The sequence below is a fragment of the Haliotis rufescens genome, unplaced genomic scaffold (genome assembly GCF_023055435.1).
Source record: "Haliotis rufescens isolate VD_foot unplaced genomic scaffold, xgHalRufe1.0.p SCAF_2, whole genome shotgun sequence".
Lineage (NCBI taxonomy): Eukaryota > Metazoa > Mollusca > Gastropoda > Lepetellida > Haliotidae > Haliotis > Haliotis rufescens.
Genome location: NW_025963890.1, coordinates 77,866,100 through 77,980,196, shown reverse-complemented (window position 1 = coordinate 77,980,196; position 114,097 = coordinate 77,866,100). Strand labels below are relative to the sequence as shown.

The following is a 114,097-nucleotide window of genomic DNA, read 5'->3' as shown; positions in this document are numbered from 1 at the left end:
CATAAGTCAAGGGCGTTAACCTATTGACGTTACGTAGGTTAGATGTACATAACACTACAAACTGACACCAGCCATAGCGCTTAGCTTAACATAATTCTCCCCTAATGTGAACAAGTCACGCCAATTTCTAAATCAGACAGAATGTTTTACTGTTATTGACATTAGTAGTATGTAGACCATTAACTGTTCATGTACTGATGTCAGAATAATGTTATGCTAATAATTGAAGCATTCAGACTGTTAATTGAAGCATCTTCTACATGACAACATGCTGGTGTACGACCCGCAAAGATTCCTGAAAATGAGAATAGAATAGTCATAATCCAAATAGCGTTCATTTCGTTGATATAATCATGCAAATGTAGCGTTATATTTCTTTGTTATATTACCTAATTTGAAATGTGACCCTCACTCTATGAAGGTTCATACTCCAATGACAAAGGGAAAGGGAATTCTTCATTATACAGAAATAGCCAGTATGATTAACGTCAATCATCGTCAAGATGGGACAACTAGTTTGGTGCTCTAGAACGCTGTGAAGGGTTGCCTTCATCCCCCATGTAGGTCGTATTTTCGAATTCGCCCTGCCAATAATAATATGACTGTCCAACAAGACACGCTTCAGGAATACTAATGCTTTGAATTTTCTTGAGCTCAAGCAAAAAATGTGCTATGTGCTTGACCAATGAGAGTAAAATACTCTCTTCATTGTTACTGCGGGGTAACTGCACTGTGGTTCAGAAGCCAGATATGATTGTTAACATAACAAAACATGAAAGAAATGATATGGAAAGGTGGGGCTGCAATACTTTCAAATCAGTTTTATTTCACAAGCTACAATAAAGGATATAAATACCGACAAAGGTAGTGGACAATCATATTATAATGATCAAGGAGAACGCTTAAGGTGTGTGAATTTGGCTTCATGGCCGACCCTATGATAAACATATTACTGGATAGACTATGCGGAAAACAGAATAATGCCCTTTATGTTGATACGTTTTCACCTTTGACGAAATCATGACAGAACCCTGATCAATACATCCCTGCTTGCTATCAATTTAGTGTTGTAATCTAATCCCCTGGTAATGGGTGATGATTCAAAGCATACCAAATCGAAAAGGAAAATAAAATGTGATAAATTAAAGGGATACAAATACGATATATGATGGCCGTGACTATATAACTTATTAATCATTCCCCTAACTGTGTACACAGCCAAGCAGTTGTCCAGCCAGACCAGGATAACTTCAGTTCCCTTTCCATGTGACAGGTTGAACACGCACAGTCGCATGTCAAATTATCTGTCTCTGTGAAAACTGATGAGCAGACCGAATTCGAAATTTGTTTTTAAACATTTTTACAATATGATCAACATCTTTACGAATTCCCTGATAAACCCCAGTGCACTTTCGATATTTGACAGGAGCAGTTTTGAGTCATGGGCTTCCCACAGATCGATAAGACTATAAAAAATAGATACATAAAACAACTAACTTTTGACTTTCACTTAAGTATGTTTTTTTTATACATGATAAAGATTATCGCAGGAACATAGCCAATATTTACACAACCAGGGTTCAGCAAGCACGAATCATAACACAAACTATATGTTCAACTCGTTATTTGTGACTTTGAGAGTGTGAGTGAGTTGGGTTTAAGGCCCCTTTTAACATTATTCCAGTTATATCACGGCGTGTCAGCTTAATGTGGGAGTAAAGCCCGAAGTGATGCAGGTCTCAGACGTTTACCACTTCGGTGAAACCCACGAGCACGGGAATGGTGCTGAGAAACCTAGAAACATAATTGGGGCGAACTGGGATTCGAACTAACAATCATAGGTTTCTGGCGTGCCAAAGGGACGCAACTCTACACAGCGAATTGCGGCGCCTCAGACGACTGGGCCACCCGTGCCCCCGCGACTTTGAGAATACATGAGAAAATGAAAATGCAAAATACAATAAGATCTATGCTCTCTGTATATAAACTAGTGTCCAAAAGAAACGATACCAACTTATTTTCAAAATTGTTTTTTACTAAGTGAACTGTCAAGTATGAAAACATGCCAATTCGTATTGCACATCCCAAACACAGCATAGTCGATAAAAAATACCGGGAACACGTGATCACTTCCGGGAAAAAACGTAAATTTCGTGAAAGTGACATTTCCCTCTCTAGCATGTTCTGCACGTGCAGAAAAACTGTATAAAACGGCTGATCAGACACGTTGATATCACAGCAACAAAAAGAACACAAGATATGCCACGTTTGACAGCCATCGAGAGAGAGAGAGCCGTTGGAATGGTCCAACAAGGAGCGTCACACGTCGACGTCGCCAGAAGGTTGGGCTGCGCACGCATCACTATCACCAGGTTGATGCAGCGGTTACGTCAGACAGGTCAGACGTCAGACAGGCCCAGGAGTGGAAGACCACGAGTAACCACGCCCCGTGAAGATCGTTACATCCGGGTATTACACCTGAGGAACCGCACCGTAACAGCGACGTCCACGGCGGCTACAGCACTTGGACACAGGATCAGTCGACAGACCGTCTACAGGAGACTACGGTATTAGGTATCCGGCCACGTCATCCCCACCGCGGACCGCTCCTGACGCTTCGACACCGGAACAACAGACTGATCTGGGCCAGGCGAGTTCGACGTTGGCAACGGCGGGACTGGGCACGTGTTATGTTCTCTGATGAGAGCAGATTCCTCATCTTCAGAAACGATGGACGGCAGCTTGTATACCGACGATTTGGTGAACGTTTGGCGCCTAACTGTATTCAACAGGTCTGGCCGTTTGGAGGTGGAGGGTTAATGGTTTGGGGTGGCATATGTGGTGACGTCAAAACGATGCTTGTCGTAATTCGTGGAAACCTGAATGCACAGCGTTATCTTGATGACATCCTACGGCCTGTTGTGGTGCCCTTTATTCAGCAACAGCCTCGTGGACTCCTTTTCCAACATGACAATGCAAGGCCACACACAGCAAGTTTGACACAGAACTTCCTTGCCAACGCCAACGTACAGGTTTTGCCATGGCCCGCATGTTCACCGGACATGAATCCCATCGAGCACTTATGGGACCACCTCGATCGGCAAATCCGACGTCGCCGTGTGCCTCCAGTCAACGTCCAGGACTTGGAACGATGTCTCCTCGAGGAATGGCAACGCATCACTCCCAACGTCATCAGACGTTTGACGTCATCAGTCCGTAGGCGTGTTCTGGCATGTATTGATGCTCACGGTGGACATACCCGCTACTGACTTGACTTTGAGACGTGTGGTGTGACATTTCCCGTTGTTTCTGTGATCAGTGCTCTAACGAAATGTTCATTTTTCGACCCCACCCATCTTTAAAGGCTTGTCATATTGGTTGTACAGATTTTATTGAAATGAAATTTTTGTACAGATGTTGTGAAAGGATTTCTCAAAAGCATAACACCAATCCTAAACTTCTGCATTGTTTAGTTTTTCTTTTATGTCGTTGCAAACAAGGTGGTATCGTTTCTTTTGGACACTAGTTTATGTGAGTTATAGTATCAAAGTACAATCCTGTATTTGTTTACTGTTAAGTAGGGTTCATCAAAGGAAAGAGTAATCCAATCATTAAAATCTCTATCTCTGCTTTAGATTAACTAAGTTTAGCTGTGATAAGAACGTTTGTGCGGCACAAGGACAAAATCGACTTAGTTCCTCATTAAATTCAATACGCTGACACGCCCTCAAGTGCGCATAGCATGACTGACAGTATGGTTGTTGTGGAAATATCAATGTATTCTGAATCGAATTTATTGAATCACCATGATAAAAGGCACAGATACAGCTTTGCACTATGAATCACTGATGCGCATAAAATACACTTGCCGAGTTCCCTGCACCTGTGTTGACATATTTCTTTTCTCAACTTTGACGTGTGTGAGATAAGTTTAAGCCTAAATATCCACGCCTTCGTTGTTGTATTGTACTGTTGGTCTGATGGTCTCATACAGTTCTGTCTGCGTTCTATGCAGTGATGTATAGTTGTTTTCAGAGTCATTCGATGTCACAGACGAGGTCTCGAACCAATTTTACTGAACCAAATTAAAAACTTCACAATCCTAAATTCTAAGATTTTGACCAGTTATCATTGTGGACCCTTATTGTGTATTTAAACAGTAATGGCCACGTATTGTCTTCAGATAACACCCGTTTTGATACAGTTGAATCGATCAAACTCATGTGCACAGCACTATAGTGGCAAAAGTGTTTTTTCACGTGCAACTGGTGACGTTGCCAAAATACCGCACATGTTTTCAGCCATACTTGTTAGCAGTCATTAACAAAAAAAGAAAAACAAGAAAACAAAAGCCTTTACGGCCATTTGTCATGCCTCACCTTTCAAATGTGCAACGTGAACGTGCCATCGGCATGTTGCAGACGGGAACGTCAGTAGCTGAAGTCGCAAGGGTTGTAGTCGACGGACTGTTTATGATTTACAGACGCGTCTACAGCAAACGTCACATGCAGAGGATCGTCAGATTGTCTTACGTCACATCCGTAACCGATTTTTGACGGCTACATCAACCAGAAATGAACTGTTTAGGGGTAGACTGAGTGCCGAAACTGTTCGAAACCGTCTGAGAACTGCTCACCTTCAAGCACGACGGCCATACTGCGGGCCGATTCTGACTCAATTACACAGACGTCAACGTCAATTGTGGGGACAGCGACACCTACGATGGACTCAGAGGAACTGGATTCAAGTCGTCTTCAGTGAAGAATCCCGATTTAATCTTCAGTCAGCTGATGGTAGGGCGAGGATGTGGAGGCGCTGTCATGAACGTTACGCCCAGTGTTGTGTACAGGAAGTTGACAGATTTCGAGGCGGAAGTGTCATCCGTGGCAACCTCAACGCTGCTGCTTACCGCGACCAGGTACTGGCACCAGAACTTCTGCCTTTTATGGCAGCACATGAATCTGGTTTGATCGTCCAACACGACAATGCCACACCCGACAAAGCAATTTTGACAAGGAGTCACCGTCATGGACTGGCCGTCAAGGTCTCCCGACCTCAATCCAATCGAACACTTCTGGGATGCTCTTGGCTGAAGTCTGCGCACTCTCCAGAACAAACCACAGAATTTGCAAGATCTTGGCACCATTTTGCAGCAACAATGGCGTCGTCTTCCCAATCATGGGTTCAGAAGCATCGAAAGGTCCATGCGGAGACGTTGTGTGGCAGTTGTCAACGCAAATGGTGGCCATACACGCTACTTAACGTGTGTGCCATCAGATGCTCGTGCTTGGGACTTATGATTAAAACTGTTGATGTTACCGAATACCGTAGGTGCTTGGAACAGATTATGGTTACCATCGTTAATTAAAATCCTTCTTTGGACATTAATGATTATTGGATTACTTTTAAAAATGTAAAGTTTTTTATTTGACTATAAATATTTGAGTATAAATATGTAGGAGTCTGATATGTAGCTGCTGGATATGCGTATCATACTATCATATTTTAAGCTATCGCTGGGGGAAGTATATGCTGGCCCCAGGACCTCATGTTGGTGATAATCGGGATCAAATGGTCAGCCTCTGAGGCAAGTTGCTCATTCTGTCAGCCACTGGTTAACCTGACCCAGGCCACCGTGTTACAAGTGCAATAGTGCTGACTGCGGCGTTATGCAACACTTACGCAAATATACATTGTGCCCATTGTACCTTATAATACCTCTTCTCCACAAACACCACACGCCACCAATAGCAGCAACAACGACAAGCATCGTCACAGCACCAAGAATGCCGGATACCACTGGGGATAAACCACCACCATCTGATTCTGCATACATAAAACAACCCAAGTAATGTATTTGTTCAAGGTCACTCCTATTCATACAACATACATTTGTGAACTTTAAGCTCATATGCACCACACATGTAACCAACAAAACACTGACTGAATGTAATTACACAATGGACCAAGAATTTGTCAATGTCTTTGTCTCTGATCTTTAATGTTAAATAATGTTTTCATATTGGACATATGTCTAATATGGTCCTGTTTTCAGTATTATGTGTGTTACCAAAAGTCGGTAATGCATTCCCTTTGTTTCTTAGTATAAACGCCGTGATATAACTGGAATAATTTTAAAAGCAGTGTTAAACCGAAAAGAGTTACCCGCCCGTTACCCGCCCCTTATGGAGGCAGACAACAAACGGTCGCCGGAGAAATTTTATGTTAATTTCTGAATTTATCGTCGCTGTTCAACCAAAATTGTTCAACGCCCGATTTACGCTTAACAGTGAGGACCAATTTGATGACTTTCCGGTGGAGAATCGGGTGTTACACTATGCCACGAGGTTGCCCACAGATCGACAAGGTGGCCAAAATGACATGCGAGACAAAATGGACGACAGGCATGTGATTTTGCTCCAGGCTTTACATCGTATCCCTGAGTTTTCTGGTGTTACTCTTAGGAACTCTTCTTCTAATCAAACTCTGGAAGTGTGACAGCACAAGTATTTACATAGATACAATCTTCAAACTACCACCAACAAATAGATTGTTTTGCTCATCTGGAAAAGTTTTCACACGCGCATGCGACGCGGGATGCACGGACATTTCTACACTGTTTACATTTGATCCAACATGGCGGCTTGTAATGTCGGGCGATGTCGAAGTTAACCCTGGACCGGCAACGCGAGCTTATACTGCCCAAGAAGAAAATGTAAACAAAAGAACAAAGTGTAAGTGAATCCATGAAATTACTTTCATGTCAATTAGACATTTTGAATCGAACGATAAACACGGTGAACAAAACTATCAACCCTCAAAACAACAGTTGACCAAAACAACACTAATATTAATTCAAAATTAGAAGCTATCCAAAAAGAAAACAACGAGCTAAAGACGACAATTGCCCAACAATCTGTGACCATTTCATCACTTGAAGATAGACTCGATCGAAGTTAAACTTTCTTTGGGAATAGACATGGAAGACAAAGAAGATAATAGTGACACTCTTCATAAAGAGAAACAGTTTTTCAACGAAGAACTAGATGTGGACTTTACAAACAAGTTTGATACAGTACATAGATTGGGGAAGAAAAAAACCCAATTCGATGTGTCCTCCAATCTTGGTGAGGTTTATCTTTAAAGATGACAGGAATCACGTTCTTAAGACAGCCAGAAAAGAGCTGCTTGGAAATGAGAATCTTCGTGTTGCAAAGGACTTTTCACCTAGAACAAGATCAAGAAGAAAACTACTTATTCCGTTTTTGAAGCGCGCTCGGAAGATGGTTCAAACATCGTTTCTTAAAGAAGATTATCTCTTCATTTGATAATGTAAAGTACTGTATTGAAGAGTCAACAAATACATTAACTCGAGTTACAAGCACAAGTGACTATCAAAACCGTCTGAAGAAAAGGGATGGACAACAATCGCAAACCTCCATTCACAGTAATGATTTGTAGCAACACGGCCGTGACCATTTTTTTTTATTGACATCACCCTTCTCAGCATGTCCATCCCGCCGAAGAGACTTATTTCAAGACTGTTGTGCTGGACCCGTGAACATCCGGGCTAGAATAGGTCTTCAGCAACCCATGCTTGCGTAGAGGTGACTATGCTTGTTGTTACGGGATCGGGTGGTCAGGCTCGCTGACTTGGTTGATTCATGTCATCGATCCCAATTGCGTGGATCGATGCTCATGATATTAATTACTGGATTGTCTGGTGGAGACTCGATTATTTACAGACCGCCGTCATATAGCTGGAATATTGCTGAGTGCGGCGTTAAACAACAAGCAAACAAACCAACCAACCAACCACGTGAAAAGGCTGTTGGTAGATTCAGCGGAGGTGATTCTGTCAAACCAGAAAATAAGTACAAGACTGATGGCATAGAAATTACTGAAAATTATATAGCTATTTTAAAAGATGAATATCCAAACAGTGAATTTACCCTTAGGTCGGTTTTATTTATTTTGACAACTCTGACTATCTCCCACTTGATGATGCGGTTTATGACAGGGTTGATGTACCCCCATTATATCCAGACCGTAAAAACAAAGATTCGGTTATCAACAATTATGGTAAAGAACTTTTGGTTTTTACCTGTTAAACGGAAGGTTTTCTGATAAAGGAGACTTTACATATGTAAGTACCATCCCGTTTTAGTACCCAAGACTATATTGCAGTATCTGCTTCCCTTTTTGGAAACGTGCAAGACTTTGTTGTAATTTCTCGCAAGAGACTGATCACTTGCCGTTATGTGCATCCTTCATTAACATTTTTGAAACCCAACGAAGCTATTCTAAGGAGGCTGACGGAGGTGTTGATAGCAATAGATTCAAATAGAATAGTAGCAAGAGCGACTGTTTTATAAATATTCTAACGTCTTCGGGCATGCAAGAACTTTTCGATCGTTTTTTGAGCGAGTTAGATATTGACATTGATAAATCTTTGGAAACATTACAATTTATATTACAATCGTGTGGTGACTGTATGCGGCAAAGATGTTATAACAAAACTAAATGCAAACAACCTGAGTAGTTCGACAAGGTGAAAACCTTAAGAGAAGAAACTATAATCTACTCAACATATTCCGAAGTTATTCATCCACTAATAATTATGAAAGATATAACGAAGTTAGAAAGCACTTTAGAAGAATCTGTAAATTTAAACAGAAGCAGTATAAACATGGTGTCATCGTGGAGATTCATGAAGCAGCCAGTGATAGTAACTGTACTCGATTCTGGAGATTAGTTAAGTAATATCTGAGGACGCGTTAACAAGAACCGAATATCAATTCATCAACATGGGCTGATTATTTCAAGAAACTTCTTAATCCATCTGTATCTGCATATAAGGACTTCTCCTAATACATTCAAGACTATTTAAGCAATCATGATGATTCTCTTTGTGATAAGTGTCTTTCTCAGGACGACTTACTGTCAGATGATTTCACTGAACAAGATGTAGTGAATGCCATTAGACATTTAAAAAATGATAAATCACCCGACGATGACGGCATACCTTCAGAATTCTTTAAATTTGCAGAAGAACTTATGACGCCTTACGTAGTAAAACTGTTTAAATAAATTCTCCATTCCGGATACTATCCAGAATCATGGAGCAGTGCTATTATATTACCTTTGTATAAGAAAGGACCAAGAAATGATCGGAATAATTATCGGGGGATTTCTCTGTTGAATATTGTTAGTAAAATCTTTGCAAATATCCTAAACAAAAGACTTGAAATCTATCTTGACCTGCATGAACTCATTGTTGAATATCAGGGAGGTTTCAAGATAGACAACTCAACAATCGATAGTATTTTCATTCTCCAATCTATAATTCAAAAATATATTTCTAGAAAAAATGGTAAAGTGTATTGTGCTTTCATTGATTTTTCGAAAAGCGTTCGATATGGTAAATAGACATAAATTGTTGTATACTCTCCTCAAAAATGGTATACATGGCAAACTTTTCAATGTTTTGAAAAAGTATGTACGAAAACGTTAACGCAACTGTAACATTTAATTATTGTACTAAATTAAGTCCATATTTTGAAAGAACATGTGGTGTTAGACAAGGCTGCACACTTAGCCCTGTGTTGTTTTCTATATTTATCAGTGAATTTGTTGTTAGTTTAGAAAATAAGTTTACGGATGGTATTTTTGCGTCAGAATGTATGTGAAACATAATAGCTTTACTGTTTGCAGATTATCTTGTATTAATTGCCGATAGTGTTATAAAATTGCAGAGGCGTCTGGATGCTCTACAATCCTACTCCCAGAAATGGGGTATGGAAATAAATGTTGAAAAAGTAAAAATAATTGTATTTAAGATGGTCGGAAGATTATCTAAATCTGAAAAATGGTATTATAATGGTATGCAAATGGAAACTGTTAATATGTATAGATATTTAGGTCTTATGATAACCCCTAAACTTGTATGGACGAGAGCATGTAAAATTTTGTCTGAACAAGCTAATGAGGCCTTGTGGCCTTTAAAATATTTCATTCGGCGTTTTGAATTGTCCCTGAATGAATCTTTTTATTTGTTTGATAAAAATATTGTACCAGACATTTGGGGATATCGTTGAGTTGAAAGTATAGATATTGTTCATAGAAAATTTTGTAAATTTATGCTACATATTAGTTATAAATCACCTAATGCTGTTGCATATAGAGACTGTGGGTGAGTTCCTCTTTATAATGTTTATAGTGTTAAATGTATCAAATACTGGATAAGATTAGTGCAAATGAATGTAGATAGGTATCCATATCAATGTTGTTTATCACTATTATCAATTATTGATAGAAAACGTCCAAATTTGGCAACACATGTACGCGATCTGTTTTTTAGATATGGCTATGGTATGGTATGGATCTCTCAAAATGTTGGAGATACCGAATTATTTTTAAATAGAGATTGTATACTTGTTCGTCCCAAGAATGGCACTCGTCTTTAGATTCCTCTGCATTGTCATTTTACAAAACGCAAAAATCTTTGTTAGATTGTGAACTATATTTATCTATGCAGCTATCATATTTACAGGGAAGATTGTTAACTAAATTCAGATCTGGATGTAATAATTTGGGTTTACAATATTACCGAAAAAGAAATTTGCGTTCAGGTGATCCTAAGACTCTTTGTAAACATTGTGGATCAGTTGAAGATGAAGCACATGATGTATATGTATGCATGTTTTATGAAGATAAGCGTGAGGAATTACCAGCAAGATTAAGCAATAACCAGTACTACTCACTTAAAAGTTTGGGTACCTCAAAAGATATCAATATTTTAGTTCCATTTACTAAGTGTCTCGAATGTATTTTCTTTTGATAAACCTCATTAATATTTATTTGCATAATATAAGTCGATATGAGAGTAGTGGTAACTCTAAAAGTATTTGTAATACTATTTGTACTTTGGTCATGTGGCCTGAAATGCAATAAATCATGTCTGTCTGTCTGTCTGATATGGATTGGAAATATTCATTTAATCTCTCTGCTTTTTCTAAATCTGAAAATATAGTGAGACAGTCATCTGTATTTTGTTTCCTTAACGGGGGAATGCTTGAAGTCGTTCCAGAGTTTTTGACAGCATATCTTAATAATTTCCAATATGATTGTTTATTTACTATGTATAGTTGCGAAAAAAATTCATCGATGTTAAAATAGAACTTTTCTTTTGCATAACTTTTCATGTTGTTGACTTTATTGCGTTGTTTTTTGTATGCAATAACATCTGTCTCGTTATTACTCCTTTTATATATCTTTATTAACATATTAGGTTTCTTACACTCCTTTCTTAAATGTGAATCAAACCATGGTCTGTCATGAGGTTGAATATTGACAATTTTAGATGGAATACATTGTGTTACAAAATCACTCAATCTTTCATACAACACTTCACGCATATCATCAACATTTGGACATTCATTAAATTATACAGACCAATTTGTAATGTATATGAGATCATTCAATTTAAGAAAGAACAAAGAACTTGCCTAAAACGTATTACTATGCTAAGTATAGGGACATGGAATGTTTGGGGTGTATTTTATTGTCGCCAGTACTTAGATTACCTAGCGAGTGACTGTGATGCCCTTGCAGTGTGTGAATACTGCTTGAACGATAGAACGCAGAGCTGGTTCGATTGTCTAAATGATAAGTTTGACGTCGCGGCTAGGGTTAAGGCTAACCAGCAAGGAAGTAGAGGGGAAGGTGGTGTGGCAATTTTAGTTAAGAAAAATATGTACAGGTGCACTGATATATTTGAATGTGAGTATGACAGTGTTGTAGCTGTGAGACTCTCACGTCCCCAGTGTGCTGATATGTATGTCGTGTGTGCTCTGCTCCCCTCAACTAATGACAACACAGCAGTGTATGAGGAGAGTGTAAGGAAGTGTTCGACGTGGTTGATGAGCTATCAGAAAACAGTTATGTTGTTCTTTTTGGAACCTTTAATGCAGATCTTGTAAATTACCCAGCATACCCTCGCTCCACTGTACTGCAGTCATACTTGGATACAAGAAACATGATACCATCATACAACTGTAGTGTCTTTCAAGGTCATCTCAAGACATGGTGCAACAAGGCTGGAACACAGTCATCTCTGATTGATTATATATTCTTGCCAGATGCTCTTCAATCATCTGTGCCGACGACCTCTGTCAATAACAACATTGATTTCGAGATATCGGATCATTCACCAGTGGTGGTATCATTTCTTAGTGATACGTTCTTAACAGAGCAAAAGCTATGGACTCCCGCAACTTGAATGGCAGAAGGCGAATGGCATTGAACTGAAGATGTGACACCCTTCCAGACACATGCTGACAGCGATATGGTTGAATATTTTTTTGATGCTATAGAGAGCTCTCACCTCTCAACTCACGTCATATATTGGGTCTAGACTACTACCACTACCAGATGCGTCATGCTAGACTACAATGGATAGCTCAAGGTAAACCTAGAGGAGATGCACATGGCTCTTATAAACAGTATAAAGCAGCTAAATGCAACTTCCGTCGACAGAAAAGAAAAGCCGAACGGCAATGGGACAAATACAAGTATGCAGAGCTGAACTGTGAAGTGGACATTGATGAATTTTATAGAAGTTCCAGGAAACAGAGGAAGACTAATGTAACATTTACATATCTACAGTATAAAGACAAGTCGGCCAGCACACCCGGGTACATCTGCAACATGTGGACTGAATACTATGGGTATCTGCTGTCTCCTCTCGGTAGGCCTGAGTTTGAAACGGACATTTATGAGGAAAAAAATCCAAGGTTTGTGATATAGCAAACAGTAACATATCTGAGAACGATCCAATCCTGATGACAAGTATTGCATCTAATGAAGTGAAATCAACCATTAAGAGGTTGAAAAAGAATAAGTCTCCTGGGCCGGACTGTATTACTGTAGAACACCTCACCTCCATAATGCTGACGATCTCCTGTTTAAACATCTGACAAACCTCTAGAATTTGATGATCAGTACTTGTTACACATTTGTCATGATGAGAACTGGAACTCTTATGCCCATCTGCGAAGGGAATGATAAAGATAAATGCAACCCAGCTAATTATCGTGGTATCACTCTAACATCCGTGATTGGGAAGGTATTTGAGAGGCTGTTGCTAGACTGACTGGAGTCCTACATCAAAACTATTAACACAGATTTCCTACATCGTCTCTGGACAGTGCGGCTTCCGGAAAGAGTATGGCGCCAGTGTTGCTACATATGTGTTAAAAGAGACTATTTCCTATTATCAAGATAGACACTCAAATATATATGTTGCCTTTCTGGATAACGAAAAGGCCTTCGACAGGATATGGCATGAGGGGCTGCTACTGAAACTATACAATCTTGGTTGGTTGGTTGGTTTGTTGTTTAACACCGCACTCAGCAATATTCCAGCTACATGACGGCGGTCTGTCGTTAATCGAGTCTGGACCAGACACTCCAGTGATTAATATCATGAGCATCGATCCACGCAATTGGGATCGATGACATGAATCAACCAAGTCAGCGAGCCTGACCACCCGATCCCATTAGTCGCCTTTTACGACAAGCATAGTCACCTTTTACGGCAAGCACGGGTTGCTGAAGACCTATTCTACCCCTACAATTTTGGTGTGAAAGGCCGTGCATGGCACATTATCCGTCATTCTTACCAAGAAGCAAGTGCCTGTGTTAAATATAATGGGAGGACAAGTGATTTGTTCAATGTTCAACAAGGAGTAGGACAAGGTCGCGTGCTCTCAGCATGGATGTTTCTAGTCTATATTAATGACCTAATATCTCAACTTGATAATCTACAATGTGGACTAATTGTTGATAAGGAGCACATCCCGACAGTATTACTGGCTGATGACACTACTGTTGTGACTACTAGTGTACATGGAGTGAATATGTCTCTTGATACTATCCACCAGTATGCTCGGCGCTGGAGACTGACGTATAACGCCAATAAGAGCTGTGTCTTGTCTTTTAGCAATAACAGAAGACATTGTAGTAGACCTGCGTTCAGAATTGAAGATGTGACAATGAAGATCCAAAGTAGTACGATTTATGCCGGCTCTCTGATACATACGGAAAAAGCAGGTGAACGAACTGCAAGAGCTTGTGCTTAGGCGCGACAGACAAACAACTCCGTAAGAGATGTTTGTCTAAAAGCTGGAGGATTGAGCCCAGTATCTTCATCGAATATCTGGAAACGAGTGATCTTCCTCTCTGCCTTCTATGCATATGAGCTCTGGCCTAAATCAACAATCGTGAGATCAGTGAGATGGAAACCCTACAGCGCTACTTTGCACGACGAGTCAAAAACCTTCACAGGAGATCTTCTACATCTGCTACAACTCAGGTTCTAGGTTTATGGTCAATGCTGGGCAAGGTGGAGAAAATGAAGCTTCTCTTTCTGGGACGACTCTGTAGAGCAGCAGGTACAACCATTGTGAAACCGATATTCTATCTCAGATTATTCCAGTATGTCACCTCTCTCTCACACAGTGCCAGATCAATAACACATGATCTACTGAATTAGGCTAAAAAATATGGATTCCCAGGCGTCTGTGATAAACTTATCAACTCTGGGGAATTTCCATCTAAGAGTGCACGAAAAAGCACGGTAGAACGAGCTATTAGTGAGTCTGAAAATATAAATTTGAGAAATACTTTCCAACAACGTCCAGATATACATAGGTTTAGTGCTATCCACAACCCGCCTTGCCCCACATCGCCTCTTGTCTCTGTGTGTATGGTATGATATTGCTTCCCCCCTGTATATGCTCTCGTAAAGCTCGGCATATTACCTGTAACATCATGACTGTGTCTTACCTGTAACTGTGAATGTGATGACATAGTTACGCACCCATTGCTTTACTGTTTTGGCCTAATGAAACAGAGAAATGTGCTTAGTGAGTCTCTTTTTGACAATGTTAGCCTTGACACCTATCTCAGACTTGAGGACACGTCTAGTGATGACGTCAATATTCTGACATACCTCGGTGCCATTACAGACGTGGTCCAGGACATGACACTTGACAGCTGGGCTACATTCATGAGTATCATGGCTAAACATGTCAGCTCATGGAACTTAACATCAATATTGTATTTGTGAAGCTATGCCACACATCATGTAAATACAGTTTTACCCATTACTTCATTACTGCTTATCCAGTTCAATCTGTTGTATTTGTATGTGTTTTGTCATTGCCATTGTCAAATAATGTTATGTAATTGTATGTACAACCCTCCAAATCATTGGGGGAAAGAAAGAGTATTCATTCAGTCAGTCAGCCAGCCAGCCAGCCAAGATGTCACAATATTACACGTTCGAGTATAATGGTAAACTCACAATATACATTGTACAATTTAAACTTTGATTTTATAGGTCACTATATCACACGATCGAGTATAATGGTAAACTCACAATATACATTGTTATACATAAACGTTGATTTTATAACAACCTAATGCTTTTCATGCCTTGGCACTAAAACGAACTATTCTACTTTCTCACATCTGAATTGTTTGAAAAACATTTTTTAGACGCTGACGGATGACAAAGTGGACACCCTGCATAGCTAACAACTTGTTTAATTGTATTTTATTCTAGCGACGTTTCGGTCATGTGCCCCACTGAACTGCACATCACAGGAGGAAAGGTTAGTTCCACCTTGCTTAACATTTCAGATATTCAAATAGCAGTAAATAGCATTGACTAATGTTAAGGATAAAGGCATGCCAGCTTTGTAAATTGTTTTATATACTTCTAGAGTTAAACATAATTTATCTTGTATTACATTTGTAGGCATGTTTAGTCTGTGCTTTGTGTTAAACATAAAACCAGAGCTTTCTGTTGAAATCTCGTGTATTGGTAACACTGTGCACGTTGAAGTTATTGAATGTGAACCTTTTAATCTTATGTGTAGTATGAAATACGTTTTAACTATAATGCATCGAGATACAAATCTTTACCATAATGTTTACAGGGTCAAACGAATGAAAATCAAGCAAACAAATGTGATTTTTGGCCGCATTGCTCTGTCATTTGCGAAACAGTCCGAATAAACGTCTCACACCCAACAGCGAGTCATGTTTTCCTGGCGAGCTTAGCTGTTACACTTTCATTTCACTGTTTGTCCCGATGTCCTACGAGTCTTATGCAATGCATAGAAACAGTATAGTAGTTTATAAGATAGCTACGCGATAAATCGCAAAGAACAATGAAGCATGGATTATTTCACGATAAAACATTGTTCGATCATGACGTCATTACTGGAGATTCGAACATGCGCTCGCAACTTGATGACGTCGTATATTGAACAACGTTATTTTTGAGAGGGAAGTGTCTAGTGAGTTGTTCCACATAAATTTAGCTGAGAAACGCAGGTAAACGCAATGGTTGAATGATCGCTAACAAACGTGGGAGAGATATGACAATCGGTATTGTGAGAAAAGGTACACATAATCGTGATGATTGTGAGAATATGCGGGAAATACCAATACAAAACCCACCTGTTGATAAAAAGGATTTGTCAGACATTGCCTAGGTCGGATTGTATTCATGGAGTCATCATTATTAAAATACGGGTAAATATGTTTAATACTTGTACATTTTACCATCATTCTTAAAGAGGCTGTACATGATGTTGATATCTCATATGCGCCTCTACAGTGTTTTATTGTACGATAAACAACAACCACGAGTCGCTTGTTTCATAAGTAATGTAGTCTTTTGATAGTCAGTATGTCCTGTACTGATTTCTCTGTGCATGTGCTCACAGCACGTTCCGTATACCGCGGCAAGTACATGTGTCTGCAACATTGTACTCAAGTTTCATGTCACGACACGTACATGTCTTCGTTCTGTCTCCCCTTCTTATTTACATAGTATTAATCTTTACACCCGAGTACGCTCATCTACACTGACCTTTGCAATAGAAATACAATACCAACATGTAGGATGGGGATGCCTTTTCTTAGATAGGGCAACTGTAAGAGCGGGCCGGTCTTTAAGCATTGAGCGATACATTCTTAAATACTCTTTATGAAATACAAGTATCTTTGCATGTGAATAAGGTAAAACTCTTGACATGCTTATGATAGAGACGGTTCACGATACATTCGACTCTGCTTTTAGAAGAAATTCCTCAGTATTCCTTTATTTGTAATCTAAGACAACCAAGTACATTTTAAAAAATATTTGAGCAGAGACCATATAATAGAGGGACGGCCCTCCCCAACAGTTTATCATAAACCATCAGCGCTACGGTCTGGCATGTAACTGATACATCCCGACACCCTGCTGTTAACCTCCCTGTACCGCTGCAGATGCGCAATAGATGCGCAGACATTCACGACTGACCATTCTGGTAACCACGTAAACAATATTAGATAATATCCGGGTTAAGAGTTAATTCCCTGAGCCGAGATTTCTCCTACTACGACCAGCGACAATCCAATAAAAGGGCGTCTCTTAGCGGATTACAAAGATTTTTTTTATGATATCTCTCATTAGCACATGTCAGTTGGCCTCAAATTGTTTGCTGAACATGTGTGTCTTCCGGGACACTAATTTCAATTTACAGTCGCCACAGCCATGGACGACTTCATTCACTGAGACGAGGTCTTGGACCTAGATACACCACTTGAAGAATTCCCACTCTTCGACCAGGGGTTGGTTTCGGATGACTCGCGGTCTAAATAGAATGACAGTGATGTTACCACTACCAAGCCGTTGGTAAATACCTCCCAAAAGGAGTCACTCAAAGAAAAAGATATGAAATAAAAATATGACGTCTGTCCACAAGCGTAAGTTTTCGAGGGCGTGTGAAGGAAAAGCCGTTCCGATATCAAAAGTATTTTATAATGTATTCTATTTGTTTTAAAAATCAGTTAATATATCTCATTTTATGCTGCAATTGTTAACTATTATAAATAAACAAATATACCAAATCTACTACGAACGCCACAGAAAACTACGATCCGGTAAATTGCACAGGAACTAAGGAAGTGTAAATAAAACCCATCCAGAAGTAAGGAAGACACATGTAACATATCACCATATTCCTGATGTTCACAAAATATATCTCCAGATTAACTTCATATCTTATAATAAGTCCAGACTAGATTTATTTGCAAAAATGCATGATCACCGACTTGTGTAAATGCTTTACTATTAGCCAGAAACAAATGACGCCATATTAATGTTTCATTTCATGTAAATTCGCTACTATTTTGCAATGCTAACAGTTCGGATGAATTAAAAATACACATTAAACTACGAGCGTTGTTCAATGAATTTTCGATGTGTTCGACAATGTGCTTCGAAGGAATCAACATTATTGGTTAATGCCAGTTTGGGGCTAGCAGTGATAATTGGGTTTGCCGGAACGAGATAAGTTTTTTTCAAAGGGAGGCTACTGTTAAATTCCAAAGCAAAGAGGACGATTGTAATTTTACAATTATTATTTAATATTACCCGATTAGTTTGATATTTCAGCATACAAATGATTAGGTATTTCAGGTAACAATATAGCTTCAACGAGCATGGTACCAGATATATACTAGTATATCGTAAACTGTAGTAACGTTTGTAGTTTTCAAAATTGTTTCATCATAGTTTTCTATTTATATCTGATCAATGAAAAACAAACTTTAAACTCAAACCTTGAACGAGGCATGCAACTATTACTATTAAAACAAAACAAAACAAAACATCACAAACTCTGACATATGTAAATGTATTTTTCATAGAAAAGGACAATAGACCATCTATTTATTTTAAATGGCACCTTCGACCTTGTTGTCCCGAACTTCTCTCCCGACGACTGCCGATATAATCCTTCTTCTTTCTTGGCATTTACAAAGCAAATGATAATTATATACTACAAATATTTCATGTAATGGATTTTTATGTTTGTATGATGTTTTCATTGTTGTGTAAATACGCAAAGTAAGTAGTACCTTCATCATATTTACATTATTATGATTGGGTTTAGGCCCATATCATATAGCTCATAATCAATATTTACACGGCATAAAATAAATAATTGATTAAATGTAGCCATGATTAATACAGACAAAATCTACAGAAGATACCCAATATGTAGTGTGTAGTATGTAGTATATGCGCGATATGTTATAGAAGCTTAACTGAAACAAAGTTAAACTTACGAAGTAATGGCGAAATCAATGGTAAAAATAATACGCGTCTTACAAAAACAATTCTAATATCATACAATATAAGTCACTTTGTAGAATGTTTCAAACGATATATGTGGTTGATAATCACATACAAAATGCATGTTATGTCGTCTGCTATATGGTAATTTAACTTAAAATATGTGACGTAAAATATGGCCTTGCGCCAAAAATCATACCAAAAAACTTACCGATCGTACCTTAATATCTTTGGTACCAAGCCAAAGGGGAAATAGTGATGAATGTAAAACTTTTTAATTCAGGACCGATAATAGGAACACATTCGTCTGAAAGCATGCGAAAATTAAGAGTTGGGGTGTAATTATTTCAGGAAAATTCAGATTTAGTCCCATTTCTGGAGTCAAAATCTGAAATTTTGCATCCGCCCTGAATTTGTTAATGGCACAAGCCAATTTTTAACATATCTCCTTTTTATACACCTCGGTAACCAAGGACTTTCATTGCGAATTAGAGGCCATTATTGAAATCAAAATCTGCACTTTTGCTAATTTTACATGTGCGCCATTTTGTTCTCTCGGACAAAGACAAAGCGTGATCTCAGTCATCAAATACAGTGACAACAACATGCTTTAGGGCACCAGCAAATCTCAGTTGTAATGTTAACAATGTTAAGAAATACATGAGTGTAAATATGTATTGTGAAATATATATTTTGCGTGGGTAAAAAAGGCGACAACGATGACTGCAGTGAACGCGTTTCTGCTCGCTTCCGGACAGGCTGCGCAGTACAAGCCGTAGCACTGATGGTTTCGCGCATAGGCTAGAGGGCCGTCCCTTTATTATATGGTCTCTGATTTGAGTAATAAATAATCTGAAGCTGTGAGTGAACGCAAGGTACTTTGGTATGGGATCCGACGTATAATCCTCCGTAGCATGCCAGTGTGATCTAGTTGCTAGTACTGAGCAGTTGCCAAACCAGAGCATAAACAAAAGGGTGATTTGGGTCTTTGATGTGTTGATGGTACGCCGGGGATATGTAATAGCTTTGGTCACGGTTGATTGACGGTTGGAGTCCTTTGATGTTGATGGCTTCTTGGAGTTTTCTGATTTTAAAGTCCTTATATTTCTGACTTCGGCGATCAATAGCTTTGTGTACATAGCATGCTTCTCCACTCCAGTATAACTACATCTAATATTTACGCTACCGTATAAACATTGCCTCATACCTGTATATACACTTGTCAACCATACTCTGTACATCACTTGCTTGATAACGAAGTTAGAACCTACACCGAAACGTCGCTCCTGATTGTAAGAAAGAAGTTGTTCATCCATAAATCTTATCCTTAATTAGCACTCCAACTTTTAAATGCCTATCAAACAAGCTGGTTAAAGTATGTACATGGAGTCACACCGCTTTCGTTCATAAATCATTGAGGAAATACATATGTCATGAAACCACAGGTACAGATGTTCGACTTTGGTGTTGGGAAATTGTCCTGTCGTCCATATAAAAGCTTATTTTGACAAGATTATATGCATGTTTGTTACAAAAGGGCCGTATTGCAGCAAAGTGACATATATTTATAGTCACAATGTATCTCGTCGCAATGTTACCACAAATGCATACACAGCTTTACAATGTACTTCATACCAATGTGACATGCGAGGGCTGGTAAAAAAAGTTCTAATCTTGACTCAGTTTCAACTATGGGCAATAACTAAATGAACTTGTCAATCTAGCACACTGTTTGAGTAGTTCATTGCAAGTATATTTGGTCTGTTGGGGCCGTTTGTATGTTGGTGACAGCCAGTTGAACGTGATGGTCACAGAAATGTGTGTGTGTGTGTGTGTGTGTGTGTGTGTGTGTGTGTGTGTGTGTGTGTGTGTGTGTGTGTGTGTGTGTGTGTGTGTGTGTGTGTAATATGGTGCCTGGCCTAGAGATATGGAAGAGAAGGTAAGTATTGTAGTCATAGTGCACTGGCTCACAAAATGATATGTAAGTATTCACACAATTTGTATGTTGAGGTAAAGCCGAATCAAAGGAGAGGAAATGACTACCTTGCGTGTTATAATTGAGTAGATCAATAATATTTGCTGACTTTAAGTATTCAGCATTAATATGTGTTAACAAATATTCAAAATTATCTTTTCTAACAATATTATTCTCTGGCGTTTGCGTTTTATATTTGAAAGTGGTCTGATTACTTTCCGTACGAACAATGCACTACTTTTGCTGATGACAAATACTCCGAATGTTTCAATATATGCCTATTTACATGCATGTTGTTTCTGCCATCGAGGATACGTCCAATCATGGGAGGATCTTCAGATGTACCAAATAGCGACTGCAGGTGTTGAAATAAGATGAAAATATTGCCATGATGAAATAACCCTGTGATGATCTCGTGGCAGAACATCTCTTGACAGTGTATTGTTCTCGAACAAATTACCGGTAATATTCGAACTTAAACTCCCTGTACGTTTTGGATGGAAATGAACAATGTGCAGAGGCAATTTGGGAAGGACTGTTTTGGATCCTGAAGGCGCACACTTGTACACCAGACCAGTTGGGAAATCAGATATCAACATCCCGGGACAGATGCATAGAATCACAGAATAAAACGAGGTATATATTATAAACTGTTACATTCGTAAAACATATCGAACACAACGTATCATGGTCATGGCCTTCATGTCGTTACGCGGAAATAGCTTAATTTCCAAACTTGTAACATATATTAGTTTCTGGTAACAGTAAAAGAAAGCATTGTCAACAACAGAGCACAATTCTGACTATACCATGAGCACATGTTTATGAATCACTATCAAATAGTGATTGTACCAGGTGTTCGCGAAAAAGGTGCACGTGTCCTCCCCCATCGCTGCCATCCGTCACAAACACTTACAAAGGCAAGTCAGTTCACCTGGAAGCAAGGGAAACATCATTGTCCACCTGAACACCTACATGAATCAAGCTCCTCACAGCGATATCCCGTTCGTGGGGGCTATCTATACTATCGCTGCCACCACTGAAAGCTCCACAATCTGAAAGGTGGCTACCGTGAGGCGGAATACTCTAATCCTATAGTAAAACTTGTAAGGCGGAAGTTGGCTGCTTTTCCGTTCGTCTGCACTCTCGAACCAATGTAGATAGACAAGAAGGTTAATTCATCTGGGAAATATGGTGAGGCGTAAACGTGTTCAAAACTCACTATGATTGCATTTCCAAAGACATAAACAAAGTATAACATTACTTCATTTGGGGATAGAGGTCAAATTTTAAAATTCTTGTAATGGTCGCGCCTACACTGGCGGCAGTGTAAGGAGCTTTATACATGAATGACAGAACACACCGCCATACTTGCAACATATTACTGGAAACTGTGAGTTAAATGGCTTTATGTAGACAATTTATACTCTCGGAGGAAAGTATATGCACTATGTTTTTCATAGATTTCGAACTCACATTTATTACTCGCCCGTGAAGAGATCACCCGTTTATTTTCTACGGGAACAAGTTTCACTAAAAAAAAGGGAAAACTCTTAACATCACTTGGCTAATGTAACGACATTGCGTGCGGAGATGATGGATCAGTGGGAAGAGCTTTTGCATATTCGATGATCGCTGAGGTTACACAAATTACGTTATAGGGTATTGTGACGTGGTTGTTAACTTCGTGGTGCACGGCCCCATTCCGCAAGGCGATCGTAGCGACGACAGTCTATGTTAAAGTATGGGAGTTACAATAACCTTAGCAATATGATAACTGTAATTCCTGAATGATAAAGGATTACCGTTGAATGGTTTTAATTAATACTTGTCAAGTAATGACGTGTTTGAAGTATTATTGTGTTGAACTCAATTGGATTATGCTGTGGATCGCGTAGATGACTGTCTATTCACACACAACAGTGAAATGTAAGACACGTTCTAGCAACGGTAAGTTATAACAAAAACTAAAGTCGTAATACAAGTTTATATCGTTATATCGTTGCCTAGATGATCCTATTGTAGTCATATGTTGTACAGGATATTCCGGTTCCAAAGTACGACATTATTAGATGCACATTTGAAACGAAGTGACCATAAAATGAAAGTAGTACAATACTCTTGATAGAAAAGCACTTTGTTAAATAAGTATAAACGAATTAGACCCACTAGTGAAATATTTTCTCTTATCGGGAGTGTAGAGCTTGTCCCTCATCAGTGAATATATTTTAGTTTCGAACGATTGCTTTCAGGGCAGAGTGAAAACAGAAAGCTTCACAATAGAGCCTGAAGTTTACTTTTGAGTGTGTTCTTAAGAACTGAATCGGACAAGCGCGCTCGTGAGAACCGATCCACCTTCATGTCCAAGCGTGACTGATGGAATACTTGGGTGCAATTCATTGGTGATTATACATTGGTCATAAAATAACAATAGAGAAGTGTTGGCAGTAAGTGAGTGAGTGAGTTTGGCTTTACGCCGCTTTTAGCAATATTCCAGCAATATCACAGCGGGGGACACCAGCAATGGGCTTCACACATTGTACCCATGTCGAGAATCGAACCTAGGTCTCCGGCGTGACGAGCGAACGCTTTAACCACTAGGCTACCCGCCCGCCCCGTGTTTATGAATCACTATCAAATAGTAATAACACCCGTTTGGCAGTAAAATAAAATACAAATGTCAACAATCCATTGTTTGCATTGATTACTTTAATTATTGCAAAAAGGTAAGAATGTGAAATAGACAAATTGATACTAAATAATATTTGTGATACAGAAAAATATATGAAATGAACTATACTTCACATTTAGAAATAAAAAGCTTTCCTGGTCAAGCAAAAAAACACAAAACAAACAACAGAATTTATTAGATACAACGATTTGATAGTGGCAATATTCAAATTACTATTGGGCGTACATTAATGAATACACACATCGCGCACAAATATGATGTATATACCTTCTAAACATTGTTTATGTATATCTACAAATGCAGAGCATTTGATGTTACCTAAACCTGTGACAATGGTCCATAAGCAAGAAAAACAGTAGATCGATGTCAGCATCAATATGTGCACTTCAGCATAGAACAGTTACTTCATAACATTTGTAGTAGCCATATCACAGGCCTGCGACAAGATATTCAGTTTAAATTTAGATGATGATCTTGTTGGTTCCCCTTAAAAGCATATTGTTTATGACCATATTGACGAAGTTTGCAGCTACAATGAGTGCTAAATCATAGACGCTGACTGAGAAAGTATGTGACGCTTTTACCAATCTATGTGCAATTATGAGGAACTGGGAGCAGTCGATGCGCAATGTAGTGGAACGAGTTCGAATCCATGTGAAATTCTGTGGAAGAAGTACGTATACCCATCTATGTGAAATTATTGATTCCGTGAAAACTATATATGGGTACTTGAAATTCCTTCATTAAATACTGTGGTTTGGAGTCGTATAAAATATAAGACAAGAGTTCGCCTTAAACTAAGATTTAGAAAGCTGCTTCACAAGAATGTGTTCATGAATTGAGTGAGTGAGTATAGTTTTACGCCGCTTTTAGCAATATTCCAGCAATATCACTGCGGGAGACACCTGAAATGGGCTTCACACATTGTACCCATGTCGGGAATCGAACCCGGGTCTTCGGCTTGACGAGCGAACGCTTAAACCACTAGGCTACCCGCCCGCCCCGTGTTTATGAATCACTATCAAATAGTATTAACACCAGGTGCAACAGCTGGTGAGCCTTTCAAACCAGTGGCACCCGTCACAAACACAAGCAAATTGCGTAAATTTTTGGGAATGTCTTCCACATGTGTACCACGATAAAAAAATCCAGTTTTTCCGTGTGACCTGTAGTCACTCAACGCCGAGTCAGAAGAACATGAAGTTCATCCCTGAGATTCCTCGTCTCCCATTCTGTCCGTGAGACTTGATGCGGTCATTATTGGTAATAGCTTCATGTGACAAGAGGTGGTGTAGTTTTCAGTGAAACAACACAAATAAGAAATCTAACATTTGGTGCCTATTAACATTGCAAGAATGCAGCATGATTACGACACAATGATACACAACTGCAAATGACAATGACATTAGTTCTTTAGAAACAATGTAGACAATTAGCTATTATACATATTTGTTACTGGTTCTGCATAGGGAGATGAGTGTTCTGTGTCAATAAGAAGTTCATCATGTGTCAACTCATTACTCATTACAAATTGAATATGCTGCTTGTCTAATTTCAATAACAAGTTTGATCATTGAATCGATTTCGTGTGGAGTCTGTGTATATCCGTGACAACACAGGCAATGCATTCCTTTGATTCTTTTAAGGCACTGTCACTGCATGAATAATGCAAGTGTTAACTTGAAAGAAATGCATTGTATAATAAAAAGATTTATGTTTGACATTAGCCTACTGTATGTGTGTCGGAAGCTGTGAACGCATATGGAGACTTGTTTATGTTCGCAAATTGGCATCAGTGTTAAACTGCATTGTTCAGCCCTAGGTTAGGATTTTAGCACAGGTACTTGTGTAATGTGGTCCATTAGGAATGTTTGGTGTTAAGTTCAGATGTTGGCATAGGTATTTGCTGGGTCTGTCCTCAGAATGCACTGCTGGGCGAAGTCATGAAACATCTGCACATCACTCTGAAAAACCAAAACCAAATTCTAGATATTGAAAGTGGATCGAATTGCTTTATACTGGATTACTTTTGGGCTAGATGGCCATAGATAAAATCCAATTCTACCATGGTTTGAGGAGACACCAAAGGCTCCGACCACCATGTATTACACAACAGATAGTGTCGTACGTACGAAAAGCATGAGTTATCACAAGGATGCATAAATCACTATGTTCAGCACTGAAACATTAGGAATAATATTCGTCAGTGGCAATCAAATTCCTAGAAGTACAGTAACCCTCAAATAACTTGAGTGACATAAAGAGCTCTAGTCAACAGCGATCATCTATCTGCTAGCTTTGAGCCAATCATCTGTGGCACAACTGATTTTAATTCAATGTTCCTGGCACCTTCCAAGGTGTTCAACTCCTAGATTCCTGACCGCCTCTGTGGTCTAATGGTAGAGCGTCCGACCGGAGAGCGGAAGGTCCGGGGTTCGATCCCCAGCCGCGTCATACCAAAATACGTTAAAAGATGGTACTTGTTGTTACCCTGTCTGGCGCTCGGCATTAAGGGGCTAAAACAAGGACTGGTCGGCTCGTAGTCAGTATACTGTGTCTGAGTGGGGTATTCATGTTAAACTGCGGCATGGTATCTCAGTGTGCTAGCACTATAAATTGGCATCAGTCCGGAATAGTACAAGCAGCCATACACACACATACACGTGCATGCACGTCGCTATATAAGTGCAATAATCTTGGACGCGACGTTAAACCCCATTTCACCTCACCTTCACCCCAGTTTCCTACATGATGATCAGAGTCCTGGAATTCCCACTAACTTTCACTTCACCTCAATGTCAACAGAGAGAAAGAGGATTGTTTACAGTGGACGTGACAGTACTTCTAAAGTCGATGTCAAGGGCGAGGACACACAGTGACAAATGTAAACGTTACCCCAATATTGCCTGTGTGCATTTTGGTATGTGTTGAAGGTTTTTTATGTGTTTGTATCATATGGATTTAGTATGTATATTTCATTTTGTAAATATAACACAACGGTAAACTGAGAACTCCAGTGTGATTACCTGGGTGAACTGGAAGTCAGGGCAACATCTGAGGAATGTCCTCACGTGACCGATGACGTCGACACGAGTGTCCTCACGAATACCGGACAGAATATTACCCATAATGCAGAGCGAGACAGCAAGCCTTCGATCAGTGTCGCTGCAGGTGAACATAGACACAGTTTGAGTATGATTTCTTGTCATAGTTATTGCGTTTCAGGATTAAGAAAATGTATGTATAAAGAAAGAAATGATTTGTTTCGCGTCTGCCGGCAGTCTCACCTGTGAACAACAACAACAGGGTGGGGTTGAGTTGATATTTCTTGCAGTTGGGCGTGGTTCAACAAATGTGATGTCATAACTTCCATAGTTAAGCTTGCATTGACGTCGACCATCTTGATTTGCCGTGGGCTGCCTGCCTGTGTAACACATTGACAAATAGTTAGTGACCTTTCATGAGGGTATTTATGGACCCCGAAAATTGCGGTCAAAGTCAAAATCAGTTTCTTGGGTCCATAAAACATGATATTGCCCCAAATTAGGTCAATAAATGTTTTATTACATAATATATTAAACATATATTTCAAATATGCGCATTGGAGATTTTACGCAGCAATTGTAAATATTATGAACTGTAATAACGACCCACATGTCCTTTGACAGAACGGGGTTAACTTCCTTGCATATACATTGCCCTATTGTTTATCTCGCTGTCAGGAGAAAACAATTCATACAAACAGCTGTTGTTACCTGCCTGTGTTATCAAGGTCAATATCAGTTTCTTGGGTCCATAAAACATGATATTGCCCGAAATGTGGTCAATAATTGATTTTACATAATTTATAAAAACTATATTTCAAAGAACAATAGTTGAATGAGTTGTCACGGAGATTATGTGAAGCAATTGTAAATGTTATGAACGGTAATAACAACCCGCATGTCCTTTGACAGAACGGGGTGAACTTCCTTGCATATACATTGTCCTATTGTTTATCCCGCTGTCAGGAGAAAACAATTCATACAAACAGCTGTTGTTACCTGCCTGTGTTATCAAGGTCAATATCAGTTTCTTGGGTCCATAAAACATGATATTGCCCGAAATGTGGTCAATAATTGATTTTACATAATTTATAAAAACTATATTTCAAAGAACAATAGTTGAATGAGTTGTCACGGAGATTATGTGAAGGAATTGTAAATGTTATGAACGGTAATAACAACCCGCATGTCCTTTGACAGAACGGGGTGAACTTCCTTGCATATACATTGTCCTATTGTTTATCCCGCTGTCAGGAGAAAACAATTCATACAAACATATTGGTGGTTAGCTATCGACAGGTAACATTTGTTGAGTTGAAATTCAAAGAGCGTTACTTACTGCATTCAACTTGGATGGTACCTTTCATCTTATCACAAAAATGAACTGTAGGCACACAGACGGTCTAAAGCTGACGTTTTGGACATGCGTTATTGAGGAAGTTCTTGTGTAATAATTTCTGTGTTCCTACCGTCCACGATTATCATTCATGATTGATATTTCCTTAATAGCACAGCGACAAAAATGTCCATGTTAAGTGATTCATTGAGCTCAGTCAATATCTGTAGTGACTGAAATCGTTTGTCACCAGTGGTCTAATGATGATGGATCAAAGTAATACTCGACAGTGACCAAACAAAGTATTCAGTAAACCAAACTCTATTCTTAATATTATATGTCATTTACTTATTTGATGCGTTTGGTTAGTCAAGAAAATCTGTCAGTAGACATGTATTCTGATACTGTAAGCTGGTGGACTATTACTTTTGTAGCTAGCTGCAAGTTGTTCACGGTGACGTCTGTCGACAGGCTGGTTTGACTCGTTGTTGTCAGAGTAATCTCCCCATGCGTCTTTGACCTGCCCTCTGCTTCAACAAGCCCCATCTTAAACAGAACATCTCCCAAATTTCAGTAATCTCCCAACAGCAATAGGAACGCCTACCGGTGCATGTATACTAATGGAATGGATGTTCAAACATATTATGTCTTCATTCCCACATGGTGCAGGGTACATATGTGCACAGTAACTTTAGGCAGTTCTCAACACCTACTTCAAGTGAAATACAATCAGAATGAATTACATGTTCTTGCTGTGGAGGGCTAGAAATTGATGCACAAATATATTCAAATTCTTTTATTTACATACGTCTTGAGTGACGACGATGATGTTGTGGACATCATTCTCTTCTACCAGTTTCCACAACAACTTTACCAATTCCGGCGGTGGAGCAGAGGCTTGCAGGTACCCCCTTAGACATGTCAGTGACTAGAAAGAGGGATATACTGGTGTCATGGATGGAGATACATGCTGCAAATATTAGCGTTCTACCCTAACAACTTTAAATGGGAATTCAGATGCAAATGAGGTGCAGTTGTGTGTGTTATCTCCATGCCTTGGGTCTACAGCACAGATGAGAAGGTTCATGTGTTCAGAATGTCTTTCTTTGAAGTGAATTGTGCTCTCAGTTTTGTCTTCAACTTGACAAACGTCAGATTTTGAATCATGTTAAATAAAACTTTGTTTTGGGGAATAAGAGTTGAAACATTTTCAAATATCCCTTTTGCATCATGTCCACCTACCGGCCCCACACGGACAATGAAGTCAGCATTACCATCCACCCACATTCTGTGTCGGGTCGGAGCATCTGCAAAATATAATAACATGAATACCTGAATTATATAGTGTCTTTATAGAGATCCAAGTTAAGGGGATGGCTCAGACAGTCTTGTTGCTATTAAATACAATGATTCTCTGTACCTGTTTTCCTGCGTATTATTGGACGGTGGGGTAGCCTAGTGGGTAAAGCTTTCGCTCGTCAAGCCGAAGACAAGTGAAGCCCATTTCTGGTGTCACCCCCTTGATATTGCTGCGTAAAACCATTTTGACTCACACACTCATCGCATTTTATATTCGTTAAGGGGCACCCACATGTACTGTCAACTAATTTGTGAATCGGATGGTCAGTTCCATTAAAGTAATTATTTTCTACTTGTGATGAAATTGTACTGCAATACGATGTACCAATTTCCATGAGGTCTAATCCCAGTTGAGCACTGTAGGCAAAGTAGGAAACGTTTAAGAAATGCATCACTTCAGCTCACCCACATTTAGCTCACTCGCCGTGATATATTTCAAATACTGTTCAAATTACGTTATATTTACACTTTCCGTAGGGAGAGGCACCTTAACATAAATAAGCTTTGCATTCTTGAGAAATCTGAGGCTGGATTGAAATGAGGACAAGATAGTCGCTTGTTAGGGTTGTCTTGCGACAATAACACATTAACAACTTTTGAATGTGTTGCTAGATTAGCCTTAGAAACGTTTACGAGACCTCAGAGATGCTTTCATAGCATGCTGTTCGTATGAGATTGAAAGGTGACTGACATCGTGTGTGTACTTACCCTCTCGCGTCTCTAACACTAGCATCTGTGAACATAGATGTGTGTACACTACACGTGCTGTCGGTAAAAATATAGCTTCTATATGAGGGCAATAATGTTTCATTATATGAAGCATATACTGACTACAGGGCTTTGAATCAGACCTTTTTTGTCTTGATTTTGTAAACAGTTCTATTTCTATCTGGGGTCTTTGCGTGAGCTTAAAAGAGTTAAACAATATCCACTTATTTCTGAAGCTTCTCTCCATTTGCATTTTTAAAGAGGGTAATGACGATGAAATAATATTTATTTTGTTACAAACATAACGCTTGATGTTTCAACACTGACTACCTCTGACAACTGTCTGAAAGTCTTGCCGTCCATGGTGGTTTCCATGCCGCTGCAGCTGTAGCTGTTGGTGTAGTTGGAGACGTCCATGCTAGTGCAGCCATATGTCGTCATCTCCACCAGACAGAGGAAGACACACTCGTACTGTGCCTGTGATTGTGAAAGACCACAACTTAAGAACTGTTATTCCCTTGGTAAAATAGCATTGTAATAAGTACGTCAAATCATGACTTCAGAATATTGACGGAAAAAGAGAACGCATATCAACCTTTCACAGAATGTAATTTGTTTAAAGTGTTGTGTTGTTCTCCGATGCCTCACCATCAGTATATGAAGCAAAAGGTAATGGAGAAATAAGGGGGTTTATTGTAACCACGATTTATTTCTCTGTCATGACAATTTTTACTGATAAATACACCTACTGGAGTCTGTATCATGTTCTTCCTCTGTCCCCTCATGGCTGACACGTACCCAAAGACATCCACCACCCCCTCCCCTCGGGCCTGGTCTATCAGGGAGTCCACGGCGATGTATGTGCCTGTACGCCCAATACCCGCACTGAAATAGTCCATGATATACATATATGTCCATGTACGTCCAATACCCGCACTGAAATAGTCCATGATATACATATATGTGCCCGTACGTCCAATATCCGCGCTGAAATAGTCCATGATATACATATATGTGCCAATACGTCCAATATCCGCGCTGAAATAGTCCATGATATACATATATGTCCATGTACGTCCAATACCCGCACTGAAATAGTCCATGATATACATATATGTGCATGTACGTCCAATACCCGCACTGAAAAAGTCTACAGGTATACAAGTGTGTTATTGTACATCCTATACAAGGTTAGTTATTTTATGAACACAAATATATTTATTTGACCAATCTCACCGAGTCCTTGAACATGTTTGCATGTACATGTAGCATCACGTCATTTGCCGGTGGTGAGGTGAGGTGAAATGAGGTTTGACGTCGCGTCCAAGATTATTGCGCTTATATAGCGACGTGCATGTGTTTGTGTGGCTTCTTGTACTAGTCCGGACTGATGCCGATTGATAGTGCTAGCTCACTGAGATACCATGCCGCAGTTTATCCACTCCCAGCCGACCAGTCCTTGTTTTAGCCCCTTAATGCCGAGCGCCAGACAGGGTAACAACAAGTACCATCTTTTAACGTCTTTTGGTATGACGCGATCGGGGATCGAACCCCGGACCTTCCGCTCTCCGGGCGGACGCTCTACCACTAGACCACGGAGGCGGTCGCCATTTGCCGGTGATGTTTTGAGGAATGATTACTGTGAATTTGTTTTAAAACCTTGCAAATATGTTTCTATAGAAATGTCTACTTATGAACATTCTTTACAAACTACCTGCAGTGGACAAGTAGAGGCCCATCTGTCTCTGCAACTGTCTGTCTGACCAGCCAGATGTAGTTGACAAGAGCGAGGGTGTCAGGAACACCGTGGTCAGGCCAGGATGTAAAGTGGAACTGGACAACTGTCCGACTCTCTCCTGTCTGTGAAATAAGATGTTAATAAAACAAACATGAAACAAATGCCAATCCATGTTCTAATTGCCCAGCTAATTTATTATTTCAAACAAATCTAATTAAGAACTACAAAGCCCGTTTAAGAAGCATAAGAAATCCTTGCTGAAGCAGAGTTGATTGTACAATTCCGACAATATGATAAGCAGGTGTCAATGAATAACTATCATTTTTTTGTGACAAAAGGTGTTCTCGAAGGTGTTCTTCATTGGAAGCCAAGTAAAGTGGCCAATTAAAAAAATACTTAAAGGTCCAGTCTAAGTCAAAAGGGAATTGAATGGGACATCATTTTTGTTCCTCCACATGTCTACCATTAAAATAGATTGGTCGTATGCTCTTTGAAATCTTCGTAGAAAGAGCATGCTGTTGTACGCCTGCAGTCACCAAAGGCGCGAGGTTCTGGAATATTGCTTGACATAACCTGGAAAGTTGAAGACATGCAGTGTAATTGGTTTTTTCAGCACTCACAGTGTTGGACGTGACTTTCATGTGTCTCTTTGTGAAGTTCGCGCGGCTTTGTGTTACCTCCACCTCGATCTTGAAGAGACCACTGATCATGGCGCCATCTGTCGGCCAGTACCGTTCACATTTGACCTAAAATTTAGAAAAAAAGAAATAACCATTGGTGTTTACTTACCTAATATGCTCTGCTATTTTGGTTTGGTCAAAAGTAAAATGCAATTTTACGTAACATTTAATTTTACCCTAGACTCCTCCGTGAGACCAGTCAACATGACGACAGCGCTGCAGGAATGTTCCCAGATCATCCTCCAGAAGTCTCCCACTGTCTTCTTGTTGGGAGCTTGACACATAAAATGGTGAGTGTTTATTAAGAGGAACACTTTTAATTGGTTGGTGTACAATAATACATTATTTCAGCCGTTCCTCAATCTCTTGGTATATGATATAAATTCAAACACTTGTCAAATCTCCCCTAAATGCTTATTTTCAGTAATGAACATGAAACTTAAACAGGCCTTTAGATGACAGTTTACTTTATATCTAGTTAGGTATTCTATTCCGTTTATAGCTTATACTATAAAAGAATTAAGAATCTGTCAAATAAATATAATACACCCAAAATATCCATGTAGAAAAAGATCACCTTGAGATGCAATATATGTCTTTCTCTGGTTGTAGCTCTGAAACAAAGGAACAGGGCAGTCAGATTGTTAAACCTTGCAGACATCCCCATTAATCATCTTAACATATATTATATTCCGAAAAATCTCTTCAGAGGGGAAATCTCTTAATTTGCAAAATCCTGCCTTGATTAAGATCTTGCTTTAGGACATCTATATACAACAGTTTTAGTTGATCCAGAAATGTGTTGCTCTGGATTGATTTACTTGTGTCAGGACTAACGAGCTTCCAAACATAACAGTGAAGTTATTAGTATGACCATTAAATGAAATGATAAAAACATATCAGCAAAAGTACAGACGTGCATGAGACTTGCGTTGATGTAGTCAGACCCGGGAATGTCCGGGAGGGGTGTCAGGCGGACTCGGTTGTGGTCGTCTGAAATGTTGAATTAAGCTGCTTGAACTGTTGGTTCTGGTTGTTGAAGTTTAATCTTACTCCGACATCTTGCATGTAAATTCAACAATTTCAGTTTACTCACAGGGGTAGTAGCCTCTGAACTTGTTCTTGCGACTGTTCTCAGGTTTCTGGGAGTCTTGATACGGCGCCGTGAACCCAGCTGGTAGTCGCTGTAGGGACAAAAAGAAAAATCAGATCTGAAAAGTCCGTAAATAATAACCCTGGCACATATTTATTTTCTTTGTAGAGGTACATTGTGGGTAAAACGTTTGTTTTAACAACACTGGCACAAACTAGGAATGCAATGCAATAAACTTTCAGCCAGGATATGCGCCAGGTGACTCACGTGATATTCTTTTTCAAATCCATCTTTTCTCTCCCTAAGTGTTGCCACCGTCGCAGCTAGTTCTGGCACTGCGACGTCTCTTATGGGGGCATCGGCGCCTGTGTTATAGTAACAGTTGTCAGGAGATTGAACATCTTCATTGAAGTCTTCTTCCTCATGATCCTTGTCTCTAGCATCACGCGGCGTACCTGACGGGGCCGGTGTGGCAGGCTTGGGCTTTATTGGTGGTTCCTGATTAACTGTCGTGCTCTCCTCTAGAGCTACGTTCTCATAAATGCTGTTCTCTACAGGGATAGAAAGTATACAGTCATCATCACATGCATGAATGACGTGAAATGGAGTAAGGTAATTGTCCAGTTCATTCAAACCTTTTTGTGATGTTTTGGAAACTTTAACGTGACCCGTTTCATCATTGTCAACACTCAAACTGCAGACATATTCATCTGAATAGCAAATATCTCTTTCACCACTTACAATTAAGAGTGTGTTAGGTTTAACGCTACTTTGAGAAGTATTACAGTTACATTATGGCATGTGAGTATAACATCGGATCACAGCCCGAAGTGTTGCAGGTCTCAGGCGTTTACAACATCGAAAAAAACCCATAAGCACTGGACTGGTGGTGACATATCTGGAAACATAATAGGGGCGAACCAGGATTCGAACCTACAATCTAAGATTTTTTGATTTAAATTCAAACGGAAGCATGAAATATTAATTTAAACACGAAAAACATCTTCATATGAGCTCATGATCATGTACGCCTTATAATACAAACAATTATAGAACTATGCATGGGTAAAGACAAATGAAATGCCATGTACTGTTATGATCAAAGACTATATTTTCACTGTTCGTTTTTTCTTCATTAACATTCATGTGATAGATATACAGCATGTCTCAAATATTTATAAATATATTCAGTGAAAACGACAATCACCTTGTACTTTAGGGTGAAACTCTGCAACTTGTTTATGGATGTCATCATCATGAAACCTCTGTCTCCTCCTGCATCAATAGAATCAGAAAACGTTACACGGTAGTGACATATAAGAAACAACATGAAATTATAAGTGATTATAACTCCAGAGGCTGTGGTGATATGTTTAGCAGTAACGTTTCCACAGTACTCATCATAACTGTTTTGTCCATTATGAACTATGTGTAAAAATACTGACTGTATTGACGAGTGGTCGTACAACACATGCCTGGGCATATAAGGCATAAACAAATAACGAAAGCCTTCCGACATTGGTTGGTACATATAGTAGCTTAAATCATAGACTGTTTGGTCGTAAGGCCTGAAGAACCAAAGAAATAATGAAAGCCATGCAACGTGAATTTGTACATATGTATGTATAGAAAGTTCAAACACATGGACTGATCAGTCGTGAGGCCAAAACATCATGTGAGAAATGTCATTTACGACCAAAAATAAACTTAAATCTAATACCAGTACACACTCGATGTTTTGATATTTGATTATTTTATTAATTAGAAAGGATTTGGCCTTTTTACATACTAGTATTCGAGTGAGTGGCTGCACATGATGTTTTGTGTTACAATCATTACCATTGTGCTTGGAGAATTATTTGTAAAATTCCTTTTTTGGGGGGGTCTAAGTATCTCCTACGTAGGACTTAGTATCTCTGACGTAGGGCTTAGTATCTCCTACGTAGGATACTGTCTCCTACCTAGGACTTAATATCAATGTAGGAGATAGTTATTCTAGTCCATACTAAGTCCTACGTAGGAGATATTAAGTCCTACGTAGGTGATAGTAGGTCCTACGTAGGAGATATTAAATCCTACGTTGAAGATAGTAAGTCCGACGTAGGAGATAATAAGTCCTACGTAGGAGATACTAAGTCCTACGTAGGAGATACTAAGTCCCACGTAGGAGATAGTGAGTCCTGCATAGGAGATACTAAGACAAAAAAAATCAGCATGGCCCTACTAAGCTTTGACAACATGTATGATGTTGTTCGTGATATGCATGTATGAAGGCATTGTATACGTATACGGTAATATTACATGATAGTAAACACAAATCGTGGATGATCCGTGATTACGTAAACACTTACGTGTTCTATTACCTCATAAGACCAAGCCTATAACATGTAACTCGGACATCTATTATGTAAGCACAAGGTCTCTCGTTTTAAAAGACATCAGTTTGTTGCAATCACGTCCATAGTTTTACCTACTAATACATCAAGACAAAACTACAGTGTATTCACGTTTTTGTTTTGTCTCAGGAAATTTGTACATGTTGAAGTTTGATTATTTCGCAATTGCAAGTGGTTGTAATTCACATTTACATATAATTTCTTTGAAATGTTAAACCTCAAGACCTCTTGCTGCCATCATAGAATAGTGGGAACCAGCTAAGAAGAAACGTGTGAACAAATTGGATATGAATACATGTATGAAGCCAAACGTATTTTGTTGTTAATGATTTTATGAGCAATTACCTTCTGACAAGGACAACAACAACGATGACTACGATGGCAACAAGTAAACCTGCGATAGTTCCCACAACAGCTGACACCGGAAACTTGGACGGATTTGGCTTAAGTTGAGCTGAAATATGAGTTATAGTTATAGCGTTAATATATAGTATATATAGTATAATAAAATATAGTTAAGATTCAGTTACAACTTGCGATTATCATTACAAAGCAAGACGAGATTAGAAGTTAAAATTTTCTTATTTTAAACTGACATCAGAAGAAACTTATGCCACACGGTTAATAAATGTTTATTAACATATGTTGCTGATGTCAATTAGACGCGTTGGTACATTCAGTTTGGGATCGCTGCTCAGATGCACCTGCAAAATACCCTGGTCCCAGCTGCAATTGAGTCATCTTGTATTGACTTGAAGTTTACGCCGCAGTGCAACCAGTGCAGCACTTGCATATGGGCATATACTGGAGCCTGTCCATTTTAAGACTTTCATTCGAGGTTCATAAAACTGGCATCAGTAACATGCTATCAAAGAAGCTAATCCTCTGGAGTTTGGGCTGTGTGTGTTCTGGAACATGCTAAATGCATTATCAAACTGCTTGTATATACCTACATAGCAACAGCAGTGATTTCTACTATTTTGTCGCCAGGACACTAGTTGTGAAGAGGCCACTTCAGGAAGTCGACTTCTTAAAAAGTGAAGGGTGTGGTTTGGCGTGGTCCAGTGCCACACGACAATTATGACCTCAAAGTAATTTCGCATTACATAACGTCTGACATATCACACCTACATAACGTGCACAATGGCAATTAGAGCGGATGACCACCACAGACATCAGTTATTATTCAGATTTTGTAGCATTGAAATCATGTCCAAAAACCGCGTAAACCAAATACTCATATGTACAATGGTGTTATTTAGTACACTAGGGGTACTATTGCTTTGTAGGTACTATTAATAAAAGTGCAGGCTGTATTTGATTTTCGGTTGTAATTCGTGTATTTAAACATACGTCCGGCAACATTGTCTCGTAAACATATCATCGCAATATTCTAGAAATATCGATTATTCCTAATGCCTTATAACCAGCAGCTGATCCCTGATGTTCAAACCATTTATTATGAGCTTTATGAGGTAACTTACATAGCTTCGCTGAGCATTGAGAACCATTGTATCCCTCAGTACATCCCCAGGGACATCTTCCATCAACAGCATCGCAGGTTCCGTTACAGTGGCCGCAGTCTCTCTTACAGTTAACACCGAATTTCCCATTGTCACAAGCTAATTAGATAAAGAAAATAAACAGTTGTATATTTGCAGATACACTACATGTATACTTTGTATGTTGATCTCACATTTTAAAGTTTTGTTTGAGGTAATGTGCGGTACAAACAAAAGAACAGTACCGTTTTTTAAGAATAAGACCATCTATTTCTTCTGGATAGTTCCATTCACCTTTCTGGCACAGGTCAAGTTTCCACCCAGCTTGACATCCATCTTGACATATTCCAGTAACATGATGACAAGTGTTGTTGTTAGCACAATGGCCACAGGTTTTGTTACAGTTGATGCCATACGATCCACTGGGGCACTCTACATTGAAAAACACATCACACATCAGTTACATCTCAACACATCAACACCCATAGGATTTCTGTGGCACTTCAGGAGCTATAAGTACCGGTAACATCTAAGATTCATTTCATGATGTCAAACGATATATGCAATACATTCGTAATTTTATTTGTTAACTTAAAGTCATAGAGGTATTCCTCTTTAAAGATGCAATAAATGGAGACGGGTTATTGTTTATGTACTCTTAATTTACTTCACAATCGTTACAACATCCAGCAACAATCAAAGTGCAAGCTTTGGATTCAAAAACATTATTTCCTACCTTGCAAAACATGAAGGCAAAATAACGGAATATTTATCCAAAATTGTACATGCCCTTTGAACATAATAAGAGGATAGCTGCATTAAAAAGCATGATAGCATGTAGCATTATCCCACAGAAGTTTTCAAATAATGAGGTTTCTTCATGGACTCAGCTTTTACTCAATATTTCTTATGATTATGGAAATGGTTTTGTCGCTTTTATGTCCTCTCTGTGTCATAGTTCAACAACCTGTAGGGGAGTAGACCTATTTATATCTTGAATTCTAACGCGGTGCTATCATAATGACACACTACTTCTAACGAGAGTATGCAATGTTAACACTTAGTTGAATCAACGTATCATATTGTGCATTTTAATTTATATGTATTTATTAAAATTAAATTGCTGTTCAATCAGTTCTTATGTTGAACAAATTGTAAATACGAATATGTTATATTATCAACAGAAATAGAAAAACAATGATTATTGTTTATTATATTATTATGGTGCAAGTTGACTTACTTCTAAAGCAGTCTATTTCTGTCCATCCATATTCACACCCACCAGGACACTGTCCTGTCACTCTGTCACATGTAGAGAAGGGTGTCTTGCAGTGTCGGGAACTGCAGTTGCTGGCACAGTTAGGGCCGTACATCATACTTGTACACGCTGAATAAGGCATAAGTGAAACTCGTGTAAGTTTGAAAGTAATTCATTAAGAGCTGCAGATATGATTGCAATTATAGCATCTGTAATGTAAATTACAAACTGCCACTCATTTTGGAACATAAACATTACCAAGCTTTCGATTTGTTGATGTCATAAACTGACGATTAACACAAAGTAAACAGAAACATGTTTTTATACCTAAACACAATTTACGTGAATGGATTGATTTACAGGTTCCAGTATTGTTCGACGTTACGTAGCTAGTTACATCTCGTCGCAAATTGCTGGGTTATGGGTGATGATGCACTGTACCTGATTTCATGGATCAAACTTTCATTGGATAAGAAGCATGATACCTGGTCACATAGGGATACACAAAGGCGACCATGGCACAATAAGGTCATCAGTCAACGTTTGTTGTAAGAGAATATCACACTTGACTCGTTAGCAGATTTTGAATAATTCCGCGATCTGTAGAGGAGTAGACCTACTTTTATCTTGAATTTTAGTCATAATGACACACAACTTTTAACAAGTGTATGCAATGTTAACACTAAGTTGAATCAACTTATCATATTGTTGATTTTGATTTATATGTATAAATTCAAATTCAATTGCTGTTCAATCAGTTCTTATGTTGGACCAATTAAAAATACGAATATGTTATATAATCAACAGGAAAAACAAAACAATCAATATTGTTTATTATATCATTATGGTGCAAGGTGACTTACTTCTAGAGCAGTCTATTTCTGTCCATCCATCTTCACATCCATCAGGACACTGTCCTGTCACTCTGTCACATGTAGAGGAGGGACTCTTACAGTGTCGGGAACTGCAGTTAGTGGTACAGTTAGGTCCGTACATCATACTGGTACACGCTGAATAAGGCATAAGTGAAACTGGTGTAACTAATTCATAAAGTGTTCTCACAGCTGCAGATATGATTGAAATTACATCCTCAAACAAACTGCCAATCATTTGGAACATAAACAGTACCCAGCTTTCGGTTAGTTGATGTCATAAACTGACAATCAATTCAAAATATACCGAAACCTGTTTTAAGACCTAAACACTATTTAAGTCAGGTTCCAATATTGTTCGACGTAACGACACCTGTTACAGCTCGTCGCACACTGTTTGGTTTGGGCGATGCTGCACTGTCAAATGATTACATGGATCAAACATTCACTGCATAAGAAGCATGATACCTGGTCACATTGGGATTTAAAAAGGCGACCATGACACAATAGGGTCATCAATCATCAGTAAAACACCCAAGCAGGCGACAAGGCTAACTGCTCAACTTTTAGGGAGAGCAATCGGTGTAGTAGCACTTGGGGACAAGAATGAACTGTATGATAACCACTAGATTCATGCGGCGTGACAGAATGACTGGAAGGACTGCAGGCAGGTCATGATCTGGAAGACTCCGTCACAACCATGGAAGACTGCTATCTCCTCACCTTGTGCCAAGGTAACAGGTTCCTCTATGTTAAGTCATCTTATGTGACTGCAATACTACAGCGGTTTGTAAATGATCGAGACTGGACCAGACAATCCAGTGATTGACATGATCATGAGCATCGATGAAAGCTCATTGGGACACGATGACAAGGCAACATCGACTTTAGCCTTTGCGTTGGACACGTAGAGTTCAACTTTGGCAACGTGGGAAATAGCAACGGGCGTTCTTTCTGGATCTGCTGACGTGGCTTGATACCCGGCGGCTTGTCAATCTCCCAATAAAAAGAGGTCAGATTGTATAGGGACAGAGAGAGGAATGGGGAGCAATTACTGACTGCGTGAACCTCGATGTTGCCATTTGATTATTGTATATATTAGTGCCTCTATCTCGTCAAATGATTATATTTTTCAAATTCAACGTTGGAATCAATTTGTTTCGTTTTTGATATTTTTACCATTTCCAAAAACTGATAAGAAAAGTTTCTTTTGATCCTCAGTTTTTATCACTGATCTCTGGAGTGAAATGTTTAAATCACTAACATGAACTGTTGCCAATATAAAACATTTGTGAAATGCGTTAAGAAACACATGAATCAATATGCCTACTATGGAAACAGTCATTTCCCATGAAACCACTTTCACAGCCATCAGGACACCTGCCAGTCACGTGATCACATGTGTCAGATGGTGTCTTACAGCGACGCCTCCCGCAGTACTTGCTACATCCTTCTCCATATCTCCCAGGATCACAGGCTGAGAGGGATGATGAGCAATGAGTTTACTTCGCTAAATTCGCTTCATTCTTTATAATCAGAAAGGTAAGTATTTTAGTGTTTTCCGAATTCACTTCATTTATGACAACCAGAGCTATTTTCTTAAGCTTGGATTGATAGAAGAGAGACCCAACATTAATACAAACTGATCTTTTTCCCAAACAAAACCGTTTATAACATCTTTAATTTTCGATATGAGGTGACTGTATTAGGAGACAACATAACGAAATACGTCTTGTAATTTAAGTAAGGACAGCTGGAGACCATCTTGCAATGGCGGTCAGCGCAGAGTTGGCCACAGTCAGCTCCATACTACTCAGGGGCGCATGCTAGTATATAGGAATGTCATATTCAAATGTATGCGGTGTCCTGGCTGGTTAATGCAAAATATGAGACAAGGTATCTATACTAGCCACATAAAGAAACTGTGCACGGAGAAAATATGTTCTGGATTGAAATACAACACAGCAAGAACAAAATGATGCAGACGCTGTAGCAGCTGAATGATCGGACCATAAGAAAATGTCAACAGGACCTGAACAACATCTTTTACGATGACGTCAGAAGATCACAATGGAGAAGGGGGGTCAAACGACAAAGTCACAAAGTCAATAACGGGTATGACCACCCTGTGCGTGCATCAGAGCAGTGCATCGGCGACGCATGGAGTCCATCAAATGGGCATTGAAGGCCTGGGGAATGGCCTGCCATATCCTCCTCAAATCCTGTGCCAAATCACGGACGTTATCTGGAGGATGTGGAAGACGACGCAGACGGCGCCCCATTTCATCCCACACATGCTCTATTGGGGAGAGATCCGGAGATATCGCAGGCCATGGCAGTAACATGACATTGTTATGGTGAAGGAAATCCATTGCGACCCTAGCCGTGTGAGGACGAGCGTTGTCCTGTTGAAATGTCAATCCCGGGCCATGACGTTGCAGGAAAGGAATGACCACAGGCCTCAGAATCTGATCTCTGTAGCCAACACCGGTGAGATTGCCCTGAACAACCACCAAAGGGGTTTGGTGCCGTGCTGTTATCCCACCCCAAATCATCACAGAGCCACCTCCAAAACGATTCCTCTCCACAATACAGTTGCGTGCATAACGCCGGTAGACACCTTAGAGCCCGTCACTGTGGGAAATGTTGAACCTCGATTCACCTGTAAAGACCATATTCTCCACCATATTCGAGGTTGGCGAACATGATTTCGACACCATCTTAGACGGTTGACTCGATGACGGTGTGTCAGGATGGGACGTATGGCAGGGCGTCGTGGTCGAATCCCGTACTGACGTAACCGATTCCTGACAGTGTTGGGATGGATACGGCGCAGTCCAGGAATTGTCTGGGACGTCGTTACTGCCGTTTGGAACCTGTGTCGGAGATGTGTAACTCGAATCCATCTGTCCTGTCTTGGCATCGTAACTCGGGGACGTCCTGAACGTGGGTGGTCGGCAACGTCATTTGTGTTCTGATAACGCCTCAACAATGCCGATATCGTGTTACGATGGCATTGGAAATGTGTTGCCACCTGTTGTTGCCTCCTTCCCGCTCGGATCATTCGGATGGCTTCATGACGCTGTGAAGCTGTCAATCTTGGCATCATTTGCTTGTGATATGCTTGTGTCTGCGCCTGAGAAGTTTTGAATTTTTGAATGACCACAGATCATGCTTTCCAAAGTGACAGCGAATTTTGAGTTGCACATGCTGTGTACAGCTGCACAGGATGCACGTGCAGTAACACATTGCACGTCCATAGGCCCCCATCAATGACGCCATATCGCATGGCATGTGCATGAGCGTTTGAATGTCTCCAATAATTGCTGTGTTCAAACCTATATTTCATATATGGACGGTGTGCCCTTTTATCTATATTTACTCCGTGCACAGTTTCTTTATGTGGCTAGTATACTATCTAGGTGATGAATGGAATGGCGTGACTGTTTTGTAGTTTTCCAAATAAGTAGTCTCGTTTTTTTTATCAGTAATTTGCGCGATGGGTTAGCCTAATGGTTTGCTTGTTACATTCTATCCCTACAATTATGGATTCATAATGCGAAGACCATTTCTTGTGTCCGCCGTCGTAATATTGCTGGGATATTGCTAAAAATGGACTCAAAATGAAGTTCACAATCAGTAATCTTATATTTGATCAGTTTACTTATCACGACAAATTCACTTTGTCTGAGTTTGTATATAAGCCGAAGTAGGCACATCTTAAAATTGAATTTTGTTGACATACGACAGAGATATGAATCAGGTAGGTCGTAGAAACTCCGCGTCCTTTTCCCTCAGTGAAGGTTTCATGAGATGCAGTGATGAAAAATGACAAAGGGGTGACATTCTCCATAAGACCTTATCTTGAGTTCAACTAGAGTTTAAATGCATTTGAGCATTTATTGCATTTATCAAGTGCATAGAACACTCTACGTGCAAATAAAGAAACGATTGGACTCCGAACTGATCCATATTGGGCTACAGGTACCCCGTTTTGCGAACACCTGGCGTCATCGCTGATTTTTAGTGATCCATTCATATATTTTTCACAGTAAGTTTGCGTTTTGCACCTTATGGAATCTTATTCATCGGATAATCGAAACTATTCTCTGGCAAGTGTCACCTACACTTTCATAGAGTTTTATTGTCATTTCGAAACATCCTGGGACTCTATTGCTTTAACAACCCCAAAAATTTCTCTAGTCAGACATTTTATTGTCAGTTGTTCATGCCTACATTTCAGAGCTATGTTACTGTTGATTTTTACACTGAAGTTAATGACTTCAAAATTCGTAGAAAACATTTGTTGCCAGCAGGGCTCAACCAAGGCTGACACGTGACAGAACCGAGTGACATCGGCGTTTAATATTCATTTTCAAAAATAATCCTTAGGAGCTTAGAAAAATATCATGCATGATGTGTTACAACATGTTAAGGCATCTTTTCTTGTCGTAAGAGTTGCCTAACGGGATCGGGTCGCTGATGATGCATCCCAATTGCGTAGTTCAGTGCTCATGATGTCAATCACTGGATTGTCATGCAGTCAGGTTTATTTACTGACCGCCGTCATATACCTGGAATATTGCTGAGGGCGACGTTAAACACGAAAATATATATTCTTTAATCCACATATCTGAGTACGAAAGTGGCATAATGTATACTATATCTTGACAATAATTTTAGTTTGTTTTATATGTATTCAGACATATACACGGTGATGAATTAACTATAAACACAACGTATTTACTAAATCAATTAAATCTAATTTTAATAAACATTACCTTGAGTACAGTCTGTTCCCTGATATCCAGCCGCACATCCACCAACACACAGTCCCATGACGTCACAGCTGGAGTCCGACTTGCAGTGACGTGCAGCACAGGATTGGTTACAGTTTGATCCATAATACCCAGAAGGGCATGGTACTAAATAGGAACGTCGTATTTTAATGTACACAGTCATCTGGATCTCTTCCTGCAGCGACGGTTGCATAATTAGTTATAGTTTTCTTCATAATATTCAGTGTGGCATGCTGGACTATTTATCAGTCATCTCTGAATGTCACTATTAAGTAAAGTGTACGTGAAATAATGATTGTTTTTTAATGTGATACACAAGACCCACTGTAATCATTATGGACATTGTGTCCAATATTTGATTCAAAAGCCTTTTATTTACTAATCCCTTAGGTATGTAACACATTACGAAACATGGCGGTAGGTCAACATGTGAAAAAGATCACATGTGTAAAGTGTGACACATGCTCCAATAACAAACTATTTAGTTACCACAACTAGGTCTGGATCAATATACCACAACACTGGTACACGTCGGTTTTTGATGCCATTATAATATATTAGTATCGAATTAATAAACATAACTTTGCAAACACAATAAATACAAATTTTTCAAATATTATGGGCAGAAAAAACCTACATGTATCCCTTCAGTGAATTCAGGTAAACGAACAGGTGACAATAAACTTGGTCAATGAAAATCTGAAATAGCTATACCTAATGATTTACCATTTGTATTGTCCTTCCTAATCTGCTACATATTGTTTTATATGCAAAGATTAAGGTCACCTTGTCTATTTTCTCGTCAACCAAGCATGAAACAGCAAGCAGCTGTACACATGTTTCCCCCCAATCTAGAAAATACCCAACTATAAAGTTGAAAGAATTCTCTCTGAAACCGGTATTTTATCAAGAATCATATATTCCAGTATCGTGTTATTATAGTTGCAGCTTTTTGTCGCCCATTGGCAGTTGCCGGTAATATTTTATGTATGAAACAATCTGACCAGTCAACGTCGTGGCTTCCGCGCTCTTCATAACGGTGAGTTGGGAATTCGCATGAAGTTTTTAGGAAAATTAATAAAAAAAGATTTCAAACATCAGTCCAAATATACACTGAACACTTAGCTTCATATCATAGTACCCGAAGAAACAAATTAGTGCCACTCGATACAACTATTATGAGTTCTTTGGGATATGAGGTAATTGAACACAGATCTCCAAAGGGAAGTGTGTGGTGTTGGTGTCACCTCCCCGACTAGTTCCCACATGTGGACAACAAAAATAAATACATTGACGTAACTGAACTGAAAAGTAGTCTTCGTGTTATCAGTTTGTAAAATATATAAAGGCATACCTAACTTTAAAATGACACAATATTATTGCTTGGTATTCTTTTAAACAAGCTTCTTGAATGTATATACTATTTCACGCCCAACAGGTTACTTACTCCACACCTGTACTTCAACAAAGTCTAATACAGGACCAAGTCTATCATTAGCAGTCTCTGTGTAGACAGTCAGGTAGCGCCAGGTCCCGGGACAGGTGACATTCAGCACATCAGGGATGTCTGTACCGTTAGGACTTCCTGTTACACTGTGACATAGATTTCCTTCTTTGGGGTCAGCGGAATTTGTCGTAGATGTGTAGAGCTGCACGCCATTACGCCTATACTTGTCTGAAACAAGTATGAATGTATACTTTACTTAATGTAGGACATTAATGAAGCAAAACCGTACACGCTATGCCGTGGGTTCATATTCAGTTTATGTAAGCAGGTCAGAATTATATTTAGAAACCATTGCGTTTAGCTATAGCATTGAAGGTCATGCCACATTTTATATATATAGCCGATATTTAGGTGCCGTCAGTATTTCCAACAATTGTACGTCACACTCTTGCTTGATTAAAACGACGGTACTGTTTTGCAACGAAGAGTTGAGCTGTGTGCAATTGCGGTGTGTGTTTTCTGCTGCAACAACACTTGAATTTGTTTTATTCTTCCCCGCCCTGAAGGCGGGGAGGTATACGGGAAAGGTAATTTTATAGCAAGTATGTCGACATGTTGGTTTATATGAAATTTCAAGCCACACAGTTACCGAAACAAAACATACAAATCATGTGCGTGAAATGTTGATGCTATTCTTTTCCAGCAATAAGAGATACTTCAAAATCGTCTTTGTGTAATTAATTGATGCATCTGGTCATTAGCTGACATTTTTAAAACTTATTATTTATGTAAAAATTATTAGTTATATTCCGTATTTTGAATTAACGCAGACCCCCGTGTTTTTTAATCAGTGCACATAGTCACGTGTGAAACGTTTGGTAGCAAAGTTAAAGCTGAATCGGAGTAGTGTGTCGGCGAATTTGCATCAAGGCTGTTGTAGTATTGTTCAACCGTTTAATGGAAATCAATGTACATCCGTAGCTCGGGTCGTTATCATAAACTTGGTGTCCCAGGGCTCAAATCTATTTGCGTCTGTGCCGTGTTCCATTGACCTCTATAATCTGTTGCATGAAGGCACAGCTCTCTATGGTCACATAGTTAACACGGAAGACTATGAGGGGTATTTAGGTCATAATCAGCCTTAAGCAGCCACTGCCTTAACCGACATTGTCTACACAACAGATTAGTTGTATGGCCCCGTCACAGGTGCTCCAAAAATTGAAGCACGGGAAACAAATTTCCTGGAATCATTTCAAACAAGCAATATTGATATCCCAGTCACTTTTGGAAACTTTTATTGTCGTCTCCATTGCAATATTTACGGATGTTGATTCGTATGCATTATTTGACTCTTATCAGCGGAGTGATTTGGGAGGAAGTGATCCGAATGGACAAGAAGTTTTCCTTCTGTTTGGTAGTATGGATGAATTGTTATGTTACATGTTAACAATCATCATCATATGAACTCAGGCATTGTTACAAGTAAATCACATTCCACAACAGTAACTGACACTGGACAAAAAACAGAACATAAAAAAGATCAAGTAACCTCAACTCATCATGATCATAATTACTATTCTTTGAAGGAAAGAAATACAAAAAAAGAAACTTACCATAAAACGTAAAACAAGAGACGAGGAATCGCCATTCTGGTATTAAAATGTTCTGTGGTTGTAAAAAAAGACCTCATCTAGTATTGGGGCACGGGTGGCCCAGGCGTCTAAGGCGACGCGATTCGCTATGCTGACTATGCGTCCCTTTGGCACGCAAAAAATCTGTGATTGTGGGTTCGCCCCAATTATGTTTCTAGGTTTGACAGCACAATACATGTGCTCGTGGGTTTCACCGAAGTGGTAAACGTCGGAGACTTGCATCACTTCGGGCTTTCCTCCCACATTATAAGTTGACTAGCCCTGATATAATTGGAATGATAAAAGTGGCGTTAAACCCAACTCACTCATCTAGTATGACCTTTTTACCATTTGTATTTTCATTTTCATTATCATAACCAAATGCCTCACTTTGCCAGTTGTAAGAGAAGGTGATCTGTTTTTTGAGTATGTGCATCTGCCAATATTGTTGGCAGTTTTGATACTATTTTCACATGTTTACATTTGTGCCAGAAATTGCTTCCATTTCCTTCGATCTACTTTTTCAGTAAAGACCCAGGTTAGAATGGGTCTTCAGCAACCCTTGCTTGCCGTAAGAGGTGACGAACAGGATTGGATAGTCAGACTCGCTGATTTGGTTGATGCATGTCATAATATTCCAATTGCGTAGTCCGATGCTCTTGATGTCAGTCACTGGATTGTCTGGTTCAGACTCAATTATTTCCAGTCCACCGCCAAATAGCTGGAATAATGCTGAGTGGGCGTTGCACAAGAAAACTCTTTTTAAATAGACCTACCCTATGCAAATGTATCAACTGTAATGCCCGATATTATTATTGTGTTGTCTTATTTGTGGTTAATATGATTATGCTCCTTCATGCCTTTCAGTAACGACCCGTGAAGATCCGGGGTAGAATAGGTCTTCAGCAACCCATGCTTGCCATAAAAGGTATCTATGCTGGTCGTAAAAGGCGACTAACGGGATCGGGTGGTCAGGCTCGCTGACTTGGTAGATGCATGTCATCAATCCTGATTGCGTGGATCGATTCTCATGATGTCAATCACAACAAACCAACCAAACAACCAACCTTTCAGTAACATAATAATTATGCGTCAGTGAGGCATCACATATGGCGGGGAACTTTAATGCTCTGCATCAATGTTTTCTTGTAAATATTTACGGATAATTGTTAAATTTAATCCAGCTAAATATCCAGCATTTGTAAGTAAACGTATTAAAAAGTTATGAAACAAAACTACGATGTTGATACAAGTACAATACGTACTATAGTGTAAACACACAAAGGAGCAACTGACAAAGCATGTATTTTCTTAGAGAATGTTGTAACGAGTAAACAGCCAAATCTGAATTGATTATAATGCCTGTATTAAGTCCTCTTCCAATTAGCAAATAATTAGCGGACATAGCCGAGTGTCTGCTTCATGCACACCTCCATATCATGGCTTTATCAACACATAACATCAACAGATTGGATATGAGTATATAATTTCACAGTGTGGTATGGTTGAAAATGTATTTTGGATTATAATATAGCGTGGCGACGATTTATTAAATGGATATATAAATGTCTTATTCCTTGATGTCACAACTGTAGACCTCTGGCCACAATCTCGAGACCCCAAATTAATTATGTCATTGCCGCGACTTATTCTATTGGGTAAACCATGAATCGTTTAGATAGATTAGGGTTCCTTCGAAAATATTCAAAAAATCAACACCACTATAATCAGTAACGACTATCTGCAGAAACGGATTCCATGGGGCGTAAAACCCAAAATAGTTATGACAATTATATATGAATGTGTTCATGAAAAATGTAAGCATGTCATGCTTTACTGGTAGAAACCGCTACTCACAGAATGATCCTTAAAACAATATGTGACAGTGAGACAGGTGTGGTGAAACTCAATGTGAAGGTTCAATACGGTATAGCATAGCGCATCATGTTGACAAGCGACGTGTCATTTTAGCACATTTGTACTGAATGTTTGCCGTGAAATATCTGGAATGACTTAACAAGGCTTCCGGCGGTCAAACCTTTATTCAAAGGATTAGCAGTAAACATGATGTCTTTTTCCGTGAAATATGAAAGAAATGTACATGCTCTAAAGAATGTATATATTTATATTTATGATGGTATATTACTAGATATTATAATCGCAATAATTCCCCAATTAGCCTTGACACAGTGATTAACATAGTTTTGAATTTCAATACACATATCCAGAAAAAGACTACGATTTCATTGTGGTCAGGTTTCTATTGTGATGATAGTTGCATGACATGGCGTTCCAGGAAATGAATCTATACGTACAGTGTGTACTGAAGTACAGGTTAACCCTTGCTGACTGTACTTGTGTTTGTAGATCCACCTTCCACCAGGCGCTTGGTTGAAGCGTGTTGGTGACGACTGAGTATTTGAATTCGTTTGCAAGTGTTACTCCATCGACAGCTGTACTGATTGGAGGACTCAAGTAAAAGACTGAGCTCATCCATGCGGGTTTGTTCCGAGCAACGTTTGTTCCAGTACCTGATCAATAAGAAAAATGGTAAATCAGCATAGGGAAGATGATAACAGCAGGTGATGCTGGTAATGAAAGCTGGTGTTCGTTTGTATTCGCCCATGTATGTATTTTAAATCTACCTGTTTCCAGTTTCTATTAGAATCATTTACACCTAAGTCCAAATAGAAACAAGTAGTCACCTCTGCAAGCATGGTGTGAAGTATCATGCGATTTTATAAACAATTACTTTTCACACGTCTCAACATGCCAGATGGTATTGCTAAATGTTAAGCTTCATTCTGCATATTTTCCATAAACGATAAATGTTCACCTTGTTCTTTAGACTTACACTGCATATTGCCTTCACACTTTGCTCCTTATACATTCCTCCATCTTCAAATCTTCAGCGTAATGATCTAGAAAAACTAAACGACCAGCTCCCAAAGCCCTGTGTCATCATGGGTGATCTAAATGGGCATAATCCTTCATGGGGAAGTTCAACCATTAATCAGAAGGGAAAAGTGATCGAGGATTTTGTTTCTGATAATGACCTCTGCATCTTTAACGATGACTCGGACACCTACTTACACCCTGCAACTGGTACGTATTCATCATTAGATCTGTCTTTGACGGATTCAGTTTTGTTGAATGAATTCTCATGGTCCGTCCATGATGACCTATGTGGGAGTGACCATTTCCCCAAGGTGCTCAAACCCATTAATCCCGCTGATGATCCACCTTCACCTCGATGGAATTTTGTGAAGGCTGATTGGCCTTTATTTCAATCTTTATGCAAAGATAAATTACAACCTACGTCTTTTCAGAATGTTACTGACCCGATTCAGTTGTTCTCAGATCAACTGAAAATAATTGTTGATGAATCAATTCCTCCGTCAACCCACGTGTTCGTAAACCATGGTTTTATGACACTTGCAAACATGCTAGGAAATGTCGTAAGAAGGCGGAGAAAAACTTCCATAAACAGCCTACTGTCCATAACTTGAATACCGTCAAAATTTCATATGCTAAGGCGAGACGTCTATTCAAACAAACTAAACGTCAATCCTGGCAGAATTCTGTCTCAAAAATTAACTCTCGTACCCTTATGTCCAAGGTATGGAACATGATCAAAAGGATCAAAGGCAAGGGATCACATTCTACAGTTAACCATCTGAAGGATGGCGATACTTTACTAACTGATAAAACTGCTATTGCCAATAGACTTGGGAAAACATTATCTCAACATTCGTCTTCATCAAATTATGTTCCTGAATTTCAAAAACATCAGCTCCAACAGGAAAAGAAAAAGTAAATTTTAGATCTGATAATGGTGAAGATTACAATGAGGTATTTTCACTACATGAGCTATATACTGCCTTAGGGCAAGCTCATGATACAGCAGCAGGCGCTGATAATATTCATTATCAGCTACTGAAACACTTGCCCGAATCATTCCTTAAACCTTTGTTGACTATATTCGATGACATTTGGACATCTGGGACGTTTCCACCTTCATGGCATAATGCCATTGTTATACCAATACCCAAACCTGGGCGGGATCATTCTGATCCATCAAATTACCGACCTATCTCACTAACTAGCTGTGTTTGTAAAACGATGGAACGCATGGTCAATAATCGATTAGTGTGGTACTTCGGAACAAATAATCTTCTTACCAATATACAATGTGGTTTCCGGAAGAACAGAAGTACTATCGATCATTTAGTGCGTTTAGAACGTTCATTAAAAATTCCATTGTAAATAGACAACATGCTGTATCGATCTTTTTCGATTTAGAAAAACCTTACGATACAACATGGAAACATGGTATTTTAAAAGATCTTCATGATTTTGGATTAAGAGGCCAGTAGTATACAGTGCACTTATGCCCGTTTTTTAATTGCAGCCCTCCCATTGGCTGATTTCTGCCCGTCATATATTGCAGCCCTCCCATTGGCTGATTCTACCCGCAGGGTCCCCCTCCCCCACCTCCTAACCCAGAGTAATGACGTCATATATTTCTGTCCTCTCATTGGCTGATTTCTACCCGCAGGGTCCCCTCCCCCACCCAGGGGTCCCACCCCTCCACCCTCCACCCAGGGTCCTACCCCATTATGATTTGAGCGCTGTTATGTAACTTATTCATAATTAAACCTAGTGAATGCTATTCTATACTTAGTGTATACAATAATAATAAAAAAGAAATTCAAAAAATACAAAGTGAAATTCTCCAGCTGAAAAAAGAAATAGAGAAAGGATATATTTATTGAAAGCGTCTCAGCAAAATGTTAAAGGTTTTCTTTTGAGACATTTGGTGGTTCCGTAAGGAACCTGTGCGTACGCTGTACACGTGGATGTTGACGACGTCTTAAATCGTCGTGGCTGGTGAGCCAAATACGGTCTTCAGGTAGACGCAGTTGGGGGAATGTCTTCTATGTTCTTGTAATATTTTGTCTTCATATTTCCATTTGTACAGTTTAATACCGCACATATAGCACTGAACGCAATCGTTCATTCCCGTGTAGAATAACCCGCACCTGGCCAGCTCGAGAGGAGTCTGCTTAATTTGAATAGGAAATTTGTAGTAGGTATCTAAACGATTTTTAAAATACCTGTAGGAAGGGTGATCGGGAATGACCATAATATCCGACTTCACTGTCCACGAACTCCGACAGCTATCCGCATCCAAACATTTACATCCGTAGTCGACACTAGCGTCGCAATCCGCGCTTAAATCTGGAGAATCCATTTTCACGTCCGATATCTCCAACAGCTCGAGCCGCAATGATAAATCCGCGATGACGGTCCGGCGATCAAAATCACGTGACCAGCCGGATAACAAATGAACGTACTACGCCGGACAATCACGTGACAGTTCCGGGTCAATGACCCGCACTCAAACCTACATCATTACCATGGTAGCAATGTCCCCTTTACTTATAGCTTCGGACATCCTGACAACTTTGTTCCCGTGCCGTCTATACGTTTTCAAGAATAAACATACATCGATCATATTGACGGGGCAATAGATATATACATACCTAACTCGTAATGCAAACACGCATTACCTTAAAGCACTACGTTACGGTATATATCTGTCAAAATAACTCGCGAGCGTTTGTCCATAACGTTACATCCGTTGTCTTAAAGGGGACAGTATAACGATGTTAGTATTATAAGAGGTTAACCCTAGAGGTCTACAGGCATTGTCTCGTGGTACCGCTGTTAGGCCTTAAAGGTCGGCTCTACGTATAAAATCAGAACTCGTAGCCCAACTGTACGAGTATAAAGGGTGACACTGCCGACCTTAAGAGGTGTTAATACGCGAAATTACCTCGCATTCATCATTCGATATCGTCATGGCGTGGTGTCAACGAGGTTGTAAATCGTGGGACCCATATTTCTAGACTTCTCTAAAGCTTTCGACATGGTATGACATAACGGGCTAATGCAAAAACTGAAAAAAGAGCAGGACTTAAAGGCCAAATAATAAACTATATCCAAGACTTCCTAACTTATCGCAAAATAACCGTTGGTATCGACCAAACGCTATCGGACCAGTGTCCCTTAGAAAATGACACACCCCAAGGTAGCATTCTAAGCCCAACACTTTTCAACGTTATGATTAATGACCTATTCGTTTGAATACCCAATAAAATATAAACTTCCAAATACGCGGAAGATGGGGCCCTCTGGGTCCGCACTAGAAGCATAAATATGGCTAAAAAATTACTGCAGAATGCATTAAATAAAATGCAAATAAGGGTAAATAAATGGGGTTTCTCACTAAATGCCGAAAAAACCACAGGGATAGTATTCAAACACAGAAATATGCGTGCAAACACTCCCAGCTACAACTAAACAACAACAAAAAACAAAATACAATTCAAAAAAGAAACCAAATTCCTTGGATAGTATCTCCATTAATTCGGCTGTGAAAATTGATTGTTCATTTGGGAGCCCATATGATTGTGTTTCTTTTTGGGGTTCGTTGATATGGATGCCGAATCCTGTGCGTTTTGAGCCAGGGTCAAAGGACCCGTCTGTGTAAATGTGACACCAATTTGGACATTTTTCGTGAATGTATGCAAATGTGATGGATTTAGCGGTATTTGGATTAGTTCCTTTATTTAGTCTGGTGGAGAGAGATATGTCGATTTTGGGGGGTCGGAGTTTGGGTGTGAAGGTGTTATTTGGGACTGTGTTTAACTGTAAATAATTTAGGTTGTGTGTATTTCGGTAATTTATTATGCGTTGAGAGATTGATGTTAATTGAGGGTTTTTGCGAGCTAGAGCTTGGAGTCTGGGGCTCTTATTAGTTTTAAGGATCTGTTGGATTTTGGCCTTTTTGTTGGGTTGAGGCCCAGTTATTTATTGTTAGATGTTCTCGGCGTAGATCCAGGGGTATTTCGCCTGTTAGTGCCTGTAGCGATATGCTCGGTGTGCCATGCTGAGTGCGTGTGATTATCTTGAGTGCTTGATATTGAATTGAGTTTAGTTTATCTCTTAATGAGGAGTTTAAGGTGTTGTATATTTGGCATCCATAGTCTATTTTTGATCTAATTAGTGATTTGTAAAGAGATAGTAGGGACTTCTTGGAGGCCCCCCTACTTGGAACCTGTCAGGCAGCGTAGTGTGTTTAGGTCTTTTGTGCATCTATTTGTTAGGTTTTTAATGTGAACACCCCAGGTGAGGTGTTCATCAAAGATTAGTCCAAGGAATTTGGTTTCTTTTTGGAATTGTATTTTGTTTTTTGTTGTTGTTTAGTTGTAGCTGGGAGTGTTTGCACGCATATTTCTGTGTTTGAATACTATCCCTGTGGTTTTTTCGGCATTTAGTGAGAAACCCCATTTATTTACCCTTATTTGCATTTTATTTAATGCATTCTGCAGTAACTTTTTAGCCATATTTATGCTTCTAGTGCGGACCCAGAGGGCCCCATCTTCCGCGTATTTGGAAGTTTATATTTTATTGGGTATTCAAACGAATAGGTCATTAATCATAACGTTGAAAAGTGTTGGGCTTAGAATGCTACCTTGGGGTGTGTCATTTTCTAAGGGACACTGGTCCGATAGCGTTTGGTCGATACCAACGGTTATTTTGCGATAAGTTAGGAAGTCTTGGATATAGTTTATTATTTGGCCTTTAAGTCCTGCTCTTTTTTCAGTTTTTGCATTAGCCCGTTATGTCATACCATGTCGAAAGCTTTAGAGAAGTCTAGAAATATGGGTCCCACGATTTACAACCTCGTTGACACCACGCCATGACGATATCGAATGATGAATGCGAGGTAATTTCGCGTATTAACACCTCTTAAGGTCGGCAGTGTCACCCTTTATACTCGTACAGTTGGGCTACGAGTTCTGATTTTATACGTAGAGCCGACCTTTAAGGCCTAACAGCGGTACCACGAGACAATGCCTGTAGACCTCTAGGGTTAACCTCTTATAATACTAACATCGTTATACTGTCCCCTTTAAGACAACGGATGTAACGTTATGGACAAACGCTCGCGAGTTATTTTGACAGATATATACCGTAACGTAGTGCTTTAAGGTAATGCGTGTTTGCATTACGAGTTAGGTATGTATATATCTATTGCCCCGTCAATATGATCGATGTATGTTTATTCTTGAAAACGTATAGACGGCACGGGAACAAAGTTGTCAGGATGTCCGAAGCTATAAGTAAAGGGGACATTGCTACCATGGTAATGATGTAGGTTTGAGTGCGGGTCATTGACCCGGAACTGTCACGTGATTGTCCGGCGTAGTACGTTCATTTGTTATCCGGCTGGTCACGTGATTTTGATCGCCGGACCGTCATCGCGGATTTATCATTGCGGCTCGAGCTGTTGGAGATATCGGACGTGAAAATGGATTCTCCAGATTTAAGCGCGGATTGCGACGCTAGTGTCGACTACGGATGTAAATGTTTGGATGCGGATAGCTGTCGGAGTTCGTGGACAGTGAAGTCGGATATTATGGTCATTCCCGATCACCCTTCCTACAGGTATTTTAAAAATCGTTTAGATACCTACTACAAATTTCCTATTCAAATTAAGCAGACTCCTCTCGAGCTGGCCAGGTGCGGGTTATTCTACACGGGAATGAACGATTGCGTTCAGTGCTATATGTGCGGTATTAAACTGTACAAATGGAAATATGAAGACAAAATATTACAAGAACATAGAAGACATTCCCCCAACTGCGTCTACCTGAAGACCGTATTTGGCTCACCAGCCACGACGATTTAAGACGTCGTCAACATCCACGTGTACAGCGTACGCACAGGTTCCTTACGGAACCACCAAATGTCTCAAAAGAAAACCTTTAACATTTTGCTGAGACGCTTTCAATAAATATATCCTTTCTCTATTTCTTTTTTCAGCTGGAGAATTTCACTTTGTATTTTTTGAATTTCTTTTTTATTATTATTGTATACACTAAGTATAGAATAGCATTCACTAGGTTTAATTATGAATAAGTTACATAACAGCGCTCAAATCATAATGGGGTAGGACCCTGGGTGGAGGGTGGAGGGGTGGGACCCCTGGGTGGGGGAGGGGACCCTGCGGGTAGAAATCAGCCAATGAGAGGACAGAAATATATGACGTCATTACTCTGGGTTAGGAGGTGGGGGAGGGGGACCCTGCGGGTAGAATCAGCCAATGGGAGGGCTGCAATATATGACGGGCAGAAATCAGCCAATGGGAGGGCTGCAATTAAAAAACGGGCATAAGTGCACTGTATACTACTGAGGCCGTCTGCCTCATTTTATATCCCAGTTTTTAACAGACAGGCAATTTCAAGTCCGAGTGGGTACAACCCTTTCTGATCATTATAATCAGGATCAGGGTGTCCCACAAGGTAGTATTTTGTCTGTCGCTTTATTCAGTATAAAAATTAATAGTTTGTCAAAAGTTTTAAATGATTCAGATGATGGATCACTTTTTGTGGATGATTTTAATATATCTTGTCGGGGTAAAAATATGCGCACAATTGAAAGGCAATTACAATTATGTCTAAATAAAATTAACAAGTGGTGTCTAGAAAACGGGTTTAAATTTTCCAAATCAAAAACTAATTGCATACATGTCTGCCGAAAATATAAACCGCATAAGGACCCTGAACTATTTCTGAATGGCACCCCTATCACAGTTGTTAAGGAGGCCAAGTTCTTGCAATTGGGACTTATTTTTGATAATCACTTAACTTTCCTCCCACATATTAAATACCTTAAAGCTAAATGCCTGAAGGCACTCGATCTCTTGAAAGTTGTTTCTAATTCAAAGTGGGGAGGGGATCAAACAACCCTCTTACACTTATACAGGTCACTAATCCGTTCAAAACTTGATTATGGCTCCAACATCTATGGTGGAGCCTGCAAAAGTAATTTACAAAAACTCGATACCATCCATCATCAAGGCCTGAGGCTTTGCCTTGGAGCTTTTAGAACGTCTCCCATTCACAGTCTCTATATAGAAGCAGATGAGCCTTCTCTTAAACAACGCCGTTTAAAATTATCTTTACAATACATCACTAAATTATATTCTAATCAGTCCAATCCAACTTTTGAATGCATATTCAATCCTCTCTACGAAGATCTTTATATAAGAAATCAACACTTACTCCACCACTCGGAATCAGAATAAAATTTGCAATATCAGCTTCTAATATTCAACTCCAAGATATAGCTCCTACTAAGCTTTTCTCATCTCCTCCTTGGCAAATGGTAAAGCCAGAGGTAGATCTTACATTAACAAAACTAAAGAAATCAGACACTAACGAATTAATTTACAAACAAGAATACAGTCAATTGAGAAACAATTATGACACTTATAAATCTATCTTTACAGATGGATCCAAGGATGGTGGTGCAGTTGCTAGTGCCACCGTCATTGGATCCAGAACAATATCTTCACGTTTACCTGATAACAGTTTCATATTCACTGCAGAAGCAAACGCCATTTTTACAGCACTTAAATACATCAGTAATCAAGCTAAACATAAACAATTCATACTGTTTTCAGATTCTCTTTCATGCCTTCAGGCGATTAAAAATATGTCACCTAAACATCCACTTTTAATCGAAATTCTCGAATTATTTAATGATCTTGCTACTGGCCAATATGACATCGTCTTTTGTTGGTTACCAAGCCATGTTGGAATCATTGGTAACACAATGGCCCATGCTGCTGCAAAAGCAGCACTCAACAAATAGGTGACACCACTTCTGATCCCATACACTGATTTTAAACCCATGATTCGTTCTTACATCCGAGATCTTATGCAACAGAAGTGGGACGCCCAAGTAGGTATCAATAAATTACATGAAATTAAACCAAATATCGGTTACACCTACTTGGGCTGTCAGTCCAGATTTTAAGAGGTCATTATGCGACGATGTCGTATTGGCCATTCAAGATATACACATGAGTATCTTTTGAATGGTGAGGATCCTCCGTTTTGCATCCCTTGTGATGAAAGAATCACAGTCAAGCATGTCCTGCTTGATTGTATTGATTTTTCCATCACAAGGGATAAATATTATCATGTAAAAACAGTAAAGGACCTTTTTAATCACGTACATTCTCATTTAATGTTGTGCTTTTTAAAAGAAATTGAATTAATTCATAAATTTTGATGTCCATAATAAGTTTTTAGACATTGGTAGTGCTACTTAAAAACTTAGATGGTTAGTGGCTGTACCCTCGAGGGGGGTTGAAGTTGCGTAAAATTATTGCCCGCCTAAGAGTGTATTTAAGTCCCAAATCATTCGAAGTATTTTTATGCATGCCAGGCTTTTAAACGTAGTATTTTTGTCATTTTAATCTTAGGCTTAACTGGTCAATTATCGTCAGTGACTGTAGGGTGATATAAATCCTGCCGGGGTCCATGCAGGAAGCAAAGGTACTGTAAGTCCCCATGGTCCCTGGTATGGTGATCTCCCTTTAGTTACTGACGATCTCTAGCCCATTTTTATATTGTGTTGTTCCTTAATACGTAATGCTTTTTAAATGTTCCACAACTAGTTTTAAATCTTATCTGTTATATTCTAGTTATCATACTGTCCTTCGATGACAGATTTTTCTAAAGTTTAAATATATGTATATTTCATGTCTAACTTCTCGTCACGATATGGCTGAAATATTGCCGCTGTGACGTAAAGCATTAACTCACTCACTCACTAACCTTGTTCTTTAAGTATGTCATCATTCCCTGAGGAAGCAAATGTTTATCAGAGTTTTACCTGTGATGTACCTTTGATCGTTGTACCATAAACTTTGTGATACCATATTAAGTTGGTCATTGTAACGTCTTCAGTATGTGGATAAGGAAGTGCTTACTCAGAAACAATGATTCCAGTCAATGTGCTTAATGATTGAAATATGCAATAATTTTGGTCATAATTACTATTGTTATCTCAATTTAGCTTGGTTCTTTGTTTGGGTTAATCCATTTAATAACAAAATTGTAACAAGGAATAAGCTCTACTCTCTACTCTACACTCTACTCTTGTTATAAGCTACTGGGTCGTAGCGATACCCATGCGTCCGTTTTCACCAAATAACTATAGCATTGCATTATTAAAAATACATATTTGTCAATGCATGTACAAAAGTCCGCACGAACGGATGGATTTATACGTTGAAAAAACTAATTAACACGTAAGAATTGTCTACCTACTGAGCCTAGTACAGAAGAACTGGAAACACAAATGTGGTGAAGTCAAGCAAGGTTTGTCGCGGAGAGTCTTTGTATGGGAGAGAACCTTTCGGCAACTTGACACCCGAGAGTTCCTCGAGTTTCGAATCCCACACTGAAGCAAATGTAACACATGTGGCGCTTCCTTCGGCAAAAGGCTTTGTTTGAAATCTGCCTGTGATGACCCAGTAGTAAATGGGTACCCGGTAAACAGGCAGCACAGGTTGTATACTCACCAGGGAGCTGAGAAAGATACTTTAGTTGATCCATTGACCGGTGTGGTGTGGAATTATGCGCAATATAAATAGCCTATAATCATTATTATCAGTATTATTAATAATATCATTATTATGTACAGATTAAAATAAACAATGCAACAAAGATTGTGTGGGTGATCCTGACACAGCCAGTCCTGTTAGACTCATCATCAGCTCAGGACCCTTGTCCCCTGCAGCCTTCTGCATTACCCAAAACAGTTTTTGTATATACATTTTTATTTCGCTTTCAAGCATCGTGAATGTTAAACACTACGATTATAACAAACTCAAAGGATTACTGATTTTAGTTCGTAATAATTTCAGTTCGTTGTAAGCATATATACAGCATATATACAAAAAAATGCCGGAACTAAAAAAATAGTTTGTTATATCGGTCAGTTCTGTATAAGCATGTTCGTTATATACATAGATTACGGTAGTATGCAAACCAGAGCAAGATAATATCATCTATTCAATCTGTAACAAAACTTTTCTCAGTCCACAATTAATACTTTCTTGAACTATCTAATTTATTAACACATGCGTGGGGACACCGGGTTTAAAAGAGTGTCCATCAATCCATGCTGGTCGTAACAGGAGACTGACTTGATTGAGTGGTCAGGTTCGGTTATTTGCTTGATTACGTTTAATCGTACTTCGACGGCGTGGATTGTTGTTTGGTTATGGCTCGATTATTTACAGGCCGTCGTCATAGAGCTTGAATGTTGCACAGTGCAGCGTTAAAACAACAACAACCAAACATTATGAAAAACAAAAAATAGGCCTCAACAAATACCATCACTCAGTCTGCGGTTGTTTATATACCGGCTGGTTTGCCTTATACGCCCAATGGAATCTGTTTCAGAGGATAATGGACGCTATTATAATTCTCTGTTGTTGACGTTATTTATTTCCAAACTTGTTTTACTTGTAGAATTAGGAACAGTTTAACACGTGCAGTATTCGTCAATAATTCATACAAAATATAGCTAAGCTTAATTCTACCTTAACGAAAATCTATAAAACCAATGCTCAAGGTGTGGTATTCTTGGTTATTCTTAACACAACTAGCGGAAGACAAACATATTACCATCTGTTAAAACCTTTTTTTCTCGAGAATCTGCATGACTCTCATTTATCATGTCATGTAATGTATTCTTGATTTAAGGATAGATTATACCCCCATGACATTTACTAAATATCTAGAGAGTACGCTGTAATTATATGATCATAAACATCCTTTCTCAATGCACTGGGACAGTCATTCCTCCATGTCATCTGTCAGTGAAGACGTAATTGTCTAATTCAACAATAAAACCTTTTCTGAATAAATTTGATTTATTAAACACTGGTGATATGCAATCCATATAAACGAATTTGCTCATGTTAAGAAAATGGATTGATTTTTCATTGTCACCCCTGCCTGTTGGTCCTGAGAGAACTAAAACTCATTCCTACTTTGACGCTGCAGGACATCATTAGCCTTTTTGCCAACACCTGGTGTCATTACTGGTCCGGGGCGGTCGGGTAACCTAGTGGTTAAAGCGTTCGCTCGTCACGCCGAAGACCCGGGTTCGATTCTAGACATGGATACAATGTGTGGAGCCCATTTCTGGTGTTCCTCGCCATGATATTGCTACAATATTCTAAAAGCGGCGTAAACCCATACTCACGCACTCACTAACTCACTCAATCAATCTTTATTCATGGTACTTATGAGGCCAAAGGCCTATAGTACACTGTGTGGGGCGTGTTACAAATTCATACATTTTCTTAGTTTCATGGCATGATAAATGAGTGAGTGAGTATGGTTTAACGACGCTTTTAGCAATATTCAAGCAATATCACAGCGGGGGACACCTTAAATGGGCTTCACACATTGTACCCATGTCGGGAATCGAACCCGGGTCTTCGGCGCGACGAGCGAACGCTTTAACTACTAGGCTACCCGACCGCCCCTACATGATAAATGAACATTAATAGATTTCTAATAGTTTCTGTACAATCACAAGTCATTAATTTACAAAATTTGTTACCGTTTGGGTTGCGGTAGAAATAGTTATTTAGATATTTTGCTCTTAAATCTTCATACACTGGACATACACATAAAAAGTGATATTCATCTTCAGTACAATCAGTTTTACAAATCCTACAAAGTCTGTGTTCTCTTGCAATACCTTCATATCTGCCTGTTTCAATAAATAGATCATGTGAGCCACAACGTAATCGAGAAAGAGCTGTTCTAAACTTATGTAAATTTACACTTAATAGATAAGGTTCTAGTATAAAAGTAGTCATAAATGTAGTGTAGTAGTTTGCTTTTCTAGAACTGGACAAAGAACAATGCCATTTTTGAATGTACATATCCTTTAAAGTCTGTGTCAAACGGGAGAAGAAATGTTGTGGCATATCTACATGTTGCTGTAACCAAATATAACCATATCAACATTCGTATAACATGTTTTTAACTTTTGATGCCAAATTTTGTTTCCCATGGCTGTCGTAGAGAAGCATCATATTATAACATTTTTTCGGGTATCTTGAAGATGGCATATTTAATAGCTTGACCCGGTATTTAATAACCTTTAAAGAACTATTGATATACATGGGAAACCGTCCGCATTCACCATATACCCTTGCGTTTTCTGTGCTAGATTTTACCCCCAAGAACCGTTTACATGCATATAAATGTATTTTCTAAATAACATCCAAATGTTCTAGGCCCCAAATTTCTGATCCATACAATAGCATCGGGCTTATTTTTGTATCAAATATTTTAAAATAAACATCATATGTAACATTGTCTAGAACTCTAAGACTTTTTAAAATGCATACAAAAATGTTCTTGGCTTGTAATGAAATGTTATGTGCATTCCTTGACCAAGTTAATCTACTTGTAAAACACAAGCCTAAGTATTTATAAAATGGAACAACTTCTACAGGCTTCCTTCTGTAAAACCATTTTTCTTTTCTGGATATGTTACCACCATTTTTAAAAACTACAACTTTGGTTTTATCCATATTTACAGTAAGTTTTGACTCGTCACAATAACTCTCTAATACATGTATTTGTTTTTGCAGGCCAGGTATTGTGCTCGAGAACATGACTATATCGTCAGCGAAAAGAAGCAGAAATAATTGAATAGTTTCGGGGTGCAGTTGTATTCCATCAGTGCAATTGTTTTGGATTTGATATGCCAAATCATTTATGAAAAAGGAAAATAAGAAGGGACTTAATATACACCCTTGTCGGACACCCCTGCTACTTACAAAAGTATCCGATATAGCGCCATTGTTCCGGACACACACCTTCACATTTTTATATAGAGAGCATAATAACTTTCCAATTTTGCTACTTAGCCCATGTCTTTGAAAGAGTGACCACAAGTTATCCCTTTTCACAGAGTCAAAATCTTTTGCAAAATCTACGAATACAGCATATAGCTTCCCTCGTTTCACTGATAGATATCTCTGAATTATAGAATATAGGATAAAAGCATTGTCAGTGGTGGAGTATCCTTTTCTAAAACCTGCTTGTGACTCACTTATCTTATCCAAAGAATCCGCCCAGAAAACAAATCTCTTATTAATAATTGAAGTAAATATTTTACTGAATGTACTTAGGAGAGTTATGCCTCTGTAATTATTAACATCGCTGGTTGCGCCCTGTTTGTGAAGAGGGACAATAATGCCAATTGTCCAATTATCTGGAAAATATGATCTCTCTAAAAGGATATTAAAAATTAGTTCCAAATATGGTATTAAAATGTCGGAGGAATGTTTAAAAAACTCTGCTTTCACATTATCATTTCCAGATGCCTTATTATCTTTAAGGTTTGATATGCTGTCAATAATTTCCTCTCTAGATATTGGACATTCAAGAATATCATCTGTTACACTGTCAACTTTATCTTCCATGAATTCCATGTCAAATAAATTGTTATTGTCATGGCTTAATGGAACTGAAAACAGTTCCTGGAAATGCTCAAACCAGGCTTGAATATCAATGTCATTTTTGCAATATCTATTTGGTTTAATGGCTTTTAGCGATGACCAAAATGTTTTAGAATTATCTATGCTTGATTCCAACAGTTTCTGTTTTTGTTCAAAATATTCTGTCATTTTTTTCCTACAAACATCGTTGTACTGATTTCTTACTCTATTATAGTCGGTTAGTGATCCTCTATCCTTTTACTTTCTGAAATTATTTAAACGTCTACATCGTTCCTTTTAAAGTAGCTGGCATTCGCTATCAAACCATTGTTGATCATATTTACAGTCCTTATTCATTTTCTTCATATCTGATGCAGCAATAATAACAGCTTCAGTGATATACCCAATACTTTCTTCAACATTAACAAATGCTACATCTACAGCCTTCTCCAGTAAATCATTCGCAGTCCCAGAAATAAGGTTTATTCTAAACTCTTCAGCCTTCTCTTCAACCCGACCGCCTCCGTGGTCTTGTGGTAGAGCGTCCGCCCGGAGAGCGGAAGGTCCAGGGTTCGATCCCGGGCCGCGTCATACAAAAAGACGTTAAAAGATTGTACTTGTTGTTACCCTGTCTGGCGCTCGGCATTAAGGGGCTAAAACAAGGACTGGTCGGCTCGGAGTCAGTATACTGTGTCTGAGTGGGGTATTCATGTTAAACTGCGGCATGGTATCTCAGTGAGCTAGCACTATAAATCGGCATCAGTCCGGACTAGTACAAGCAGCCACACACACACATACACGTGCATGCACGTCGCTATATAAGTGCAATAATCTTGGACGCGACGTTAAACCCAATTTCACCTCACCTCACATCTCTTCAACCCACACACATTTGAAGGAAGCATTGTTACGTGTATTGCGTGGCATAGGGTCATTTACTAGAAGCGTACGTAAACTAGTCGTGACAGGAAGGTGTGATGACTCGGCTCGAGACGGTATGTCAAAGCTAAGGCACATATCAAACAACTCGGAAGAGGCAATAACACCACACTCACACCCTGGTTACCTATAAAAGTAAAATCTCCCACCCGGCGTCTGACCCGCACCTTCCATTCATAATATGTATATTTAGTATACTGCATAAATCTAGTAAGCTCTTACCAAATTTATTCAAAGATAAATCCACAGAAAATCTTTTTAAGCTGAAATTGTCTAACAGAAATCCCCATACACTGTTATCATGACCCTCGAGATATTCAAGGATATCATCTTCTACAAAATCAGATTCAGTGCTAGTTCTGGCATTCAAGTCTCCCCCAATCATCAAATAAACATCATCACAATGTGCTAGTGTATCAAGTAAGTCATTTTGTAATATTTGTATACCATTTTTGCATTGCCTCAAAGGGTTTGAGTACCAAGTCGAACATTCAGGGTGAACATAGACACACGAATATAGCAAATCTTTTTTAAATCCAAATATGGTTTTATCTAACAGCATGAAAATGCCACTGTCGTAAACTCTAAACCATTTTACATATTTAACAAGTTGCTGTCTAACTAACACGGCAATACCACCAGAAAGTCTACCAAAGTTGGAAATCTTTTCAACTTCTTTGATCTATAGCTTGAATCCTGGAAATATCAAACTTATGTCTATATCTTTCATCCATGTTTCTGTTATGCCGATGAAGTCAAATGAGTTTAAATAATCGGTAAAGTCCTGATCAGTTAATTTAGAATTAAGTCCTGATACATTCCAGAAAACAAATGTTCTATTTTTAAATGTACAATCATCGACATCATCTGTCGTATCTACATGAGGCGTCCTACAATCACGCTCGGTCTCGTCGCACCCCTAGTGGGTTGCTGTCCTGTCCCAGGCCTCAGCGCGAGAACTCAGAAGTCGTGGTCATGTGTGTGAACCTGCCCGTCTATGTCCTTGTGAGGGTGATGTTCTGATGTTCTGGCTATCCCTTCTCTCCCATCTGTGTGCTGTGGTTCTCTCTGGTGTCTCGTGGCTATCTCTCATCTCACTATCCTTCTTCACATCCTCGACAAGTTTGCCTCCTTTATAAAAAAACCCTGGATTTTCACGTCGTAACCTGCCTAGCTCTTGTCGCTGGAAATATGTTAAGTCATTAGCCAAACCATATCCCATTTCTCTCAGGGTATCCCTGAATCCAAGTGTTTGGATTTTATCATCCCAGTGTGCCATTTTCACTATAAAAGGGCGGGGTTTATTTGTTGTTTTGCTGGATATCCTGTGTGCACGTTCTATGTCTCTATCAGCAAGTTCCCCATATGTAGGATTCTTATTTCTGGCTCTATTAAAAATGTCTAGTATCTTTTCCTTGCACACTTTATAAGATTCTCACTCACTCATTACTGGTGCATTCAAATCATGTTCACATGTATTTTGCCTTTCATTGACGTACATATACTGATTCACGAAAGAAATGCAAATGTAGATTCAGTCAATGAATGTTCAGTGTACTTGTATGACGTTACACAGGCAAGCCGAATGTGTTATACATATACAGTGTCAGATTTTGAAATCAGTCAATGCATTTAGTTGTTCAATGTTCAGAATTTTCAAAGCAATTGCAAAGACAGTTACTCGCGTGGCAACTAATGGCATCAATAATTGCCATCTGAGGTGTTAACAAGGCCTAGGTTTGAGCCATGGGAATAAGGTGCGTAGCTTGGTGGCCCGAAGGTATGTGAGTGTTCTAGATACTCCACGGGAAGCCCTGTTTGATTCTGGCAGCAAGGGGAAGGGCGCTACCTTGCTGAATGACGTAAGGTAGTATTCGCGAAAAAACACAACGTGGTTTCTCGGACGTGAATCTGTAATCTGGGAAATAATAGAACCAACAACTTCAGGCCAATTGCTCCTTATATAAGGGTACCTCTCGCCTCGGGAGCACCAAACGTGTACACTGCTGTCTGCTGTGGAACATTAGAGGCAATAAATTGACGTTGTGGTTAACATTGACTGCATTGACAACAATCTGTGTACACGGGCTAGACTGATCTTGTTCGTCTCTGTTATGCAGGGCTATTTTACCATGAATCTGAATGACAGAATTCAACTTTGTTTGTTTATACCAGAAGCCGTTCTTTGTAGGTTGTATTTCACGTGACACATGTCGACAGTTACCGCTGCATGGGTAAAATAGTGTATTTTGTATTCAGGTACCGAACACCTGCACCGAACACTCCAACCCAAATAGATTATAATCACACAATGGTTAGAAAGATTACTAGATTACAACAAAATGGGTTTGTCTTAACGCAGCTTTGAAAAATATGTATTTCACTAAATAGGTTTCACTTGATCAAGAATCGTTAGTAATTGTTTATTTGTAAATTTTCCGTATTTTGTAAATACATGTAAGCAGTTGAGGATATGCATTTTCAACAGACGCATATAAACGAAAATCTTTCTGTACGAGGGACTTAAAATCATATTCCCATTTCAATTTCCAATTGATGTGAACAGCAAAGAAACTGGGCATGCAATCTCGGAACTTAGTGACAGAAATATATCTTCAATAATCTACAGAAATTAAAGATAGCTTGGACATTATGCAGAATGACATTTTGTTTACGTTTGGTTAAACCACTCTACCATATTTGCAGAATGTTGTGTTTTAAACATTGTGTTGTCAAAATGAGAAACACTTTATCCAGCAGGTGATTAGGTTAACCAATCATTACGGACACCAAGTGAACAGAGCATATTGATGACATTTTTGTGACCCAATTGATTTTGCCATGAATATCATACAAAAATAACATATAATAACACTTGGGAAACCAGTAACCAGCAAATGTAGTAAACGCAAGCATTAGTTTCTATATTATATAATACCAATCATATGAAACGAACATCTACCACACTCGCCAAACACATAGTTTTTGCTGTACATTTATTTGATTACATTTAACAGCCGCTTGAGGCATAGAATAGGCCCTTTCGATTTGCTACATTTTATGAAAGGCCCTTATATCTGCTTCATGTAATAGGTTAGATGGTATATTGTTGTCAAACAAGGTTATTGAGACCACTATTAACTGTAATAGATTATTATTCAGGGTTTGAGTCCGTTTGTTCCTGAAGTAAACACCCAAATATTTAAAATCATGTGTGACTTCTACATTTTGGCCATTGATCTTTTTCTCAAATCGTGCCTGCTTGCTCGCTACCTTAAGCATCACGATGTTAGTTTGGAAATATTTAAAGACATTTTTAAATCTCACAGTACTTCCCCAGAATACACCCGTATATCGAACTCATCATATTAATGTTTGATGGGTTCAAATCGGGTGATTGAGAAGGCCAGGGCAGGATCTGTTGTGTATTCATGTTATTGTGTGTCATGCTGTCTGGTAAGGGCATCATCGTGCTGGAATACGGTGTTGGATTTCTGCATAACGAGAGTAATCTGTCTTTAGCCATTAGGGCAGACGTTTTATTGAAGGACCCTGAGATGCATATTGAAGGAAAAGGGTCGGCAGTATGGGTTGCTGTGTCATTTCTGATACACTTGCATTTTCAAAACAAGGACTGTACCAGTCCTCGTCGACAAGACACACAAAAACAGCGCATTTATCGATTAGGCCTTATATTATGCATTGATAACAGATGACGGCATAACAATCATCACATACCAAATGTCAAGCTATTCTTTTTGGTTTACGTCAGGTGAACAACTAGCAGCACGTGTGCATGTTATGGGGATGCCTTGTCAGTGGGAACAACTACAAACGGTTTATGTAGGGATTGGTTACCCTGTAGTTACAACGTGACAAGCTCCACGGTGCTCGACACCTTCGTTACACTCCTGCTAACATCCAATCCTACTCTCGATATCCCACGCAACCTGATATGGCGAATGATGTAGAGCTTCTCTTGGTGGTCATTTGTAGTAGGTGACGTACCCGGATATACGTGTCCTGTACAATGGTGGTCACGCATGGTCTACTAGATTATGCTTGAAGATACATGAAATGTCCTGGCATCGACCGAACTGTTTTCAACGGTTCTTAGCGTCCGCTGGCGTTTCTCTCTGCTTCACCATGTCAGGGCATCAGTTGAAGGTTGTAGAATATATATCCAGATAAAGAGGGCGGCTGACGAAAACAAAGATCCTTAACTTTTATAGGCCTTTTAATAATGCCTCCGTAACGTTGTACTTGTACAATTGATGCTATATACGTTCATGTTAATATTCATTAGATCAGTTAACCTCGTGTTGTAGATCATATATGCAAAGTTGTCCTATTCAAAAGAGTAATATGCCTTTATACGTGTTTTCAGAAAACTGAGGAAACAGAATTAAAAGAAACCCATTCTTACACAGCCAGTTGTCATTCAAAGTCTGGCTACCCAACATAAACCGTTTGTAGTTCCCACTGACAAGGCCTCCCATTACATAATCAATGCATGTAAACATCACAACAATTCCTGTATGACCAAAGAACCTGGTATAAATGACACATAAAAAATCCACATATAAGGCTAGTATGTTAACGGAGGAAAGGATCTGCCCAAACCATACCCCAGTACTATCAACTTTGTTTATTCTACGTTTAAACCGGATTTCAAATTGCCATAAAACCCGTACAAAGATAAATTTAACTTTTTATGTGTTAAAACAATGTAAAAATACCCCCCGAAATGAAATGTACAACATGACACAAAAAATAAAAAGTAACGAACCCTGGGAGGGAGGGTGGGAGTCTTACTTTCTCGCCTGCAGGGAGAAGACTGAGCGTCATGGGTGAGGCGCCGTGCCTTTGCGGGGTAGCAGAAGCACGTGTCAAGAGTGAGCTGGCCATGTTACACAAGGGAACTTGCAGAATCCTTTGACCAAACTGGATAGTTTTGCTATGTCTAATTGTTAAGAGCACTTAATCACAATACCATGTGACGTCACGAATACATAACTGCTTGGCTTTGATTTTTCAAATTGGAGGGCGGCAGAGTCGAATTTCTTAAAAATGTGAAGAAGCCCACCACACAGGCTGCCCAGAAAGCTATGTTGAACGGTAAGGTTAGGTCAAATTTTTTATGTATCTTCAGAAGAATAGCAGGCGTGATCGGTTACTTCTGTGCTGGTGGTTTACCTTTTAATCTGTGCACACCTCTCTTGATCATCCCCAGGGACCAATCCGTGAGGGGTTTCTCTAGTCCTGCATCGACGTGCACCAGGCGAATGATATTCAGATAATTAGGAATACTGGTAGCGTTGAGGGATCTCGCCAGAAACGCAGTATATCTCAACACAGTCAGTGTAGATGCAGGCAGGGGAGATAATCCATAATACAAACAAAATCGCATGTAGGATTTTAACATTGACGTATACGTCTTCTTGGTGCCCCGTGCATAGGCGGATTGTTTGTAAATTTTAATCTCAGAATCGAGTCTCAGAGTCTTACTTTCTCGCCTGCAGGGAGAAGACTGAGCGTCATGGGTGAGGCACAGTGCCCTCGTGGTAGCAGACCAAATAGCATCCATTCCAATTTGGAATGAACGTTGGAATGCTTTGGAAAGATCGCTCATTCCAAACTTTCCAAAGCTTGGAAGGATCGATCTTTCCAGAAAATCCAAAATTGGAATGACAACATTTCCAAACATATTTCCAACACAGGAAATGTTTGGAATGACTTGGAATGGTTTGGAATGGTTTGGGGTTGCTTATATAGTGATTTTGAAATTTTGAGATTTGGAAAGAATGCCAAGAGTGGGTGGGGGACGGACTAAGGGAGCTGTGTGTGTTGGGTGGTTGTTAGATAAGGTAGTTTTGGTTTTATTATTTTATTTGGGGTTTAAATCCGACTAATTAGTCCTGTTTTAATTAGGTATAAACCTAAGGCTTTGAATTTTTTAAATTTCTTTTGTGGATTTAGGATTGATTCTAGTGTAAGTCCGGTTTTAAGATTTAGGGTGGTCTGTAGTGTTGTTTGGTGTGTTTGGTAGTGTGTGCAGTGAATGAGTACGTTTTCTGGTGTTTCTTGTTTTTTGCAATGTGGGCAGTTTCCTGTTGTGTGTAGATTAAGTATTTTACGGTGATTATTTAGTTTGGTGTGGCCTGTTTTTAGTGTAGCAATTATTCTGTCGATTTTTTTGGATGGGTGTAGTATTTTTGGTTTATTTAGGTTTTTTTTGAGTACTTTCCTGATTAGGCTTTTTAAGTTGTGGTATATATTTTGGCATTTTTTGTTGATTTTTTGTTTAGTGAGACTTTTTATTTCTGATTTTGAGCTGGGTAAGTTTAAGCTTATTTCTGGGGGTTTAAGGGAAAGATTCCTACGTGGGCGGGGGTCCAAATGAACTCTATCTGTTTAAATGCCCTAGTTAAGTTGTTTGAGCTATTGAGTATTTGATTTATTAGTTTGGGGTGGTTTTTAGTGTTTTTATTTTTGAGGGCTTGTAGTCCACTGAAGGAGTCGGTAAGGATGAGAATTTTTTGTTGTTTTTTAGATTGCTGCTTGTGTAGTGCTGAGACAACTAATAGATCTCAAGATTAAGTATTCGGCTGGATGGCAGCTGCCATTTAATTACAAAACAGACAGTCGTCTAGACGGCTCACATGTAAGTGCGCCGACATGTGCCTAAGATCATAAAATGGACAATCTTTGGTAACATCTAATTTATTGTTGTCTCACGCCAGAGCTGTGAATAATTCTGTTCATTGAACAGTTGGAATTCAGGAAGTTATCAATAATTGTTTTACTTAACATAAGATAAGATAAGTTGTTTACAACATAATATTATGATGTCAGGACGTACTACAGTCAAAACCATATATTTTAAAATCAATTCATTGACAGACTATGATTTCCAAGTCCCGATTAGCGAATCAATGAGGTATCAGTTTCACCACATGTGCACAGACCGCCTATACTTATATATATATTTTTCATAACTATTCTCCAGTTACAATCCTATCCTCTTATCAAAAAATCTGTGAGAGTGATCATCATTAACGAAACTCATTCTCGTCAATGAATACAGAACAAATGAAGAATCAGATGCATACATTTAATTGCCATGCTTCATTCATCACGAAGTAGATTTACATACATTTGTGAATAGCACTTAAACTGTGATAATTAATTTTACCATTGTCCATATTATATTATAAATATTAACCATAATATGGATTTCCGAATATATAAACGACTCCAACGTTGATATTTCAGACAAAAACAAAGTCAGCTGTCTTTTAACGTTCAGGGGAAAAGGGTTTGCTTTCACAATTGAACATTTGTTTTCACCAAAGGACAATCAAATCAAGCCAAAAACACGAAAAATACACATATATGGTTAGCGACCGTCATTATACAACGAGGGGAAAAATTCGTCTGCTCTAACTGCCTTCACAAAAACATTTTCAGCCCTTAATTACCGAGGCAGCTGTGACGTAGTCGCATTACATTCGCTGCGTTTGCAGCATATAAGATGTGTAATCTGTGGAGTGACTAAAGTAATATTACGGCTGAAATCTTACTTGCATAGTTGTTTTAATAGAAAACTTACGGTTTAAAAACACAATTGTTCTTATATAATGTTTTTAGGTTTGGTTTATAAATAAAAGAGAAGATTTTTTATACATATTAAACTGGTCGAAAATACAGATGAACAATAGAAAAATAAAGAAAGGAGTTGTGAAAAATGACAAATTTTAATTATATCACCGTGTCAATAATTATTGATTGATTCCGTCAAACAACTGTCAAACCATGTATTGCCATGTACGTACATGTACACAGGAAGTCGGCGCTGTCGGAGGCTCCAGGTAAATAAACATCGTGGTTTTATGACGGGAGATCAGGCGAACCGTGAACCAGGGGCATGCGACGTAATTACACCTAAAGGTGATAGAACCGGGGTATTGTCTCTTGGCCTGGCTAATTGACCGTACGTATAATTGGTAAATATATTCGTTTTGACACCCGTGTTTCCATGCGCATCCCGGCTCATAAGCAGAATACAGACACAAGAGGGCCCGTGATCAGCGGAGCGTGAACAACATGGATGCCGCCTTTCGGCCGTACCGAACAGTCAAGCTGCGATCTCGGAACTGAATCCAATTGCAAGCGGAGACAAGATTACTTCCCCTACCCAAACATGATCGTTGGTAAGAAATGTTCAAATCTATCTTCAGTAAATAAAGAAATTAATGCGAGCATGACATTTATGCGAAAAATGCGATCGTCAGTCCCTCTCATTATTTTAATATGTTATTTCATCATGATAAAAAAGTTAGTCACTTATAAGGTTACCACGTTGAAAATGGAAACGATCGTTAACAAAAACAACAAAATGTATTCTCTCATCACTCAGCCTAACAGTGATATAACTGCAAATTAAACAATCAAGTACGCTCAAGTATTACACATGGTGGGTGGAGGACCAGGGGCACTTTGAGTTTGACATGTGTCATCAACTGGTCAAGTAACATCACGGTTTGTATATTCACGTTGATTGGACAGTCTAGACTGGCGCGAATTAATCATGACGGCGTCTTCAGAACAGAACAGAACTTTATTTCTCCCAGGTTTAGGCTTACGTGGATAACAGAAAATATTGTTTTAGTGATAGCACATTTGTAATTCAATCTAATATACTTTCCTTGATTGATTATATGGCTGCGGTCGTAGATCCGGATGAATCTAAATATGCTCAGTATATACACAGGGTTTATTGTTATACTATTAGGATTAATAGATACCATTGAACATTTATACCCTTGATCATAAAGTTAGTCACTACTTTCACATTTTGATTTGTATGATTTGGGTTATGATTAAATTGACAAAAAAATAGAAATCATTCCGTGTATATGTGTATTATATATTGTACCCCAATACTAATTAAATTGTGTATAAATAAGGACACTAGGTTAATTACTGTAATTGATAATTTGATAAACATATTCACATTTAGTTGCGTGATATGTCACAGAGGTAAAGCTAATTCATAACAACTAATTGTCCAATTTTATTGGTTTCTATCTTTTATATGAAACAAATGCTATAACATGGGGTGATCAACTTCATTGGCAATAGACGTAGCATATAATTGTCCACATGAACAGTTTACTCTGTTCCAGATATATTTATTCATTTTGTCAGCATTTAAATCGTTGCATTCCTGGCTCAATGATTCATTTGACGAAATCTTGTTCCCTGTTTTGAATTACCGTCAGATAGTTCCAGAACAATTATAAAATTTCCAGCCCTATCTGTTGCGCATAATTCCGAGATAATTCGAAGTTCATATTCTTGTACGAACACTTATCAAAATTCATTTATACATAGTACTATTATGTACATATGTATATTAGTTCAAATTATAATAATGAGGCCTCTATATTCTCGAAACGGTCTTTGTTCTACAACCGTAGGTCGGTATGGGAAAACAAAATATTTGTTAAATTGTTCAAAGTTCATAGTCAATGTCATATGATTATAGACAAGGAAGATAAGAAATTAAATATAAAGAGTAGCCACTTTAAATGACAGAAATTATTTTATTTAAATTTGCTCATGATTTGTTTTTTTCGTGGTACATAGTGCCAAAATACTCTTAATTATTTACTTTCCTGTCATTACTAATCTCACATAAGGTCAAAAGTTGTGCAACGCTTAACAGATATGATTATGACATGTTGTATCCAAACATTTCCAAACAAATCCAAACAAAGCAAAACAAATCCAAGCTTGGAAATATGACCTTGCCAAATATTGGAATGGTCATATTTCCAATTGGGATGGTTGTATTTCCAAGTTTGGGATTTTTTGGAATCGATGATATTTTGTCCAGTGTGCTTGTGTTGTGCTTTCCGAGTTAAACCTAAATAAAGCTTTACACATTATATTGCTACGGCCAGCAAAGGTACCTGCAAAGGATTTGCTTGACTATTTACAATCTCAGAAATGAATCAGGTTCAATTCTGTCAAAACATTTGATTTTTCAAATTGGACACCACCATCCAACATGTCAAACTAAAGGGAAACCCTCAATCCTTCATCCATGGGGCTTTTGTAACAAATCGTGGTAACCATAGATACATTTGAATATCTATCTTCGGAGGTTAAGGTCATTTTGTCAAAAATGAAAACAAATGCCATTCGAAGATAAAAGTTACAGAGAAAACCATATTTGAAATGCTGGACTTCCTCATTAATAACATTAATGTCAAATGTTGGGGGAAGACATTTTCGGCGGGAGTAAGCATACTCATTGGCACCACTTGTGCTGATCTGTTTCATTATGCATATGAATCTAAATTTTTGCCTGGATAAAACTTAAGCTTTCGGTATATTGATTATCTAATATTGTTCAATGACGATCAAATATTCAATTCCCTTCCACAGGATAGCGCACCTTTTCACGAACACCTGGTATCATCACAGTTTGATTGTGATTCACGATCACATGCTCATGATATAATCGTACAATAAACTATGCTTTTGGCGGATATATCTTATGAATACTGTACCCGTCGAATAAATCCTCATTCTCAAATGTAGCATGCGTTTATGTTGAATCTACTGAAGCGACTGATTATGAAATGTTTACTTAACTTTCTTGGCAATGAGGTCGACAAGGAGTTATGAGAAACTCACCGAAGTGCCTGACACAAGCATTTGTATAGGGCACCGCTCTTCTCAACCATAAAACCTCACCACCCTGATACACTATACCAGGAAGACTATTACTCTATTTATGGCATTCCCTGATGGACGATAATATATATATCAAGCTGTTCACCATAGAGAATGACTTGAAATGGGGTCCTCCCTTTTGAGTATCGTCGGGTTACATGAAGACGCGTGACATATACACAAGAAAATAGTTAAGCACACCCCTATTTCTGAACCATGACAAATGACAAAAATCATGGCATATGGGATGACTGACCACAGGAGCAGGACGATACCAAGGTCATCAGATAGAACAAACAATTGACAAATAAAAAAGATATTGATGAGTTGTGATTGAAATTTCCTGACAAAATTATCACAGTAACACAGGTACTGTTTTTGACCTTAGACAATCCCTAAAAAGAGTATGGCGCTGCAGGATTAAGCAAATAAGTTATGTTTGATGTTTCATGTGGAAATGTTCCTTAAAGTCTCTACTTGACATGCCACGTGAAACAGATCAGTAGCGGGTTAAACCACCACGTGCCCGGATGACGCATTCGACCCTACGTCTCATGCCTCCAGTCAGACGTTGGATCTGTTGATTGGTCAACAACAACCACTCCTGATGCAATGCTGCTTCCAATTGGCGTAAATCTTGTACGGGAGGATTTCGACCCTGTATGCGCCGCCCCAGAAAATCCCAATCATGTTCAAGGGTGTTCAAATCTGGGCTCGTTGCTGGCCAGGGTAGAGTCGTTATTGCATTGGTCCTCATGTAATCCACGACTGCATGCGAACGGTGAGGCCTGGCATTGTCATCCATGTACTGAGGTCGAGTACAGGGTGGTTGTCAAAATGAGGAACGACGACTGGCCTCAAAACGTCCCGGATGTACTGAGTCCCTATTAGGTTGCCCCTTATAGTGACAAAACCCAACCTGCAATCATAAGAGGTAAACCCACAAACCATCACTGAGCCCCCGCCGTATGCAACAGTCGGTTTAATGTTCCTGGGGGTTAAGGCCGTGTTCCTGTGCCCTGTCCCTGTCTTCGCGATGTGTCGTCCAAGAGGACCTGTACATCACAGGTCTGAGCATGTTTCTCGATTAAACGGCTTACGAAAGTGTGATGATACCCAAAATTCCGACCAATGGCATTACAAGACATTCCTGCATTATGCATGATGGTTATTTGCCATCGTGTGGCGTTTGATAATCGCCTTCGTGCCATGGTCACACAATGTCATGGAATAACTGTTTAAACCCCAGCTTAAGAAAACAATTTTAACGTTTGGATATACTGCTTCTAGAGATACTCGAGGGTAGCATGCTGCACGGGCATACCATGCATGGCACGTGAGCTTTGTCACACATGACTGATTACATAATCTCAAGAAAACATAATTCTTCCCGTAATCATATCTTTCATGACTGTTACAAATATTGGGACCAAACAATAATGAAATATATTAGGGTGTGCTTAGCTTTTTTCTTTGTGTATATTTGCTCAGCAAATATTAATGCAATGTGAAGCAGAATCCAACAAAAGACTCTGTGTGTAGTTGTCTATTTATCTTATCAGTGGGGGCAACTGCATAACAAAACTAAATAGTAAATTCCGTTGATGTCGAATCCGTGAAATGCAAATTTAGGAACAACAGGCATGCATTTTCGTTTGGACAGCTGGAGTGATGTGAGACTGCATGATCGAATTCAAACATGAGCTAAACAAAGCATAAATAGGAGTGAGAAAGAGAGTGAGTTGCCATATTTAAGGGTTGAAATGACCAATTGCTCAGCAAATATAACCTAAAGAATAATTATTATTATACTCATGCTGTACCCACCCTTCCATATTCTGTTGGTGTTGTGGACTGGACGAAACAAGAACTTCAGGGCATCGACACGCTCACACGAAAAATCATGCCAGACAACATATCCCACGACCATCATGTAGTGTTTCAGAATAAAATGAGTGTTTCGGTTTTCTGCTGGCTAAGAAAGGCTATGGTGTATTTTGCCTATTTTATGTAGTGCACCGGATGTACCGGATGTTTTCCTGCGAGCATGTGCAGTGGCCTGTACTTCAATGAAAGTCGGAACGCGGTGAATTGTGTGTTTTTTCTCAAAGTTAAATCTATGCCATCCAGTACACCTGATACTTCCCTTAATTGCTTTAATCTACCAACTATAATGGGAGGGCGTGGTTTGATTACTGTGGAGGCTTTTCGTGAAGGGGAAGGCTCTCTGAACGACCACTGCATCGAAGTAATGTTTAGTGTATTGAGAGGGAGGGCAACCCTGTACAGTCATTCACTTGGAAGAAGTCGTCTGGCCTGAAAAGTGAAACAGAAAACTTTCTGTTTGCAAGTTCAGGACCTGTCAGATCCCACTTGAAACCGTTAATTAGTAATTTTACGTCAAAATGTAAATGTGAAATGTAGATTATGCAATGAATTTAATGATAATGCCCAACACATTGTCAATGGATGACTAGTGTTGACACGAACACAGTATCTAAAGCGACATCATGGTGTGACTCGATCCATTTATTACCGTTTTCATTATGGTTGTGACTGAAATGTCCAGCAAATGTACGATCCAGAATATGTAGAGGGCATCATGGAAAATAATAATTATGAACTTATTTTGGAACAGACTTTTATACAGGTGATTATGTTGTTTTTCATAAATCGTATATGTAATTAAATTCTCTGTCCCTTTTGACCCAAACGTGATTGATAAGATTCAGGAAAAAAAGGCAAGTATGCAGACCGCCTATACGAAATATTATGCTTGCCTTGGGTTTAATTTGGTACCTCCAAATCTGTTGACTACTTTGGGAATATACCCGGGTCTGACAATCTGGCTGATGCAGAAGGCTGCAGTGTTGGAGAATCGTCACATTCTCCGGAAAGCTCTTGGTGGGTTCGACTGAGCAGCGTTTGCTGGGAGGCCAATCACTGTCCGGGGTTCGTGTAGAGGGGGCAAGGGCACTGCTTCTGGTTTTGACACAGAGGTCCATATATGGTATGACCCAGAAGATGTAGAGGGCGTCATGGAAAATTCTTTGAAATAGGCCCGTATACGGCCTCGGACGTCTCCAGGCCAACAAACGTGATGCTGTCCTTTTGGATAAATCCAATGAATTGATTTATATCATTGAAGTTTCTGTCCCTTTTAATTGAAATTTGATTGACAAGATTCAGGAAAAAGATGGCAAGTATGCGGACAACACTTTCTGAATGTCACACTTGCATCCTAAGTACCAAGTTGTCCGACTCCCCATCGTTCTCTGTGCCTTAGGTTTGGTACCTCACAATCTGTTTACTGAGATTGGGAGAGTACCCATCATCTTTGCCGAGTTTTCACCATTATTTCAATTTGATTGGCTTGAAAAATACATGTATGTGAATTAATTATTACATCCCTACCCTATCCTTATATAACACACGGCAGGTAGGACTATTCAGTTGGTTAAGAGAATTTACTGAAGAGAAAACTTCACCACAATAACAATCTGATACGGTGGGCTGGTATATGATACATGTCAGATTCTGTATATTAATCACTTGCATAACTTGTTTTGTTGGACCTAAAACACCACCTTTGCTAACCAATTGGTCCTCAGTATAGAGAATTATACAACAGCTAACGTTCAGTGAGATATATATGACATCACTAACCTGATCTACTTACCCGGTATCAGCTGCATCCATACCACTAACACCACCATACTGAATGTCCTGACACTCTCAATGTTGAGCAACGAGGAAGTGGAATACTAAGTTAAACTGTGTTAAACGTTACTGTCGCTACACACACACATATATATATTGACAGGTGTTTTTTTCACTCGCGATAATGTAACACCATGTGCTTTTGAATTTATGAGGGAGCGCCATCAATTCATAACAACACTGGGTTTAGAAGGGAGAGTTTTATAGACGTTTCCGATTCAAACAATAAGATTAATAAAGGACACAATCATATCTCCTTATAACGAACAATGTCTTCATCTTTCAGGCTTGAAATCCCTGTCACACATTTTCAGATACACTACATCTTTTTTCAGATTGGACTCAGGGCCACGAGACTTCATGTATACATGTTCTATGCAGGGATGTAATGAGACACACAGCTGCGTTTAGATCACACTATGTTCATTGACCCCCTACGAACTATTATTGTAAGGTTTACATCACACTTGTGGTAGCAGGGTAGCTTCCATCTAGGGTACGTGCCCTTGCGCTGTGAGCAATTCCTTTAAAACATTTTTATCCACGGACAGCAGTTCCCTAATACGATCGCTATTTTATACGTAACCTTGACATCGTGACCTGTTCCTATCCCGCTATTGGTGCATAAACGTTCTTGTACCAGACCAAGGTCTTAGATTCGAAGATGGGCGCGAATATAGAATCTGTGTCCCACCCAATATCATCATAAAAACTACACATGTATCAGCACAAAATATCAACTTGTAACTGAATATTACATATCTATTGTGACGTTAAGTATGGTATGTCTTATTACCACGAGAGACAGAACTATCATGCATTTAGTTCTGTAATACTAAACAGCACACAATTAATGATTACAAATAAATATATGCGTAACTACGTTACATTTAATAGCCCGAGTGTCGCTATCTTGTCACACAATTTCCCCGCACAAGTGCAGCACTATTATAGTTATAATGTGCTGTGTTTTCTTCACTGTTGTTCATGACCTCTTGCCACTTTTTCAGAATATCAGGGGATTGCGGCACCATCGAAGCATAATCACAGCACAACATAGTCATCGTGTGTTCAGCTATATTCAATAATATTATATTCTGTACTATTTATATAACTAAAACTAAAAGCTACAAAACCCTTTCCATTATCATAGTAAATAATCGGCTAAAAGCAGAGTTGTCCGACCACATCATAAAGATGTGTTGATGAATCACTATCAAATAGTGATGACAGCATGTGTTTGAAAGATGAGGGCACTTTAAAAAACATACACAACATGGACCACAGGCTATATAAATGTAGATTTTGTTGTGTACATACAAACATGCTTGAATACCCCAAAAAACCCTATAAAGTTGGTATCTCCGTCACACAGTTTAACATTCAACTATTTGGCAGAGTTATAACGTTCATCAAACATGTGTTGTGTGCTTGGGTGTGTGCCTTCGCTCAAACATGCATGCGGATGCCACCTATAACTCTTTCGTGTGCATACGATTCTTTCATTTATGACGTAAATCGCTGTATTCGCTCCAATTGCGTAGATCGGTGCTCATGACATCAAACACTGGATTGTCTTGTCCAAAACTGAGGGCCGTGATATAGATGGACTATTTTTGCCTTCACTGTTATCAACAAATAACAATTTATTCAATGTTTCCTCTCTCGTTGCTAAGTTGTAATCAACTTATAAACTCCAGCGACTCCATTGCTTTGTTCTCCAGCCAGGTGAAATCTCCAACTCGGGATATTTTCCTTAATGTGCTGTGATTATAACTAGTGTCTGTTTACTGTTCTTTGACTACTTCCTGTAACCACGAAACGAGCCCTTACACAACGCATGATACTTCCTTACGTTCAGATTCTCAAAGAGTGAGAAAAGAGTGTTTTAGTTCAATGCAATATGTCTGCTTTTGTGTGTTTTTAAAAAAAACCAAAGTAACACAGTCACGTACTCAATCTTTGTAAAACTTATCTAATCGAATATAAGACGACGATCTTGATTAACCATGAAGTATCAAGATTCACCTGTACGTTCCTGATGCCCCAGAATAGAGGAAATATATGGAGGATATTCATTATTTCTTGTTAAGTAAAAAGGGTTTCCTCATCAAGTAACCTGACAACGGGGAATTGCATGTTGTCATGAATGGGACACCACAAGTAACCATGCTTGTGTGCTAACCAATGAAGACGTCCCTGTGTACAGACAGTGATGACGTCATTAATTACTGACTAAAGAGAATGTGCTTGTATCGTGACCAGAGAGGGCGTCCCGAATAACTGACTAACGAGGATATGCTTGTTTATTGACGAGAGTGGACGCACTTGTGCACTTACCAGTGATGACGTGCTTGAGAACTGACTAAATAGGACGAATTTGTATACTGACCAGGAAGGGTATGCTTGTGAACTCACCAAAGAAGACGTCCTTCATTACTGACTAAAGATAATGTCCTTGTGTGTTGACCTCAGACGACGTGTTTGTGTGTTGATGAGAGAGAACGTCATTATTACCGACAAAGGAGAATGTGATTTTGTCTTCTGTCATTGTTACTCATCAGAGAGGGCGCGTGTGTGTGTTGACCAAAGAGGACGTCCTTTATTACTTACTAGAGAGGGCATCATTGTGTACTGACTAGAAGTGACGGGTTTGTGTATTGATCAGAGCATGATGTGCTTGTGTTCTTGTTTACTGATCAGATCAGATGTTAAATGACCAGAAAGGGTTTGTTTGTGTAAAGACCAGGTATGATGTGTACTGACTAGAAAGTCCGTCATTGTGTACTGACCAGAGATGATGCGTAATAATCAGATACACGTGCAAAACGGTTGCACTAGCTCGATTACTTCTCTTGTTTTGACACAAATTAGACGTATTCGGGTGGCCTTCTACCATACGTGGACCGGGGGCATGGCAATAACATCGTAAACAATACAGACTTTGATCACATGAGTTACAATAATGTAGTCAAGTTATGATCAAAGATTTATTTTTTATAACACATTTCCATTATATAGGTCACAAATGAGACCGAGTGTTTATCGGCTTCATATCTGGTTAGTATACAATGTACAAATGTTCCTTGTACAGGGCCTGCTTGTTCATCATATCACATCCTCTTTCTTACAGCTGATCATTTTGAAGCTACATTCCCGCGCAATAGACCCCCGGGAAGTAGTTTATATGTTTTACGTTCGCAATACGGACAATGGCACCACATGACCCATGTGAAGAATAAAAACTCACTCAGGTATCAACGCATTTCTAACCATGGGTGGCCCACTGCCCTAGGTCTCCTTTAGTTTGATGCTCGTGGATATTAATCCCGGGGATGGAGAGAGAGAGAGAGAGAGAGAGAGAGAGAGAGAGAGAGAGAGAGAGCGAGAGAGAGAGAGCATGTTTACACGTGTACACGATTAATGACGCCCAGCCATACTTTAGTCGTCAGTCTCGTAGCCAGTACAAAGACATTTAGAGTCAATTGCACAGGTATAACTTAAGCTCCGTAATTCCTGATGTAGCAACGTGTTTTTTTTTCTAAATAATGATCATGTTATTTATTAAACAAACAATGTGACTTTCCTTTCAAATTGTTCAAATCACGAAGAGGTATTTATTAGATGTTTTCAGGAGTGGACGCAATAACGAAACTGCATGATCACATGGCAGTATGGCCATTGAAATCCATTTTTTGTCATGCAACTTATGCAAAGGGCTTTCCTTCTAAGTTATAAGATAGACACCTACCTGATGTAAAGGTCAGCACATAGACACAGAGCAAGACTACAAGTCTGACCCCCTCCATGGCGGCGAGTCTGTGCACCAGGAAACTTATTTTGCCTTCACGTGACTATCAATGTGACAGAGAGTTGAACGACCCTTTCTGAATGACTATTGTGGCTACCATTCACTGTCCGTTGAGGGTATTCGTGTTATTCACCTAGCATGACAAAGATAGCGAATGTTTAAAAGTCCGTATACGTTCCTGCATATACGATCGCCTGGTGACAGTGGCGTGGACGGGAAGCTTACGTTTTGTGAAAACACCCACGACCAAGTACACGTATTTACAGACAGTAAGGCGCAGACACAATCGGTATTTACGAACGACGATGCCGTGAACTGTTGTATGGGTTCAGCATGTTCTATTTCACCGATTTAGCCACACAGTCCATAGCCTTGACATGAGACAAAAGGACATACGAGTAATCATAAGACAAGGGCGTTAAACTATTGACGTTACGTAGGTAAGATGTACATAACACTTCAAACTGACACTAGCCATAGCGCTTAGGCTTAACGTTATTCTCCCCTAATGTGAACAAGTCACGCCAATTTCTAAATCATACAGTATGTTTTACTATTATTGACATTCAGAATATCAGGGGATTGCGGCACCATCACAGCACAACATAGTAATCGTGTGTTCAGCTACGTTCAATACTATTATATTCTGTACTATTTATATAACTAAAACTAAAAGCTACCAAACCCTTTCCATTATCATAGTAAATATCGTCTCAAAGCAGAGTGAACGACCACATCATAAAGATGTGTTGATGAATCACTATCAAATAGTGATGACAGTATGTGTTTGAAAGGTGAGGGCACTTGTAAAAACATACACAACATGGACCACAGGCTATACTAATGTAGATGGTGTTGTGTACATACGAACATGCTTGAATACCCCAAATCCTATAAAGTTGAAACTCCGTCACACAGTTCAACATTCAACTATTTGGCAGAGTTAACACGTTTATCATGAGTTGACACGTGATATAGGTGGAATATTTTTTGCCTGCACTGTTATCAACAAATAACAATGTGTTCAATGTGTCCTCTCTCGTTGCTAAGTTGCAATCAACTAATGAACCCCAGCGACTCCATTGCTTTGTTCTCCAACCAGGTGAAATCTCCGACTCGGGATATTTTACTTAATGTGCTGTGGATTATAACTAGTGTCTGTTTACTGTTCTTTGACTACTTCCTGTTACCACGAAACGAGCCCTTATACAACGCATGATACTTCCTTACGTTCAGATTCTGAACGAGTGAGAAAAGAGTGTTTTAGTTCAATACAATATGTTTGCTTTTGTATGTGTTTTTAAAACAAAATTCATAACCATACATGTATAATGTGAAATTATATCTGAATGATTCAAACAGATACACATTACCATCTATAGAATTGAAAGAAGTTGATGCGCGCGCGCTGGTGAATCTGAATCTGTCTCATGTTCACAAGTCAAATCACTGGAGTGCAATCAGGATTTTAAGATATTTTAAATCTGCATCCTCGGTGAAATACACCGAGCCTACGCGTTGAACACACAATGCTTTTAGATAGTGGTTAAATGTTTCTGAGTAAAGTATAGATTCTCGTACCTTTTTTGGTTGAATCCCGTCCGGGCTTCGAACCCACACTGCCAGAGTGAGGCACCTACTCCCAGCACCCACTCAGCCACCCACTCAGCCCCTACGTGTATCCCTATGTTGTGGGTGTTAATTCACATAAACAGCTCAGATGTTTTTTTTATTTTTCATAATCCAGGTAGTGCTGCCTGTGGGTCCCGGTTTAGATCGTTTAGCTATGATGTGTTGTCAGTGATAGTATTAAGCAACCTCTGCTTCTTTCAAATGATACCTACTGTAGATGCCATTCACTGTTTATGAAACGTCAGCGCCAGAAAAGAATCGATCTCGATTATCAGCCGAAAAAGACGCATTTTGGTGTAATTTAAGGCACAATAACAGTGGAAATTAAACGGAGCACTGATATTCAGGGATGGCACCAAGTGTTTGGGAATTTGTTTATGGAGATTTTGTTGTGCTACAATGCATACAAACTATGGGTTAAAGGATACCCTTGTAATCTGGTGGTGTTATGAGCGGTGTTTGCCAAATACTATGTTTGTTTTAGATTTCTTATCCTACGACTGAACCTTCTTTAATATTAACATGTACGGATCCACAAATCAAAGTCTGAATAAATGCTGTTAATCATTTTACCACCCGAACAATCTGTGTGCGTACAATTTCGAAAAATGAACCTGCTAAATAACAAGAAAACAAATCAAACATTGTATATTCCGTTTTACTGAAATACATGTGGCATTATACATGATCCTGACACCGACTTGAAAGTAAATAATGGCAAACAGTTAGACTTGTGGGCAATCCCATTTGTATGATGGGGTTCATTTTGAGGACACTGTTTTCTCTGCACATGCAAATGGTGGACCGAGTCGATTATATATCAATCTCTTCCAAAATTGTTTTGTTAGACGTAGATTGCTACCCATCTGATTTCTGTATAGTGAAATTAACAATAGCTAGCTTTCAGTGATGTTTACATACTCGAGGAATACATAAACATGTCCTCGAAATAGACGGATCTGTTCAACTCATCCCGTGTCAGCTGTATCCATCCCACTAGCACCACCACACCGAGTACCCCGACACCCGCTAGTTGACCAACGAGGAAGTGAAATACCCGGCCAAACTGTGTTAAACGCTACGCTCACTGCACATCTACTGATCGTGTTTATACATTTTCAAGAATGTCACTCAAGGAGCCACACAACTTCGGTTTCGATCAATCTAAGGATACAATGTAGGACAGTTGGGTAGCGTGTAAGAGCTTTCTCCCTACAGTAGGCTACTAGGCATGCATGTGACCCACGGAGTGAGGTTGACATCACGACAGTGGCAGCAGGGTAGTTGCTATCTCAGTCATGATCAAGTGCAGTCAGCCATGGCGACGTACTATTGAGGACATCAACTATTGATTACAACATATATATTTCGCCTAATATATATAAAGGGTGTCTGGCAGGGTGTTGTACTATTCATGTCAGAGTGTGACCGGGGTCGTCTATTCATGAATCACTTGCATAACTTGTTTTATTGGGCATGTATTCGATACCCTTACATCACAGACATTGGTAACCAATGCGTCTCAGTTTAGATAAATGTACAGTAGCTGACCTTCAGTGATGTACACATACCACGAGGCTATGGGGATATTTCCGGATTATAGAATGAGATATGCATGACTACTTTACATTTCAGCTGTAAGTAGCCCGAGTCTCGCGTACTTGTCACACAATGTACCCTGGACTAGTGCAGCACTTTTATGGTTAGGACGTGCCATGTTTTCTGTTTTCTGCACTGTACACAGAATGTTTTTATCTCGACATGTATGCGACTTGTCTTCTCTCTCGTTGCTCTGTTTTTTTTTCATAAAACTTATAACCTGTAATGACTTCATGCCTTTGTCCGACCAGGTAAACTATACGACTCGGGACATTTAACTTCATGGGCTGTAGGTTATATTTATTGTTCTTTGAATATTTCCCGCCAAAGAGACCTTACACAACGCATTTTCCTTCTTTATATATTCTCAATTCGTGCGAAAAAAGCTTCTTGAAGAAAAGCTCAAGATGTTAGGGGTACTGTTTAATGAAATATGTCTAAGTAGCTGCTAGCTCGCTGATTAACATGATAAAACACAGCCTGATATATTTTAACCAGGAAAGAGTTGTTGTATTAAATTAAAACAGCATCTGTGTTACCATGCATTATTTGTTGTCGAATGTATCTGATGACCCACAAGTTACTCTTCTAATGAGTACAACCCATTTCTAGTCTCCCACTGCCGTGGTATTGCTGGGATATTGCTAAAAGCGGCGTCACTCACTCACTCACTCACTCACTCACTCACTCACTCACTCATAAGAAGTCAATGAGTAATGGTGTACAAGTACTTCTTGGTGGGAGCTGTTGAACACTGGCCAGACAATGCATGTGCTCTTGTGCACGCCACCATATTTAATTGTCCACCCATGTTTTGGAATACAAGATTTAACAGAGTTATCTAAAAATGCAAATGGAGACATTGAAAGAGAAATCTGATTCTCTGCGTAATTTAGACTTTCTAACAAACAACCTGTGTTCCCTGAATCATCCATCTTCTGCATGCGGCTCAAGGCTATGTCATACACCAACATATCAGGCACCATTTCATGTTTACACTGCATTTCATCATGTACACATAGACACAGAGGATATCATAGACCATGCAATATCTTTATCACCATTTAGCTGATGTTAAAGTCTTATACATTATACATGCAATACATGCAACACAGCCCTGTGTTGATGATACACTTTTATACACAATTGTTGATAGCATGTTATATCATATTTCCATGTGTTGTTTACGTGTAGATACAGTCGTACGTGTATACCGTGTTATATCACATACTGGAGGCATACTGTTCTTTATAGCGAGTCCCTCCTGTGTCTGTCGTGTGTTCGTGTATGTATCGTTGTATAACTGCAAATTATTACTTTCCTGTGGCTCGTTAAAGGCGAACTTATTGGCGTCTTATTGTTGGCAATGTCGAGCCGTCGATCACCCCACACCACGTGGGACCACCCGAGGATAGCTGATGGCCCCCCTTGTCCAATGGGTCATTGTCATTTTGGCCCATGATACAAGTAAACCGAGGTTATCTACTCCTACAAATACACTGAATACAACAGTGCCACTTAAGCTGCATGTACCTCGAGATTACACAGACACCTGGGTGGTTGGTTCGTGGGCAATGAATCGAATTACTTTCAATCAAATGATATCACTTTAAGTCTAATGATATCAATTCGAGTCTAATGACATAACTTACACTCTTATGACATCACTGTCTGGCCGTCTCAGAGTCAGTACACTGCGTCGCGTGTCCATGTTAAACCGTGGCATGAAAACATGGCATGTAAATAATACAGCCTGGACCAGAGAAACCACTACTAGATATTTTAAGCAGCGACCTAAAACATCTGAGCACGAAAACACGAGCACGAAATCAACCAAGCCAGCAAGCCTCACACCATGTCCACTTTAGTCTCCTCTTACGTCAAGCGAAGGTTACTGGTGATCAAGGCTATACCAGAATCCCTGCGGAGATATCATTGATAAGAAGACATGATTTGCAAACGGTCACTCACTCAGTCTTTTTAGAACTTATCCAATCAGTTATTAGATGACGATCTTGATGAACCATTGAGTTTCGTATCAAGATTCACCTGTACGTTCCTGATGCCCCAGAATAGAGGAAATACATAGAGTATATTTGTAATTTCTTGTTAAGTAAAAAGGGTTTCCTCATCGAGTGACGTGACAACGGGGAATTGTATGTTGTCATGAATGGGACACCACAAGTAACCATGCTTGTGTGCTAACCAATGAAGACGTCCCTGTGTACAGACAGGACGTACTTGTGAACTGGCCAGTGATGACGTAATTTATTACTGACTAAAGAGAATGTGCTTGTATCGATACCAGCGAGGACGTCCCGCATAACTGTATACAGACGATATGCTTGTTTATTGACGAGAGTGCGCGCACTTGTGCACTGACCAGTGATGACGTGCTTGAGAACTGACTAGATAGGACGAATTTGTATACTGACCAGAGAGGGTATGATTGTAAACTGACCAAAGAGGACGTCCTTCATTACTGACTGAAGATAATGTCCTTGTGTGTTGACCAAAGAAGACGTCCTTTATTATTACTCGAGAGGACGTCGTTGTGTACTGATCAGAGAGGAGGTGCTCTTTTACTGACAATAGATGACATCTTGGTGTACTGACATTAGAAGACGTGTTTGTGTGTTGATGAGAGAGAACGTCATTATTACGGACAATAGATAAGCTGGGGCAATATTACCTTGTATTTTGTAGAACAAACATAGCTTACCTTTCCCCCTTCGTTCTTTTAACGTTTCCCATCCTGTTTCAAAATACACATGATTGTGCGAAGCATACTTTGGGAACCAAGTAACTATTCTGGCAACTTTTAGTTGGAGATTTTCTAACTGAGGTGATAATTTAATTAAGCAGTGTTTTGCCCAGTTACACAGCTTAAATTTAGTGTTGATTCTACTAGTTTATTATCTGGTGAAGAAAAGCCGAGTGCTGTATCGTCAGCAAATAGTCTTGTAATGCAATCTAATTCATCAGCAATGTTAGTAACAAATACAATGAATAATAAAGGACCAAACATGACCCCTGTGGAACGCCAGCCTTCAAAGTCCTTGGCTTGGATAGAGCCCCGCTTACAAACACTGATTGAGTACGATTGCTTATGTAACTAAACAGCCATTCAAGTAAATTCCCTTCTATTCAATACATTTCTAATTTGTACATAAGCCCTCTATGCCAGACACGATCAAATGCTTTTGACGCATCGCCAAAAAACGCGATAATTTTCTCTATTATCTAAAGATATACAAATTTGATTATCCAATTCAATTAATTAATGGACAGTGGAATGGAGGAATTCTTCTCGTTCTTCAGTTAGGTTAGATATGGATTAGAAATATTCATTTGATCTCTGATTTTTTAAATCTGAAAATATAGTAGGACAGTCATCCGTATCTTGTTTCCTTAACGGGGGAATGCTTGAAGTTGTTCCAAAGTTTTTTGACAACATATCTTAATTTCCAATATGACTGTTTATTTATTATGTATAGTTCCGGAAGAAATTCATCGATGTTAGAATAGAACTTTCCCTTTCGCATAACTTTCATGTTGTTGACTTTATTGCGTTGTTTTTGTATGCAATAATATCTGTCATCTTATTACTCCTTTTTGATTTCTTTGGTAACCTAATACGTTTCCTACACTCCTTTCTTAAATGTGAATCAAACCATGGTTTGTCATTGGGTCGAATAGTGATAATTTTAGATGGAATACATTGTGTTACAAAATCATTCAATCTTTCATACAATACTTCACACATATCATCAACATTATTTTGTACATTCATTAAATAATACAGACAAATTAGTAATGTATATGAGATCATTCAAATTAACAAAATCTCCTTTGTTATAACATAAAACCTTGCGTTTATAAGCTATCTTGGTGCATATGTGTGTGTCCATTTCCATAAAGGCACCTTTGTGATCAGATATTGTACTATCGAAGCCGATCACACCACTGACCTTTACATCAACATCTTCACTGACAATGATTGGATCTAAAAGTGTGCTAGATTTAGAAGTGACTCTGGTGGACTCAAAAATAACATTCCTTATATTTTTTCTGTGTAAAATTTCGTTTATATGATTTTGTCTGTTAGATAATAAATTTTCATTTAAATCACCGACAATCACCATTTTACTAGATATATCCAATGCAACTTCGAAAGAATTATCTAAACGACTCCAAAACTGTATAGAATTGTGTTCTGGTCTGTAAACAGCACAGAGTAGTAAAGGCCCTTGAGGAAGAAATATTTTTATCCATATACTTTCATCAGTAATATTTTCTAGTTCTTGCATTCTCTTGTATGTTAAACACTTAGTGATATATATCATAACCCCTCCCCCAAAAGCATTTCTATCTTTCCGTATTGGATCATGTAATGATTGCCACTGTGAAGGTTCATTATATACAGATTCATCCAGATGTGTTTCAGTGAAACAAACTATATCATATTCAGACAAATATTCTGTAACATACCTTTGCTTATTACAGACACTCATGGTATTTAAATGTAAGATCGACAATGAGTGGTCAAGATTAGTTATATCACCTGTCAGTGGGCCAGGATTAAGTTCAAGATGTATTAACAATATGAATACGAGAATTACATTTACATTGCCGAGATAAGCCTGCAGAACACAAAGGTACAATCGAGAGTTACAAGCTTTCACTTCTAGTGATAAAATATAATGCATTATGTCCAGCTCATTCAAAAGAAACTTTGTGAAAGAAGATTGGCAGATAAACAATTGACACAACCTGTTAGAAGACTTTACAACACAGTTGAACACCTCGATCGATACTGAGATATATCATTACCCATATGTCAGTTTTAGTCTGGGAACAGTCAAACTCTTTTTGTGGGTTAACGATCGGGGAATATTAGGACGTTGCGACAATATTCTGAATGAGGCTCGTTCATCGTATTACATCCTCTTTCTCAAAGCTGATCATTTTGTAGCTACATTCCCGCGCAATAGACCCCCAGGAAGTAGTTTGTATGTTTTATGTTCGCAATGTGGACAATGGCTCCACATTATCTTTGTAAAGAATAAAAATACCCCAACTCATTCAGGTATCAACGCATTTCTAACAAAGGGTGTCCCACTGGTGGCCAGCTCCCCTAGGTCTCTCTTTTCTCGTTGCTCGTGGGGGTACGGGTGGCCCTGTCGTCTAAGGCGCCGCAATTCGCTGTGCAGAGTTGCGTCCCTTGGACACGCCAGAAACCTATGATTGTGGGTTCGAATCCCGGTTCGCCCCAATTATGTTTCTAGGTTTGTCAGCACCATACCCGTGCTCGTGGGTTTCACCGAAATGGTAAACGTCTGAGACCTGCATCACTTCGGGCTTTCCTCCCACATTAAGCTGACACGCCGCGATATAACTGGAATACTGTTAAAAGCGGCGTTAAATCCAACTCACTCACTCACTCTCGTTGCTTGTGGGTATTAATCCTACAATCTCCAATCTCATGATGTTTGGTTTGTCAGCATCAGATCCGAGGACGTGGGTTTCAACTTATACGACGTATTATAACTGATGATTACTCAGACAGGTAGAATATAACACTTCCTACCTGATAATGGTCAATTGCCATCTATTGTTAAATTGTGTTCATCGAATATGAGAGAGAGAGAGAGACAGACAGACAGACAGACAGACAGACAGACAGACAGACAGACAGACAGCGCATATATTCACTGTGGGCTAATGCGGCATGTATACAGGTGTAAAAGATTAATGACGCCCAGCCATACTTTAGTCGGCAATCTCGTAACCAGTACAAAGACATTTAGAGTCTATTGCACAGGTATAACTTAAGCTCCGTAAGTCCTGATGTAGCAACGTGTTTTTTTTCTAAATAATGATCATGTTATTTGTTAAACAAACAATGTGACCTTCATTTCGAACTAGTCCAATCACGTTTTCCTGAGTTTTTGAGTTCTTATGCAAGCAGAGGCATTTATTAGATGTTCTACAGGATTGGACGCTATAACGAAACTGCATGATCACATTTCAGTTATTATACAATTTATACAAAGGACTTTCCTTATAAGTCATAAGATAGACACCTACCTGATGTAAAGTTCAGCACATAGACACAGAGCAGGACAACGAGTCTGACCCCCTCCATGGCGGCGAGTCTGTGCACCGGGAAACTTATTCCGCATTCACGTGACTAGTAATGTCATACAGAGAGTTGAACGACCCTCTCTGAATGACTATTGTGGCTACCATACACTGGGCATTGGAGGTGTTCGTGTTATTCACCTAGCATGACAAAGAGTATGAACGTTTAAAAGTCCGTATACGTTCCTGCATATAAGATCGCCTGGTGACAGTGGCGTACATAACACTTCAAACTGCCACTAGCCGCACCGCCAAAGCTTAAGCTTAACGTAATTCTGAACTTATGTGAACAATTCACGCCGATTTCTAAAATATACAGAATGTTTTACTGGTAATAGTAGTATGTAGACCATTAACTGTTCATGTACTGATGTCAGGTTAATGTTATGCTAATAATTGTAGCATTCAGACTGTTAACTGTAGCATCTTCTACATGACAACATGCTGGTGTACGACCCGCAAAGACGCCTGATAGTCATGAACAAAATTTATTTCGTTTATTTCGTTTATCAAATAATGTAAATTTAACGTTATCTATCTTTGTTGTATGACCCCATCCCACATGTTCCTACATGTAGGTCGTACTTTCGAACTCGCCCGTTCAATAATGTTAAGACTATCAATGTTTTGTCGGAAAACTGTATACTGGTCATTTGATATAATCTGTCGATAAAGATCATTTCTTATCCTTGCGACAAAAACGTTGAGACACGCGTCAGGAAAACTAAAGCTTTGAATTTTCTTGAGCTCAAGCAATAAAATATGTGATATGTGCGTGACTTATTGGAGGAAAATACTCTCTTCGTTGTAACTGCAGTCAACATAACAAAACACAAAAGAAAATGGTATGTCACAGTGGAGCTGCAATCCTTTCAAACAGTTTTATTTCTAAAGCTACAATGCAGGATATAAATACTGACAAGTTACTTATCAATGGTTGATCATATTAATGCGATCTAGGAGAACGCTTCCTTGTGTGTGAAACCGGAACTGCTTTATTACTGATACATTTTTAAACCCTGAAACAATTGTAAAACATTCATTACACAAAATATAAATATATGCTGACATCAAATATTTCATTACATTTGATGATATATACAAAATGCTATAACAACTAATTGATAAACTTACATCTCATCAAGACTTCATTAATCCTATATCATAAAAATACTTAGCCCGCATATATACTTATATATGCGTATCATATGAATAGAGTAACATAAACATGACATGATACATTTACTATCATGTGTTCATACAATATACAATATATGAGAAATATATATATACAACCTAGTAAACCCACCAAGTGTGTGGACCTGGGTTCATCAGTCCAGACACAGACCTCTGCACGAGTAATACAGCTACATCTGCACCACAAATAAATGAATATATATACACACTGTGCAGACCAATCTGATAGCAGCAATATTACTACAAACCGATACATAGTGTTATTGCAGAGTAACTTAAAACATTTCTAGAATATAATAGTAAAACCCTGACTCATTCATGCATTATACATTCCTACATTACACATTCATGTATACCAATATGTAACCTAGCAACACATATGTTTCGCATTCTTACTTTCATACTTAATACGTTCATACATCAGCTTCACAGTGATTGAAGATTTAGTTGAATAGTTTTTTAGTCCCAAACTTAGCGCTTACTGAATTATTTACCTTACGTAAATAATAACACTTGTAATGCATACAGAAATGCAACTAATTACTATGATCTAGCTAATATTTACAACATGTCAAAAACAGCCAAATTATCGACAGCATAAACACAATATACGTACAAATCCTAGGAATACGTACAAACAATAAAATATCATCAAAGGACCAACCTTTAGAAGTGAATCCCAAAGTCCATTAATCAAACACAATAATTAGTCCAAATTGTGAATTCCACAACGTCCAGTGCTGTATGTTGGTTCGACAGTAACATCAAATGGGATATAAACTAAGTAAAAACTAATCCCTTTAAACTGGAGACAGTAAACTAGAAAGTTAAACACAAAGGGGCTGTGAGGGGCGCGCTTGGGCAGGCTATTGTGTGATAGTGCACTAGGTGATTGAGGTTGTGGCAAAGTACTCATGCAGTAAGCTGAAACAGAGAATTAGGAGAGCTGACGTGTGAAGTATATAATGTTTAAAACATACTTGACTGAAGATTTAAGTCACTAAAAATCTAAACTAATAAAACTCTCAAAATATATACAACCATCTGATCCTGTCATATGTGAATTTGGCTTTATGACCGACCCTATGATAAACATATCACTGGAAAGCCTTTTCTACCTTACTAATGGAGAAATGTGGGACATGTGATACTACAATTTCGCCATGAATTGATTCTGATTGGTCAATCAAAGGTTTGAAGTGACAATAACAGCCGCTAATTGAAACTGTCCACCTGTCGGAAGGTAATAGTGAAAATACTTCTGTTTCAGTCGGTTAGAGGGCACATTCGAATGTAAGTCGCAACATGGATATATGTTCAGAGACGAAGTGAGTAGACTGAACGGACAGCACACGTTTGTGTCCAAATTTAATTTAGTCTCTTTTAATCCGCAAGTAACAATGCTAGGCTTCAAGAAGTAAGTTCGTTATGCGTCATTCGAGATTCGGAAAACAAATATGAGCAAGTCCCTTACCCACGATGAGCTTTTTGACCATAACTATGTAATGACTATATGCACATATATACTGAACCAAATTAAAAACTTCACAATCCTAAAATTTTAACATTTTGACCGGTTATCATTGTGGGCCCTTATTGTGTATTTAAACAGTAATGGCCACGTATTGTCTTCAGATAACACCCGCTTTTGTGCAGGTGATTCGATCAAAATCATGTGCACAGCACTATAGGGGCAAACGTGGTTTTTCACGTGCATCTGGTCACGTGGCCATAATACAGCACGTGTTTTCAGCCATACTTGTTAACAGTCATTAACAAAAAAAGAAAAACACAAGAAAACAAAAGTCTTTGCGGCCATTTGTCACGCCACGCATTTCAAATGTGCAACGTGAACGTGCCATCGGCATGTTGCAGACGGGAACGTCCGTAGCTGAAGTCGCAAGGACTATGGTTTGTAGTCGACGGACTGTTTATGATTTACAGACGCGTCTACAGCAAACGGATACCACCGCTGATCGCCCTCGGCCAGGTCGACCACGTGCGACGTCACATGCAGAGGATCGTCAGATTGCCTTACGTCACCTCCGTAACCGATTTTCAACCAGAAATGAACTGTTTAGGGGTAGACTGAGTGCGCAAACTGTTCGAAACCGTCTGAGAACTGCTCACCTTCAAGCACGACGGCCATACTGCGGGCCGAGTCTGACTCAATTACACAGACGTCAACGTCAATTGTGGGCACAGCTACACTTACGATGGACTCAGAGGAATTGGAAGTCGTCTTCAGTGATGAATCCCGATTTAATCTTCGATTTGCTGATGGTAGGGCGAGGGCGTGGAGACGCCGTCATGAACGTTACGTACAGGAAGTTGACAGATTTCGAGGCGGAAGTGTCATGGTGTGGGGTGCTTTCTGTGGCAATGCACGTTCTAGGCTTCTTGTCATCCGTGGCAACCTCAACGCTGCTGCTTACCGCGACCAGGTACAGGCACCAGAGCTTCTGCCTTTTTTGGCAGCACATGGACCCGGTTTGATCTTCCAACACGACAATGCCAGACCCCACACAGCAATTTTGACAAGGAATTTCCTTTAGAATGCGGGAGTCAACTTCATGGACTGGCCGTCAAGATCTCCCGACCTCAATCCAATCGAACACGTCTCGGATGCCCTTGGCAGAAGTCTGCGCATTCTCCGGAACCAACCACAGAATTTGCAAGATCTTGCAGAACAATGGCGTCGTCTTCCCAATCATGTGTTCACAAGCATCACAAGGTCCATGAGGAGGCGTTGTGTGGCAGTTTTCAACGCACATGGTGGCCATACACGCCACTGACCTTGTGTGCCATCAGAATCTCGTGCTTGATTTAAACTGTTGATGTTATTACCGAATACCGTAGGTGCTTGGAACAAATTATGGTTACCACCGTTAATTAAAATCCTTCTTTGGACATTAATGATTAAAAATTACCTTCTCTGATATATTTGTCCGTTGTATATCATATATTGGATTACTTTTAAAAATGTGAACTTTTTAATTTGACTCAGTATACTATGAAACTCAGTTGGGGTCAAAGACTTTCTCGTGTTCAGATATTGGAAAAACGCTTCATGAAAGTAACATTAAACTAACAGTTCAATTCCGACGAATTGGAGTTATTTATCGCTGAATAAAACACTATAGGGAGAATATACCATGAGGGGCGCAGCAATGACCACGAGTCGTTTATTTCTTACTGGCGATATCAACGTTATGTACAGCCTCTTCAAGAATATTAAAAAATGTACAGTATTTACGTGTATGTAAATAAATGATGATTCTCTAAATACAATCCAACTTCGACAAGTCCATTTTATGAACAGGGGTGTAACACCCTTGTTCATAAAATGGACTTGTCGATGTTGGTATTCACCGTGTATTGTCCCAATTTTCGGAACGTTTTTCTGTACATTTTCTCCAAATACTGATTGTCATATCTCTCCCGATTTGGGATGCAATCTTTCGGCCATCACGTTCATCTGGGTTGCCCAGCTACATCTTCGGTGAGAAACTCACTAGCCCCTTCTCGCTAAAAAATAACGCCAACTAAGGATTAACTTGAGATCTCCAGAAGTAACGTCATGATATAACAATATTTTATCGTAAAATAAATCACGCTTCTGTTTTCATTGTTGTTTGCAATTTATCGCATAGCTATCTTATATATGTGGATATGATTTGACAGCTCGTTCTTTGGGATATTAATCCTCCAATACATGCAATATGAAACTTCGTTCATACAAATGGATTCATTTCCAGGAATATAGTATGTATCCACAACGTTCATTATTAAGGGATTACTAGACTCTTGTTATACCGACTTACTTATATATAAACGTTACCCAAAGTAATCATGGAACAAGCATGATTTTCAGAATATTCTGTTCTTGTAAGGGGCGGTCAGGTAGCCTAGTGGTTAACGCGTTCGCTCGTCACGCCGAAGACCTGGGTTTGATTCCCGACATGGGTACAATGTGTGAAGCCCATTTCTGGTGTCCCCTGCTGTGATATTTCTTGAATATTGCTAAAAGCGGCGTAAAACCATACTCACTCACTGTTCTTGATAAACGTGTTTGATTTTTCCTGTATTAAGATATTTGCAAACCAAGAAGAAAGGGAACTGCACGAGATTTCGAGATTGACAAGGGAAATTAAAGTCCAATGAAGTATTATTTTTATAGTGGTAATGTCATTCTTGTTGACACACTACATGCGTGTAACGGCTGACTGTTTCCTGAGTTAAGCTGAGAGCTAAAGGGACGGGGATGATGCATTATTGAGTGCTCAGTATTGAGTATCAGTAGGGCGGTGAATACACAACCAGAACAGTCATTGCAACGCAAGTAGTTACTAAAATCAAACTTCAGTGTCGAGCTGAAGGAACTATAACTTTTTTGAGAGTCAGTTATAAGTAGTGCTAATAAAGGATACGATATATGGATACCCACTTTCTTTATTACAATTAGGACGTTTCAGAGTAGGTTTCCGTCCTACACGATCTAATGAATCTCAATCACGTAAAACCAAAGGCGAAGAGAATTTACGAATGTCAATTTCAGGTGATCACCTGATGAAGGAGTAAGTATTATACTCCGAAATGTTGTGTTCCTCATAATAAAGAATTGACTAGTGTATTGGGCTGCGACACTATCTGGATGACAGTCGGGGTCTCGAAAAGGTTATTCAACTATTGATTACAACTATTGTTTAGTTTACAATTCAGCGTTATCTTTCACGTAAAGGAGGTATTTTTTTGTAGCATTTATTGCATTCGACTTCATTCAGCGTCATCTTCTATGGAAGCTATTGTACAAACATGGTTTGAGTAGCATTAAAATGGGTAAAATGTTACAGTCCATCTACATAAATGTAAGAGCTTGTGTTCGTTCAAACAATTGAGTATCTGGTACATGTGATTGCTTCGTAGGTGTGAGGAAAGGGTGTATGCTTAGTTCTCTTTTGTTTTATTTTTTAAATACGAATTGGTTACAGAAATGGAACAAAGTTGTAGTTTTGGTGTTCAGTTACATCCGGAATTTATTCATATTTGTTACTACTTCTATTTGCGGATGACCTTATTGTGTTTGGCAGAACTGTCAACAACTTTCAAATGAAATTAAATATATTGCATGATTACTGTTGTAAATGGGAAATGTCAGTGAATCTATCGAAAACAAAAATAGTTGTTTCTTAAAATGGGAAGGTTTATCACGTTATGGAAATGCGTTTGAAGTAGTTACTGGGCACCGTTATCTCGGCTTGTATTTTAGCAATAGATTACTGTGGTCGAAAGCTTTGAATCATATTGCAATTCAAGCAAGAAGGTTGTTCGAGGTCCTTTTAAGTAGTATACATTCTTTGAAACCATACTCACCTCACTTTTACTTCAAAAGATTTTGAGGCAAAGATACCACCAATACTTGTATATGGGGCCGAAATGTGGGGGTTCAGTGACATAGAACCACTAGAAAAAGTTCAATTGTATGCCCGTAAGCGTGTTTTAAATGTAAAGTTATCAACTTTAAATAATGGGTTGTTAGGCGAGTGTGGTAAATACTCTATTAAGTCGCTTGCAGTTTTAAAATGTGTCAAATACTGGCTTTCTCTTTTCAATATACAGGAATCCCGTTTACCCCAACAATGTAACAATATGTTGCGCTTGTAAGATGGCCACGTAAATTTGGTAACGAAACTTAAAACTGTTATTTCTAGATAGGATTTGGTGATGTCTGGTTCTTTCAAACAAGTGGTAATAAAACCGTATTTTTAAACATGTTACGTCAACGGTTAAAAGACAACTTTTTTCAGGTTTGGCATCGTGATTTATCTGAAAGCCCCACAATGGCTTATCATGCCATTAGTTATAATATTGTAAATAATATATAAATAATTGAGACACATACATGCATCACTGAAATACAACGTCAGTCATTCATACCACTATCAATAAATACACGCATACCTCGAGCTCTAGAGAGATATGTACAAAGACTAGAAATACACCAGATTTAATACATAATAGCAAATATGCATCAAATACCAAAATACACAAAATACCAAACTACCAATGCACTGGAATATAAAATAGATGAATAGATAAGCAATACTCATTAATCAGACCCTAATCTAATCACACTCACCTCATTCACTCAACTGATCATTTGTTTATGTTTACACGTTATTTAAAACCTATTTTATTGCATGCACTTGATAAAAATGAATGATTAGAAGCATTATGTTTACATTGATATAGATTAATTATGATTACTAACCTTGATTACTTGATCTTTAATCTCCAAATAGCTGTGCAGCGCAGGTGTGTTTGCAGCATAAGATAAGTAAATAATGGCAGGTGAGAAAGGGTTTTGAATTTAAAGGTATACTAATTGGCTAACAACAGGTAAAAGTAATGATGAGCAAACAATAGAACCAAAACACCCATGGAAGTAAAATAGACTGGACCATTGAAGCCGCATAATTAACACCTACTACATACTTCCTCCTCTCTGACAAAATGATGTCCTCATCATTTGTCGTGACAGGAAATAAGGGACAGAAGCACACTCTTGGCTGTGACGTCATTTACAACTCCTGTACCTATCAGTGAAAGCAGATAATCAGCTCGAACCTCAGCGATAGCAGACATAAAGTAATTTTCAGATTTCATCCTGTGAGGCTTTCTCCGTTCTCGGGTAGAGATCCTAGGAGCTGGTAGTGGCCCAGGAGCTACCTGGGGAACTGAGTTGTCACATCCTCTAAGCGGTTCTGGATCCTGGTCCAGAACTGCGAGAGTGACATCCTCTTGTACAGAAGCTGTGTCTGAGGCGGCAGATTCTGATGACTGATCCTCAGCCTGATCCACATCGGACTCTTGATCCTGTTCCCGAACAGAATCACACCCTGATCACCTGAAATAGAGGCTCTATCTTCATCTATTCTAACCTCAGTTGGCCTATCAACGTCTCTAGAAGTTGACCCTGACGGCTGTGATGGAATGGAAACAACTATGAAGTCATCATCCTCCTCTTCATCAGAATCTGGGTCTCGTCCTTGAATTCTCCTTGATCTTCTGGTAACTACTGTTTGTCTAGGAACACTAGTTCTGGGAGGAGTCTTAGAGGATGTGACGTCCTGACGTGGGAGAGAACTCACAGGAAGTTACAAATTCCCATGCAGGGTCCTGGTGTGTCCTTGTCCATTTTCCTTCCTGGCAGTGTAAACTGTTACATCAGGGTTAGGCTGATGGATCACAACATAAATGCCATCTTCCTATTTGTCTTGGATCTTATGACGTCCTTCAAAAGCTACAACTAACACTATCGCCAATATCCAGAACTGCAGCTCTCACAAGTTCGTCGTAGAAATCTTTCTGCTGACTATGAGATTGATCTGCCTTCTGGGGTGCTAGCTCGTAGGCCTGGTCCAACCTTTCCTTCAAGGACTTTGTATACTGCAAGGTTGTTCTTGGTTTGCTTGGCCAAACGCAACATCGACTGAAAGCCTTGGATGTCGGTCATACATAAGATAAAAAGGCGAGTACCAAGTGGACTCATGCCTTGTGCTGTTGTAAGCTTGCACTAATGGCCAAACACATGTCGTCCAGTCTTTGTTGCTTTTGGTCTTGACATACAGCATATGTACTTGATTTAAATTATTGATTAAATTCATTCACTCTACCTATTATTTGTTTATCTTTACAAATTATATAAAACCTATTTTATTACTTATGTACTTGATGTAAATTAATGATTTAAAGCATAATATTAAGATTGATATAGATTACTTATTATTAATTATTATAACTAACCTTGATACTTGATCTTTAATCTATTGTGCATTGCTGTGCAGCGCAGTTGTGTTTGCAGAATAAGATTAGTAATGGCAGGCGAGAAAGGGTTTTGAATTTAAAGGTATACTAATTGGCTAACAACAGGTAAAACTAATTACGAGCAAACAATAGAACTTAACACCCTTGGAAGTAAAATAGACTGGACCATTGACCATTGACCCAGTAGAAGCTTATCATGAGCAAATACTGATAAGGACACAACTAATAATTTATAGGAAACCAGGAAATGACACAAACCTCTGTTGAATCAAACAAGCTAAATAGAATAAAGTGATACTTTATCTACACTAAAAATACTTACATATTTACAAGCTGCAGAACACCAACTGTATTCTAATGTCGTTATATCATTTTAGGCATTGAACTTTCGTATCATTATCTCGGTGTGCTTTTAACAAAACACCTAGATTGTAACGCAATGGCTAAATGTGCGGCAAAATCAGCAAACATATCTCTTGGACTTTTAATTTCTTAATACAAAGGTCTTGGTGGTATGCCTTTTAATGTTTTTACCAAACTATACTTCACTATGGTATGGTCTGTTTTACACTATGGATTGGCAATATGGGCATCGACAGAGCATTCTGTTGTCAATGCTATCCACCATCGAATTGTTCGAGTTTTCCTAGGACTTGGAAAATATGCACCAAACTTTGCAATAAATGGGAAAGTAGGCTGGATCCCGCCATATATCAGATAATGGAAGACACTGAGCCAGACTTGTCAACACTCCAAACAGAAGAATAAGAAGATAGGGTCAAGCAACTGCAAGAGGAGCTGAAATGCTAAAGTGACGTCATATCTGGAGAGAATCGACCTGGGACATTTAACAAGCATATTGGAAGTCATTTGTTGCAACGGTGCAAGGACATTGGAATATAAGTGGCAATGGAGGGACAAATTATTGTTATGAAAGGAAACCGTGGAAGAACCAAACTAAGAAGCTACAGGTTTATAGCGCAGAGAAATACGTGGAATGCCCTCTCAACCACGCTCACATGAGTGCACAAACATACCGCCAGAAGAGAGATATTGCTTTAAATATACAGGCCAGGTGGAAGACGAGATTCATGTTTTACTTATCTGCCCTTTATACGACGACGTGAGGGGTGATCTGAATCGCCGTAGTCTTGAATTTGCTAATTTTAATATTTACTCTTATAGTGAAACGTTTACACAAATTTTATCAAATGTCGATTTTATTTCTTGCAGGGCCAAAACCTGCCATAACATTTTAGCAAAGCGACGTTCCATTTTATATCATTGATTTATATATCTTATCGCTGAGTATTACTGTATGTTTTAATGACACATTGTCTCTTGTAAGTCGTCTTGCGACTGGTTGTAGAATTTTATGTTATACTTCTTTTGATATATTGTAACTGTATTCTATGAGCGAGACAAAAATAAACTTGTCTATCTGTCTATCTGACAATAATCAAAGCAATAAGTCCCAAGCAGTGGGCAGATATCCATAGATTCCCTTGTCAGGGTTCATGGCTCGCTGGTGTCTCCTGATGTCAATGGCTTCTCATAGTTTACTTTGTCGCCTGTTGTTGTTGTTGGTAGACAAGACGTTTGCTCACTTGTGCAAGCGTTGTTATGTCACTTGATGAGACCCATGCTATTCAATGAGTCCTCTCTATTCACTGGTTTTTGATTGTGAGTGAGAGGTTTGTATTCTATTCATTTTTAATACGATGATGTATCAGAGTCTCATCATTGTATCATCCATAGGAAACATTTCGATTTCTGTTGACTGGATTATCGTTTGTTCCACAGTGGAGTCTCGGTGGCTGAGTGGGTTACATCGCTGACTTTATGTGCTGGCGATTAGGTGCCTCACTCTGGCAGTGTGGGTTCGAATCCCGGAAGGGACTCAACCCAAACAAAGAACGAGACATTTGACTTTCTGAATGGCATTGAGTGTTCATTGATTATCATTGTTTACTTTATTGCTGGATACATGTTCAAAAGTGTATTCTACCATAGGATACTCGATGATCTGAGGTTTTTAAACACCAACAACCTCTCCATGGATACGTGTGTATGTTGGTCACGTCACAACAGAAACCATTTACGAGACTAATATCGGGGCCATGAGCGCGCTATCCACTTTTTTGGCCATTAATGTCAGGTACCTTGTCCTAAGGTTCTAACCATCAGCAAGCTGACATGGTAAGGATGTCATCAACCCTCCTACATAAAATACCCTGCGAGACAAAGTTTACATCGGATGCTGAATTAGAGATTTTACAGCACAGAACAAGATCCTGTTTTTAATTACAGGGACAAATGAATATTCTTTTTCCTAACTACATGTTACGATAGTCAACGACTTTCAACAATGTTGAATTACATACCCTGACCTATTTTACACGCCTTATGTTTCAAACCGCCAGTTCCTTCTTATCAACAGAGAACGACAGCGGGGGAAATTATCTTGTTGGTTATATCAGCTACATGTCGAGACAACACACATCAAACAAGGACTTTCACACTATATTATAATATCAATATCAATAATTAATAAATAAAATTAAGATTAAGTGAATTAAAAAGAACAAGTGTTTGCTAAATGAGTTCAAAAACAAATTGGTAATCTCAAACGTACCTTATTGACAGTCCTCCCATTGTACGCACGTCCATCATCCGGTGCCATCCACAAGTGCCTGTAACATGCTGACAATGATCCATCAACACAGATTGATCTTATCTCATCCTGAAACGACTGAGAGCGACCATAATGAAAAGACTGAGACTGACCATCTTGAGATCTTTTGTTTGAGTACTTACCCATCAGTGTGTGATATATTTGACATACTCCATCCTGGCAGCTGGTCCATCACCGCCATCCTTCTCTCGCTCTCCCGTTACACAACCGTCACAACCGTGTTACATTCGATCCTCCAAACATTTATCTTTCGCTAGATAATTCACCTTGTGATAGTTGCAGTACAATGTCATTGCCATCACACGTGTCTCATGATTAGGTTTATTACTGTTATCAATCTGCATTGGTGAATCCGCAATATAAGTGCTTATATACAATGATGAAAACGGACAGAGAAAATATAGAACCGCGGGTCAGTCTTAAAGCTTGTATACAACATAAGTGTACCAATTACTTCGTGTGTAGCCAGATTACCCGAGTAAACCCTGATAGTGCAAATTAGAATGTCCAAACTTTCACTATAATGCTGCATACTATAATACTATAGTTTGTTCCGTTTCAACCAAAGGCAGCAAGTTTGACCGTTTGTGAAAATGTTAAAGTGATCGCTAACAAATAACTTTGAATGATAAAATATGTAATTCAAGTGCAGAACGATCTCTAGGCGGTATAAGGGTATAAAGCCATTCTCCACACAACACAAGAGTGATAATTACTTCATGAGTAGCCAGATTTACTGAGTGTACCCTGATAATGGAATTGTGTTATGAACCGTTTGAGTGCATTATTCGCTTACTCTGTGTACAGTCTGTTCCGCTCCATCCTGCCTTACAGCCCCCAGCACACGCCCCTGTCACGTGGTCACAGCTGGAGTTATCGCCCTTGCACTGCACACACTGATAAGAATGATCTTGTGAAGTGAATTCAACCATGAAGAGCTCTTTTCATAGTGAACAAGTATTTGCAGTAGTAAACTTGAAACACTGGCCATCCTTGAATGTGCCGTGGCACCACATTTTCAACGTAAATACATAACTGTGTCATATGTTTGTACCTAGATGCAGAAGATTCCACAACTATGTAAGTATACAACAATAGTCTTACACTGTGAATCACACCATTTTGCTATACAAAAATGATAAGAGTATATATGACGTCGATATATATCAATAAAGATTTACAGCTGTTTGTAATCTCATTTGGTATGGCCAGTGCTGTTGAAGTACATTTATTCAACGTTTGGCACACCAGAAAACGGATTCCAACGAAATACATCAGGAATGACCCTGCACATTGGGTTAAGATTTACAATTTGAATTCCAATGTTAATATTGAAAACAAATATTTACACATTCAACTTTCAAACGAAGGTTATTAACTTTAGTTAAACCCGTGCAGTAAAATAAACAGGGACTCGTGAGTGTACCTTGTGCACGTGTGCAGGTGTCTACTCTCCATTCTGCCTCTAACGCTGTGGTATAACTGGAATACAATTCGAAGCACCTACTCACTCCTTCCTGCTTCTGTACACACCTCTATACACTGGCCAGTCCCAGGGGGACACTGACTACACGACATCATACAGTGGCGATAGCCGGAAAGATGGCTCCTGTATATTTCATACGTTTCGTCACTGTATGCTTGATGAGCATACAATAATGTTAGGGGTAGGAGTAGAGTGAAAGTTGTTTTACGTCACGGTAGCATTGTTTCAGCTTTATCAACAGATATTGACTTCACACATTAGACCTATGTGCAGAACCAGGACCTTTTACCTGACGTGACAATGCTTCAACAACTAGGCTACAACCACCAAAGTCTCCTACAGGACACCAACACTCTCAAACAACTTGTTTTAGATGAAGAATTCCATATCTCTTATCTAAACACGTCCTTTGGTTCTTACAACAGACTTAAACTTCTAAGATAGCACCCAAAGTAGTAGTATTTGTCTCAAAATGGACAGTGAGTTGACGCTTTGTACCAGGACACTGGACACGTTGCACATCGCTTATGTCAGCGCCGTCGTCGCGTCCGCTAAATGTGTGGCATAATGCTTTGTGTGTAGGGTCACTTTGCTCATCTGATGAAGTGTAGAAATGAACACCATAACGTCGATTGCCGGCTGCAAGAAAAGGGACATAGCTGGTGGCATCCATAAAATCACGAACTGGGGTTTCATATCATCCTACCATAATAGTAACATTATCCACCTGGCCTGGCTACACCGCATCGGTGAAGAAGTATATAGAATCACACACACACACACACGCACGCACAGAAACACACATACAAGCACACACACACACACACACACACACACACACACACACACACACACACACACACACACACACACACACACACAAACACACTCACATATCCAACATATCCACAGAACATTTAATGTTATTTAAGCAGGACATCGCAGATACATTCAAAATGTATACAACAAAAGTTCCTGTGACATGGAATAAGTTTTAATGTACAGTTATGTTTTTTACCAAATCTGAACAATTTCGGTTTGCAACAGATAAAAGACTCCTGTAAGTGTTCAAATGGTTTAATTTGCCATACTGACTTCATAAAAAACATGAGTGCCACCCCCGAACCGATCTTCTTCTATGACACAATGATTGACGTAACGTTCACCTCGACGTCGATATACTCGAATCCGTCCATCGCTGTGGCTGAGGTGAAAACGAGACTCGTCGGTGATTAGAACTTGTCCCCACTGCATGACCGTCCACCGTAGACGCTGCCTTCACCACTGTAGACGTGCTTGACGATGGTTTCCTGTCAAAATGGGACGTCTGGTGTGTCTTCTAGCGACAATCCCTGCACATCTGAGGCGACGACGTACGGTTGGTGAAGATATTCGTCGAAGGCTAGGGATGCTTCTTGCAGTCACTGTTGCTGCAGTCCAGTTGTCTTGTCGATTATTGGCTACGCGTTGCCTGCCACTCCGAGGATGGTCTATGACTGCATTCGTCTGTTGCTAACGTTGCCATAAACACCATATGGTGTTCCTGTGGACGTTAATTGTCTTGCAACATCACGTTGAACTCGATCCTGCTTCAAGCATGCCAATGGCTCGCAGACGCCCATTTTCGGACAGGCGTGGCATTTCGAAATGTTGAGTAATTGCGTAATTTTGTTGCTTTTCCGAGTGGTTGTTGTCAGCACAATGCCTAACAATGTATATGGAATCCCGTTAACGCGCATATTTTTATACCCATTCTTGGGTAGTGAAAAGCACGGGGCTTGCATAAAAGGCAACTATTGCATGGAATACATGCTTTTCTGTAGCGTTAATGTTACTTGATTCCATACATGTACTACAATATTGAAAACCAAACTTTACTTGTTTGAAAAATACACTAAAATATCGGTGTCACGGGAACTTTTGTTGTTGAGTATATATATATATATAGATGATATTCAGACTTTACATGAATCTTAAGTGCATTCCGAACCACACGTGCACACAGGTTTTACACCATTTTGTCACCATTAACAGTATTTTTGTGATACAACGTGATGAATGACTCGGATATTAACGGGTTCGGTAGAGGTGATAACACATCAAGATTCAACCATGGCGAATATTGGCTTCCACGATCACAGGATTATGTCATGACTAAAGAAACAGGAGGGGATCCGGTGTTGAGCAGGATCCGTAATCTGGTTTTGATCACATACGACGTTCGTATTAGTTGTCAAGGTGACCATGGTCAGCATAACTTCGGATGAAGTACTGATGATATATTTGCCTTCATGCGAAGGATATGTTGGAGATTTCAATAAGAATATGTTTCCAAAGAAATCTTTCTCCCCTTAAACATGCAATTTTTCTTTTCATTAACTGCACTGGCTCCATGTACCGGCTTATATCTTATTATTTTCAAGATGACTTGACATAACCCGACCTTTATTTTATTCATTTGCATTGTGTAAAAACACATTATATCGATATAACAATGTATATTTAAATGTACTAAATAACGTCACATCTCGGATAACTTAAACATCTTTCCTATTATTTGCTCTTGTGAACTAACTCGGGGCCTGAGGATCATCTCGTACACAACTGACTAAATCCAAGACATATTATACTTTGGTAAGTATAATGTCCCTACGTTCAACTTAAAGCCTACCCGAGTTGCATGCAGACTTCTGGCATAAATATATTCATTCCATTTAGTCAAGTTACTTGAGGAAAAATAGCTGTAATAAAAAACATAATAAAAAAAACTAAAATAAGTTTATTGTTTTGCAGTGTGTACACACATTGTATATGTTCTAATTTGAATTTGTAGAGTTGGTGAATAAAACCTCTATGGCCATGACAGACCCTCCATTCAGTCACAACATTGGTGCTGTCATTTGCGTGGTTTGGGCTGTTGTTCTAACACTGTTCAGGACAGGTGGGTGCTTCTTTATCTGCTGAGAAAAGGAAGGTAAGTGTAAAATCGTAGCAGCGTTGCAAAATATATAAATATTATTTCATCAAGAAAATCAAGCAAATTTTGCCATGCATGTTCTTATGCAGTCATGTCCCTGAGATGGGTGGAGAACGAAGAGAGACAGCGGAGTCCAATATGACACCGGAAGACAACTACACATCTATATCGAAGTGACAAGCGCTGATGTGCGCGACACTCAAGACAACGATTATGCTGGATTAGACACATATACGAGAGCTGACAACAAACACTATGACGTCATCCAGAATAAAGTATATTAAAACTTTTAAAAACAACTGACTTTGACAAAAAGAGTGCCAGTGAACATGTAGGATGCTACCATGAAATTGAATATATATATATATATATATATATATATATATATATATATATATATATATATATATATATACAAAAATGAGGTAAATGTTCACTCGGTGTACATGTAATATATAATAAAATAATAAAGTCCACGTTAGTGCTTCATCTTCTTTATATCAGCTTCAGACATAGCATTACATTACAGTTACACCGAAGAGCTGTCGTGAGACAGCGAAAGTACTTTGACTGAAACTGATATAAAGTAGATGATGGACTAACGTGAACTTTATTATTTTATTATTTATTATTTATGAAGCTTTTTTACACCAAACATCATGAGCGTGAATACATCTATAGCCTACATATCGATTCATAAAAAATGGCTGCCGATCGAACACCCATAGGAACTGTAGAACGTATCAATATTTCCTCTATTACACCCTTTGTCTCTAATACAAACCAGGTCTCTAATATATTCCGGATCGACGGCTCTCGCGACATTGATAGACTGCCTAGCGTCTGATAGAGTAAATACAGTAGTTTGATGGCGGATGTTTATGGCGACGACATGATGTACTAGGCCCTTACACTGACGATGATGAGATAACAAGACTTTACAAAGGCATATAGTTTGCATACAAATGAGGCCTAGGGTTCAATGGCGAACAGACTCGGCACAGACATTGAAACAACAGACAAGGAAAGTAAAAAATGTGTTTGAAGAAACTTTATTCATAACAACGGGTTGTTTACAAACCTTTTGAGGGGCGGTCGGATAGCCTAGTGGTTAAAGCGTTCGCTTGTCACGCCGAAGACCCGGGTTCGATTGCGGACATGGGTACAATATTGCGCCGTGATATTGCTGGAATATTGCTAAAAGCGGCGTAAAACCATATTCACTAACTCACTCACAAACCTTGTTGTGTTCGACATCAATTGTCATCTCCATCAGCCACCACCGTAAGGATTTGACAGGAGGCATTTGAGACCATCAGCAAACACTCCTCCCTTCGGAAGGCCACGAAAACAATGTCCCGACATAGCTGAAGTCTCAGCTTATCAAACTTGATGAAGTAGATCGAATAACCTATCATCCGTCAACTGGCAAACGGTGGTGACTGTAAAGGATTCTCTTAACACATGAATGACAATAACGTTTTACAAACCTGGGGAGGGGGGATATCAATTCTAACTTTGAATGACAAGTCAACAACATTTTTGAATCGATTAATTTTGAAAATTAACACACATGTCCATTTTAAAGTTCTGCACACGAAAATATTTGCTCATTGAGACCGGGGGATGGCATTCTGTACCGAGAGCAGATAGAGCCTGTAAATCATGTAACCAATCTTCTGCTGGAGGCGAGTTCTAATATCTGTTTCTTATTGCATTAGTCAGAAATATATCACCACTGCTAATACACATAAAAATGACGAAACGTCCCAAATCCAAACATATTACATGTATCTACATTTCTGTAGCCGAACATAAGCTTAGATGTAATAAGCTTTTGTAACCGTCATTTTCAATGTTTATTTATTTCTTCTGTCAAATGTGAGCAGTGAGCTAATTTCATACCTTGGTAACCCTATGCACTACCCTACTGAATGTCACTCAGTTTGAATGTAAGATAGAGAAATTTACACAGTCAGGATAGAGTAATTTTTTAAACTATCACTGTCTGTTAAGGGGATATAACATTATATAACAGCGACAAATATTCATAAGAAATCCCTGGCCAAAACGGGCTCGATCGTATGATTCTGACTATATTATGAGCATGTATTTATGAATCACTGTCAAATAGATACCAGGTGTACACGAAATAGTTGAATGTCGTATCCTTCCCCATCGGTGGCCCCTGTCTCAAACACATGCAAAGGCAAGTCAATTATTCAACTAAAAAGATTTGGGAACTAATGGTTCAAGTCAATAGGGAATCATTTTTGTCACTGATGCGTCAAATTTGGAAATGCCCTCCACCTGTCTACCACAAACCTGCACAGAACACAAGTATGTGTTTTTCGTAACTCACTTTCTGATTCTTATTTGCAAAGCATCAACGTTGAAAGTAAAGGGTACTGGGTAAGGACAAGATTTATGGATGAACAACTTCTTTGTTGTTGAACAACGTTTCGGTGTAGGTTCTAACACCGCCACTTGCTTGTTACTCCAACTTCTAAATGCCTATGAAAGAAGTAAAAGGGTACTGGGGCGGAGTTTTCAAGGGAAAGGGAAACTTTGTTTGAACGATGTTTGGTCATTTTGGTACTTGAGGTAGCTGATTATGGTGTGGGATATCAAGTAATGTGTACATAGTAAGATGTTTTGGATGAAAAGAAGGTTGATCAGTCACACTTGGCTTCAACCTAGGTAGATGGTTACTCGGTTACTAACAATGGTAATTTCAGGCAGTATGTTGGCCCTCCCAGGAAAGGTCAGGGTAATTTCAGGTCAGATAAGTCAGTTAGTTCAGGTCAAGAAAGGCCAGTTACTTTTATTCAGACGCGTTCGAGGCCGAGGAAAATTGGATTGTTCATTCCTAAGGAATTCAGATACCCAGTTGCTTCGACGTCAGGTGTCAGATGTAGATATTGTAACAAGCCAGGTCATTTGGTATATTCAAGGATGTACTTACAACCCCCCCCCCCCCCCCCCCCCCCCCCCCTTATGCTTCTGTGAATGTCTAGTCCGAGCCTATATCTGATGTCATTAACACTGAGGAAGAATGTGCTTGTGGTGTTCAACAACCAAAGTTTGCTTTTGGGAGGAGCATTTGCCTTTTATTCAAAAAGGTTTTGTGACACTTATATGTGATCAGTATTCATTATGGGCCGTTATTATTCTGAGGGATACATGGACACATCCCAGGTGTTGCTGTTATTGGGTGTCGTGATATTTTAGGAAGTGTCTTCTGCTAACTCTGATGTGTTATTGGAGGGTATAGTTTTGGTTTGCAGTCATATCAGTTGTAGGGTTTAGTGTCAGTTAAATGGCGTTAACTTTCATGATGATAATGCCGATGTACATAGTGTGCAAAGGACGACCAAGGCGTTACCTTGCTTGTTGGTAATAATGATGTACATTGTGTTCATAGGACGACCAAGGCGTTAACTGGCATGATGATAATGCCGATGTACATTGTGTTCATAGGACGTTCAAGGCGTTAACTTGCTTGTTGGTAATAATGATGTACATAGAGTTCAAAGGACGTTCAAGGCGTTAACTTGCTTGATGATAAAGACGATGTACATTGTGTTCAAAGGACGTTCAAGGCGTTAACTTGCTTGTTGGAAATGTTGATGTACATGGTGTTCAAAGGACGTTCGAGGCGGTAACTTGCTTGTTGGTAATAATGATGTACATGGTGTTCATAGGACGTTCAAGGCGTTAACTTGCTTGTTGGTAATAATGATGTACATTGTGTTCATAGGACGTTCAAGGCGGTAACTTGCTTGTTGGAAATGTTGATGTACAAAGTGTTCAAAGGACGTTCAAGACGTTAACTTGCTTGTTGGAAATGTTGATGAACATGGTGTTCAAAGGACGTTCAAGGCGTTAACTTGCTTGTTGGAAATGTTGAAGTACAAAGTGTTCAAAGGACGTTCAAGGCGTTAACTTGCTTGTTGGAAATGTTGATGAACATGGTGTTCAAAGGACGTTCAAGGCGTCAACTTGCTTGTTGGAAATGTTGATGTACATAGAGTTCAAAGGACGTTCAAGGCGTTAACTTGCTTGTTGGAAATGTTGATGTACATAGAGTTCATAGGACGTTCAAGGCGTTAACTTGCTTGTTGAAAATGTTGATGTACATGGTGTTCAAAGGTCGTTCAAGGCGTTAACTTGCTGGTTGGAAATGTTGATGTACATGGTGTTCAAAGGACGTTCAAGGCGGTAACTTGCTTGATGATAAAGACGATGTACATAGTGTGCAAAGGACGTTCAAGGCGTTACCTTGCTTGTTGGTAATACTGATGTACGTGGTGTTCAAAGGACGTTCAAGGCGTTAACTTGCTTGTTGGAAATGTTGATGTACATGGTGTTCAAAGGACGTTCAAGGCGTTAACTTGCTTGATGATAAAGACGATGTACATTGTGTTCAAAGGACGTTCAAGGCGTTACCTTGCTTGTTGGTAATAATGATGTACATAGAGTTCATAGGACGTTCAAGGCGTTAACTTGCTTGTTGGAAATGTTGATGTACATTGTGTTCAAAGGTCGTTCAAGGCGTTAACTTGCTGGTTGGAAATGTTGATGTACATGGTGTTCAAAGGACGTTCAAGGCGGTAACTTGCTTTATGATAGAGACGATGTACATAGTGTTCAAAGGACGTTCAAGGCGTTACCTTGCTTGTTGGTAATAATGATGTACATGGTGTGCAAAGGACGTTCAAGGCGTTACCTTGCTTGTTGGTAATAATGATGTACATAGTGTTCAAAGGACGTTCAAGGCGGTAACTTGCTTGTTGGTAATAATGATGTACATTGTGTTCATAGGACTTCAAGGCAGTAACTTGCTTGTTGGTAATAATGATGTACATTGTGTTCATAGGACGTTCAAGGCGGTAACTTGCTTGTTGGAAATGTTGATGTACATAGTGTTCAAAGGTCGTTGAAGATATTAACTTGCTTCAGTCATTTTGGTTTTCCTTGACAATGCATGATATCGCAGCATAGATAAATTGCGGCAAAATGTAAAACTGTAGAGACAATTGATGTATTTGATTTTTTTTCGACTTCAAGAAACATCATCTATGTAGTCATGTTTGGACTGACCGCTGCGTCCCTACTGAGGATTTGAATATCTTTCCATCACAGAATCTATAGCTATTCATCTCATCTATAGTAAACCCTTCTTAAAATTACA

General features: G+C 39.1%; 1 protein-coding gene across 2 annotated transcripts; it reads right to left on the bottom strand.

Moving 5' to 3' along the window:
- Nucleotides 1-24,021: 24,021 nt before the first annotated feature.
- Nucleotides 24,022-92,746, bottom strand: LOC124123226 (receptor-type tyrosine-protein phosphatase epsilon-like). 2 transcript variants are annotated; one of them, XM_048400591.1, is made up of 26 exons: nucleotides 92,668-92,746; nucleotides 50,044-50,259; nucleotides 46,098-46,325; nucleotides 44,633-44,776; nucleotides 39,843-39,989; nucleotides 38,962-39,108; nucleotides 38,016-38,153; nucleotides 37,704-37,841; nucleotides 36,565-36,673; nucleotides 35,031-35,098; nucleotides 34,091-34,374; nucleotides 33,827-33,914; nucleotides 33,647-33,723; nucleotides 33,308-33,344; nucleotides 32,907-33,004; nucleotides 32,671-32,796; nucleotides 32,027-32,172; nucleotides 31,062-31,197; nucleotides 30,643-30,789; nucleotides 30,313-30,337; nucleotides 29,488-29,552; nucleotides 29,054-29,173; nucleotides 28,672-28,791; nucleotides 27,153-27,289; nucleotides 26,892-27,030; nucleotides 24,022-25,829 (listed from the first exon to the last, which is right to left on the bottom strand). In XM_048400591.1, the coding sequence occupies exons 1-26, from the start codon at nucleotides 92,723-92,725 to the stop codon at nucleotides 25,749-25,751; spliced, it is 3,219 nt and encodes a 1,072-aa protein (XP_048256548.1). In that variant the 5' UTR covers nucleotides 92,726-92,746; the 3' UTR covers nucleotides 24,022-25,748. The 2 variants fall into 2 exon arrangements, with proteins under 2 accessions (XP_048256548.1, XP_048256549.1); XM_048400592.1 differs by lacking the exon at nucleotides 29,054-29,173.
- Nucleotides 92,747-114,097: the final 21,351 nt, after the last annotated feature.

Excerpts from the sequence above, each read along its gene's own strand:
- LOC124123226 (XM_048400591.1), bottom strand. The coding sequence starts at position 92,725 with ATGGAGGGGGTCAGACTCGTTGTCCTGCTCTGTGTCTATGTGCTGAAC. Across the intron at positions 38,154-38,961 it reads AGAAATAGACTGCTTTAGAA|AGTGCCCCAGTGGATCGTAT; the intron begins GTAAGTCAACTT and ends TTTTCAATGTAG. Across the intron at positions 31,198-32,026 it reads CCTCTACTTGTCCACTGCAG|TGCGGGTATTGGGCGTACAG; the intron begins GTAGTTTGTAAA and ends GGACTATTTCAG.